General features: G+C 43.3%; 1 protein-coding gene across 2 annotated transcripts; it reads right to left on the reverse strand.

Annotated features, from left to right (window-relative positions):
* Window positions 1–40,828: 40,828 nt before the first annotated feature.
* hm13 (histocompatibility (minor) 13) lies at window positions 40,829–115,533 on the reverse strand. Of its 2 annotated transcripts, XM_072556289.1 has the most exons (13): window positions 115,249–115,533; window positions 105,265–105,363; window positions 105,061–105,143; window positions 95,150–95,238; window positions 91,143–91,228; window positions 89,219–89,344; window positions 87,692–87,749; window positions 78,771–78,854; window positions 71,235–71,271; window positions 70,426–70,528; window positions 68,961–69,046; window positions 54,106–54,290; window positions 40,829–44,404 (listed from the first exon to the last, which is right to left on the reverse strand). In XM_072556289.1, the coding sequence occupies exons 1-12, from the start codon at window positions 115,441–115,443 to the stop codon at window positions 54,143–54,145; spliced, it is 1,194 nt and encodes a 397-aa protein (XP_072412390.1). In that variant the 5' UTR covers window positions 115,444–115,533; the 3' UTR covers window positions 40,829–44,404; window positions 54,106–54,142. The 2 variants fall into 2 exon arrangements, with proteins under 2 accessions (XP_072412390.1, XP_072412391.1); XM_072556290.1 differs by lacking the exon at window positions 54,106–54,290 and having other exon boundaries at window positions 115,249–115,531.
* Window positions 115,534–121,896: the final 6,363 nt, after the last annotated feature.

Genomic DNA, 121,896 nt, shown 5'->3' on the forward strand with positions numbered 1-121,896 from the left:
ATGCAGTCATCAATGTAGCGGAGGAAGAGGTGGGGAGTGGTGCCGATGTAATTACGGAAGATCAACTGCTCTAGGTAGCCAACAAAGAGACAGGCATAGCTGGGGCCCATACGTGTGCCCATGGCTACCCCTTTGGTCTGGAGGAAGTGGGAGGATTCAAAGGACAAATTGTTAAGGGTGAGGACCAGTTCGGCCAAACGAATGAGAGTGTCGGTGGAAGGGTACTGTTGGGGACGTCTGGAGAGGGAAAAACAGAGGGCTTGGAAACCCTGGTCATGGCGGATGGAGGTGTAGAGGGATTGGATATCCATGGTGAAGATGAGGCGTTGGGGGGGCGGGGAAACGGAAGTCTTGGAGGAGGTGGAGGGCATGGGTGGTGTCTCGAATGTATGTGGGGAGTTCCTGGACTAGGGGGTATAGGACAGTGTCAAGGTAGGTAGAGATGAGTTCAGTGGGACAGAAGCATGCTGAGACAATGGGTCGGCCAGGGTGGTCAGGCTTGTGGATCTTGGGAAGGAGGTAGAACCGGGCAGTGCGGTGTTCCCGGACTATGAGGATGGAAGCTGTGGGTGGGAGATCTCCTGAGGTGATGAGGTTCTGTATGGTCTGGGAGATGATGGTTTGGTGATGGGGGGTGGGATCATGGTCGAGGGGGCAGTAGAAAGAGGTGTCCTTGAGTTGTTAAGCCTGTGTCCACTAGAGTTTAGATGAATGAAGGGTATTATTTTAAATATGGAAGACCTTCACGGGGACTTGACAGGGTGGATGTGAAAATTCTGATGAAGAGTCACTGGACCCAAAGCATTAACTCTGCTTTCTCTCCATAGATGCTGCCAGACCTGCTGAGTTTCTCCAGCAGTTTTGGTTTGTGCTTCCGATTTCCAGCATCCGCAGTTCTTTGAGGTTTTTGTTGGATGTTTTCCCATTGCAAGAGACCACAAATGGAGGACAACGTTTAAAATTAAGGGATCTCCCATTCAAGACAGAAATGAGGGTAACTTTATTTCACTCAGAGAGTCTCAAGGTGGTGAGATTCTCTTCCCCAGAGGTTCATGGAGGCTGGGCCATTGACTAGTTTTAAAACAGAGCCTGATACGTTCTTGATCGAGAAGGGAGTGGAAGGTTGTCAGGGTAAGAGAGGAAAGAAAATTTGAGAGCACAATGATTTTATTGACTACTGAAGCAGACTGAAAGGTCTGAATGACTTACTGCTGCTCTTAATTTGCATGTCTCAGTGTAAATGGGTGCTCTAAAGGGTTTATTAGAGGAAATGGAGAGACAGAAGGACTCTGGGAGAAAATCCCAGAGCCCAGGGCTGTATTCAGTTTAGTGGGAGGCAGAGTGACACAGTAAAGGGATGGAAAAACAGAGATGTCAGGGAGAGATGTCTGGAGTGCAATGAGACAGATCAGTGGTGTGATGGCATGATCAAAAGACATATCTTATTCTTTTACATGTAGCAATTCAATGTGTTCCCAAACAGCAGGTTGCAATAGCCTTGTGTGTCACTAACCTGGTGTGTCTACATCTTCAAGTCTGCCCGCCAACCAATAGCGGATGCCGCAGTTTTTAATCCTTCCATCCAGAATGAGAGTTTCTCATAATGGAGATCATTACTGTGGGGCTCCATGTTTCCGCTCCTTTAATTTCATGCTGAATCTGCTACATCTGCTTGCGATATTTACTGAGTATCGGCGAGGCTACCAGTTCACATCTGGAGTCTAGACTTACTGACTCTATGGGTTGGGCTCCTTCGTTATGCTATATCCCTTCCCAATCGGCCACTGTTTGCTTAGGTGGCCCGTGGGTAATTGATATCAAAGTGGTTTACTCTATTACGGGGAACACATTTACAGAGATAAGATACAGAAGAGTCGCCAGAGGAGAGGGTGCTTGGTCACAGATTTCCACTGCTCACCAAATTGCTTCCACAAATGGATTCTTACTTGTCAAACTTTGGTCAGAGAGTTATAGACAGTGGAACTCTGTTGCCAGCACTCCACAATCTTACCCAGAGTGCAGTGAACATTCATTCTGGGCAATTTGAGGGGAGGGGTCATTGAAAATGTGGTAGTGATCAAGAGATCTATTGTGACTTGCCTAATTACCCAAACCTTCAATTATGTTTTGTGGATGTCAATGTACAAACACAACATAATCATATAAGACTTATTTTCTGCTACTGTAATGGAAGGATTGGCATATTTGAGATAGATGCATTCACTGTCCCAATATTAATGTCACACACAGTGCACTACAACAGCACACTCCTTCAACACACTCCAACCAGAAGGACAAGTGCAGCAAAACACATGGGAACACCACCCTCTGCAAGTTCCTCTCTGAGTTGAATGGGGTGGGGTGGGGTGGAATCTCATTGAGACTTATAAAATTCTAATAGGACTAGATAGGGTGGATGCAGGGAGGGCATTCCCAATGGTAGGTGTGTCCAGAACCAGGGGTCACATTCTGAGGAGTCAGGGTAGACCATTTAGGATGGAGATGAGGAGATGTTTCTTCACCCAAAGGGTAGTGACCCCACGGAATTCATTACCACAGGAACTAGCTGATGCTAAAACAATGAATGTATTCAAGATTTGGCTAGATGTAGCACTTGGGGCAAATGGGGTCAAAGGTTATGGGGAGAAAGCAGGACTGAGTCAGATGATCAGCCGACTCACCTCCTATCTTCTATGTTTCTATGAGCTGCTCTCCATCCTGACTTGGAACTATCTTGATGTTCCTTCACTGTCACTGGGTCAAATTCTTGGCATCTCTGATAGTACCAAAACAGAAAGTGTTGGGAGAAATTCAGCAGGTCTGGTAGCATCTGTGGAGAGAGAAACAGTCAATGGCTTGAGTCCAGGGACTCTTCTTCAGAACAGAACTACTCTCACTTTCTGTAACTCCCTGAAATTGTCTGCTTCCTTCTTCTGCAAAGGAAGAAACCAGAATATGAGAGAATCTTTTGTGAAAAGGAGAGAGGGCCGATATTTGTGGAAGGTGACCACATGACTTAAATTTGAAAGGGTGGCGGAGGGTGGGGGGGTGGAGGAAGTTGAGTTGGAACAGTTCAGCAGGGGATGTGAGGAGGTGCCTGCATGAAGAGGAAGGAGTGAAGCTGTGGTACCCCTTGCCCAAAAACACCAGTTTAGTCAGGCTGTGGGGTTTGGCACCTGAACATGTGATGCCACTGCCCTCTCCCATGCCCCTGAGGGCTCTCCTATACTGCATCCAAGTTGGGAACAGGAAGCAGCTTCCTCCCTCAGGTACTGCCATCCACCCCAGCTTAGTTTGAGAGGGGGGGTCTCCTCAGATCCTGTCCCGTACCACCTCCATAAGACCATAAACCATAGGAGTGGAAGTAAGGCCATTTGGCCCATCGAGTCCACTCTGCCATTCAACCATGGCTGATGGGCATTTCAATTCCACTTACCCGCACTCTCTGCATCTTCCCAGGTCTCCTCTCCATTCCTGTCAATGCTTCGACTGGTAATTTGTGGCCGACCCCCTTCAGCCTTGGCTTCCGATTTGGTGCAAGGTCCTGCCATTGACCGTTCATTTAGCATTCAGTCTGATGTGTCCCATATTACCATTCCAAATGTCTCAACGCAGAGGCTTCCCAAAGCAGGGGTCAGGACACTGTGCTGGGGTGGGGTCAGGGGGCTCTGAGGCAGCAGAGACCCACGTCAAGCTCTAACCAACATATAACAGCAGCACTCTCAGACAGACAGGTTCCTACTCTCACTCCCTCATCCCAGTTCCCCTCACTACCCTCACTGTGGGATCACCGCAGTATTGAAGCCTCGAATTGGAGGCACACTGGGAGAAGGTCTGAAAAATCCTGGCACGACATCTAATACGAGGGGGTCACCTTCCCAAACATTCATTTTCTCTCGAAAAGAGCTCAACAATCATACCACACCAGGCTCTAGTCCAACAGGTTTATTTGAAATCACAAACTTTCGGAACCTCCTTCCTCCTTCAGGCGCTAAGAAGGAGCAATGCTCTGAAAGCTTGCGCTTTCAAATAAACCTGTTGGACTAGAACCTGGTGTGGTGTGATTTTTGACCTTGTCCACCCCAGTGCAACACCAGCACCTCCACATTCTTGAAACAAGAGTCAAGTTACCAATATTATTCTGTTTGTGAAAATCTGGATGAAATTATTCGCTCTGGATTGGCACGTTGAATACTGCTGGGTTGCTGTTGCTGACTGTAAATGGACATGATCCAAACACTTTCTTCACACTGTCTCCCATCATAACTCCTGAGACCCTTTCCTCCCTTTGCCCATAGATTAGATTCCCTACAGTGTGGAAACAGGCCCTTCAGCCCAACAAGTCCACACCGACCCTCTGAAGAGTAACCCACTCAGACCCACTCCCCTACCCTATATTTACTCCTGACTAATGCACCATAACGCTACGGGCAATTTAGCATGGCCAATTCACCTGACCTGCACATCTTTGGATCGTGGGCGGAAACTGGAGCACCCGGAGCAGCACGCAGACAATGTGCAAACATCACACAGACAGTCGCCCGAGGTGGGAACCAAACCTGGGTCCCTGGCACTATGAGGCAGCAGTGCTAACCACTGAGCCACTGTGCCAGCCATGCTGTTATCATAAAATCCATCACACACAAGTTACTTCTGTGATGTATGAATTTCACCGTGACTGGAATCACATCAAACAGCATATCCCTCAGCTATTCATGACAAGCAAGGCACTGACTCATAGAGTCACAGAGATGTACAGCACAGAAACAGACCCTTTGGTCCAACCTGCCCACACCAATCAGATAAACCTGAATTAATCTTGTCCCATTGCCAGTACTTGACCCATATCCCTGTAAACCCTTCATATTCATATACCCATCCTGATGCCTTTTAAATGTTGTAATTGTACCAGCCTCCATCACTTCCTCTGGCAGCTCATTCCATACACACACTACCCCCTGCGTGAAAAAGTTGCCCCTTAGGTCCTTCTTATATTTTTCCCCCTCACCCTAAACTTACACCCTCTAGTTCTGAACTCCCCCACCCCAGGGAAAAGACCTTGTCTATTTACCCTATCCATGCCCCTCATGATTTTATAAACCTCTGTAAGGTCACCCCTCAGCCTCCAACGCTCCAGGGAACACAGCCTCAGCCTGTTCAACCTCTCCTTGTAGCTCAAACCTTCCAATCTTGGACACATCCTTGTAAATCTTTTCTGAACCCTTTCAAGTTTCACAACATCCTTGCTACAGCAGGAAGACCAGAACTGAACGCAGTATTCCAAAAGTAGCTAACCAATGTCCTGTACAGCCGCAACATAACCTCTCAACTCCTATACTCGATGCACTGACCAATAAAGGCAAGATAGTAAATGCCATCTTCACTGTCCTGTCTAGCTGCAACTACACCTTCAAGGAACTATGAACCTGCACTCCGAGGTCTCTTTCCTGGGAATGTTTACAGTAAAATGAATGAATTGAATGGGAATGGAGTTGTACCTAACCTCAGTTTATCTGACTGGGGAAACCGTTTGATTGTGTACAATGTGGAAAGACACTTTGTCATGTTTATTTGCAAGGGAGTAAAGGCTATATCTTTGTAACTAGTGAACAGAAGGGTTCAGCAAAGATGACAGTCTTGGCTTTGTGTTCACATTCATATCTAATTCAGAAAGTTAAAAGTTTACCATCACAGGTTTAAAGCTGCACTGCCTGAAGACGGAAAGGGGAGCTTGCTTTGATGGAGTCCATAAGACCGTAAGCCAGAAGAATGGAAGTGAGGCCATTCAGCCCATCGAGTCCACTTCGCCATTTAATCATGGCTGATGGGCATTTCAATGCCACTTACCTGCACTCTCCCCATATCTCCTAATTCCTTGCGAGATTAAGAATTTATCAATCTCTGCCTTGAAGACATTTAAAGTCCCAGCCTCCACTGCACTCCGTGACAATGAATTCCACAGGCCCACCACTCTCTGGCTGAAGAAATGTCTCCTCGTTTCCGTTTTAAATTGACCCCCTCTAATTCTAAGGCTGTGCCGTGGGTTTCCCAGTGTCCACCCTTTTTAAGCCATGCATTATCTTGTAATCGATCGTGTCAGTCGAGTCAATCCATCACGTAACAATGGGGTGAGGAAAGGTCACTTTGATACCTCCATCTTGGTCAGTCACAACAAAACATCTTATTCTTTTATCTTGTTGAGCACTCGGTTATCCCACTTCAACTGAGATTGGTTAGCCAGGTCAAAAATGAAGGGAAGTTAATTCCAGGGTAATCTTGAAAGAGAAATTGTATTGGCCATGCCCCTGAGAAATAACAAAACATGACAACACACACACATATACCCAGGTTATGAATTTACAATTACAGAGGGGAAGGGTATCTGGTATAGACAGGAAGGTATTTTTAAGAAACTTCGGTTCTGAGAATATAAAACCCTGAGTCCAACTCTTTAGCTGCTGTGTAGTTCCTCTATAAAGACAAAGCTATAGATGTCCCGTGAATCAGCATTGCTGTTCTAAGATGCTCATTGGGTAGTTTCTGAGTTGGAGGGAGATTGAGAGACAGAGGAAGAGAGGAGCATCCAGTATCCTTGCTGTTATCAGTTCACGTTGCTTTTCCTCACTGCTTTTTGGGTCAAAGTAAGCTGCTGAAATATGATTTATTTGCGTTTTTCAAGTTTAGCTCCATTGTCTTTATTAAACTGAACATTCCACAAGTAACCTTTCACTTCCATTTTGTGAAGTTATCATGTAAAAGAGAGTAAAACTAGTATCATGACGCCTCATTGAGTTTCAGTACCTCTTGATTGAAATGGTCACTTTGAGGCAGTCAGTTTCATGCATTCCATGTGGGTTGCCTGCCTTTGTCAATGGATCTCAGCAGCCACATTTAATCAGTAATGTCCCTTCAAAACCCAAGTTTAGACCATGAAAGTTTCAGCTATTAAAATCCAAATGGTTGAATAAAAGTTGAACTCTGATAGTCTGTTTTCACTACTCTCATAACAATATCTACCTGTCTCAACCTGAATCATTAAATCGGCTGGTCTAGTCTGGGAGTATGATGTGCACAAATTGACTGTCGTGTTTTCTACTTCATAAGAGGGGCTATACTTCATAAGCTGCTATCTAAATGCAAATTATTGCTTTCAAATATTAAAATAAAACAAGTTATTTTCCTGCTGTTATGATTTTATTACTGGGTTTCATGAAGCAGATGATCAATCTTTAATTCCTGGAGATTTCTGACCATTCTTGGACAATTGGTAATCCAAGTAGAGGTGGACAAAGCCAGATGTCACACAACACCAGGTTATAGTCAGGTCACAAAGGAGCAGTGCTCCGAAAGCTTATGATTTCAAATAAACCTGTTGGACTATAACCTAGTGTCATGTGACTTCTGACTTTGTCCACCCCCAGTCCAACACCAGCACCTCTACATCAACAGTGGTGGAAAATTGCTCTTGGCACAGGGTTCAAACACTTAATGGTATTATTCCCGAAATGACCAGGGAAGTTGTGCTGATCAAACTAATGATATCTAAGCTTAGAAGCCTCTAAATCATGATGGACTTTCTCCTGGGTACTTAGGGGAAGCTGGGAATGAGGTGGTAGGTGCATTAATGCTAATTTTTCAAAGTTTGCCAGAGTCTGGAAAAGTTCTATCAGATTGGAAAGTCGCAAATGTAACTTCTTTATCCTAACAGGGAAGGAAGCTTAAACTATAAGCTAGCTAGATTTGCACCTGGCTTGGGGAAGGTTTTAGAATTAACCATTGAGGAGTTTACAGTTGTGAATACAGAAAATCTCAAGATAATTGGGAAGAGCCGACATGGATTGTCAAAGGGATATGATGTTTCATAGAAATGAATTTGAAACCCAAACAGATCGGCCATGATCTTATTGAATGGGAGAGCAGCCTCGATGAGCTGAATGGCCTGCTTCTGCACTTGGAATCCTACAGCACGGAAACAGACCCTTCACTCCAACCAGTCCGTGCTGAACATAATCCCTAACTAGATTAGAGTGGTGCTCGAAAGGCACAGCAGGTCAGGTAGCATCCGAGGAGCAGGAAAATTGACATTTCGGGCAAAAGCCCTTCATCAGGAGTAAAGGCAGGGTGCCTGCAGAGTGGAGAGATAAATAAGAGACGGATGGGGGTGGGCAGAAAGTAGGTAAAAACAATAACTGCAGATGCTGGAAAGCAAATTCTGGATTAGTGGTGCTGGAAGAACACAGCAGTTCAGGCAGCATCCAACGAGCAGCGAAATCGACTTTTCGGGCAAAAGCCCGAAACTTTCCTGATGAAGGGCTTTTGCCCGAAACGTCGATTTCGCTGCTCGTTGGATGCTGCCTGAACTGCTGTGCTCTTCCAGCACCACTAATCCAGTATTTGGGGAGAAAGTAGCATAGAGTACATGGTTGAAGAGCTTCAGGCCAGAGGAGATGACCTGGGGGTTGCAGTGAGAGAGAGACTCACTAAGATTCTTGTAGAGAGCGGAGGAAAAATCCCTAACTAAACTAGTCCCACCTGCCTGCTCCTGACCCATATCCCTCCAAACCCTTCCTACCCTGTACTTGTTTAATTGTCATTGAAATGTTGTGACTGTACACACATCCACCACTTCCTGAGGAAGTTCATTTCACACCCGAACCACCCTCTGTGTCAAACATTTGCCTCTCATGGCTTTTTTAAACCTCAGCTTAAAAAACGTGACTCCTAGTCTTGAAGTGTCCCATCTTGGGGGAAAAAACCCTACCCATTAACCTTGTCTATAGCCCTTGCCATTCCATTAACCTCTGTAAGACTTTTCTGATGTCTGCAAAATCAAAATGTGAAACGCCGATTCAGCCTCCCACCAAAACCGACCTCCGCGTTCCCCCCCCCACCCCCACGCCCCTTTTATTGAGATGAGAAAGGCACAGTGCTGAAGTGGGACACACCAAGGAGAGAGAGTTGAATAGAGGAGTCAACACAGCTGGCGGCTGCTTAACAGCTGACTCCAATCGCTATGGTGAGAGATAGTCTCCTAGCAACAGCCCGAGCATCAATCTTCCCAGGCTGGAAGCTTTAGTGTGCAGACAAGAATTCTCCAAAGGATTGAAAGGAACACACCTGCAGTCGGACACAGAGAGGACAGTATCGTGTGAGGAGGGTGCAATCAATCCACGCAAAGCAACGTGGTGAGCTGGGAGATGCTAGCGTCCTTTCTTTTTGACTCAATCTCCGTGTCTCCACCCGGGGCTTTTGAACATTTGCTTTTTCTGTCTCTCTTTCACCACCAGAAGCAAATCGATAAGAGAACGGAGCAAGAAAAGACAGGATGAGTGAACAAACAGTGTGGAGTAGCATGGGGCTAGTGGGAGAGGAATGTTACTTGCTGTGATGTTGAAGTCTGGGATTAGATGGTTCCATTGCTAAGCTGGTGGTACATGCAGGGGTGAGATTGGTTCCCTTTCGACACAGTGCTGAAGACGCTGGTTCTAGGAGGAGTGGGTGTTGAGATATCAGTGGAAATTGCCCTCAGTAAGCGGTGCTGCCAATCTAGCAAGCTTCCCAACCCAACTGAACATTCCCAGAAAATGCAGTTGATGTTGAACCTGTGAAATCACAGTGGGATTAATACTCAATCGGGTTTCTTGGCTGTGGACAACCACCTGATGAAGGAGCGTCACTCCGAAAGCTAGTGCTTCCAATTAAACTTGTTGGACTATAACCTGGTGTTGTGTGACTTTTAACTTTGTCCACCCCAGTCCGACACCTGCATCTCCAAATCATACCCCTCATGATTTTGTAAACCTCTATAAGGTCACCCCCACAGCCTCTGGCGCTCCAGGGAAAGCAGCCCCAGCCCATTTAGACTTTCCATATAGCTCAAACCCTCCAACCCTGGCAACATCTTTGTAAGTCCAAAGTTTGGGAGAAGATTTGAAGCTCGGGTGCTCGTTGTTGTGGTTCTGTTCGCCGAGCTGGGAATTTGTCTTGCAAACGTTTCGTCCCCTGTCTAGGTGACATCCTCAGTGCTTGGGAGCCTCCTGTGAAGCGCTTCTGTGCTGTTTCTTCCAGCATTTATAGTGGCCTGTCTCTGCCGCTTCCAGTTGTCAGTTCGAGCTGTCCGCTGTAGTGGCCGGTATATTGGGTCCAGGTCGATGTGTTTGTTGATATCAAACACATCGACCTGGACCCAATATACCGGCCACTACAGCGGACAGCTCGAACTGACAACTGGAAGCGGCAGTGACAGGCCACTATAAATGCTGGAAGAAACAGCACAGAAGCGCTTCACAGGAGGCTCCCAAGCACTGAGGATGTCACCTAGACAGGGGACGAAACGTTTGCAAGACAAATTCCCAGCTCGGCGAACAGAACCACAACATCTTTGTAAGTCATTCAATCATTTCAATTAAGTGGATTCAAAGTTGCTAGGAAGACTGCTTTATAGACAGGCAGGAGGTTGGAAGAACACAGCAAGCCCGGCAGCATCAGGAGGTGGAGTAGTCAATGTTTCGGGTGTAACCCTTCTTCAGGACTGGGGGTGGATGTACAGGGAGCTGTAGATAAAGAGGGAGGTGGGGACAGGATGATGAAGTGGGGATAGGTGAAGACAGGCAGAGGGTATGACCTGGTTGGTCAATGGGGGGAATTAATCCGGTTGGTGGCAGGGAGGGAGAGGAGCTGGGAAGGGAGTCGGGGGATGGGAAGGGAGGTTATTTGAAATTGGAGAACTCAATGTTGAGTCCTCCGAGTTGTAGGCTGCGCAGGCAGAAGATGAGGTGTAGTTCCTCCAATTTGTGGTCTGATTCTCTGTGGCAATGGAGGAGGCTAAGGATGGTCATAAAAGAACTGTAGCGGTCCTCCACGCGTTTGGGAAAGGGAGGCCTTGAACTGGGGGAGGGTAGAGGAGAGGGATTGGAGGTGCCTCCACATAGCTGAGAGGGTGGAGCGGAGAGTCTGCAGAGAGAATTGTTGGTGGAGGTATTAGAGGTATAGCAAGTATGGAGCATCAAAGTTGGGTCCAAATTTGGAGGGTTTAAAATGTAGCTGTAGGCCTTGAGGGGTGAGATGGTCACAAAGCTACCCCCACACCCACCCCCAGTCCTGAGGCAGGGTTGCACCCAAAACATTGACTTCTCCACCTCCTGACGCTGCCGGGCTTCCTGTGTTCTTCCAGCCTCCTGCCTGTCTACTTTCGATTCCAGCATCTGCAGTTCTTTTGTCTCTGTGGAAGACAGCTTTGTGAAAGAAGGCATCAACATCCCCAAAACTGTTCCTGACCTCACCCTCAGAAGCTTGAAACCTCATCCCATAGCTCCATAATTCTGCTGCATTGTCCAACAGCACAGAGCACCCCCGGGTGATACAATACACTTTGGCTGCCCTGCTTTGTACCAGAGAAAGGAAAGGCTTGCATTTATATGAAGCTTGTTACATTTTCTGAAACATTTAGGCAATAAGAGAGGGCAGCCTCTGCTGCTACATCACCAATTGCAGCAGCCAATTTGTGCATAGAAAGCCCCCATTGTAAGCACATGATCTATGAGCAATGTTTGGTATTGGTTGAGAAATAACCAATGATGAAAGGTTTTTGCCCAAAACATCAATTTTCCTGCCCCTTGGATGCTGCCTGACCTGCTGTGCTTTTCCAGCACTACTCTAAACATGAAACGTCCAAAGTTTAAGGGACTGAAATCTGTTTCCCAGTTCCCTGGTGTTACATATCTAGAAATGGCAAAATGCTTGGAGTGCAGGTTCATAGCTCCTTGAAAGTGGAGTCGCAGGTAGATAGGATAGTGAAGAAGGCGTTTGGTATGCTTTCCTTTATTGGTCAGAATATTGAGTACAGGAGTTGGGAGGTCACGTCGCGGCTTGTACAGGACATTGGTTAGGCCACTGTTGGAATATTGTGTGCAATTCTGGTTTCCTTCCTATCGGAAAGATGTTGTGAAATTTGAAAGGGTTCAGAAAAGATTTACAAGCATGTTGCCAGGGTTGGAGGATTGAGCTATAGGAAGAGGCTGAACAGGCTGGGGCTGTTTTCCCTGGAGTGTCAGAGGCTGAGGGGTGACCTTATAGAGATTTATAAAATCATGAGAGGCATGAATAGGATAAATAGACAAAGTCTTTTCCCGGGGGGGGGAAGAAGTCCAGAACCAGAGGGCATAGGTTTAGGGTGAGAGGGGAAAGATATAAAAGAGACATAAGGGGCAACTTTTTCAGCTTTGAAGAGGGTGCAGAAGAGGTTTACTGGATTAGTGGTGCTGGAAGAGCACAGCAGTTCAGGCAACATCCAACGAGCAGCGAAATCGACGTTTCGGGCAAAAGCCCTTCATCAGGAGGGCTTTTGCCCGAAACGTCGATTTCGCTGCTCGTTGGATGCTGCCTGAACTGCTGTGCTCTTCCAGCACCACTAATCCAGTATTTGGTTTTCAGCATCTGCAGTCATTGTTTTTACCTTGCAGAAGAGGTTTGCCAGGATGCTGCCTGGATTGAGTGTATTAACTATAAGGAAAGGTTGGACAAACATGGATTGTTTTCATTGGATCATTGGAGGCTGGTGGGGGGGACAACCTGATCAAAGTATGTAAAATTATGGATAGTCAGTCTTTTTCCAAGGCTGGAACTGTCAAATACCAGGGGCGTAAGATTAAGGTGAGAATGGGAAATTGTTAAGGTGATGTGTGAGGCAGGTTTATTACACAGAGGGTGGTAGGTGCCCAGAACGCACTGCCAGGGGAGGTGGTAGAATGATAACAATGTTTAAGAGGTATTTAGACAGGCACATGAGCAGGCAGGGAATAGACGGATATGGATCATGTTGCAGGCAGATGGCATTTGTTTAGAATGGCATTATGGTTGGCATAGATATGGTGAGCATTGTACATTAGCAATCTGGACAAAGGAACTGAGGGCATTGTTGCTAAATTTGGAGATGACACAACGATGGGTAGAGGGACAGAAAGCATTGATTAGATTAGATTAGATTACTTACAGTGTGGAAACAGGCCCTTCGGCCCAACAAGTCCACACCGCCCCGCCGAAGCGTAACCCACCCATACCCCTACATTTACCCCTTACCTAACACTACGGGCAATTTAGCATGGCCAATTCACCTGACCTGCACATCTTTGGACTGTGGGAGAAAACCGGAGCACCCGGAGGAAACCCACGCAGACACAGGGAGAATGTGCAAACTCCACACAGTCAGTCGCCTGAGGCGGGAATTGAACCCGGGTCTCTGGCGCTGTGAGGCAGCAGTGCCACCGTGCCGCCCACTGGGAAGGTTGCAGAGGACCTGAACAGGCTGAGGGAGCGGGCAAAGAAGTGGCAGATGGAATACAATGGAGGAAAATGTGATGTTATGCACTTTGTAGGAAGAATGACGACCCAGACTATTTTCTAAATGGGAACAAGTTTCAGAAATCTGAAGCATAAAGGGACTTGGGAGTCCTAGTTCAGTATTCCCTTAAGGTTAACATGCAGGTTCAGTTAGGAAGGTAAATGCAACGTTAGCATTAACTGCAAAAGGACTAGAAAACAAAAGCAAAGATATCCAGCTGAGGCTGTATAAGGCTCTGGACAGACTGCATTTGGAATATTGTGAGCAGTTTTGGGGCCCATATCGAAGGAAGGATATGTTGGCGTTGGAGACGGTCCAGAAGAGGTTTACAAGAATGGTCCAGGAAATTAAGGCTTTGTCATGTGAGGAGAGGTTGAGGACTCTGGGTCTGTACTTGATGGAGTTTAGAAGGATGAGGAGGGAATCTGATTGAAACGTACAGAACACTGAGGAGATAGAGTGGATGAGGAGAAGATGCTGCCTCACAGTACCAGAGAGCCAGGTTCAATTCCTGCCTCAGGCAACTGTCTGTGTGGAGTTTGGACATTCTCCCTGAGTCTGCGTGGGTTTCCTCCCACAGTCCAAAAATGTGCAGGTTAAGTGAATTGGCCATGCTAAATTGCCCGTAGTGTTAGTTAAGGGGTAAATGTAGGGGAATGGGTCTGGGTAGGTTGCTCTTCAGAGAGTCGGTGTGGACTTGTTGGGCTGAAGGGCCTGTTTCCACACTGTAAGCAATCTAATCTAATCTAATGTTTCCACTAGGAGGAGAGACTAGGGCCCGAGGGCACAGCCTCAGATTGAAGGGATGGCCCTTTAGAACTGAGATGGGGAGGAATTTTCAGCCAGAGGGTGGTGAATCTGTGGAACTCATTGCCTCAGCAAGCAGTGGAGACCAAGTCATTGAGTGTCTTTAAAGACAGCGATAGATAGGGTCCTGATTAGTAAGGAGACCAAGGGTAACTGGAGAAGGCAGGAGAATGGAGTTGAGAAACATATCAACAATGATCAAAATGATGGAGCATACTTGATGGGCCAAATGGCTTAATTCTCTCTCATATTTTATGGATTTATGATCTCAAGGTAAAAACGCCATAGTCCCAGAGAACCACAGGATTGTTCTCTCATTAGAAAGAGACACTAATGGTGGTTTAACCTGAGGGTCACTGCCTGTTAACTAATGATGTCCACAGCCATAAAAGGAATAAGTTGCATTTGTATAGCACTTTTCATGACCTTTTCAGCATATCGTGAAACTCATTACAGTCAAAACAAAGTACTTTTGAATTAAAAAAAAGAGTAAGCTCTGGAAATATTCAGCAGATCTTGCAGCAGAATGGAGGGAGACACAGAGTAAACACATTGAATCCAGTATGAACCAAAAATGTCAACTAAAAACTTTAACTCTGTTTCACTCTCCACAAGTGCTGCTGGTTTTGGTTTTATCTCAGGTATCCAGCGTCCGTGGCAACTATTTTTAATAAAACACACTCTTGAAGTTTATTCTAATGTAAGAAACATGATTAGCAAGTTTCCACACACAGCAATGCAATAAAAAGTCAGATCATGTTTCTTCAGTAATGTAATGTAAGTCAAGGGGTAAATATCAGTCAGAATTCCAGGGAGAATTGCCCTGCTGTAGTGCCGTGGGATCTCTCGCCTCTGCCTGACAGGACCTCCGTATAATATCTCATCCAACAACACAACACACCTTTAGCATTGCACTGGGAGAGCCAGCCTAGATTGTGAGCTGAGCTCTCTAGAATAGGATTCTGGACGAACCTAAGAAGAGCCTAAGGTCAAGGTGTTGAAAACTAACCTGCTAATATGACCCCGCCCTTTTAAATAGTTTGGCAACTCCGTAAGCTTGGGAGTTATGGATTTACCTGTCATGACTGTGATGAGGAGTATGTGTAATTATTGTCGTAAGTTAGACAGAATGCTGCAGATGTCAGTATAATCATGCCACCTCCTCCCACGTTTAAATACTATTATGAAACTGCAAACTAAGCGGATAACTTGGGTGGCAACAGATTTCCAAAGGGTTAACTCGAGTAAAACAGAGGAGGATTTGGACCAAGCAAATTGGCTAAATCCTTGTGGGAAGGGGCTAAGTGGATGAGTAATGTAAATGGCAGCAATGTAAAATGAAAACATTAATGGCAACTTTGCTCTATGCAATTTATAGAAATACCCACTTTCCCAAATGAAGGGAGCACTGTTAGGGAGAAGTCAAAACTGTGTGTGTGTGTGTGTGTAGGGAGACATTGACATTTGGGACCTTTAACTGCACCATGCTTCCAGCCTCTCCTGACAGCATCAACGCAGAGCCCCAGACTGGGAAGGGTTACAAAGTATGCCAAGCAAGTGCCAGAGATGCCCCCATTGGCTGGTAACCTCAAGCCACATAAATAAATGAGGCTGAGCAGGGAGTTGAGAGGGACATATGGAAGTAGGGGGACTGTCAACGTGGACCCTGTCAGTGATGCCAACTGCCAAGATGTGTGCCACCCTTATTTCCAGAGCTTGGGAGAGGCTGGGTCCTTATTCATGGCTGATTCTGCTCTGCTCTCTGTTCCTGTCTGTCACCTCATCCTGTAAGAGCGAAGGCAGAATATCTCTGGTTGTGTTGGACTGTGTTCGGATGACATGTCCACCACAGGCAAATAGCTAGAGGCATGAAGAAACATCATGAAGTGGGTATGAGGCTGGCATCTTGGGGGGAGGCGAGGGCCTAGTGGCACTAGTACTGGACTATTAATCCAGAGTGCAAGCTCATGTTCTGGGGCCTTGGGGTGGAATCCCACCAGGACAGATGGAATTTGAATTCAATTTTTAAAAAAATTGGAATTAAGAAATTAATGATGAAAGTGAAACCATTGCCGATGGCCATGGGGAAGCCCATCTGGTTCACTGGTGCCCTTCAGGGAAGGAAATATGAATATGTGATTAATAACCAGGACTCCGTTTGAATAAGAAAATCTAGCCACTCAGTTCAAGAGCAACTAGGGGCAGGTAATAAATGCCAGCCAGCCAATGACATCCATGTCTCACAAGTGAATAATAAAAAAAGGTGTGAGATGCACCATGTAAATGCTGGGTCTGAGTCTTGGGTGCTATGACAACTACTGATGGAGAGTATTGGGGTAGCATGCATTGAGCAATATGAAGGTTGGGATGTTGTCCTCTGAACATACACTCACTGGCCTTAACCCAATGCTTTATGTCACTCTGCTGCCAGGGACCAGAATGTGGGCACTGACCTCCTTGAGCAATGGTCTCGGGATCTTCCAAGAGTCTGCATTGAGGTCCTTCTAGTCCCTGCATGACCTCTCTCTCTCTCTCTCTCTCTCTCTCTCTCTCTCTCCTCTCCTCTCTCTCTCTCTCTCTCTCTCCCTCCCCTTTCTCCATCTGAAGGCCTTTTATGCTAAAGTCTTTCTTCCTTCCTGGTTTTATGTGTGACTCCTAACATGTACCAGTGCAAAGAGGAACAAGCCAGCTATAAGACACACTGCTGCTGGTGGGGGGGCTGTCCACCAGCCAACAGCACTGGACCGGTTTGGCTCAATCCTGCAACAGAGGAAAGTTGCAAAAGATTCATGTGCGGTGAACCTCAACAGGATCACAGTGTTACCCACCCCAACCCCTGTGTCAAAACCAAGCTTCAACTCGTTGTAGTCCAATGCAGAATTACTAATTAGAAGCACATAGCACACAACTTAAAGGAAAAACTTGAGTAACAGAAATAGTGAACAAAAGTTGTGAAAAAGGCTGTTATCAGGTTGATTAAAAAGACTCCTGGAAAAGATGATTGGTAAGTGTCAGAAGAAAAACCCATGAACTACGTCGAGAGTCAGAGACAGCACTCTGCCACTGGAACCGTCTCAAGGCCACATCAGAGAGGATTATCAAGGACGAACAGAGATAATAAACTACTATGTTCCATCAATCTTCACCCTCGATAAGTTATTTCCTGCACGCCACTTTTGAGCAGTTGTGTCGTGTGTACTGAAATCTTTCAGACAGACTCCTAACCTTCACTCACGACCCATCCCCTCCCTTCCTCAACACTGCCAGGGAATACAGATAGGTTTATCAATGTCAAGTGAGGGGATGGTAAGTTTTGGAGTGAGGGAGAACCCCCTCAGTCAAACTGACCCAGACTTAGTCACCATCAGACTTACACATTACAGGCCAGCCACTCAGAGGAACTAGTCCAGGGTCATAATCACATATAGTTTGCCTTTCGATGACAATCATCTATAATTGGAACTGAGCTCTGATCTCAAAGTGGATGTTTCGAGCTGCACTCAATCTTGTACCAAGCTGTGTAGGTATGTGATTAATAACCAGGACTCATTTTGAATAAGAAAAGCTAGACATCCCAAAGCACTTTATGAGCAATAAAAGTATTGTTGAAACACAATTACTGTCAATAAAAGTATTGTTGAAACACAATTACTGTCAATAAAAGTATTGTTGAAACACAGTTACTGTCAATGTAACGAATGTGGTAGACAATTTGTATCCAGCGAAGACTGAGTAACAAAATAGGGAGCAGAATTAATTTTATTCATTCAGTCACAAGAAGTAGACATCTTGTACAAGTAAGAGATGCCTTTGGTTTGTTTGTTGGATAGAGTGAAACTCCAATATTGTTTGTTTCTTCATAGGCTACTGTACAGAACCAAACTGCTTCAGTGACTATGTATATAAAGATACTTTTACGAATAAAGTATATTTTTGAAATTAAAACACTGGGCATTGTGGGCTGGGCCAGCATTTACTGCCATTTCTAGTTATCGTGGAAAAAGTGGTGGTGGCCTGCTTTCTTGAATCACTGCCGTCCCTGTGGTGTAGGGACACCAGGACGCAGTGTGATTCCAAGACTTTGACCCAGCCACAGTGAAGGATTGGAAAGATAGCTCCAAATCGGGATGAGGCGGAGGTTTGGAGGAGAACGTGCTGGTGGTGGTGGTATCTGTCAGGGCCTGGGAGAGGACGTGGAGCTAGAAGGTGTTGTAGCAGGAGCCCTGGTGAGGTGCTGCAGCACATCCTTTCGTAGTTACTGCTGCTGCTGCTGCTGTGTGGCGTTGGTGGGTAAGGTCCCTATCCAGCAGATTGGTTCAGCCTGGATGGTATCCAGCTTCTTGAATATTGTTGGAGTCTCCCTCATCCAGGAATGAAGGGAGTATTCTATCACGCTCATGACTTAGACGAAAAGACACAGAAACAAAAGAAGGCCATTCAGCCCATTGAATGCCAGAGTAAATTCAGCGAGATCATGGCGATCTGATAATCCTCAACTCCACTCGCTGCATTTTTCGATAACCCTTTATTTCCTTCCTGGTTAAAAAAATCTGTCTGTCTTAGCCTTGAATATACTTAATGACCCGAGACTCACCTGCCCTCTGTAGGAATGAATTCCAGATCCACTGCCCTCCTCTTCATCTCTGTCTTAATGTGCGATCTGTTATTCTGAAATTATACCCTCTGTTCCTGGACTCTCCCATGAGGGGAATCAACCTTTCGACATCTATCCTGTCAAGTCCCCTAAGAACCATGTGCGTTTCAATAAGGTCCCTCTCTTTCGCCTAAACTCCAGTGAGTGCAGAACCAACCTACTCAACCTCTCCTCATTAGACAGTCCCTCCACGTGCCCGAGAGATGGAGGAAAGGGTTTGGGGGAGCCTGGAGGTAAGTCACTTGCTGCAGAATCCTCAGCCTCTGTGAATTGGCAGGAGCCTGGGTATGGAATACAATGAGGAATGGTCGCATGGTCAGATGGTGCTTAAACAAAGATGGAGGCAGAGGGCGTCTCTGAGTCAAGCTAACACTTGTAACTCAGTGTCCCCTCCTTAGCTGAAAATGGAGACAGTACACACTCAGCATTTCCACTCAGCTCCTGCTGAGTGAGGCATCAAAAGTATTTTCCTTTCTGTAAGTAAAACCCTACAACAAATGAAGTTTAAGTATAAGATAATGAGAAAGAAAGATATCTTAATACACTATAAAATAGAATTTGAAACAGGAAGATAAAGCAAACATGCCTGCACGGATATATAGCACGTTATCACAACTCAAACTTTTCAAAGCACTTCAAACACAATGAGGTTCTTTGAAGTGCGGTGGTAAATGAGTAAAGAATCCAGCGATAGCTTGAATATTTCCCCAACGTTACTTTTATTATAGTTCTCTGGTTAAATTCTCTCTTCAGCTGAATGCACTGATTTACTCGAATGCTTGAACAGCCACGAGGGGCCAAATGGATTCTTTCGGTCTCTCTGTAATGGCACATGTCACAGCCAGCTTAGACTGAGCATGAAGAAAGAATATCACAGCTTCAGGGTGTGCTTCTGAGGTTTGATGTGTGACGGTTTCTCAGGTGAATAGCCATTGTGCACAAGCAGATTTCCTGATATGGTAATGGCAATGGATGGTCAATTACACAGTCATAGAGTCACAGAGATGGACAGCACGGAAACAGACCCTTCAGTCCAACTCACCCATACCGACCAGATATCCCAACCCAATCTAGTCCCATTTGCCAGCACTTGGCCCATATCCCTCCAAACCCTTCCTATTCATATACCCATCCAGATGCCTTTTAAATGTCGCAACTGTACCAGTTTCCACCACTTCCTCTGGCAGCTCATTCCATACACGCACCACCCTCTGTGTGAAAACGTTGCCCCTTAGGTTCCTTCTAAATCTTTCCCCTCTCTCCTTAAACCTATGCCATCTTGTTTTGGACTACCCTACCCTGTGAAAAAGACCATGCTATTCACCCTCTCCATGCCCCTCAGATTTTATAAATGTCTATCAGGTCACCCCTCAGCCTCCAATGCTCCAGGGAAAATAGCCCCAGCCTGTTCAGCCTCTCCCTATAGCTCAAATCCTCCAACCCAGTCAACATCCTTGTAAATCTTTTTTGAGCCCTTTCAAGTTTCACAATTACTTTGTTCATTTTTTATTTATTCATGGGACATAGGCATTACTGGTTATGACAATACTTAATGCCGTCCCTAATTGCCCAGAGGGCAGTTAAGAGTTGGAGTGGGTCTGGAGTCACATGCGGATCAGACCAGGTAAGGACAACAGTTTCCTTTCCTAAAGGACATTTCAGAAACAGATGGGTTTTAATGGCAATTGATTGCGATGACATTGTCACCCTTAGCTAGCTTCTTATTCCAGATTGTGATTGAATTAAAATTTCACCACCTACCATTATGGAGTATGAACCCCAGTCAAAAGTCATTAACAATCTGCTCACCCCTCTTCCCCGAATGCCCCTGTCCATAAGACCATGAGAAATAGGAACAGCAGTAGGCCATTCAGCCCCACAAGCCTGCTTTGCCATTCAATAGGATCATGGCTGATCCAACATTTCTCACGTCCACTTTCCTGCCCTTTCTCCTAAATCCTTGATTTCCCCGAGTGATCAGGAATCTACACATCTCACCGTTAAATATACTCAAGGACTTTGACCCACAGCCCTCTGTGGCAAGGAGTTCCAAAGACTCTCAACTCTCTGGAGAGACGAAATTTCTCCTCATCTCAGTCTGAAATTTATTCAGAGATGATGCCCTCTGGTCCCAGATTCTCCCATGAGGGGAAACATCCTCTCAGCATTGACCCGGTCAAGCCCCTTAAGTATCCTCTATGTTTCAATGGGATCGCCTCTCATTTTTCCAAACTCCAGTGAGGAGAGTCATATCCTGGTTAATCTTTGCTCATTACACAATCCTTCCATACCAGGGGAGGTCCTAGTGAATCTTCTCTGCGCATCAATATATACACCAAATTTTCCTTGCTACTTTTAGTTCTGAAGGAGGTCACTGGACCCCAAACATTAACTTTGCTTTCTCTCTCTCTCCCCACAGATGCTGCCAGAGCTGCGGAGTTTCTCCACCAATTGCAGTTTTTGTTTCAGGCTGTCAGCATCCACATTTCTTTGCTTTAGTTTTTCCATAGTTAGCGCACGTCAACGCTGAGGCAGAGAGTAGAATGTGAGAATTTAAAGGAGTCCTGCAACATTGAACATTGAGTTCAACAGCAAGCTTTGGCCCTGGAAACTTGCTTTAGTTTAAGGAAAAGCCTGATTTGGGAACAGGCATAGACCATTCAGACCAGGCAAAAGTGAGGACTGCAGATGCTAGAGATCAGAGTCAAGAGCGTGGTGCTGGAAAAGCACAGCAGGTCAGGCAGCATCCGAGGAGCAGGAAAATCAACATTTCAGGCAAAAACCCTTCATCAGGAATTCCACACTCTTAACATAGGCAATTCAGAGCCTGTTACAGTAGTTAGATAAATCATGGTGACCCGTACCTATTTACTGGTATTGTTCCATCCCTCTTAATACTTTGCTGTGTGACTAGAAACAGGAAAACAGGAGTAGGAATAGGCTGTTCGGCTCATTGAGTCTGCTATGCCATTCAATATGATCACAGCTGACCATCCAACTCAGTAGCCTGCCTTCCCATTTCCTATGACCCCTTTAACCCAAAGAACTATATCAAACTCCTTCTTAAAAACATTCAATACTTGGGCCTCGACCACAGCAGAGAATTCCACAGGCTCCCCACTCTCTGGGTGAAGACATTGCTCCTTATCGCAGTCCTACCCTGTAAACCTTAGACTGAGACGTCTGGGTCTGGACTCACCAATCATCATGAAGGGCTTTTGCCCGTAACGTCGATTTCGAAGCTACTTGGATGCTGCCTGAACTGCTGTGCTCTTCCAGCACCACTAATCCAGAATCTGGTTTCCAGCATCTGCAGTCATTGTTTTTACCTCACCAATCATCAGGAACACCCTTCTTGCTTTTACCTCGTCAAAACCTGAAAGAGTTTTATGGGCTTCCATGAGTCTTCTAAACCCTGGTAAATATACTCCTAGCTGATCCAATTTTTCTTCATGTGTCCATCCTGCCATCCCAGGAATCAAACTGGTGCTTGAAATGCTGAGTATGTCCAGGAACTACAGACAAGGTTGGGTCCATGAGGAGTCTAGGTTGCAGCTAAACTGTTGTACATAAGAGACCTTGGAGTGCAGGTTCATAGCTCCTTGAAAGTACAGTCGCAGGTAAATTGAATAGTGAAGGTGACGTTTGGTATGCTTTCCTTTATTGGTCAGAGCATTGAGAACTGGGGTTGGGAGGCCATGTTGCAGCTGTGCAGAACATTGGCTAGGCCACATTTTGGAATATTACGCGCAATGCTGGTCTCCCTCCTATCAGAAGGATGTTGTGAAACTTGAAAGGGTTCAGAAAAGATTTACAAAGATGTTGCCAGTGTTGGAGGATTTGAGCTAATGTAGAGGCTGAATGTGCTGGGGCTGTTTTCCCTGGAGCGTTGGAGGATGAGGGGTGACCTTATAGAGGTTTATAAAATCATGAGAGGCATGGATAGGGTTAATTGACAAAGTCTTTTCCCTGGGGTGGGGGAGTCCAGAACGAGAGGGCATAGCTTTAGGGTGAGGGGGGAAGAGATATAAAATAGACCTAAGGGACAACTTTTTCACACAGAGGGTGGGACGTGTATGGAATGAGCTGCCAGAGGAAGTGGTGGACTCTGGTACAATTACAGTATTTAAAAAGGCATCTGAATGGGTATACGAATTAGAAGTGTTTAGGGGCCAAGGGCTGGCAAATGGGACTAGTTTAATTTCGGATATCTGGTATGGACGAGTTGGACCGAAGGGTCTGTTTCCATTCTGTACAGCTCTATGACTCCATGATTCTGAGTGGAACTGCAAACGATCAATGAAGTGAACCTATCTGAATTTCCAAGTTAATTGAACCTATGCTCCATAATCGATCCAATATAGGGTGGGGTGGGGGGAAACACAGAACCCTCTTCTCAGAAAAGTCTGTCAACTTGAATGCTCCAAATGTCCTCAATATGGCCTTTCAGATAATGCCGGATTTCCATTTTTTTTTAACTTCCGTCTTGATTAATTCCTAACGGGCCGGGCTCTGATGTTAAGATTACAAGCCTTCCGTTCCTACTCCTCACTTTGGAGAAAATGGTTTCCCTTCCTTCTCATGCACTGATCCTTATTTAATATTTGACGCACCCTGATTAGCTCATCCCCTCAATCGTTTACACTCGAGGGGAAACTTCAGGTGGAAACTAGCAATTGCTCCCACCCCCCCCAACAACATCACTTCATTCTCTCTCGTTTGCCTATGTGTCACTGACTGGCGCCAGAAGATAATTGATTTAAAAATAAGCTTTTTTTGTTTTGGCCTGAGCAAAGTTTCTTTTCCCTGCCAATATCCTGAGGGGATTTGATTCAATTCCAGGGTGAGTGGTGAAGTTGGGATGTTGGAATCTGTCCGAGCTGAAACACATATCACAGCTGTTCAGCTGACTGTTCTGACACCATAGGGGAAGCTGGTGTGCAGATGTGACACTGGCATCCTCTCTGTCTTGCTCTGCCCAGTGCACTCCCATTTAGCGTTCCACTGGGGAGACCCTAGCAAAGTTTCAACATTCAGGCAGAGCTGTGGTGGGACTGGGGAGGTGGGACAGACTATTCTGCACACATTCCTGCTCTTTTTTAATATAAAAATTCATTTACAGGATGGGCGCATCTCTGCCAAGGCTTGGCATTTAATGCTTGTCCCTAATTGCCCTCCAGAAAACAGCAGCGAGCGACCACCTTGACAACAATTGAATGGTTTGCCTGGCCATTTCGAATGGGAGTTGGGAACCACCCCATCGCTATAGGTCTGCAATCACACATAGGCTTGGAGTACTGCGTCCAGTTCTGGTGGCCCTGTTAGAGGAAGGATATTAATGAGCTGGAGAGGGTTCAGGAGAGATTTACCAGCATGTGACTGGGAATAGAAGCTTTGAGTTATAGGTAGAGGTTAAGAGCTTAGGAGGTTGAGATTGACATGACAAGAGGTTTATAAAATCATGAGGGGTATAGATAAGGTAAATGGCAGGCGTCATTTTCCCTTGGGTGGGAGATTTCAATACTAGGAAGCATGTTTTCAAAGTGAGAGGAGAAAGACTTTAAAAATAGCATTGGGGGGAGCCCTTTTTTTTAAAATACAGAGAGTGGTTCATGTGTGGAATGAACTGCCAGAGGAAGTGGTGGACGTGGGTACAGTTACACTATTTAAAATACAATTGGATAAGTACACGACTAGGAAATGTTGGAGGGGTATGGGCCAAGTGCAGGTATGTGGGACTGGTTTAGTTTGGGATTACAGTTGCCATGGACAGGGTGGACTGGGGGAGTGTCTGTTCCGTGCTATATGACTCTAGGTCAGATCGAGTGAGGAGGGCAGATTTCCTTCCCTAAAAGGCATTAGGGTTTTTATAACAATTGATAGCGTTTATGATAAAAATTTATTCATTGAATTTAAATGCTATCAGCTGCTGTGGAGGCAATCAAGCTGTAGGGAGAAGCTGAACAGGCTGGGCCTGTTTTCCCTGGAGCGTCGGAGGCTGAAGGGTGACCTTATACAGGTTTATAAAATCACGAGAGGCATGGACGGGTAAATAGACAAGGTCTTTTCCCTGGGGTGAGGGAGTCCAGAACTAGAGGGCATAGGTTCAGGGTGAGAGGGGAAAGATATAAAAGAGACCTGAGGGGCGACTTTTTCACGTAGAGGGTGGTACATGTATGGAATGAGCTGCCAGATGAAGTGATGGAGGCTGGTACAATTGCAACATTTAAAAGGCAGCTGGATGGGTATATGAATAAGAAGGGTTTGGAGGGATATGGGCTGGGTGCTGGCAGGTGGGACTAGATTGGGTTGGGATATCTGGTTGGCATGGACGGGTTGGACTGAAGGTTATGGTTCCATGCTGTACATCTCTATGACACTATAACCAAGATTCTATGATTCTACCTCTCAAGCACATTAACCAAACTCTGGTTTATTAGTCTCGTAGCTCCAACATCTCCCTTCGATGACAATGCCACAGCAGGTTCCAATATATTGGAGCACTGACTACATTCCAATTGGCTGGAAAATGGTTTCAAAGGTTGTGAGGTCACAAAAGGTGCCACACAAATGTAAGTCCTTCCTTTTCACTTTGACTAGATTAGATTCCCTACAGTGTGGAAACAGGCCCTTCGACCCGACATGTCCACACCGACCCTCCTCAGAGTAACCCACCCAGACCCATTCCTCCACCCTGACTAATGCTATGGGACAATTTAGCGGGTCCAATTCACCTGGCCTGGACATCTTTGGATCGTGGGAGGAAACCGGAGCACTCGGAGGAAACCCGCACAGACAGTTGCCCAAGGTGGGAATTGAACCCAGGTCTCTGATGTTGTGAGGCAGCAGTGCTGCCTATTGAGCCGCCATGCAGCCACTGCTGAGGTAATAAGACACGTAAAGGAGCTGAATAATTATAACTAGCGGGGCTGCTTTGACAGGTTTCAAAAGGAAAGAGTCTAAGGGGTGACTTGATACAGGTTTTTCAGGTTTCGATAGGGTAGATGCAGTAAAGATGGTTCCAGTTGTGGGGGAGAATTAAACGAGAGATTATATTAGATCAGGTGATTCCTAATGAATCCATGGAGTATTTGCAAGGAACAGGTGCATCATCCATTCCGATAAAAGAATATCAAAAAGCAAGCAGGGGCGCCTGTGATTCAGTGGCAGTGTCCCTCCCTCTGAGCCAGACGATCAAGTCCCACCTGCTCCAGTGCTGGATATGTTAAGGAAAATATCCAATTAAAAAGGAAGTAAGGATCAATCAGCATTCTTTAAGAGAAGGATTATACCTCGGCCCTGTCAGTATTTACAAGTTATTTTAACTGTTCTACAATTTTCTTTCTTCTGTCTGTGTGCTCGAGAGGAGTTGTTCATCTTAGTGGTAGCAGGACATTGAGCTGACCTTGTTACACTGTTTACTGTAAATCATTGACAGCAATGCACCATTTTTCTCAGGCCTGTGCCAGGATCAGATTCGAGCAAAAGAGCTTGCCAAGGAGACAAAGCTGGTTCTCCCTCTGAAATCTCGGTCATAATTTGAGGCTTTGATCGTTGGTCCTCAACCCATCCCTCCCTCCTGATATCTCAATCCCCTATCTGCTTTGCTTTTCACGAATCTACCTTGGCTCCCAATCTGGCAATACCTCAAACTGAAAAATCTCACCCCTGTAACATCCCTTCTCCCTCCACACCTCAGCGATCTCCTCCAACCCCACAGCTCTCTGTCATTCCAGCTCACTTGGCAGTTTTAGGCTTGACGTATCCCTAAATTTCCTCACTTCACTATTAGGCTCTGAATCTGGGATGCTGCCTGACCTGCTGTGCTCTTCAGCCTTTAACATGGAGGTAAAGCTGATGTAGACAATGTTTGTCAGCTCTTGTAAAATAAGAGACTGATTGGGGACCTCATTGTATTTAAGGATCCAACATTTCTTACAACTATTAGGTAAAAAAATTCCTCAGGCACGTAAGTATCTGGTATAACCTTAGGTCACAACGGAGGAACACATTTGAAGTAGATTATTATGTTTGAAGTGATTGGGGAGGTAAGTTAGACCCGGAGATCTTTGATGAACTGAAGTCACTTGTGATGATGTGGTGATGAGCATTACGCTTAAAGATGTACCGACTGTGAGATAGACCGCTACACACTGTACCCTGCAGTACCAACAGTGAGACAGACCGCCACAGACCGCACCGACTGTGAGACAGACCGCTACACACCGTACCCTGCAGTACCGACTGAGACAAACTGTACCCTGCAGTACCAGCTGTGAGACAGACTGCTACACACCGTACCGACTGTGACACAGACCGCTACAGACCGCACCCTGCAGTTCCGACTGTGAGACAAGACCGATACACACCGTACCTTGCAGTACCGACTGTGAGACAGGCCGCTACAGACCATACCCTGCAGTACCGACTGTGAGGCAGACTGTACCCTGCAGTACCGACTGTGAGACAGACTGTACCTTGCAGTACCGACAGTGAGACAGACTGTACCCTGCAGTACCGACTGTGAGACAGACTGTACCCTGCAGTACCGACTGTGAGACAGACTGTACCCTGCAGTACCGACTGTGAGACAGACTGTACCTTGCAGTACCGACTGAGACAGACTGTACCCTGCAGTACCAACTGTGAGACAGACTGTACCTTGCAGTACCAACTGTGAGACAGACTGTACCCTGCAGTACCAACTGTGAGACAGACTGTACCCTGCAGTACCAACTGTGAGACAGACTGTACCCTGCAGTACCAACTGTGAGACAGACTGTACCTTGCAGTACCGACTGTGAGACAGACCGCTACACACTCTAACCTGCAGCACCGACTATGAGACAGATCGTATCCTGCAGTACCAACTGTGAGACAGACCGCTACACACCGAACCGACTGTGAGACAGACCGCTACACACCGAACCCTGCAGTACCGACTGTGAGACAGACCGTACCCTGCAGTACCGACTGTGAGACAGACCGCCACACACCGTACCCTGCAGTACCGACTGTGAGACAGACGGCTACAGACCGTACCCTGCAGTACCGACTGTGAGACAGACCGCCACACACCGTACCCTGCAGTACCGACTGTGAGACAGACGGCTACAGACCGTACCCTGCAGTACCGACTGTGAGGCAGACTGTACCCTGCAGTACCGACTGTGAGACAGACAGCTACAGACCGTACCCTGCAGTACCGACTGTGAGACAGACCGTACCCTGCAGTACCGACTGTGAGACAGACGGCTACAGACCGTACCCTGCAGTACCGACTGTGAGACAGACCGTACCCTGCAGTACCGACAGTGAGACAGACGGCTACAGACCGTACCCTGCAGTACCGACTGTGAGACAGACGGCTACAGACCGTACCCTGCAGTACCGACTGTGAGACAGACGGCTACAGACCGTACCCTGCAGTACCGACTGAGAGACAGACGGCTACAGACCGTACCCTGCAGTACTGACTTAGACAGACCGCTACAGACTGTACCCTGCAGTACCGACTGTGAGACAGAGTACAGCACAACCACTATCCTGAGGCAGCGGGAAGTACAGATGGAGTCAATGGATGGGTGGCTAGTTTGTGTGATGGACTGGGCTGTGTTCACAACTCTGTGTAGTTTTTTCTGGTGTTGGGAAAGGCAGTTTCCCTCCCAAGCTGCGATACGTTCGGATGGGATACTTTCTGTGGTGCATCCACAAAAGGTGGTGAGGGTTCTTGTGGATGGGCTGGATTTCCTTTGCCTCCTGAGAAAGTAGAGGCATTGTTCCAGTTTCCAGGCAGCAATGAGTCCCTGTTCTGGGTCCAGCCAATGCTCCAGGAATCTCTGGCTTCACAGCCTCTGCATCTCCAACATCACTGAGAGCCCTGATTCAGACACACCACTAGCAGGAGCCAGTGCTGCATCCACTGTCTCATGGCCTGAGTCTGACCCCAGCCTCCTCCACTGCTGACAAGAAGGTGAAGAAAAAGAAGTTGAAAAGGAAAGAGAGAGAAGGATGCTACCGACCTGGAGTGGACAGGCTCCGGAGCACAGACAGTATCTTGGAATGATGAGCCCAATCCTACAGGCACGTATACAACTGGTATTTCTTTCTCCTGTCAATGGGTGCTCTCCAAGAATCATGTCCTTTCATACAGAAGCTTCCTTCAAGTCAGTTTCTCTCTGTGTCGAGTTCTTGAGGGAAGCCTTCAGGGAGTCTATGACATGCTTCGATTGTTCTCCATTAATTATTACCCAAGAGAGGTCAGACAATTAAAACCCTCCTCTAACACACGGATTATTTCATGAGATTCGTTTACATCCAGAACCTCAACCTGAGCAACAAGTCTTCTCAAAACTCGGGATAACTATTAAGGTGACCCTCTGACTCTCATCCCTAACCCATCCTCAACTACATGCCCTATTACACTTCACCAACCGAGCAACCATTCCCACTGATCAGACACCCATCCCAAGAAAATCCCAGGAACAGGTCCCACGGCCACTCTTTCCCATCAACTTGGCCATGCCCGATCTCCACTGGCACCAAACCCACCTCCCCACCGGGCTTGGCGACACGTTGGAATTCGAGTGAATATCCCGGCTAGAAATGCGGAGTTTAGTACAAATGTTAAAAAAAAACAGGAACAGAGTGTCAAACCCTCTTCATATACCCATCCAGATGCCTTTTAAATGCTATAATTGTACCAGACTCCACCACTTCCTCTGGCCGCTCATTCCATACATGCACCAGCCTCTGCGTGGAGAAGTTGCCCCTTAGGTTCCTTTTATATCTTGCCTCTCTCACCCTCAACCTATGCTCTCTAATTTTGGGCTCCCCTACTCTGGGAAAAAGACCTTGTCTATTTACCCTATCCATGCCCCTCAATTTTGTAAACCTCTATAAGGTCACCCCTCAGCCTCCGACGCTCCAGGGAAAACAGCCCCAGCCTGTTCAGCCTCTCCCTGTAGCTCAGATCCTCCAACCCTGACAACATCCTTGTAAATCTTTCTGCACCCATTCAAGTTTAATAACACTTTTTTTTCTAAAACAAGGAGACCAGAACTGAACGCAGTATTTTAAAAGTACTTGGGAATGGACAATTTCCCCAGAGTTCGCTGCGTGTATTAAGTGCATAATATAGTGGCTACAAGACCAGGTCAGACTAGGAATCCTGTGGCAAGTACCTCACTTCCTGACTCTCTAAAGCCTGCCCACATTGACAAGGTACAAGCTAAGGAGGTGATGGAATACTCCCCATTTGCCTGAATGGGTAACAACACTCAAGAGGCTTGATACCATCCACACCAAATGGACTGCAGGGATTCAAAAAAGGCAGCTTACTACCACCTCTCAAGGACATTTATGGATAGCCCAGCCAGTGATACCCATATCCTGTGAATGTATAAATAATGCAACTTCATCACGTTGCCGCTCGTAGGAGCTTGCTTTGTGCAAAGTCAATGCTGTGCTTCCTACATTAGGTGTCTACGACTCCAAAAGCAGCTGATTGGCTGCAAAATGGACAGTGATTGGGAAAAGTGCTCTAGTAGACTGTTTTTCCTGGAGCATCGGAGATTGAGGGGTGGCTTCATAGAGGTTCATAAAATCATGAGGGGCATGGATAGGATAAATAGACTCCCTGGGGTGAGGGAGTCCAGAACTAGAGAGCATAAGTTTAGGATGAGAGGGGAAAGGTATAATTGAGGCCACTTTTTCCACACAGTGTGGAGCGTGTATGGAATGAGCTGCCAGAGGAAATGGTAGAGGCTGGTACAATTACAACATTTAAAGGTATCTGAATGGGTATATGAATAGGAAGGGTTTAGAGGGATATGGACCAAATGCTGCTAAATGGGACTAGATTAGGTTAGGATATCTGATCAGCATGGACAAGTTAGACCGAAGTGTCTGTATCTGTGCTGTACATCTGTGACTCCATGCCTTGAGATACAACTTTTCGTTCATTGTCATTCAGTAGCAGAGCTTAATGAGAAAGTTGACCTTCCGTAACTATCATCAAAAGAGTGAGGAAACAGAGCATGTTGTAACTAAACAACTTGCCCCATTCGGAAAGATAACAGCCCAATTAAAGAGTTTCAGGGTGTGCGGGGAACGTGGAGTTGGAGCCAAACTGGGGAATGGTTAGGAATGGTGAAGTAATGTTTGTTTGGAGGTGAATTTAAAAGAAGCTGCTTATGAAAAAGATGACAAGGGAAAACAGAAGTGGGAGCTTAGTGATCGACATCTCATTCACCTGATAAGGTAGGAGAAGGTGGAGGTGAAGTTAAACATTCCCTGTTTCTGCAGTATTAACAGATGACACAAAAATAAAATGTAATAACTCCTTTGAAAAAGGGCAGGAAACATTACTAATCGACTTTGTTCATTCTTTCATGGAATGTGGGCATTTCAGATAAAGCCTACAATTTCTTGCCTATCCCCAATTAGTTTTGAAGTGAGTAGCTTGCGAGATTTTTTTCAGAGCGCAGTTAAAAATCAACATTCCCATGAGTCTGGAGTCACACGTGGACCAGCCTGGGTAAGGACGGCAGATTTCCTTTCCTAAAGTACATTGGAGAACCAGATGGGTTTTTACAATAATTGAAGATGGTTTCACGGTCACCCTGACAAAGTGCAGAGGTCCCGCTGTTGGACTGGGGTGGATAAAGTTAAAAATCACTACACCAGGTTATAGTCCAACAGGTTTGTTTGGAAGCACTAGCTTTGAGTGCTACTCCTTCATCAGGTAGCTGTGGAGCAGGACCATAAGACAGAATTTATAGGAAAAGATTACAATGTTATGCATGCAATGATTGTTCAATATGTCCTATCAGTTTCACGCATAACACTGTGACCTTTTGCTATAAATTCTGTCCTTATGATCCTGCTCCACAGCTACCTGATGAAGGAGCAACACTCTAAAGCTCGTGCTTCCAAACAAAGCTATTGAATTACAACCTGGTGTTGTGATTTTTAACCCTGACAAAGACTAACTTTTAACTCCAGATTCATTCATTGAATTACCAGCCTGGGTCTCTCATTTACTAGCTCAGTGACATTACCATTACTCCACCACCTTCTATCTCAGATACATTAAATATTTACCAGAAAGTGACACCAGGCTCAATCAGGATCATTGTACCCCAAGGCTTGAAATAATCTTGACTGGATGCCTACTCCCTCTAGAAGCCCCTGTTTAAAACTTTACAGTTCAACTCTTACTCTCATGGCTTGGACCGACAGCCGGGCCAAAATGAAAAATATATACTGACTCAGTCCTCAGTGAGCAGGCTGTTTTAATCCTCCTGCATTGGTCTGTCGTTGGGCACATCCACCTCTGACACCTCTCTTTGGTTGTCCATTGGCTCCTCCTCCCTCTTGTGTCGATGCAGCCATGTGCATGCTCAGGAACAGTTTCTCTTCCCCCACCCTATCTCAGTCAGCTGCAGAGACACCAGGGCTTTTGATCTTCAGGTTGGATCATCATTCACAATACAGTCAGCTCTTCCATAACATGATGGTTGAGTTCTTATATAACCTCGCATTCTAGAAAAGCGGTGTTTTAGAAACGGTGCTTAAAGTGTTGGCGATGCAATCACGTTACAATGTGGAGATGCCAGTGTTGGACCGGGATGTACAAAGTTAAAAATCACACAACACCAGAAGCACTAGCTTTTGCAACACTGCTCCTACAACCACCTGATGAAGGAGCAGCGCTCTGAAAGCTAGTGCTTCCAAATCAACCTATTGGACTATAACCTGATATTGTGTGATTTTAACTTTTAAAATGTTGGCTGTAACGTGATTTAAAGTTCATGCTTTAGAAACAGAGTTCCCAATTTGTCAATTGCATTCAAGCGAATTTGCATGAACGAAACCCACGTTATAGCAGAACGATGTGTAATAACATCAGCTTGCCTCTATAAATACTGATCTAACCCTCACCATGTCTCATAGCCCTGCCTTAACTCTAACAGAGACAAAACAAAAACACTACAGATGCTGGGGAGTCCAAAGTAGACAAGGAGGAGGCTGGAAGAACACAGCAAGCCAGGAGGTAAAGTAGTCAACATTTTGGGGAAAACCCTTCTTCAGAAATTCTATCGGACTTAACATGCATCAGTAAGACATGAAGACTTGGTCTAATCAGGGTGTCTGTTTTCACTGCCAAATCATTCCTTATGGCTGAACCCTTGTAGCAGCTTCCTTAACTCAGATGATTTCAAACTCCACATCCTGTCCATTAAGACTGCTGAGGAACATAGGAATTAAGAACAGGAGTCAGCAATTCAGCTCTTTGAGCCCACTCCACCATTTAACATAATCACGGCAGATCTAATCCTAGTCTCAACTCCACTCTCCTGTCTGCCTGCTCCCCATTGCCCTTTATCCTATTTTTCATCAGAAACACATCTATTTCTTTCTTGAATCTGTTGATTGATTCTGCCTCCACTGCATTGAGTTCCACAGATTCACAGGCCGGGTGCTGGCAGGTGGGACTAGATTGGGTTGAGATATCTGGTCGGCATGGATGGGTTGGACCGAAGGGTCTGTTTGCATGCTGTACATCTCTATGACTCTAAGTAGTTTCTCCTCATCTCAGGTTGAACTTCCCTCCTCTCACTCTGTATCAATGTCTTATTCAAGACATCTGTTCAACATCCACTTATTGGTCCCCTTTAGCATTTTATATCCCTCACTCATTCTTCTGAACTCCAGCAAGCCCAAGCCCAGGCTACTCAACCGCTGCCCGTAAGACAGACCGGTCATCCTTGCAATCAAACTGTTGAACCTCCTCGGAACTGCCTCCAGAGGCACCACATTCTTCCTTCACTAAGGAGACCAACACTGGACACAATATTTCAGATGATATAATTGGAACAACACTTCCTTACTTTTATATCCTAAATATATACTTTATTTTTTTTTCATTTCTACATCCAATATCCCAGACAGTCATAGCTTCATGCTAACAATTTTTACCAGAATCAGAGAGTGATGGGTCCAAAGTTCCACATCAGCACTTTTGCTCTCATACAGTACCACAGAAGAGGTACAGAGTCAACAGTGCAGTCTTTCGGATGCTAAACTGCTATCCTCCATATTGTCAGGTAAAAGATCTTGCTGCTCAATACAGAAAAGAGCTGCAGACGACTCCAAGGGTCCACCTATCAAATATTTATTCTTCAACCAACATCAATAAAATACTTAAAATTGGTAATGCAGCTCTTCTTTTTGATGGCCTATCTTTTACTTAATGTACGTGTGTGTGTGTAATTACTGCAGTCTACTAGAAGGCTCAATAGAAAATTTGTGATAATTGCTCTCTGGACCTAAGGAGCAACTATTTCAAGCAGAGGATGGTGCATGTACAGAATGAGCTGCCAAAGGAAGTGGTGAAGGAGTGTGGAGGTTGTGGGTGTGTGTGAAGGCTGGTACAATAACACTTAAAAGGCATCTGGATGGGTATATGAATAGGAAGGGTTCGGAGGGATATGGCCAAGTGCTGGGAAAGGAGTCTAGATTTGGTTGGGATATCTGGTCGGCGTGGACGTGTTGGATTGAGTTGAATGAGATGAGTGTTCGGACAAGGTCAAAAATCACACGACACCTGGTTATAGTCCAACATGTTTATTTGAAAGCTTTTTAAAAATAGAAACAGGCCCTTCGGCCCAACAAGTCCACACCTGCCCTCCAAAGAGCAACCCACCCATTTACCCCTTCACCTAACACTATGGGCAATTTCCCATGGCCAATTCACCTAAACTGCACGTTTTTGGACTGTGGGAGGAAACCGGAGCACCCGGAGGAAACCCACGCAGACACGGGGAGAATGTGCAAAGTCCACACAGACAGTCGCCTGAGGCAGGAATTGAACCTGGGTCGCTGGCGTTGTGAGGCAGCAGTGCTAATCACTGTACCAAAGGGGCACTTTTGGAGCACTGCTCCTTCATCAGGTAGTTAGGAAGGAGCAGGGGGTTCCGAAAGCTTGTGGTTTCAAATACGTGTAAACCTGTTGGACTATAACCTGGTGTTGTGAGAGTTTTGACTTTATAAAGGAAAACAGTGAAGGGGTAAGGGGAGACAGCAAGCTAATGGCTTTAAGTGCATTGCTCATGTGGACAGCAGACACAGACATAATGGATCAAGTGATCTCCTTCTATGCTGTAACCATTCTGAGATCCCTGGCCCTGCTTCCCATTGGCTGGATACTTCAATGTCAAAATTTTCAATTTTTCCCCTTAAAATATGCACATGACCTCAATAACTGCCTGTGACAATGATTTGGAGATGCCGGTGTGGGACTGGGGTGTACAAAGTTAAAAATCACACAATACCAGGTTATAGTCCTTTTGGCTTAATTGGAAGCACTAGCTTTCGGAGCGACGCTCCTTCATCAGGTGGTTCACTAGGTTCAACCACCTAATGAAGGGGCTGTGCTCGGACAGCTAGTGCTTCCAATTAAACCTGTTGGACTATAACCTGGTGTTGTGTGATTTTTTAAAACTTTGCCCGTGGCAAAGCATTTAAATCTCTGCGTGAAGAAAATTCTCTTAATGCCTTTTGGATTCTTACGACCAACTTTGAGGAAATCACCTTTCCAATTCAAGATCTTAAATTTTAGTTGAAATTGCCCTAACTAACCCATGTCACAACGGAGACAGTCCCACTCACTCAGTATTACCATTAGGATTATATTTCCTAACCAGCCTGTTCAGAGATGTTATAAACACATCTCTGGAGTAGGTGTGTCTTGAACCTGGGCTTCCTGGCTCTGAGGTAGGGACACTGCCACTGTGTCACAAGAGCCCTTGATGTTGTGTTACAGAAGCCTTTGCATATGTAACGTGAACATGATTGCCAGTACACCAGATCTCCTAAAAGAAACAAACTTGTCGGAAAACAATACAATTTGGTTAATGCCATGACTGAGCAAAAAATCCCTTCTGTTAAAATGCTTTTACTTAATACATCCCTTTTCAAAAGCAAGCTTAGAAACTGCCAGCGTGCAATACCTATTACAAAAAACTGAATCAGAACCCCCACTTGTTCTAACTTACTAAGACAGAGATGGGCATTGTTCATTTTCACAATAAATCATGGAGATTACTTTTAAAGGAAATGTTCACAATTTGAATTGCAACCTTTAAAAAGAGATCTGGATAAGTATATGAATAGGAAAGGTTTGGAGAGATATGGATTAGGTGCTGGCAGGTGGGACGAGATTGGGTTGGGATATCTGGTCGGCTTGGATGGGTTGGGACTGAAGGGTCTATTTCTGTGCTGTACATCTTAATTGCATGAAAGATTCCTCTTCCTGAGGACTGAATGATTTGGTGTAATGCTTTGTCAGTCCAAATGGACTATTTCTTTGCACTCCCTGGGAATAAGGGAAACTGGATTGATTTTTATTTTGTAGCTCAATAGCTCCCTCTAGTGAATAATTAATTAAAATCCACATTTCAGATTAGATTAGATTATCTACAGTATGGAACCAGCCCTTCAGGCCAACAAGTCCACACTGACCCGCTGAACAGTAACCCACCCAGACTCATTCCCCAAACCTATATTTACTCCTAACTAATGCACCTAACACAATGGACATTTTAGTGTGGCCAATTCACCTGACCTGCACATCTTTGGACTGTGGGGGGAAACCGAAGCACCCGGAGGAAACCCACACAGACACGGGGAGAATGTGCAAACTCCACACAGACAGTTGCCTGAGTTGGGAAGTTAACCCGGGTCCCTAGCGCTGTGAGGCAGCAGTGCTAACCACTGAGCCACTGTGCCGCCCCTGTTGGAATCAAAAAGACAGGTCATTTTGTCTATCCAGTCTGCCAAAAATACATTGCCTACTGTGCCCTCCAGCACTAGGCCCATAGTTTTAAATGTTATTTCAAGTAGCTTATCAAAGTATTTTTTAAAAAGGTTGTGAAGTGCCCTGCTTCAAACACCCTCCTTAGTTAGAGACAAAAAAAACTGCAGATGCGGGAATCCAAGGCAGACAAGCAGGAGGCTGGAAGAACACAGCAAGCCAGGCAGCGACAGGAGGTGGAGAAGTCAATGTTTCGGGTGTAACCCTTCTTCAAGGCTGGGGGTGGGTCTGGGGGAGCTGCAGATAAAGGGGGTGGGCAGGGGCAGGGCGACGAAGTGGGAATAGGTGAAGACAGCTCGAGGGTAAGACCTGGTTGGTCGATGGGAGGAATGAATCCAGTTAGTAGCTGGAAGGAAGTGTTGCTCAGAGAAATGTAATGAGGGGGAAAGAGGCTGGCAAGGGAGTTGGGCGATGGTGAGGAGTTATTTGAAATTGGGGTACTCAATGTTGAGTGCTCCAGGCTGTAGGCTGCCCAGGTGGAAGTTGAGGTGTTGTTCCTCCGATTTGCAGTCAGATTCACTGTGGCAATGGAGGCGGCCAAGGATGGTCATGTCAGAAAGGGTATGAGGCGGGAAGTTGAAATGGACAGTGGGTAGGCGGCCAGGTTGGCCCCTGCAGACCCAGCTGCAATGCTCAGCGAACCATTCCCTAAGTTTACGTTTGATCTCCCCAATGTAGAGAAGACACAGGGAGCACCTAATGCAGTAAACTAAGTGGAGGAGAGGCAGGTGAACCTGCGCCTCACCTGGAAGGACTGTTTGGGGCCTTGGATGGAGGTGAAGGGAGTGGTGTGCTGGCAGGTTTTGCATCCTTTCTGACTGCAGGGGAAGGTACCTGTGGTTTTGGGGGAAGGGGGGTTTTGATGAGGAGAGGGGTGCAAACCAGGGATTGGCGAAAGGAATGATCCTTGGCTCTGTAAATTAAAAATAAAATCAGCTGGATTGCTGGCAGTAAATCCCTCCGCAAGGCAGGATTTAGGACTGTCCCCAGTCTTGTAAAAAGAACAACCTCAATAAATACACCGTGTTCTCTGGATGTCCTGATGTGCTTCGCCACCAATACGGTATTCCAACTCTGGGTAAGAGATTCGCAAGGTAAAAACAATGACTGCAGATGCTGGAAACCAGATTCTGGATTAGTGGTGCTGGAAGAGCACAGCAGTTCAGGCAGCATCCAAATAGCTTCGAAATCGACGTTTCGGGCAAAAGCCCTTCATCAGGAATCGCACCACATTCAGGGGTAGAGTGAGGGGGTTGGGGAAGAGAGCTTGTGAGCAGAATGCTTTGGAGGGTGACCAGCCCAGCTTCTGATGCTGCTCGTCCAGATCCAATCACCTGGGTGCCCACACTTACCCAAGCCACCAACATGCCCCACAACAGACACGCGTGCAAGAACAGTCATCAGGCAGAAGAAATCTGGAACAAAACTCCTGACTCAGGATAAAAGGCTCACTTCTGGGAGAGGACGGTGGATCACACGTCCTGGGTGTTGACGGACAGTGAGTCACCTTGGTTCCATAGTAGTCAGTTTGAGCCTAGCCAGAGCTCCCAAACACAGAAACAAATGGCTTTGTTGGTCAACAACGAGGAAACACTCCCTGCCCCTGCTCAGTGAAGCATCTTCATATTTCTATTCGAATGGACAAATAGGGCCACAGATCAATGTTACCAGTAAGGGAAGGCACCTGGACTGTCAGAGGCTGAGGGGTGACCCTATAGAGGTTTATAAAACAATGAACCAAAAGGTCTTTTTGTCAGGGTACGGGTCTAAATCTGGAGACCACAAGTTTAAGGTGATAGGGGAAAGATTTAATAGGGAGCGGAGGGGCAAGCTTTTCCATACAGAGGGTGCTGAGTGTACAGAACAAACTGCCAGAACAAGTGGGCACAATTACACAATTTAAAAGGCTACAGTTGGGTACATACATAGAAGGGGTTTAGGCAGACAGACCAAATGCTGGCAAATAGGTTGAAGTTAGATTGGCACATCTGGTCGGCACAGATAGCCTGTTTCCATGCAGTATAACTGAGTCAGCAGTGCACTGGCGCACCCTGTGGTCTCAAGCATGGGGTTTCTAACTCTATGTCTTGTTTACAACCGAGGCCTGGCAACTTGGCGAACACTCACCTTGTGGACTGTGGATACTTAAACAGGAGAGAGAACAATGGAAAGGCATGCGTCAGAATAAAATAAATGCTCTAATTGAGAAGTAGTTCATTTGGCCTTGAGGCTCCTTAGCTCATTTTAAAAAAGTTGTTGCATATGTAGGACTGATGGTATGGAATTTTAAATGTTGGCCCTCAAAATTCTGCAGAGGACAAACATACTAAAAGGTATAGAATTTGTGAACTGATTCTCAAACCAAGTCTATTATTTCATCCCTCAAAATGCTCAAGGATTGCCCCCTGGTGGCTCAGTTGACAAAATACCATGTCTGAGCTCCACAACACAAGAGAACAACTTTGATCTCTAGTCCGATTTTAGCTCTGATACAGTCAACAATTGACATTTATGTAGTACTATTAATAGAGGAAAATCACCCAAGGTGCCTCAATGAGGTGTTAGGAAGAGAGTCTTAAAGTTAGGAAAGAATTAAAGGCTTGGTCAAAGGTGGTTTTGAAGGAGGATAAAGGTTTTGTACAAAAAAGTGGTGGACCTCGTTAAAGAGGGAATATGAAAGTAAAAGGAAGATTGCGAAAGGAAAAGGTTACTTAAATGTTAGAAGAACATTGTTCAACAACACAGGGATAAATGAAGAAGGTGATTGTGAGATATGACAGAGGAAGGTCATGAAGAATCTTAAAAAACAAAACAGGATTGTTTTAGTAGCAACTACTGGATTCCAGGGTGCCAGCAGCCAGTCTTTACTAGCGGTAAATTCACTTTTGAACCCAAGGTCAAGACATATCCCGTACACTTAGGCACACTTGTTAGAATGCGATATTAAAACGAGAGCCCCAGCAGTTTCCAGGTGGATAGAAGCGATCCATTGGTATACTTCACTTTGGAGGGCAAGAGGGTTTTTCCTGAGGTTCCCAGCATTTATCCAAACATCATTATACAGCAGGAAGAAGTGAGGACTGCAGATGCTGGAGATTAGAGATCAGTCAAGTGTGGTGCTGGAAAAGCACAGCTGGTCAGGCAGCATCCAAGGAGCAGGAGAGTTGATGTCTCGGGCACGGTGGCACAGTGGTTAGCACTGCTGCCTCACAGTGCCAGGGACCCGGGTTTGATTCCAGCCTTGGGCTACTGTGTGGAGTTTGCACATTCTCCCTGTGTCTGCGTGGGTTTCCTCTGAGTACTCCGGTTTCCTCCCACAGTCCAAAGATGTGCAGGTTAGGTGAATTGGCCATGCTAAATTGCCCATAGTGTTAGGTGTAATAGTCAGGGGGAATGAGTCTGGGTGGATTACTCTTCAGAGGGTTGGTGTGGACTAGTTGGGCCAAAGAGCCTGTTTCCACACTGTAGGGAATCTAATCATACCTCTCAGGGACAACTGGAGAAGATCACGTAGTGTGGAAGATTTGTTATTATTTAAATAATAAAGACTGTACAAAGCACATCATCCATCTTTTGTTTACATTTCCTTAAAATAAAGAGCTTATGCCCGAAATGTTGACTCTCCTGCTCCTTGGAGACTGCCTGACCTGTTGTGTGTTAACGTAGAGCAGTCTGTGGGACTTTGACATGCTCAAAATTGCTGCTATATTTCCCAAATTGGATTCCCCAATTGCTTTCTAATTAGAGGCTGTAAAAAGTCTACATAAATCTAAAAAGACATTCCGAGAAAAGGAATGTGTACAGAATCTGCTAAATGATAAGGAATAAGAAGAATTTTGTACATTAACAAAAGAAAGTAGAGATTAGGAAGCATTTAAACTTTCCATCAGGGATGTTAATCCCAATCAGTATTTGATGTCTTTTTTGTTGGGGAGTACCCCAGCTGCAGGTAGTGAAATCAACAGTAAAGTCACCCCAGTTGAGATCTAAATAAAAAGAGCACAGATGCAACTTACATGAAATAAACAATGCCTTCACCAATCCTGCCCCGAGACAGGGTTAAACCGATTAAACAAGTATTTTCTTTCGAGAAAGCTTTCTCACATGAACTCAGATTATACTAATAGCAGTAAATGAGACGGCAGCAAGGTTTAATGCATATTGATGGTGGTGCACGCCACAATTTATTGCAAATGGATCACAGCTTCTCACAAGAGAAGCAAGTCTTACTACAATAATGAAAAAGCCAGGGAGGGAAAGGAAGGACAGATTCCAGAATGTGAACAAAGTTCAGAAACATTTAAAAAAAATTAAATCCCCTTGTTAGAAACAGAATGGTGTTTTAAAAATTTTTTTTTACCACACCTAACTTCCAATCCAGAGAAAGACAGCTGAGTCTAAAATACATGTAATAACTAACCCACTGATTAGGATAAGAACAAAGGGAGGGTAGAGAAGTCCCTTCTCCAACAAATTGAAGAGTATCCAAATGACATCAAGCAGACTGAGGAGCTTCAAACGTGAGAATTAATTTGCCTTTTTAAAATCAACTTTCAACTAATACACAACAAAAAATCCCCAGTATACCCTTCTCACACCTATAAGATCTCCTCCATCAACAGCCCTTATTCTGCTACAGAACTGGTAGGAGTCTAGATTACATACACTTTACTTTAAAAATATTGTGCTCATCAAGGAAAGGTGTTAGCACTCGGGCAAGGGATACAGGGCTCCCAATATTAGAATGAAGCAGATTCTGATCAGATGTGGTGCAGTAAGATGCTGAGTGAAATTTCTATCCAGTATTCTTCCATAGCTTCACACAAGCACCTAGTACTGCGTTAAGAGTGATGCTTCCCACACTTCCCCTGGATTGACAATTTAAGAAGCCAGGAGAGTGAGGGTGAGGTCAGGTTACTGCCCAGTATCTAAATTTAGCACTGAGCAGACTTTTCAAAGTCTAAGTCAGTGTTGTTACATTGCAATTACACACGTGAATACTGAGCATGTAGAGACATGGGTATTCAGAAAGGATACTGCTTCATTGGAAGTCTCCTACTCAGAACAAATGTAGAAAAATTTGAATGTTTAAAATAAAATATGGTTACCTGTAAATAGTTGACATTAAAATAGACCATGAGCTTAACCTTAAGCTTTTATCATGAGCTAGAAAATTTAGCAGGGGCTGATCACACCATCTGGAATGATCTATTATGATTTTCACAAGTGATTTTCAGAGACACCAATTAGCCACTTTTGTAGACCGGGATAAAAGATAAGAAATATGAAAAGTCAAAAGCTCAATAGTTATTTTCAGAAAATATTTAAAAATAGGGCACCATCCATTGATCTACCCTGTCTTGGCTAAACCATCTCCAGGATTTCCCGTCCACCCAGAAGACTCCCAGTCCTCCTGGATTCCCAAAACCCAAACATTTAAAAGTGGGAAAACAAGAGGGAATCAGGCATGGGTTTTGAAATTATGTGGTATGAACTCTAACATAGAGCATCCATCACAAATGCAAACATAGTGACAGCTGTCAATAGTCTCTTGTTACAGAGCAAACTCCTAAAAGCTAGTGATGCTGCACTTATGATACAGCAATGGCCTGTTCAATTTATGAAAACATACCAGTGCTGATTTACTGTGGGGTGTTGGGAGAAATACACCTACAAAAGATAAAATACTGGTGAGGAAGGTTTTTCAGATCATCTTACCTCATTCACTCAGCAAAGCCTTTTGCTCTGTCTCACACCACAGTACATCATCCTTTAAACGCTGACGTTTCTACTCTACCTGGGGGTCCATTCCAAGTTCGAAAGCTCAATTTGCACCTCCAAGCACAAAGTTCTGCACCGGGGGGGGGGGGAAGAGGAGGAAAGGGTAAACAAAATCATGGACGGGGTAAACAAAATCCCTGTGACACTGCAAGGTTCTTATTTAACCAAAGTCCCACTGGGCAGGGAAGCATCCAAGCAGATGTTATTGTCAGAGGTCCTGAGTTGTGCTCCCCTCTGTAGGCCAAGTGAGTGTAAATGGACATAGATAAACTAGCAGAACCTTGAAGAAAAGCTGAGGTTAAAACAGGGAGGGGATAGGGGAGGAAAGAGAATCATTCATAAAGTTTATCCCTAAATGGAGAAAACAACCAGCAGGATTCGTTCTAAATTACCTTGATACATATGGTGGCAGCAGTGGAGACTTTGTGTAGGCTGTGCAGGAAAGATTACAAATTTTTCCAACAGTTCATTGAATTAAAGATATGCCTGTGTTATGTCGAGAGAGACCGAGATGTACAGATCAGGAAAGAAGAGTTTTGCAGATTGAAAACAACTTATATTCTAGCAAATGTTTTAAACTCCCGTTCCAATTGACAAAAGCATTGCGATGCTGATCAATGCATGAGTGTCTGAGGTGGAACAAATGGCTATCAAGAGAGAGTAGGGATCAGACAGACTCAGACACCAAACCCTTCACCCCCTCTTCCACCATTCACAACACACATCGTTCAGGAGCATACATGGCTAACTCACTTGAGCAAGGCACAGGAGGGATCAGTCAGTGCCTTCCTGTGGAAAAGAAGAACAGAACTCAAAACGCAAAATAAAATGACTGCTACATGCACTGCATCAGACCCTGGCTTTCCATAAGCCACAAACACTTCTACAGACATGATATTAACATACACAGTCAGCAAACTTACATGTTTGCTTTAACCCCATGGTGAAAGCTTACATTATATCAGCCACAGTCAGACAGACAACACATTATTGGCTAGTACATATATATTCATATCAGTTGATATTTATGTTGCTTGTTCGAATCAAAGCTACAAAGAATATTTCTTTTAAGTTGCCATTAACAATCTGTGTATCTCATCTGCTGCCACTGTAAAAAGGGGGCTCAGATCATCTTTTGTTTGCAAAACAAATGCAGAAAAAATTAAGATTGTCCATTAGTTTAAACAAAAAAAAAGCAGTTCCAGCATTTAGCTTATCTATAAAACTACAGTATGTATAAGCACTTCATCCCCCATCATCGTCAGATTAAACAGCCCAAATGGGTATTCTATGTGCACAAGATAATGCTCTATAAATTTGTCATTCGTCACTGTGTTGAAAAAAAGTGGTGTATGTAAACCCCAAATTCACTTTTAAAAACACACAATGAGCCAAAGCAGTCACATAAAAAACAACAGCTGAGGTACTTTTTCCCTTAAAATACAAATCTTACAACATGGACTAGTGTACAGCTGTTTAAAAACTTCAGTTTTCTGCATTTATTTGTAAAACAAAACAAAATGCTGGCACCTTTGAATTCAAAAAGTCATGATCAATTTAATCCATTCAAAATAAATTAAAAAATACAGATAGGCACTGGTGCAACCCCTCAGGTTATTTTTTTCTCTTTAAAAACAAATTAGTTGGCACATTCATAGAAAACACAAGAAGAACTGAATAACTAGCACTCTAGCATGATGTAATAAAATACTTTTGTTTCCCCATGAGTTGCCAGGGACGCAAGACACACATGACCATGTCAGTACAATATGGTATCTGCACGAATTGAACACAAAGCAGGCAGTTCGGAGTGAGGACTTTTTTTTTAAAAAGAAATTGATTGATCCATGGCCTCTCCAGTTACTGTTCCTTCTTGCTTTCTTTCAAATCGTCTGTGGCTTCATCCAAAGGCTCTTTGTCACACAGGGCAGTTTTTTCTTCATACCTACGTTTGAAACAAAATAGAAGTTAAATGCATCTGGAAGATTTATCAAAATCAAAATGCTGGTAGATAGAAGGTGAAATGCTGTCATTTTCCACAATATCCTTTACAGCACTGGCTTCCAGGAATTAAAATGACTGATGCAGCTTGATCCTCCTATCTCTGTCTCGTCTGATGAAGCACTTCACCTTGTGTTTTATAACTAGCTGCCCTGAATAACACATCAAGAATTGAATCTGCAGAGAATAACAATGATGGCCAAAAAAATGATGTTATTAAAAAGAACAAAAGAGAAAGAAAAACACTCTTCTCATTGAGGGTTTTAAGACCGGAGGCTGAGGATTTGATATCTGGTCAGCATTCCACATTACCAAACCAGTCCAATGTACAAGTGTCAGCAGCCCCAGGCTCAGGAGGGGAACAAGCTACGAATGCGGAGCAAGTTATTGCAGATGCTGGAATCTATGCTGAAAACAAGAAATGCTGGAAATCACAGCAGGTCAGGCAGCATCCGTGGAGAGAGAGCAAACTAAATGTTTCAAGTCTAGATGACTCTTCATTTCTGGTTTCCAGGATACAAATGTGCCCTTTATGAGAAATGGAAGGAAATGAGATCAATTGAGCCTCCTCCAATGTTCAATTGGAGTTCACCTCAGAATCGGGCTACTCAGCCGACTGAGCAGTGTTACTATCAACAATCTTCACAAACCTCCTCCACTCCACCTGCAAACATATCTATTTTTTTCCTGTTAGGTATTAGCCACTTTCTCCTTAAAGACATCAATACCAAACGCCTCTACTACCCTTAGGTTCGATTGTGGATCTTTTAACCACAATCTTTGAGTAAATAAGTTTCTACTAAATTCTGTCTTTGGATTTATTGTTTACTAATTAGTTATGGCTGTTGGAGATCAATCTGTTGAAGTGTGTCATTGGGAAAAGCACAGGTCAGGTGGCATCCGAGGAGCAGGACAGTCTTGGGCATAAGCCCTTCATATGCCCAAAATGTCAACTCTCCTGCTCTTGGATGCCGCCTGTCCTGCTGCGTTTTTCTAGTGACACACTTTACAACTCGACTCTCCAGCATTTGCAGACCTCACTTTCTCCAACAAGATCAATTGTGCAAACTTCAGAGTTTCTAAACAGTGTGAACTGACTCTCTCTCGCCACCACCCCTTGCACAACTATTCCACCCACAATTGGGTGGACAATTTTAAAAGCATTAAAAATGGGGTCACAATGGGGAAAAGGTTTGGCAAGTACAATGTTTACGATCTCCAGCTTTGAACTCTCGAAGGCGGAGATACATTTGATTTTAAAAAGGCAAATTACAAGCGCAGCTGTCAATTTTTCTGCAGGAGACAGCTTAGCAACAGGTGGAGGAGAGACAGGATATGGGGAAGTTGAGATCATATCTTCCCAACAGTTACAGAAGTGCTTTTCACAGCAGAAGAGGGAAGTTCCCTCAAGTGCTCTGGTAATGGTTAGACCTCAAAGGTCATCATCAAATGGAGTACTTGAAGCGATCTTAATGCTGTCTATGGGACTTGGATGATGGTAGCAATGATAAGTGCTATTTGGACTCTTTCAGAAGTCTTCACCAATCCCCTCATCCAAGAAGTGCTCTCACTCGTTGAGATCTCCGTCACCACGCCGAACCCCTCCCCGCCCCGAACTCCGTCCCTGCCCCCACACCCAGTTCCAGCCCCACCATGTTTTCACCATCACTCCAGAATGACCCCTCTCTGAGGATGAAAGATCAGTCCTCGGCAGAGGCCTCACCTTCATTCCCCTACGCTCTCGGATGAACGAGTTCAACACGCAGCGAGACATCAAACAATTATTCCGCCGCCTTTGCCTCCATGCCTACTTCTTCAACCAGGATTCTCGCCCACCCTCTGACCCCTTCTCCCGCCTCCAACACACCCCATCCACCTGGACACCCTGTGCTGGCCTCTTACCCGCCCTCGATCTCTTCATAGCCAACTGCCGCCGCAACATTAACCGCCTTAACCTCTCCACCCCTCTCACCCACTCCAACCCCTCTCCCTCAGAACGTGCAGCGCTCCACTCCCTCCGCTCCAACCCCAACCTCACTATCAAAGGAGGCGCGGTGGTAGTTTGGCGCACCGACCTTTATATTGCTGAGGCTAAACGCTAGCTCGCGGACACCACCTTCTACTGCCCCTTTGACCATGACCCCACCTCCCACCACCAAACCATCATCTCCCAGACCATCCATAACCTCATCACCTCAGGGGATCTCCCATCCACCGTCTCCAACCTCATAGTCCCACAACCCCGCACCATCTGTTTCTAACTCCTGCCCAAAATTCACAAACCTGACTGCCCCGGCCGACCCATTGTCTCAGCCTGCTCCTGCCCCACCAAACTCATCACTGCATACCTCGACATGGTCCTGTCCCCCTTAGTCCAAGAACTCCCCACCTACATTCGGGAAACCACCCACGCCCTCCACCTCCTTGATTTTCGCTCCCCCAGTCCCCAACGCCTTATCTTCACCATGGACATCCAGTCCCTGTACTACTCCATCCCCCATCATGAAGGACTCAAAGCTCTCTGCTTCTTCCTTTCCCGCCGTACCAACCAGTACCCTTCCACTGACACCCTCCTTCAACTGACTGAACTGGTCCTCACCCTGAACAACTTCTCTTTCCAATCCTCCCACTTCCTCCAAACCAAAGAAGTAGCCATGGGCACCCGCATGGGCCCCAGCTATGCCTACCTCTTCGTCGGATATGTGGAACAGTCCATCTTCTGCAGCTACACTGGCACCACCCCCACCTTTTCCTCCGCTATATCGGTGACTGTATCGGCGCTGCCTTGTGCTCCCACGAGGAGGTTGAACAGTTCATCCACTTTACTAACATCTTCCACCCCGACCTCAAATTCACCTGGACCGTCTCAGACTCCTCCCTCCCCTTCCTAGACCTCTCCATTTCTATCTCGGGCAACCGAATCAACACGGGCATTTACTATAAACCGACAGTTTCCCACAGCTACCTAGGCTACACCTCCTCCCACCCTGCCCCCTGTAAAAACGCCATCCCATATTCCCAATTCCTTTGTCTCCGCTGCATCTGCTACCAGGAGGACCAGTTCTAATACCGTACAACCCAGATGGCCTCCTTCTTCAAAGACCGCAATTTCCCCCCCAGACGTAGTTGACGATGCTCTCCACCGCATCTCCTCCACTTCCCGCTCCTCCGCCCTTGAGCCCCACCCCTCCAACCGCCACCAGGACAGAACCCCACTGGTCCTCACCTACCACCCCACCAACCTCCAGATACATCGTATCATCCGTCGTCATTTCCGCCACCTCCAAACGGACCCCACCACCAAGGATATATTTCCCTCCCCTCCCCTATCAACGTTCCGAAAAGACCACCCCCTCCGCAACTCCCTCGTCAGGTCCACACCCCCCACCAACCCAACCTCCATTCCCGACATCTTCCCCTGCAACCGCAAGGAATGCAAAACTTGCGCCCACACCTCCCCCCTTACTTTCCTCCAAGGCCCCAAGGGATCCTTCCATATCCACCATAAATTCACCTGCACCTCCACACACATCATTTACTGCATCCACTGCACCCGATGTGGCCTCCTCTATATTGGGGAGACAGGCCGCCTACTCGCGGAACGTTTCAGAGAACACCTCTGGGACACCTGGACCAACCATCCAGTGGCTCAACACTTCAACTCCCCCTCCCACTCCACCAAGGACATGCAGGTCCTTGGACTCCTCCATCGCCAGACCATAGCAACACGACGGCTGGAGGAAGAGCGCCTCATCTTCCGCCTAGGAACCCTCTAACTACAAGGGATGAACTCAGATTTCTCCAGTTTCCTCATTTCCCCTCCCCCCACCTTATCTCAGTCCCACCCCTCGAACTCAGCACAACCTTCCTAACCTGCAATCTTCTTCCTGACCTCTCAGCCCCCACCCCACTCCAGCCTATCACCCTCACCTTAACCTCCTTCCACCTATCGCATTTCCAACGCCCCTCCCCCAAGTCCCTCCTCCCTACCTTTTATCTTAGCCTGCTTGGCACACTTTCCTCATTCCTGAAGAAGGGCTCATGCCCGAAACATCGATTCTCCTGCTCCTTGGATGCTGCCTGACCTGCTGCGCTTTTCCAGCAACACATTTTCAGCTCTGATCTCCAGCATCTGCAGTCCTCACTTTCTCCTTATTATAGGATAGTACAGCAGACAAGGAGCCCAGTTAGCTCACTGTGTTTTGGCAGCTGTTAGGAAAATCTAGCTAGTCAATGCCATTCCTTATACCTTGAGAATCATCTCCTTCTAATGTTTGTCAATTGCCATTTAAGTACTACTTATAAACAGCTTCCACAAAGCCTTTTAGCAGTGTATTCCAGACCACAATATGCTGTGGAAAAGGAACTTACATCTCACCAAACATTCTTTTGCTCCATTATACTGACTTCTCTTTGCCGTTGTACAGTTTGGGTTGCTTCAATCAATTCTACTTCCATAGTAAGTCGAGAGGGCTGCACACTAACAGCACATGGTGCAACAATCAAATGGGCTTTTCATTCCCCTCAGCGCAGCAAGTGATGTAGTGAGCAGACTGGTTACAAGTTCAATAAGTCAATGGTGGGAAGTATAAACAAAGAGATGGGGTTCCTTTGATACTCAATGACAGGATCAGTTAGTGGTTTGCTGACTGCCCAAGGTAAACTATCCACATAAAGGCTATTGGTTTCACTTAAAGACAATGTCAAATTACAGAGCCACAATGAGAAGATTACTATTACCTGGCAATCATGCAAACCTTAAATTTATACTGCTCTGAACCTCGAGGATAAACCACAAAGAGTTTGATGTTATAAACAGCCTTTTCCTCGGAAAAAAAGGTTAACTAAGGTTATATTAAAACACAGGTACAGGCAATAGAAAAGTGCTGAAAATAGATCATTCAGCAACTGAAAAAGACAGACCATTTCAATTTCAGCTCCCACCTCTCATACTAACCTGCTTATTGATAACCACTTGACTTGCTAATGAACCTTACTGCACATTCCCCACTTCCCGCAGTTGCATTTCAACTAACATTCACAGCTTTTCTTTTTGGGCTAGAAGTATCACAGTGGTGTTAACTTCTCAATGGTAACTGATATCACTTGATGCTTAATGACTTGAGGCTAGACTACTTTTTCTTTACATTCAGTTAGGTTTTAGCTCAAGGCAATTTAATGGTGTAGACAGTGTGTGTTGTTAACTGCTTTAGGCACATATGAATAATGTAATGAGATACCATCACAACTGAAAATTTGAATAAAGTAAAACAGGAAATAGCAATGAGATGACCCCAAAGGTGGATATTAAAGCATGAAGATTAATGGGAGAAAGTACTGATGTGGGAAAGAACAAGTATACAAAATTGTGCTTGAGAGATGCAAGCAGTAAAAAAAAATCTTTTGGAGTTGAAATTCAAAATCAGGACTGATCTTTATAGCGGCAATGGGGAATGAGTTTATGGACAAGATACAGAACCGACAGAAGAGGCTTCAGTGAGAGATAGTGTGAAGGGGTATAAGTCTGTGAGAGGGTGCGAGTGGAAGTGTACTCATAACCACACCCCCACCCCCACCACCGTAAGTTTGTGGGGTGAATTTGTGCTTGCAGAATTACATGCTGCCTGATCTGCTGTGCTTTTCCAGCACCACACTCTAGATTCTGATCTCCAGCATCTGCAGACTTCACTTTCTCAGAGTTTCCTCCAGATTCTCCAGTTTCCTCCCACAATTGAGACACATGCAGATTAGGTGGATTGGCCATGCTAAATTGCCCAGAGATTCCAGGGATGTGTCGGCTGGGTGGATCAGCCATGGGAAGTACAGGGAAAAGCTTGAGGGATTGGTCTGGATGGGATGCTCTTCAGGAGGGTTGATGTGGATTCGACAGACTGAATGGTCTGCTTCCACACTGTTGGGATCCTCTGATTCTATGAAATCTGTAAGTATTCGTTGAGAAGGTTTAAGAAAGTTAGACAAAGACCTATTTGGATTTCCAGAGGGCCTCTGACAAGGTGCTGCGCAGGAGGCACTAAATAAGATAACAGCCCATGGTGTTCGGTCCTGGCACAGACAGAGGGATTGACTGACTGGCAGAAGGCAGATTGGTGATAAAAGGGGTCTTTTTCAGGATGTCAGACTGTGACTAGTGGAGTTTTACAGGAATTAGTGTTGGGGCCAGAACTATTCATGTTTAACAATCTGGATGAAGGAACTAAGGACATTGCTGTCACATTTGCAGATGACATAAGATAGATGGAGGGCCAAGTAGTGTTGAGGAAGCGAGGAGACTGCAGAATGACTTGGACAGACTAATGAGAGTGGGCAAATAGTGACAGATGGAATATAGTGCGGGAAAGTATAAGGTTATGCACTTTAGCAGGAAGAAGAGGTACAGACTATTTTCTAAACAGGGGAAGACTTCAGAAATTTGAAGCACAAAAGGTTAACATGCAGGTTGGGTTGGCATTTCAAAAGGCAATCAATGCTGGCATTAATTTTGAGGGGGGTAAAATACAACAGTAGAAATATACAACTAAAGCTGTATAAGGCTAGGTTGAGACTGCATTTGGGATATTAAGAGCAATATTGGACCCTATATCAAAGGTAGGAGGTGCTGACTTTGGAGGGAGTCCAGAAGAGGTTTACAAGATTGACCCTAGGAATGAACAGCTCAAGAAATGAGGTGCAGTTGAGGACTCTGGGTCTGTACTCGATGGAGTTCAGAAGTGGGAGGGGAATCTGGTTGAAAGTCAGAGAATACTGAGAGGCCTGGATAAAGTGGACGTGGAGATGATGATTCCAGTAGTGGGAGAGACGAGGACCTGAGGGCCCAGCCTCATGGTGAAGGGGCCACCCTTTTAAAACTGAGTTGAGGAGGACTTCCTTCAGCCAGAAGGTGGTTAATCTGTGGGATTCATTGCTGCAGAGGGCAGTGGAGGCCAAGGCATTGAGTGCATTTAAGACAGAGATAGATAGGTTCTTGATTAGTAAAGGGATCAAAGATTATGGGGAAAAAGCATAATCCACAATTATGGGTATGGGTGGGCTATTTTTCAGAGAGTCGGTATGGACTTGTTGGGCTGAAGGGCCCGTTTCTACATTGTAGGGATTCTGTGATCCTAAGGCAGAAAAATGGGAATGAGAAACATAGCCATGATCAAATGGTGAAGCAGATTAGATCTCGGCATTTCTGTTCACATTTACAGAAAGCCCTGTAAACCCTATGGACCAAGTCTATAATTTAGGGGCGGCATGGTGGCACAGTGGTTAGCACTGCGGCTTCGCAGCGCCAGAGACCCGGGTTCAATTCCCGCCTCAGGTGACTGACTGTTTGGATTTTGCACATTCTCCCTATGTCTGTGTGGGTTTCCTCTGGTTTCCTCCCACAGTCCAAAAATGTGCAGGTTAGGTGAATTGGTCATGCTAAATTACCCGCCGTGTTAGGTGAAGGGGTAAATGGAGGGGAATGGATCTGGGTGGGTTGCGCTTTGGCGGGTCAGTGTGGACTTGTTGGGCCGAAGGGCCTGTTTCCACACTGTAATTAATCTAATCTAAAAACTTGAGTGTCCCTCAAATACAACACTTCTGCTTCACTATTTCACTTTGAATTCATTTGAAAAGTCAAAAATTAGTTTTTCAAACTTAACATAAAATCACTTCAAGGTGATAAATGTACGAAGTCCAGTTAAATGCAAGATCTGCCTGAGAATGCTGAATTAGTCAGTCTTGGTGGCATGTTAAAATCACAGGACAAATTTCATTTTAAAAAAGTACACCAGGCACTAGAAATCTCAAATAGAAGCAGAAAGTAGTGCAAATACTTGATAGTCAGGCAGCATCCACAGTCGAAGAAAGAGTTAACACTTTCACCAGAAATGTTAACTGCTTTGCCCAGCAGAGACGCCATAAAGAGAAGTGGAAGCTGGCTCACTGAATATGTTCAAGCCTGAGTTAGATATATTTTGATTAACAAGGGACACAAGGGTTTTGGGGAACAGGAGAGTGGAGTTAAGATCACAATCAGATCAGCTATGATCCTGTCAAATGGCAGAGCAGCTCAAAGGACCAAATGGCCTGCTTATGTTATGTCTGATGATCTCCTGCTGCCCAACCTGTTGAGAATTTCCAGCATTACTAATCAAGAACCTATCTATCTCTGTCTTACTGCATTTGAAGCTGCTCATTTCGTTTTTATTGAGAACAACTTCTATGTTCAATTCCATACGCGGCTAGGGTCTCGATCACAACCTTCAAATTGGGGTTAAATACGTGAAGCAGGTTTCACTTACCAAATAAAAACCAAAAAGGAGGGAGAATGCTGTAAATCAGAAACAAAAACAGAAACTGTTAGAAAAGCTCAGCAGGTCTGGCAGTTGAAGAGAAATCAGGGTTAACATTTTGGATCCGGTGACCCTTCCTCAGAACCAGACCAGAAATGTTAACCGGGATTTGTCTTCACTGATGCTGCCAGACCTGCTGAGCTTTTTCAGCAACTTCTGTTTTGGTTTCACTTCCTCACCTCCTGGCATTGGCTCAAAAGGGTTAAACTGGTCATCAGTCTACTTTTTTCAAACAAGAAACACTCTTTGGAGACTTAAAAAACTTTCTGCACCAGAGTGTTAGCAGCAAACAATAATTTCAAGTTGGATAGACACTTCAAGGAAATAAATTTTATGGGATACAGCAGGGGAATGGGACTATTGTACTGCTCTATGTAAATTGACGGAATAGCTTCTATGCTGTAATGTCTCTCACTCTATTACAGGACAGCTCAAGCACCAACATGCAAGAAGTTGTTCATTGCCATTAACAGGGTGCATCATCATAAGTGCAATTATGGAGTCTGATGATTAAGTGATTTTCCATATGCTGAAGATCAAATCCAACATCTATGGAACAGACGCTGTGAAGGAGAAAGGAATGCGTCTGGGGAAAAAAGGCTTCTTGATACTGTGGTCAAGCACATGGTTACACCTACTCAAAGCAACTAGAAAAGTTAGGGTCTGGGTTACCTTCTCGAAATGTTTTGACGGGGGTCTGGCCTAGATTAGATTCCTTACAGTGTGGAAACAGGCCTGTCGGCCCAACAGGTCCACACTGACCCTCCGAAGAGTAACCCACCCAGACCCATTTCCTCTGACTAATGGCCTGGTCTATAACACTAGCCACAATCAGTTCTGAAGAGGAGTCACTGCTTGAAATGTTGACACTGCTTCCTCTCCACAGATGCTGCCACACCTGCTTCGTTTCTCCAGCTATTTCTGTCTTTGTGAAACAACAGAGCTCATGGGGGCTGTATGCTCTTTCACTTTAATGATCTGCTTGTGAAGTACTGGAGTGAACACTGAAATAAAGTCAACCAGCATAATGGATGCACAGAGATGGCCATGCTGAAGAATTAGCAATTGTGACACACATCCCACAAGTACAGTGGCTAAGCTTTGCTCAGTGTCATGTTAAGGGCATGCATTTGAAGCTGCTCATTAATGCATTAAACAGGTCAACCTTCAATGAGAAACACTTCTTTAAAATTGAAACTATGCACAAGGAGAAAGGAAACAAACACAGAAGTTAAACAAGCTTGCTCTGCAGCAACATGCTGGAAATAATACACAGGCAAAGCATGGCAAGACGTTGGTGTACCTGACCCGTTGACGGTTCCACAAGCCCGGTCACATGACTACATGGGGCTCGGGTTCGTCCGCCTTCGGCGGGGGGAGTTGGGCTTTTGCTGCATAGAGTTGACCAGACTCGCAGGGGAGCCCGAGACAGTGGGGAAGTGGGTGAGTCTTGGCGTGTGTGGCATGATCTCAGCTGAAGACTCGTAGCTGATTGAGTAACAGAAAGTGAAAAAGAAAGAGGGATAGGGAAAGAAGAGAACAAATAAAAGGAACTTTTATTAAGAAAGAGAGTGCACAAACAAACTTTTTTAAAAAAGCAAATGTGAAGAAATTTCAAAGCTCCCATTAATACAAACCATGGCATTCAGAATTCCTTTATAAATTTAGAATCAAGTATAAATATTTGGAAGGAATCTCGTTCTTAGAAACTTGCCTGGTTTAGGACAGCCATGCATACACGAGTGGATTTATTAACTGAAGTTGCTACCCTGGAAACCAAAAATGTTGAACTTTTAATTGGAATGGTGAACAAATAAAATAAGCAAAAGATAACCCTTCATTCCCTTTTTCGTCCAGTCACCAGGATGATAGAAAGGCTTTCTCTGAATGTCAATTTGCTATTGACTGGGGAAAAGTAGTGAAAGCATAATAACCACACAGACCCATGCAACAAGTCAATGAAACATCAGTTACAGAATGCATTTGAAAACCAAATCTGTTTCTGACTAGTCCAAAATCCTGGAGGCTTCTGACTCACACGCTGCACCACTGAGTTAACTAATTGGTGGTAGGAGAGATATACCATCAAAACTTTCTGATCTGTAACAATAAATTGCAGAAGTTTTGCAATTTGACGAGAGGGGAAACAAGGGCTCAAGTTTCTGATCCTGGTTGCAACATTATTTAACAACTCTCAAGCGCATTTTTGCAGCCAGCATCAAGCTCAATAAATGAAACCTCCCAGGGTGAAGAGTCAAGTTGAGGTCACACAAATAGGAAAAATCAGCTGTCTAGAGAAAACAAAGGGAATGTAGTTTTTACATTTATTCACAGGATGTGATCATCACTAGCTAGGCCAGCATTTATTGCCTCTATCTGTTAACAGGACTTATACACTTAATGGTAAGGTCCTAGGGAGTGTTGCTGAACAAAGAGACCTTGGAGTGCAGGTTCATAGCTCCTTGAAAGTGGAGTCGCAGGTAGATAGGATAGTGAAGGCAGCGTTTGGTATGCTTTCCTTTAATGGTCAGAGTATTGAGTACAGGAGTTGGGAGGTCATGTTACGGCTGTACAGGACATTGGTTAGGCCACTGTTGGAATATTGCATGCAATTCTGGTCTCCTTCCTATAGGAAGGATGCTGTGAAACTTGAAAGGGTTCAGAAAAGATTTACAAGGATGTTGCCAGAGTTGGAGGATTTGAGCTATAGGGAGAGGCTGAACAGGCTGGGGCTGTTTCCCTGAAGCGTTGGAGGCTGAGGGGTGACCTTATAGAGATTTACAAAATTATGAGGGGCATGAATCGGGTAAATAGGCAAAATCTTTTCCCTGAGGTCAGGGAGTTCAGAACTGGAGGGCAAAGGTTTAGGGTAAGAGGGGAAAGATATAAAAGAGACCTAAAGGGGAACTTTTTCATGCAGAGGGTGATACGTGTATGGAATGAGTTGCCAAAGGATGTGGTGGAGGCTGGTACATTTGCAACATTTAAGAGGCATTTGGATGGGTATATGAATAGGAAGGGTTTGGAGGGATATGGGCCGGGTGCTGGCAGATGGGACTAGATTGGGTTGGGATATCTGGTCGGCATGGACAGTTTGGACTGAAGGGTCTGTTTCCATGCTGTACATCTCTATGACTAATTGCCCAGATAGCTGCTGAGAGTCAACCACACTATTGTGGGTCTGAAGTCAGATCTAAACCAAACCAGATAAGCAAAGAAATTACCATCCTTAAGTGTAGTGAACCAGATAGGCTTTTCCAACACGCGACAAGTAGACTCGTCGTTCCAGATTTTTACTAGATTCAAATTCCACCATCTGCCATGGCAGGATTCAAAGCCGAGTCTCCAGAATATTATCTGGGTCTCTGGATTAACAGTTCAGTGTTAATACCACTATACTATCGCCTCCCCCCCAAGGTAGTGTCTGTACCTTAGTATGCATCAACACATTTCAGCTGAAGAAGAATTACATTCAGCAAAGACAAAAGGAAAAACCCTCCTTACGTTCCATGAGCACTTTACACCTTTTCACTATGTATCATTCTGCTCTTTGAAAATGTGGGAAAGAACACATTTCCTTGGCCTTTGTGTGTGAGAAAACAATATGATAATAGTCTTTTATTGGGCAAATAGAGGGGTGAAACACAGTAACGGGCCTCAGCTTCATTAAAACTGAATTCACCAATATTGAGCCTTCACAAGTACAAAGAAAGTCTATCAGTCTCAATTTATCCATTATAAGCCTACTGGAAACTCGGAATGGATACTGCATCTGGATGACCAGCTTTTCCTTCTATTCCTATCTACTCTATGGAGAAGATTGCGAGATATCTAACAGCCTATGAGAACAGATCAGTCAGTCAATGGTAGGGAAAGCTCACTTATATAAAAGTGTTTCCAGATATGCATAAAATTGCTTAAGTAAAGTTAGGTGATTGTACAATTTTTCAGTACATTGCTTCACTTCACTTCTGCTCTCTAACTCCAAGAAAATATTAGAAATCATGGTCTTTCAATCAGAGTTACTGCAACGCTTTATCAGATGGGTTATCAGAGAGTTTAAACAGTAGATTTCCGTAATTCCGCAGAGCTCTAACTAGTGGGTTAAGCAGATAAAAGGCTTACCAAGCTGCTGACTGTTGACGACTCAAACTTTTGTTGGCAAGTGCGGGTGTTGCTGGGATTGAACAGACGAGGGCATGGCCACATTGCTCTCCATGGTCAAAAAAAAAATCACTGTTCTATCTGCACCTAGGCTGATGTGTGAAGTGTCCATCTGAGCACAAAATTTGACATACCTCACAGAATACTGCACTAACAGTCAACTCTTCAGATACTAGGACAAAACATGCAAGAAAAAAAGAAAACCAGTTTTCTGGTCCCATCCAGGTCACTACAAAAAACATTTCTGCATAAAATAACTGACCTCCCTGAAGTATTACAAAACAAGCAGGATCAGTGCAGTAACAAAGGTTAACATATACAGGGATTTGCTGTGCAATGCCAAAAACCTGATTAGCGACAGACAAAAGGTTTGTGTGAAGAAGTGTGGCAGCAGAGAATAACAAGAGTCAAGCTTACATTTATACAGCATCTATCATATAGATCTGCTCCTACCATCCTCAGGTGCCATGCTCCAGAATTTAACACAAGCAAAAAAAAAACTCTTCAATTCCTCTTAAGTTCTTCTGTCAACTTTCGTAAATCTGACCTCAGACAACAGACCTTCTGCTCAGGGGGAACAGTTTCACCCCCATTGCTTGATTAAAATTCTTGGTTTATTTGCGCTAAGGTCAACAATCCCAGATTTCGTAAAGTCTCAATCCAAATCAACTCAGTCACAATCACATTCCAGTAAACCAGTTTGTCTGCCATCCCCGAAGGCAGAATGTGCTTCCAAAAGCGTGGCACCCAATATTATAAACAACACTCCAGCTGAGTTCTAACCAGGGATTTGGAAAGGCTTAGTGTGACTTGTTAAATATTCAATGACCCATTTACAAAGCTAAGTACCATGTACGATTTGCTTAACAGCCCAAATGTCAAAAAAAGCTTTTAAACGTAGAAGCATATTTTGGCATTTCTCTTTTGCATTTTCCTGTAGATACTAAGTATTGCTGCAGTTTGATTTCATGGGTCCTTCTTTATATTAAGCAAAGTTACAAAGTGGTTATGAAGAACATTCCAGCTAATGTACTATGAATGTGCAATAAGTCACTGGGTAGCAACTACAATTGGGAACTTGGGCTGGTTTTTTCTCACATACCCAGAGTTAATTTTAACGTTTCAGTTAATGTTTTTGCTGAGATCAGACAACGCAGCTGCCCAACAATCTTCTGTCATGAATGACTTAACGCTTCAAGAAGCGAGGTGAGTTTAACCACTTGATAGTCAAATACTTAGACTCAAGTATTCAATTTATTAAGAAATCAGCAAATTAAAATGAATCCCTACCCCTGTATTACTGAACATCAAGAAACATACTAATTCTTGCCATGTCCCACTTTAAGGAGCAAACTCCAGAAAGACATGCAAATAAATTAGGTTATGCCAATTTAAAAAACAACTTGAGGATACCATATCAAAACACTCCCATCCAACAAAAGAAACAAAAAAAAACTTATATTAGTTTATTGCTTTTCAAGATCTCAACACATTTCAAAATATTTCACAGCCCAAAACCTGTTTGATAATTAGCTACATTTATGGGGAACGTCAACATAGATACAGCCCGGTCTCAAAACAAGACAATGACAAATAATCAGTTAAGCTATTTTGGTGATGTTGGTTGAGGGATAAAAGCTGGCCAGGGCTGCCTGGACACTCCATGGATCTTCTTCAAATATCACCAGAGGTTCTTGTACAACTGTGCAAGTGACCTAACACAGTCTTGGTTCAAGGTCTCGGACATGAAAAAAAGTGCCTTGAAAGGCAATGGGAGGAAAAAGTTCTGAGCCACTCAAGTTACCAAGGGGCATCAGCAAACGGTACAGTTAATAATAACCAACAGTATAACAGTGGTACACGAGTTCAAAATTGTGAACAACAGATTTAAGAAGTAGTAAAAAGAACAGTGAACACTCTCAATATAGTTCCACATAGGGGAGAGGAAGAAAATTAAAATAAAAATGAGCCAGTTTTTAAAAATATAAATTAAGATAGTTGAACCAAATAATGTTCCCATGTTTGAGGGATTAAAGCGAACCTAAGATACTCAAATTAGACAAGAAAGACACAGTTATTCAAAAGTTATGCAGTCCACAGCCACCTGTTCCAACAGGCTGGCCAAGTTGGCAAGCCATGCTGAGTTTGGAATATGGATATTATCAACAAATCTCAAAATAATCAGGATGCAAAAGCAGTGTAGAGGCACTGTATGTGAAACAAAGATAGACTGAATAAGATGGTTTCTCAAGTTAACTAAAAATTACCAACCAATCCATATTAAAATTCAGATCTGAATGCAAGCAAGCGACTTGGTTCTCATTTTTAAACCATGACTGAGAGAATGCCTGGGCTGTTGATGCAGGTCCCTGCTTCTTATAAACCCTGTGATTTCAATTTCTCTCTTCTAACGCAAAAAAAAACATTTTGCTCAGCTGTTGCAATGCAGTTTGAGAACCAAAACAAAAAAATGCCTCCTTGTTTTTCATCTGCAAACAGCTGTAGGCTGAATTTCAGGTGTTCACTATAGGATCAGAACATGGTCGCCTTCAGTGTGCAACTGAGTCTCTGGATTAATTAAACATCAAAGCAACAAGCAGGTGCTCATTTGGCATTAGCGCGCCTCGATTCCCTGGGAACACAAGAGTACAAATTTTTCCATGCAGCTGGCCTACTGAGTACGAATGATCAACAAGCTGAGGAATTCTTTGCTGTTGTGGCCTTTCACATTAAGTTAGATTCTTACAGATTCATTCAGAGAATGATAGTTCCCCTCAAAGTAACAAGTGCTTTTTAAATCATGTTACTTCTTTCCCCCACTGTGGCACTGACTCATTGGAATATAATTCCAAAAGGCACAAGCAGCTCACAAAAGTGATCTTCATTCACACAAAGCAGTAACTGTATGTGTCAGCAATATGACTCAGAGGATTCTGGCACCTAGATTGTGGAAAACCTTATTTGGCATCTACATGGTCAAACTTCCTGCTATAAACAGATTAACATTAGGCAGGCAGAGAGGGAATTACGCTGTCTAGAAACGATTTGGAGGTGCTGGTGTTAGACTGGGGTGTACAAAGTTAAAAATCACAACACCAAGTTATAGCCCATTAGGTTTATTTAGAGGCACTAGCTTTCAGAGCGCTGCTCCTCCATCAGGTGCACTCTGAAAGCTAGTGCCTCCAAATAAACTTGCTGGACTATAACCTGGTGTCATGTAATGTTTAGCTGTCTAGAAAGTCCAGGCTGATAGAGCAGAATCCATCAAGTCCATTACACTCACCAACTGGTTTTCCACTTTAGTTACTGCCATGGCCCCAAGTGTAGAAAGGGGAAGCTCATGCCACCACAAGTGCCCTAGCTATATAAATCTGGGGATGGGAGAGGAGAAACTGTGGTTCTGAAAGAGGGGGAAACATGGTTCCTTTAGCCATAGATATGGCCACTCCAGGGTGGCACATTCAACCCTGACACCAACAAGGCAATGTCACTGACCAACTGCAGAATATTCTTTTGGGAAGGGTAAGGAGCCATTTTGGCATAATTGACATTGATTGAAAGATGGGATAAGGTCCTGAATTATGTGACCTTGGCAAAAAGGTTGAAAAGGAGGCAGTAATGGCATGATTGCTCCCAGTACGACTTGCTACTATGTACAGAAATGGAAAGATTGAGCAAATGAACAAATGGTTGGTACAATGATTCAAGGGGGCTAGCTTTAAATTTCTAGGGCACTGGGATCTGTACAAAGAGGGTGGATTACACTTTCGCAGAAATGTCTAACATTCAAAACTGTGGACCTAGTGCTGGAACATGGAACTAGTGTGGAAAGTGTAATTTTGTCAGGACTGACTTGATGGGTCAAAGGGCTCCTTCTGTACTGTATGATTGTATAACTGGAACTAATATCTTTGCAGGGAGATTAGCTAGTACTTTTGGTGAGGGTTTAAACATGTTCATCAGGGGATGGAATCTCAAGAGGAAATTCAAATAGAACTGAAAGAAAATGTTGGAAGTTTTAAATCAAAACCTTGAATTAATCTAGGTCGAATTATGGAAAGCATTAAAACGGGAGAATTTTAACACCTGATCTGCAGGTACAGAGCATTCCCATGAAGACAAATGAAATGTTAGCACTCGAAGTAGAAGGGTAGGATTTAATTACCAAGACTAGGAACATCATATTAAGAATATCTGACATTCAGGAGACATTGGCAGAAAGGAAAAGAAGGTGGGATGCTACTGATAATTAGGGACAGGATCAGTGTATTAGTGAGAAAGGATCTCTGACCAGATAAACAGGATGTGGAATCTGTTTGGCTGGAGCTAAGAAACAGTAAGGAGCAGCAAACGTGAATTTATAGGCTGCCAAACAGTAGGACACTATAAGATCAGAAAAAAGGAGGTACACGGAACAAGGGGAAATGAGGTAATCATAGGTGATTTGAATTTACAATGGGCAAGTCTAATGAGCACCAATGCTGTGGAAAGTGTGTTCCTGGCATGTGGTTGCAAGAGTTTTCAGAAGCAAATGCTTCAGAACCAAACAAGGCAGAGGTTATTTTAGATCCAGCATTACGTAATGACAATGCTAATTAATAATTTTGCTGTAAATGAACTTTTAGAGAATAGTGATCATTGTGTGATAGAATGTTCCATTAAAAAGATGTGCTTCAAACTGAAATATCTTTAATCTAAACAAGGCAGTTATAAAGGCATGAGGATGACGTTGGTTGTAATGGACTGGAAAGATACATTAAAAGGTTTGAAGACAGATAGGCAATGGCTGGTTTTTAAATAACTAATGTTTTGTTTTCGAAAATATACATTACTTTAAAAGATAAAAATACCTATTAGGAAACATGAGCACGCCATGGCTAACAAACAAAGTTAAAGATAAATTCATAAACTTCTTTGAATATTGCCAAAAAAAAAGTTCCTTGAGGATTGAAAGAATTCGATTTCAACAAAGGAAGACAAGAAACTGATAAAAGTGTAGAACTGGAATATAAAATAGCAAGATACAAGGAAAAAAGGTAAATGCTTCCATAGGTACATAAGACAAGCAAATTGGCAAAGACAAATATGGATCAATTAAAGGCAGAAATAAGACAATTTATAAAAGGGAAGAGAGAAATTACAGAGAAACTAAATTAGTACTTTGCACCTGCCTTCAGAGGAAGACGGAATAAGTCTCCCTGACATAACTAAGAGTCTAGCAAGAGTGGAGAACTGAAAAAATTAATATTAACAAGTAACAATGGGGCTGAAACTAGACAGATCCTCGGACTTGCTGACCTTACATTAGTGCGCTTGAAGAGATGGCTATAGAGGTAGTGGATACATTGGTGATCATCTTTCAAAATTCTAACAGAGTCAACATACATTTATGAAAGGAAAATTTGACAAACCTGAGCATTATTTTTGAGGAGTTACTAGCAGTGTAAGTAAGGCAGAACCAATGGATTTGGCACATTTGAATTTGCAGAAGATTTTTGATACAGTCCCGTTCAGGAGGTTAGAAAGCAATCAAAGCATTAAAATTGAGGTATTACACTAGTGTTGAATGAGAATTGGTTGATAAAGGTAAACTGCCTTGGTCCCAGAAAACCATGGGACTGCTCTCATTACAGATGACAGGTAGTGAGTTTAAGTCGCGGGTCACTATATCTTAGGTGAACAGCGAAGTTGAGAAGGTGCATCCTTCACGATGACCTCAGCCAGTGCGGGAATTGCATCTGTACTTTTGGCATCACTGAATTGCAAACCAGCCGTCCAACCAACTGCACTAACTGACCAGCGTATTGGTTAATAGGTGGAAAATAAGTTTAGAAATATATGGGTCACTTTCAAAGGTTGCGACCAGTTCGGAACTGCAAAGATCAGCGCTTGGGCCCGACCTGTTCACAATCTGTATCAGTGACTTAAATGTAGGGACCAACTATAATTCTTCCAAGTTTGCAGATGATACAAAACTTGGTGACAATCAGAGGAGGATGCAAACAGACTTCAAAAGGGTTTAGACAGGCTGAGTGGGCAAAACGCATGACAGATGGAATGAAATGTGGACAAGTGAAAGGTCATCCACTTTGGAAGGAGAGACAAAGCTACAAAATCCTTTTTAAACGGCGAGAGATTGGAAAGTGTTCAAAGCTGAAGGGTCCAGCTGTCCTTGTTCTGAGAAGCTAGCATGCAGATTCAGCTAACAATTTAAAAGGTAAACAGTATGTTAACCGTTATCCTATAAGGATTTGCATACAGAAACAAAGACGTCTTGCTTAAATCATATAAAACACTGGTGAGACCACACCTGGAGTACAATATGCAGCTCTGGTCCACTTGTCTAAGGAAGGATATGCTTTCTATGGAAGGAGTGCAGCAGATATTTATCAGACTGATGATTTATGGGGTGGTGGGACTGCCCTTCTAGGAAAGATTGAGGAGCAACAGTAGGCCAAATAGCTGTCTTCTGTTCCACAACAATTTTCGATTTTTCTATTCTTTGTTTCAAAGAATGAGAGGTTTGATCTCAGATTTAAATTTTGAAAGGGGCAGACAGAATGGATTCAGGAAAGACCTTTCCCCTAACTGAGGATTCTAGAGCAGGAGAGACAATCTCTGAATAAGGGCAAGCCATTTAAAAGGCTGAGATGAAGAGGAACCTCTTCACTCAGAGGGTAGGGAATCATTGGAATTCTCTAATTCAGAGAGTTGTGGAAACTCAGTTGTTGAGTATATCCAAGACAGAGAATGACAGTTATTGGATTAATGACAACATCACTCTAACATGACTTCCCTGATTTTGTTACCTCTACCTTGAGTGATAAAAGCAAGTGTCAGTTTACTAACATGCCCTTGGCACATCATAACACTCAAAGGATACAGAGTTAGAACAGGAATATAGCACTGAGGTGGATAATCATGAGGTGGAACATGTCATGTTCCTATGTAAACTGTACACCACAAAAACACCTGCTAATTCTGCACATAGTGGGGAACACACTGTGTGTGTGTGGGGGGGAGAGAGAGAGAGAGAGAGAGAGAGAGAGAGAGAGAGAGAGAGAGAGAGAGAGCGTGTGTGTTACTGATTTACAAGACTCAAGACTAGAATCCTACATTTTGGGGCCAATGGCAACAGATTTTAATGTTCAACACAACTAGTGTCACTTGTAATGAATCACAAAGTCAGAATGCAGGTACAGCAAACACTCAGGAAGGTAAATGGAATCTTGGCCTTTATTGCAAAAGGACTTAAGTATGCAAGTCTTGCTACGACAGTACAGAGCATTAGTGAGACTTCACCTACAGTAATGCATACAGATTTGGATATCTTTCCCAAGGAGGGATGATGTGGAGCAGAGTGAATATATATTTAAGATTTGAAGAATGAGAGATATTTATCTTGAAACGCAAGATTGCGAGTGGACTTGACAGGGTGGATTCTGAGAGGATGTTTTCTCACCTGGGGAATACAGGACGAGGGGCACAGTTTTAAAATAAAACCAAGTCTAAGTTAAGACAGAGGATTTTCTTCCAAGGGTCATTACTCTATGGAATTCTCTTCTACAGACAGACATGTTGTTCAACGTGAGAGATTTGATCAACAGAGAGTCAAAGGTCACAGGGGCAGGCAGGAAAGTGAAACTGATGCCACAATCAGATTAGCCACGATCCTACTGAATGGTAAAGCAGCCTCATGGCTTCAAATGGCACAGCTCTCTCCCTTAGGTTCTTGGAATTTCAAATACTCCACACTCCTATCCTGCCTCCCAAACCGTCAGGGCACACACAGAATGACTCAAAACATTGAGTAACTCAGGGTGCATGCACACCCATGTATGCACGTGCACATTTGAGGAATTACATGGTTAGGAAATTAAATATACACTTTGGAGCCTTGAGAAAAATTCTAAGACCCTGTTAGTACATTGGGATGGCAAACTCCACGGCAATGCACATCATTAACAGTGTATTGAAAGGGGAAGGAAAGTCTACGGCAAAGACAAATAGAAAAGAGTATTTTCTATTCTAAATGTTTTCCATCCTTTTTTTAAAAAGAAAAACACAAGAACATGGTACCTGGATTGAAGCATTAAATTCGTTGCCACACGGAGACCTGCCACTGATTCTGCTTCTTACAACTTCATACTGGCTTGAGAGCTAGTCAGGAGGAGTCTAATCTCAGAAAAAGCATTATTGCAGAAAAACACTAGCGGCTGGGCACAGAGTCTGTGGTGAGCTCTGCAAGGCAACAAATTTGATGATATTTCAGTACAAGCAGCCTGTATTTTTGGAACCATAAGTTGAGAAAGACATATAGCAAGCAATTCGAGTAGAAAGTACTCCTCTGCTTTGTCTGATCTCATAAATGCAGGCTGAAATCTAACCGTTTTAATCTTAGGAAATTAGCATTTTAGAAATGTAGCTTGTTCTCAGTGTTTCAAGTGCCATGCATGCAGAAAATTCACTAGCAATCATTAAATGTATATGCATTTGGAAAGGCAAGGCCTGATTCGAGATCGTCAACATGGCTTTGTGCGTGGGAAATCATGTCTCACAACCTTGATTGAGTTTTTTGAGGAGATAAAGAGGATTGATGAGGGCAGAGCGGTAGATGTGATCTATGTGGACCTCAGCAAGACATTCGACAAGGATCCCCACGGGAGACTGGCCAGCAAGGTCAGATCTCATGGAATAAAGGGAGAACTAGACATTTGGATACAGAACTGGCACAAAGGTGGAAGACAGAGGGTGGTGGTGGAGGGTTGTTTTTCAGACTGGAGGCCTGTGACCAGTGGAGTGCCACAAGGATCGGTGCTGGGTCCTCTACTTTTTGTCATTTACATAAATGATTTGGATGCGAGCATAAGAGATACAGTTGGAAAGTTTGCAGATGACACCAAAATTGGAGGTGTAGTGGACAGCGAAGAGGGTTACCTCAGATTACAACAGGATCTTGATCAGATGGGCCAATGGGCTGAGAAGTGGCAGATGGAGTTTAATTCAGATAAATGCGAGGTGCTGCTTTTTGGGAAAGCAAATCTTAGCAGGACTTATACACTTAATGGTAAGGTGCTAGGGAGTGTTGCTGAACAAAGAGACCTTGGAGCGCAGGTTCATAGCTCCTTGAAAGTGGAGTCGCAGGTAGATAGGATAGTGAAGGCGGCGTTTGGTATGCTTTCCTTTATTGGTCAGAGTAGGGAGTACAGAGGTTGGGATGTCATGTTGCGGCTGTACAGGACATTGGTTAGGCCACTTTTGAAATATTGCATGCAATTCTGGTCTCCTTCCTATCGGAAAGATGTTGTGGAACTTGAAAGGGTTCAGAAAAGATTTACAAGGATGTTACCAGGGTTGGAGGATTTGAGCTATAGGGAGAGGCTGAACAGGCTGTTTTCCCTGGAATGTTGGAGACTGAGGGCTGACCTTTTGGGGTTAACAAAATTATGTGGACATGGATAGAGTAAATAGGCAAAGTCTTTTCCCTGGGGTGGTGGGGTCCAGAACTGGAGGGCATATGTTTAGGGCAAGAGGGGCAAGATATAAAAGAGACCTACAGGGCAACGTTTTCACACAGAGGGTGGTACGGGTATGGAATGAGCTACCAGAGGAAGTAGTGGAGGCTGGTACAATTGCAACATTTAAGAGGCATATGGATGGGTATATGAATAGGAAGGGTTTGGAGAGATATGTGCCAAGTGCTGGCAGTTGGGACTAGATTGGGTGGGGATATCTGGTCGGCATGCACAGGTTGGACCGAAGGAACTGTTTCCATGCTGTGTATCTCTATGACTCTAAATGGTTTTATACATGCACATGTCCTTGTTATTTTATTGTTAAGACAACAGAGCCTCGCTGTCTCTCTTGGTCGGGAAATAAATCAATGCAGAGCTAACAGGATAGCATTTGATGGACAAAAATAAGAGTAATTCAGCATGCTTTCAGTGTGATTTTGCCCAGTAACATTCCTAAACAGAGGAAGAAAAATAATTAAGCATGCTTAAAGTAGGAGCAGTTCTCCCCTCTCTCCATTATCAGATTGACAAACCTAACAGTGCCAACCTGGTAAACAAAGAGATAACATCTCCTCAGTAACTTCACAGACCAACACATTTATTCTGTTGGCTGTTCAAAAATTGAAAGAAAACTCAATGAATGAATGCCTAGGTCCTCTAGACAAGACATTGGGTTGATACCTTAATGAATGCTGCACTTCGTAATGTACTTCTGTCTCCCTCAAACACAACCCACCCGAATAATTTTAATAAACAAAACTAAATAGGTACCCTCAACATAGAGATTAGTACTGTTTAGTAAACTTCTCAAATGACAAGGCCAGGGGTGAAATGATTGAATAAAGAAGCTGCAAACACATCAACGCTGCACTAGTAAGGTTTCAAAACTGCAGCAGTGACAATTACTGACCAGTGCCACCTATCCTCCCTTCTGCACAATTATGAATATTACTCCTCGTTAATGACGAGTGGCAAAGTTCTGCATATCCCCCTTGAACTGTCCCTTAAATGACCTGGAACAGGTTCAGTATTCATTGGTTGGCCACTTGACTGAATGACTGAAGAGGGGATCCTATTTATGCCTGATTCAATCTTCATCCAGCACATTCGTGCACATTTTAAGTAGAAAAGGATTTAGAGTGGGACCCAGATGTCTCCAACCCAACCTCAACACCAGAGCGGCTAAGGCCATTCCTGTCATTATGTTAAAAACCTAAAACTTAAATATGAAGCAGCAACATTAGTTTGTTTAGGCAGTACCTCAGCAACTGTAGATGGTTCATTGGACTGTTGGAGAAGTTATTAACTTCAGCATCATATGACTTTATTCCAATGCTCGATATACTGAGGAACCTCTATTTCCCGGAATTCAGTTACAGAATATCGGATTATCTGGCAAGATAGCAAGGTTCCGATGCTCAGCTAAATTATGTTAACTGGCATTCGATTATCCAGAATTCCATTAACCAAACAAAATACTCCCCACTTGTGCCCTTTGGATAATCGAGGTTCCTCTGTACTGAGGTATGCCCTGTTAAACGATGCAAACCAGACTGTCCCACAGATACCAGTGTGTCAGAGATATTATGCACGTGACTTCAGATTTACCAAAAGCAACAACCTGGCCTGATATTTGCTGTAATAACACAATGAGTCCAATGATCTCCTTCTGTGATATAAATGTCCATCAGTGCATCAGAAGTATCTGCTTTATAATACAAGATTGTCTCAGAGGATATTCTGTACAGGACATAAAGAGCCATAGTCCAAAGGATCATGGGCATATCTCCTCATTCGAGACAAATAGTTTTTACAGTTTGAAGTAACCACTCCACATGCAAGGGGTAGGGTGAAGAGTCAGGACTCCATGAACTACCACAGCTGGTCAGGGACACAGAATCTGTGTTACTGACTTTATTTGCCACCAGGCACTGTAGTCATTTAGCTAACTGAGCTGATCAATATCATTACAGGATAATATTTTGGCAAAGACTCCATAAATGAAGTGATTTAAGTGAAACTCATTTTGCCATAATGCTGTCATGTCAGTTTGTAAATTATTTGCCTTTACATAGAGGATAGTCACTTGGAAGCATGCAAAACGTTAAGGGAATTCAAGTGAAGTTCCATAGGGAGTGGCAAATTCAAATATGTATTAAAATTTGCAGCTACATGGTTCCGAAACTCTTAATATTCTCTATATTTGTGATAAAATTCCAGGTAATCCTCCATAAATGACAGTGAAACATAATTTTGGTAAAACAGAAATAAGCTTTCAATTTGCATAGGACACAAGCGTGCCTTGTATATATACAATACCAAAATGTTGTCTCACACAGAAATCAGAACTGACCAAGTAATTTTGTTCAAGAGAATACAGAACCACACAGAAAAATACGTGTGGCCATTGAGTACACCTCAGCCAACATTCTGTGTGCGCTGCATTCTTCAGCTATTACAGTACAATGCAAACTCTTACCTGAACATTTCAGTAAGTTCTCCCTTAACCAGAGCAACAGTAACTGGGAATCCAATGCAGGCAGGTACCAGGTACAGTAGAGCAGGCTGACAATTAAAAGCAAGAACGAAAGAAAACTTTACATCCTCGACATCCATAGTTTAAGCCAAATAGTAACACATACAGAATAGAGTACTCTTAGTGAGGTTTATGCTACTGCACAATGAAACTTGGTTTGCACAAATATTTTCAAGTCAATTTGGATTCAATCACATTTCGCAATAAGAGCGGTTCACTTTCCTGGAAAGCAGGCCTTGCAAAACAGAATTGAACAGCACTTATTGATGCTGGAGATTTTATTCCTTGCTGTGGCTACCTTCGAGAAGTTAAATGGGTTTGGGTCAATGTGATGCTGCTTATCGAACAAAAATAAAACTCTATTCGGACAGAGACCCGCAAAGTTAAAGTCAATTTATCCCAATAAATTCTTAGACAATTTCTAGGTGGCAAATAGGTACTGGGAAAAAAATCCCACCCCCAATATATGCCTCCTATTTTTGTCAGCATGCAAGATAGAGGCACACAACACAGACACTTCGCACCAACTCATCTGTGCCAACCAGGTTTCCTAAACTGCATTAGTCCATTTGTCCACGTTTGACCCATTTCCTTCGAAACCTTGCCTATCCAAATGTCTTTAAAATGTTATAGTTGTACCAGCCTCCATCACTTTCTCTGGCAATGTGTTCCATATATGCGCCACCCTCTGTACAAAAAAGGCCCCTCAGGTCCCTTTAAATCTTTCCCTCCTCACCTTTAACCTATCCCCTCTAGCTTTGGACTCCCCTACCCTGGGGGAAAAAACCTTGTTATTCACCTTATTTACGCCCCTCATGGTTTAATAAACCTCAAAAGGTCACTCCTCAGCTCCAACGATCCAGGGAAAGAAGTCAGTCCATCCAGCCTTGGCTTAAAGCTCAAACCCTCTCGTCTCAGTAACATCTTTGTACATGTTTTAAATGCTGCTTTGCAGTATCAATATACCTAAAAAAAACTTATAGGCTCACCTGAATATCTAACAACAAGAAAGTAATGTGGAAGGAAGCAACAGCAAGGAATAAAATCCCTATTTGCTGTTAAATATGCTGAACCTAGAATGACGATTGTGAACAAAGAGCGAAAGAAGTGAAGTGCTAAACACGAATCCAAACTGAAATACAGTTCTCTCAATGTCTACACTTCATCCAATAACATGGCCTGAGGAAGACTGACAACTTGAGACAGAGTAGGTGGTTTCAGGTAGAAAACAAGATCAGTAGTGACACGCTTGACAGGATGTGTTAGTGATCTGTCATAGGATGACAATAAAAGTTGAAGTTAAGTTAACAATGCAGCAATCGACACAGGATGCAAAAATCGCAAACAACTGAGTTAATGCAACTAGAATTAAAAGCTTGAAAGTAGAAGGCCATTAAGCACATCTCACCTGAGCATGCTTGAAAGTGTGCATTACATAAATGGTAAGTCCAAGACCAAAGACATAAGCGAAGAAGCTAGTGTAGAAGTACGTCCGGCTGTTCTTCTTCAAACTAGGCCAGAAGGGACAAGAGATCGGGGATTAAAAAAAAAGAAACAGATTAGCAAATCCTGCAAATTGTACCGATTATACTCGGCAGAATTTTGATCTGACAATTTTGATCTCAATTTCAGTACAAAATTCTCATCAAACTAGTTGGTAGCCCGTAAGAATGAATATAAAGAATAAGTCACATTTACAAATTTAGGGTGGTACAGTGGTTACCACTGCCAGGTACCCAGATTCAATTGTAATCTTGGGTGACTGTCTGTATGGAGTTTGCAAGTTCTCTCCATGTCTGAGTGTTTCTCTGCCAGGTGGTCCAGTTTCTTCCCATGGTCTAAAGATGTGCAGGTTGGGTGGAAAGGCCATGCTAGATCGCCTGCAGTGTACAGGGATGTGTAGGCTAGATGATTAGCCATACACACACAAGAACTTGCCAACTCTCAGTCTCTTTCTAGTTACAGTTAAAACATTGCTACTTTTGGCAATATCTACCTCCTTTAAGCTGTAAATATCTTCCTTTAAAACCTAAACTCGCTCTTTCCAGCTCCACTACTTTATATTTAGGGTAACTGATAGTGTGGTTCAGTTTTATGAGGATTAACAAACTGAAAATCCAAAATTAATTCAATTATAGGGCAGAAATCTTCCCTGGTGAAGAAAGAATTGAATATGGTCAGAATCGCTCTGTTTATTCATGCACTTTAACAGCTTACCTCACATCAAAACGAAGTAGAAGAGCAATGAAGATACCTAAGGTTAGGGAAAGAAACAGAATTAATTTCCGCTCACAAAATAGAATTGAGATGTGATTAGAGGTAACTTTAATCTTGGAAAGAACTTTACACTGAAGGGTCACCAAGTACCTAAGTCATCTACACCAGACTTGAATACGTAAATTGCTTCAGAGATACATGGGTGTTCAAGTGGCTAAAGCAGCATCCCTTTACCCCCAACAATTGGGCTTGAAGTCAGTTAGACAAATAATTTTTCTTTAGTTTTCGACTTTTTGCACATTTGACCTCAACGAGTTATAGAAGCTTTCAGCTACCTCTTGCAAAAGGCAATTCTTCATCCTTGAGCTGAGATAGTGAGGGTTAGCATTAGACATACAACTACAGAGGATATTTCAAACAATTTCCCCAGCAACCGATGCACCCTCGTCACCTCCACAGGAATCACTGGACAAACTCAAGGGAAGGAAAATGGGATCATTTTCCCAGCCCCACACTCAGGTTCAATAATAATGTACTACTGTGGCCCCAATGGAATTACAAATTGCTTTCCTATGGCTCACAGTGCTACCGTTGAACACAATAATTAAGTTTCTCAGAACTTAAGATCACCCTTCTTTACATAACTGAGTCTATGATTTAAACTCCATTGTACTGAGTAGAGAAGTATCCCATGTTTTAAGTAGCTATTCTATTAAGAAATGCCTGATAAATAATCGGAGAGCACACAGAGCTCAAAGTCCTCTAAACCTGTGCTAGCTCTTAGAAAGACCTATGCATTTAGTCCCATTCCCCCATACAATGGCAACTTATTCCCTTTCAAGTAACTCTTCAATAACTACTGATCCATTAACAATCCTGATCTTTAGTATCAACTTTATCATTATTTCATTGAATTTAATCACTCTAAAGTCAATTAATTTCACCTTGGGATATTTCTGGCACCCAGATCATGTTAAATTTGTATTATCCAATAATCACTACCACCATGTTACACGGAACACATTTCAAACGTATGCAGCAACACAAACTTGGGTAGCCATGAGGTGTTATGAACCATCAGCATAATTGTATTCACCCACAATCTGTAACTTCATGACACGGTATATCCTTCCACTCTACTGTCAGCATCGTGCCAGGGGAACAACCCAGGCTCAACAAAGGGTGCAGGGGGCATGCCAGGAGAAGCTAGATGGTCTGACATAGCAAACTGATGCCTCATACGTCAACAATAGGGACGACTGGCACAACAAACAGCAGAAGCACTCGATACTGATACCAACTATCACATTTAAGTTCTACAATTCTGTTACATCCACAAATTGGAGGACAATCAAAACAGCCAACAGAAGGAGGTAGCTTCACAATATCTCAATTCTCCAGGATTCGGGAGCCCAACATTTCAAAAACGACAACGCTTAACCATTTACAACCAACCATCTTCAGCCAGAAGTGCCAGGCAGATGATTCAAGTTTGCCTCCTCCCATAATCCCCAGCATCACAGATTATAGCCTACAGCCAATTTGACTCTCCACATGATAACAAGAAAGGTTGAAGGCATTGAATGCTGCAAAAAACAATGGGTCCTGAATACATTGCAACATTAGCACTGAGGAGGTGTGCTCCAGAACGAGCCGTGCCCCTTTGTTGAGCTGTTCCAGTGCAACCACAACTTTGACATCTATCAGTAATGTGGAACGCTGCCCAGATATATCCTATACACAAAAAGTAGGATAAAGATAATTTGGCAAAATACATCCCATAATATTTGCAATCAACAAAGTGAAGGAAGATGCCATCATCAGTCCTATCGAGTAGCCCATACACAGTGATAAACTAAATACCAATGAGCAGGTTGAGTTCCAATAGAACCTCAGCTCCTAAACTCATTATAGCCCAGGACCTAATAGAGGTAACGTTTAGAGGGGACGGGAGGTAAGTAACTGCCCTTGGTGTCAAAGCCAGACTTAATGTAGTGTTATATCAAGGAGTCCCAGAAAAACGCTTCAGCCACTGAAGCATGCAAAGTTCACGCGTGACAGCAGCTGATGTTGGCTGAGAAATAGAAAGCAACATTCATGCTACAGAAGCGATAGGCAATTACCATAGCTCAAAGAGAATTTAACAATCACTTCCTGATATTCAATGACATTACCACCTCCAAATCCCCCAATATCAGCATCCTGAGGCTTAGCATTGGTTAGAAACTGGCCATTTAAAAAACTTCACTCCCTGATTTGGTATCGCTGGCGAAGCTAGCATTTTACTGTCAATCCCTATTGCTTCTGGAACTACTGGAGTCAATGGGGAGTTGGTACATCTACAGTGAGGCGTGTTATTCACAAGTAGTTGTTCCAGCAATAGTGAAAGAACGGCTCCAGTTGCAAGTAAGGATGCATGTGGTTTGGAGGAGAACCTATAGCTGGTGGTGGCATACACATGTATCTGCTGTCATTGCCCTTTTAGCTGGGAGAGGTTGTGGGTTTGGAAGGTGTTGTCAAAAAATCTTGGTGAATTATTGAAATGCATCTAGAAGAAGGCACAAACTGCTAGACATGTATCTCTCTATCATTGGGTCAAACTCCTGCAGCATACTCCCCACCATCATGCAACCGCACCAGATGGGCTGCAGTGAAGGTGTCGCACCATCTCTGTCGAGGGCAATAAATAATCTCCCAGGGACATCTACATCCTGTGAAAGAACATAAGAAAGAGCCTCTGTATATGAGATTCCTGATGAAGGGCTCATGCCCAAAACGTTGACTCTACTGCTCCTCAGATGCTGCCTGACTGGCTGTGCTTTTCCAGCACCACAGTCTTTGACATGAAACAATGCTGCAAATTCCATTATGTATTCACTTTTTGGGCATGAATAATGGCCATTCCAGTGTGGGAAACATGTATTCCCAAATAAATTCACTATTAGTCTCCAACAAATCCATGCTGTTCTTACATGTTTATCAGCACAGAGCAAATAGAAACAGCCATGAAATCTTATATCAACTCGACTCTTAGCTACTTCAACACCATTAAGTCGTTATCCACTTCATTTTTTTTGAAGTATTGCACGATTATTTACATGAAATTTAACTTGCAATTATTTCTCCCATTTGCATATTTGTCCAAATCACGATGCTTCCTCAGTTTCTGTTGCATTTCCAGTTTATCACATAAGTAGGTAGGGTGGTAAAGAAGGCGTACTGCACGCTAGCTTTCACGTGTTGGGGAATTGAGTACCAGAATTAAGATGTCATGTTGCAACTTTATAAGACTTTGGTTAGGCCACACTTGTCGTATTGTGTTCAATTCTGGGCGCCACATTACCGGAAGGCTGTGGAGGCCTTGCAGGGGGTGCAAAGATTAGAGGGTATGAGCTATAAGGATAGAAAAACTTGGATTGCTTTCTGTGGAGTGGTGTAGGCAGATGGGAGACTTAATAGAAATCGATCAAATTATGAGATGTATAGACAGGGTTGATGGTCAGAATAATCTTCCCAGAGTTGAAATGTCTAAAATTAGGGGGCATGCATTTAAAGGTGAGGGGGGAAAGTTCAAAGGAGATGTTAGGGGCAAGTGTTTATTTTACACAGTGATAGGAACCTGGAACATGCTGCCAGGGGTGGTGGTGGAGGCAGATACGATAGGGACCTTTAAAAGACTTTTAGATAAGCACACAAAAATGCAAAACAACTGAGGAATATGAACTAAAGGCAGGCAGAAAGGATTAACTTCATTTGGCGTCATGTTCAGCACAACATCATGGCTGAAGGGCCTATTCCTGAGATGTGCTATGTTCTATCAGCTGCAAATCTGATGACCTTGCATTTTTTCTCAATAGTACATTGGTGGAAATTAGAAACAACAGCTGTCCATAGAAACAATTAAACCTCAAGATTTTCACTTCCTACTTCTCATCACTCAGTGCTATCAAGCAGCACCTACATAGCAATAACCTGCTCACTGACACGGAGCTTGGGTATTGCCTGAATCACTTGACTCCTGACCTCACTACAGCCTGAGTTCAAACATGAACAAAAGAACTGAATTTCAGGGGGAGGTGAGAGCGACTATTCTTGATATCAAAGTTGCATTTGACACAGGGTGACATCAAGTAGCTCTCGCACAACGGGTGTCAACAAGAATCAGGGATGAAAATGTTCTGCTGGTTATGCCTGGTACAAAGTAAGGTTGCTGTGGTTGTGGATGTCAGTCATATCAACTTGCAGGGTATCTCTGCAGGAGCTCTGCAGAGCAGTCTCGCAGGCCCAACCATTTTCAGCTGTTTAATCAGTGACCTTTCCTTTACTATAAACGTCTGAAGTGGAGATGCTCACAGTTGATCAACAATGCTGAGCACCATTGACAATTCCTCAGATATTGAAGCAGTCAAAGTCCAAATGCAGCAAGACCTGTGAAATATCCAGGTTTGGGCTGACAAGTGGCAAGTAGCATTCATGACAAACAAGTAGCAGGCAATGTTCATGTCCAACAATAGAGAGAATCTAACAATCATCCTATGTCCTTCAATGGCATTACCATCACTGAATACCCCAATTACAACATCTTGAGGGTTACCATTGACCAGAAACAGAACTAGACTAGCCATATAAACACTGTGACGACAAGAGCAGGTCAGAGGTCAGGAATCCTATAGCAAGTAATTTACCTCCTGACTTCTCAATGCCTGTCCACTATCTACAAAGTGACAAAGCTTCATCCAGAGGCTCACTGATGATGTTACACTGATGATGGTGACAAAACATCTGAAAATGAACCTTCCAGCTCAGCAAGCAAACCTACACCCACAAAGTGACAAGTTAGGAATGTGATAGAATACTTGCCACTTGCAAATGCAGCTCCAACAATTAGGAAGCTCAGCACCTTTCAAGATAAAGCAGCCCATTTGATAGCACCATATTCACTCCCTCCACAATCGGCACAATAGCAGAGCGTACCATCTACAATATGCATTGAAGTAATTTGCCAAGGGTCCATAGATAGCACCTTTCAAGGCAATGACCACTACAATCTAGAAAGAGAAGTCCAGCAGATGCATAGGAACATTACCTACAAGTTACTCTCCCAACCAATTACTCTCTGGGAAACAGATTGCCATTCCTCCAGTGTCGCTGGTTTAAAATACCGGAACTCCTCCCAAATGGCACGGGAAATAAACTATAGTACGATCCGGAAGCTTACCATCACCTTCTCAAAAGGTGAGTAGGGAAGGGGAGTAATGTCCACAAATGGCCCAAGTGATCAATTTATTCCACTCAAAAGTAGCCAGGCCAAACAGACATTCTAATTTCATTTTACGATCAATCTGAAACATCCTCACACATCAAACAAAATTCCAGAACAATGGGATCAGATAAAGTCAATTGTACTAGACTTTCATGGCCAGATGATAGGGTGAGTGTTGTCATCACCAGGGTCAGTTGGATGAAAGCAATGCTGAAATGTGACCTCCTTGAACCAACTTAGCAAACTCCACTCCCTGCTAGCAGAATCCTCGATTGAAAGTCCAGTAGCAGCATTTCAACAACTCACCATTTGATACCCAAAAGGTAAATCCATCAGATAAAAGGACATGTGGTGGGAATGTCCTTGAGATCTAACAGTATGCTGACAATCATAAAATGTAATGCTTTTTTTTGAAGGCACCTAGGCTAATTGACTAGACAATGGTCAAAAGGACAAAATCCACTTTGCCAAGGGGATGGTATCACTGAAGGATGGCGATGCAATTCATCAAAGCTGAATTGAACAGTTTCAACAATTCCTTAACTGCGAACCTTATATTCTTCAGGATATACCCCAGTATCCTGTTGCAAAATCCATGACTGAATCAGCCTGGATAGGGGAACTGTCACAAGGAAATGAGAAACAATACACCCTTTGTGGCTCCAATAGTTAAAACTGGCCATAACAGAATCTGTCAAGACACATCACGTTGAGTACAAATGCCGTAATGATGAGGCAGAGCAATGGCTTGGACAGGGCAAGAGAACATAGAAAGTAGATCTTGCTATTTAGCGGGAATAATTTTGCTTTAATTAGTTAACTTTCTCCCTTAGCCATGATAATAGTCTGGCAGTACGCAAATAATTCTCCAATACCCTGACAAGGTTTTTGTTGCAACAATTACCTATGACTGGAAACAGCACCTCTTGAGCAGCAGCTTGTTTTTCACTCATCTGCACAGATTTGCAGATAATCAGTGAGTAATTAGAAGCAACCTCTCTCCAGAAATAAGACAGTGAATGCTTCAAGTTCAAGGTTAAATACAGACAGCCAATTACTTTAATTAACTCAAATCCTTCAGCTCAAATCACAACAAATGATGTTTTTTGGCAGCAAGTTGTGAAACATGTGGTAACAGATCACAATAACGTATCACACGGAGGAGAAATACATGCCTGCAGCTTAGTTGAACAATGACATTTTTAGACCACTCTCTCAATTCCATTCCCTAGCTTCACACTCCATCCCTTGCCCTGGCAACACTCAGATTAAGCCAGTCCTTTTTACAATCTTGGGGTTGTGGCTGATCCCAAGGTGAGCTTCAGACCTCATACACGTGCCATCACTTACATCACTCCTGACTTATTGAACCGAATCTCATCACTGTAACTGGTATGAACTAATGAAATCTGGAATTGAAAGTTAGTCGCAGTGTTAGTCATCATGATACTATTATCATAAAAATTCCAGCTGGTCCACTTCCTCTCATACAAGAGCATTAAGAGCTCATAAGCATGCAGCACATTCCAACTTTCACACGTATAATTCTTCAGACTAGGAAGTGGAAAAATCACAGAATGCATGGTGGACACAGTCATTCTGCCTAACTGGTTCATGTTCTGCTTGAACCCCCTTTTCACTCAATTATTTCAGCGTAACTTTTTATTCCTTTCTACCTTGTGCACTTACTTAGCCTCGCTTTTAATGCATCTATGACACCTCTTTCCATCTTCTAGCCAATCTTCAGATAAAGTTTCTTCCCCAAAACTATAAATATTTTGACATCTGTGTCTACTCAGTCAGATTCCTTTAATGTTAAAAACCTCACTCTGCTGGAGGAATAAGAAAGACCCCAACCTGTTCAATCTTTCCTCATCCATCAGTTCAGCTGTCAGCCTTTACAATGTTAATAGGTTCATGTATTATCTGAATCCTGTTTTGCATCGGACAGGAGCCATATTATACCTGATGGGACTAAGAGCAAGCAATGCAAGATTGAACAAAGTCTCACACCTTTTGCTTTAACATTCAAGTCAAATTGGCAATCGGATTCAGAGTTGTAACTCCACTCTGACGTTGTGGCACTTGGCATGAATATCCAAGTTCTAATATTAGCCTTCCAAGAAAATCTTGGAGCTTGCTGCAGAAACAAACATTCAGGGTTACAGATTAAAATTAAGAGAGGCATGACTCTGGAAGTTGACCAGTCAGATGGAGAAACAGTTTCAAAGTAGGAGACATACTGAATTTCCAGTCAGGGAGAACACTCTTACCTGGAATGACAATATCACCCAAGCCAAGCATTGCAAAATTATTGGCTGCAAGTCCTTTCTCCAGAAGATCTTGAGGGAAAACCACTAAGAAGAAAAAAAAATCAGAAAATGAAATCCAGAAGGAAAAGGCAAACTTTCCATTTACCTTTCAAGCTTGGGTGTTGGGAGGGAGGGGAACCTACAATGACAACTACTGGAAAATGACTTCCAGCCAATTAAATGAACTCATGTTGAAGGGGAACAACCAACTTCAGCATCCAAGTTTCCACCAACAATGTAATAACTGCCAGATAAACCCATTGCCTTGTGATGCTCATGGAGGGCTAACTCCCCAGCTCTTCTTGGAAGCTGCTGCCATGGGATCTTTTACATCCACCTGAAGACAGACAGGGCTTTGGTTAAATGTCACACATTTAAAAGAAAACAGAACATCCCCCTCATGACTAGACAGAAGCATCAGCCTTTATTTGTGTGCCCTAAACTGAGGATATGTAAAAGAAGCCAAGCTAAATGATTCACTCTTGCTCACATTATCTTCCTTCAGCGAAAGTTTTGCCCACTCAGTAAACTTGTCCATATTCATTCACAGCCTGTGTCCTCTCAGTATTTGTCCGCACCTAAGCATTAATTTTTGGTCAATCTGGATATTTTATTTGAACCTTTTTGTAGGATGTGAGCAGATTCAGAGGGGAATAGGCAGCAAGATCCTGCTGGAAATGGAGGGTTTGAGAGATTAAAAAAAAAGACTGGAAAAGCTGGGACTTTTTTTCATTGGAGTGAAGGATGTTCAAGGTGACTTCATTGCGGATTATAAAATCATGACGGACATAGAAAAAGTGAATAACAAGAGTCTTTTTCCCATGGGGTGGGAAGAGTTCAAAACTAGGGGGCATATTTTTAATGTGAGAGGAGAAAGTTTTAAAAAGATGAGGGGAAACTTCTTTTTAAAAAAACACTGGTTCATATGGAATGAACTGCTAGAGAAAGTGGTGGATGCAAGTACTTTACAATATTTAAAAGATATTTGGATGGTTTGGAGGGACACGAGCCAAACGCAGGCAGCTGGGCCTAGTTTAGTTTGCGAACATGGATGAACCGAAGAGTCTGTTTCCATACAGTATGACTCGAGGTGATACTGTTACCATCTGATCTACGGTTGACACTGGGAAAGTCTGACCATTTTCTCCCATAGACTATTTAGCGATCTTGCTAGAAATGGAGGTCAGGCAAGTACTGGATCACATACTCAGATGATTCTCTCCCCCACCCTCATCACAAACAAATAGCCTGCCAATACTTACCACTGCCATTAAACAAAGAAGAATCGCCACTGTAGGCGAGTTAGTGAAGGGCTACAGGCGCCTGCGGATAACACCCAAACCACAAGTCAGTGCCTTTAGTTGAGCCACTGAGAAGTTTGGTAATAATGTTGAGGTCGAGGAGGAAGGGATAGAAACTCTATCATAAAGGAACAAACTTTCACAGTATGCTACGTACATTCTTGTGCCAGACTGTATAAATACAGAGCAGCTGGGGTATCCTGCAGCCGACAACAGGAATGTTTGTTTTTGACAATCTCATTCCAGTTCGCGCTGTGCGCAGTGATACTGCCCAACCACAGGCCATCTGGAATCCAACCACCAGCTACAGTAATAACAGGCATTTTGCTGACAGTTTCTATTTCTGCCCTCTTGCAGCTGTATTGGTAAGCAGCAGGCTACCAGCCCAGACAAACTGATCAAAAACAAAATATCTGTTTATAAACTCTCCTTTGCTTTTAGAGGAAGTAGGAGAGACAGGGGCTTCTAATAAAGCCACTAAGGCCCTGAATCGTAGAAGCAATTTACTATAATTACATAAATCACATTTTAAAAGCTTGCAGCATGCCAAATTCAAAATGAAAATTTAAATCGATAGTCATTACAATTATTATATATCCTTGCACACATCCCCACTGAGAAACTATGAGGGTTTAAAAATGCAAAATAATCGTGCCCTGATCCAGGTATGAATTACAGCTACTTAAGGGCTTATTTTAGCAGTTTGTCTATAAACAAGTCCCTTATATCGTCAATTCCAATGCACTGTTTTTTTTTGTCTTTTAAAAAAATGTCAAATGCAAAGCTGCCCTACATCAGAAAAAAAATTGCTACTGTTAGATTCTGCCAATTCATCGTATCAACATCAACAAATCCTAGATTTTAAATTTCTCTCGAGTGTTTGCCACTCCTTCCATGGCCTCATCCCTCACAATCTCTAATCTCCTGCAGCCATAGTAATGCAGTTTGTTCTATAATGTTCCTGTGACTGGGCAACATTTCAGCATTCAAACCAGAACTCTATCAATAAATACATTGACTTGGTCTCCATGTACCAACCTCTGAGAAAAAGAACTGGAAATGATGTCACCCACCTTAACAGACCCACACTCAAATAGTAAGCAGGAGAGAACACCAGCGCTTCAACGGAGGCTCACTGATGATGTGACCTAGCATGGTAACGAGATGTCTGAGAACAAACCCACCAGCTCAGCAAGCATATTTACAACCTGAACATTTTGTTACCTTAAAAATACGCTACGTTGTTGCCACTTACGTTCTGACAATCTGCCCTCAATTTCAAAAGATGCAGATTATATCAAATTAGGCCGCGAGAGATTTCAACATCAGGGCTAAATTTACAGAAGGACAAGATTCATAATGGCCAACATAATTGAATTTGACATATGGCACAGAATTGTACACAGCAAACAAGTCGTGAATAGGGAAACTAAATGTTCAGGTTCAGCTCTGGGCCAGGAGGTTGGGCTCAAGTTGCACCTGTTCCAAAGTTGTGTAATAATATCTCTATAAAGGTTGATTAGAAAATATCTTAATCATCCAAATTCAATTTTAAAAAAAGCCCAATTCCTGACAAGCACAGAACTTTCTATACCAAGAGTGTGCCTTCAGTCCACTTTTGCCATAGTCACCTCATACCTGTTGACAGGAGTACAACACTTCTAGCTGTGGAGCAAGTCTATGGGCCAGAAAAAGTGCTAAAGGTAGATATTTTCCCTGCACCACAAGTGGCGCTTTTACCAGCTGACGAGCTGCAATAATTTGAGAGAGAGAAGTAGCTACAAGTACGTTTATTATACACAAGCTGACATCAAGTGCACCTAATTTTTTCATAATAGCCACATTTCTTTTAACCTGACCAAAATTCCATTCAGCGTTTTGGGCAAACCTGATTACTTCCGTGAAATACAGCATAATAGTAAATTTTAAATCCAGGAAAAGGAGAATCTGGCAAATATTAAATTGAACCATATTGATTCCAGTGTGGCACAGCTCCCTCTACAGGGTGTATGTTGTGCAGCTTTGATAATGTTGCTCTGAAATACAATTTAGAAACTGCTTTGAAGTGGTGTGTTAGAATTCATTGCCAGATGGTGATTGATATTATTAGAAACATACCATAGGTAATACATTAATCCCATTCGTCAAAAGATTCCATAAAACTAACTGATCACTTCATAAGTGTCATCTATAGCTCAACTGGTAGCACATTCACGTGAACCAGAAGGCTGAGACTTGAAGTCCCACTCCAGGACTTGAGCAAGACCCTGAATGACACTTCAGCATGGCACTGAACATGCTGCTGTCCTTCAGATGATAGATTTATCAGAGGCCTTATCTGTCCTTTGGATGGATGTAATAATACCAACAGTATTACTATGAGGAGGATAACTAACCTGGCTAGAGATTTTCTTATTAACCTGTTCAGATATATCATGACACACACGGGTGTTGAGCATCTGGAATTCACAATCTGAGTTGGTGGTGAAGGCAGAGACGCTAAACTCTTTCAACAAGTACCTGCACCCTAAGCTGCAGGGCTAGGAGCCGTGTGCAGGAACAGGGGATTACAAAGGGCAACCATGCGTCTGTCAACATGGACAAGATGGGCCAAATGGCTCTCCTCTGTGTTGTATCATTTGTATGGTTTCTACTTGTGGACCAGGGGATCCTGAACCACAATTCAGAGTACCACTGCCCCATAAAAACCCAAAATTAATCCCTCAATTGACATGAAAAACAGCTCAGACTGTGGTTTAAAAATTACTTGCCAAACTTTCTGCAACAGCGATTCCACTTCAGAAGTATTTAATTGTTTGAACACACTGGGATGGTTGGTAGTCGTGAAAGGCACTATATAAATGCAAGTGTTTCTTGCCAGTGGTAGTTGCACATGAATAATCTGTTTGATTGTGTACCAGCTAAAAGGACAACACCAAAACTAATATTTACTCAGAAGCAATAGTTAAGACAGCATATAATATACACATTTCACAGAAGGGCTACATTATGATACCGTAAGGGCTATATTGCATACTTTTACAAGCCTACATTTGACTTTTCAATTAATATAGCAAAACAATTCCTTTTTAGTGTCACAGAGCAGGAAAAGAAATGGAGGGAACAATAGAATTCATTGTTTGTAGTAAAATCCCAGATGCCAAGTGCTATCCTTTTTAATATAATTGCCTGCAGCCTCGTAAGACAGCTTAAACCATTCACGTTTGTACTGATTTCTCCAATCAGCTTTACTTTTCCAAAATAATGTTCTTATCCTTCTTTGAAAACAATTATAATCTTAGCACTTCTGATGCCACTAGCATTTGTGACAATGCAGCTCTTTAACAAGGTTATGCTGTCCTTGGTTTTTTTTTGCCAGTGGGGTCAAAAGCAGGGATCCCTAAAGATCTGGGTTTAACTACTTGAGAATGCTTTCAAGTTTCTAAAACAAAATTCTTGTACAATGAAAGGGGAGTACTCCCAGCTCAGCTTCTCTCTGGTTTAACTTGGTCTGGTTGTTCACTGAAAGCAGTCAGTTTAGAGGCTGTTGGTCCAAGAAACAGCAACAGAAAAGGTGGTCCATGCTGAATCTCTCTGCCACCCCTCCCTCTCTCCTCGAAAAATCTCTTGTGTTGGATTTTTCCTTTTTCTTTGCAAAAGGGATTGCAAGTATTTGGTACAGCATCATTAAATTAGGATAACCCATTCAGTTTTTGGATAGGTTAAGTTATTCTACATCCTGCTCTCTTTTGGTAATGTTGCATTCATTCGGTAATGTTGCAAATAAAATTCTGTTTTGTTCTAAACTCAGCTGCATTACTCCTGCAATATCCACTTCACACCTGCTTAAAATAACTAGCAAAGTTAGGTTCTGGGCCACTTTTCTTGAAATGTTTTGAGGGATCTGGCCTGGTCCATAACAGTACTGCCCTCTGAAATAGTTGGCAAGTCACTCAGTTGAATTGAACAACCACACTTTCAACAGTTCAAAATGGGATTTGGGAGATCATATTGTGGCCGTCCAGGACATTGATTAAGCCACTTTTGGAATACTTCATGCAATTCAGACAAGATGTTGTGAAACTTGAAAGAGTTCAGAAAAAGATCGAAGACCATAAGACAAAGCAGAAATTAGGCCATTCAGTCCCTCAAGTCTGCTCAGGTCATTCAATAATGGCTGATAAGTTTCTCAATCGCATTTGCCTGCTTTTTCTCCGTAACCCTTGACAATCAGGAATTTAGCAATCTTCTATGGCAGCGAATTCCATAGATTCCCCACTCGCTGGCTGAAGAAGTTTCTCCTTGTCTCCATTCTAAGAGGTCTTCCCTTTACTCTAAGACTGTGCCCTCAGGTCCTAGTCTCTCCTACCAATGGAAACATCTTCCCAAAATCCACTCTGTCCAGGATGCTCAGAATTCTGTAAGTTTCAATTAGATCCACCCCTCATCCTTCTAAACTCCATCGAGTATAAACCCAGAGTCCTCAAACGTTCCTCATATGTTCACTCCTGGTACCATTCTTGCGAATCTCCTCTGAAGACATTCCAGGGCCAGTACATCCTTCGTGAGATACGGGGGTCAGAACTGCGCCAATGTGGCCTGACCAGAGTCTTATACAGCCTCAGAAGTACATCCCTGTTCTTATATTAATATCCTCTCAAAATAAATGCCATCATTGCATTTGCCTTCCTAACTACTGACTCAACCTGCAAGTTCACCTTGAGGGAATCCTGGACCTGAACTCCCTAGTCTCTTTGCACTTCAGACGTCTGAATTTCTTACCCATTTAGAAAATAGTCCACACTTTTATTTTCTTACCAAAGTGCATGACCTCACTTTTCCATGTTGTATTTCATCTGTCACTTTAGTGACCACTCTCCAAACCTGTCCAAAAGCCTCTGCAGCCTCCCCACCTCCTCCGAGCTATCTGCCCCTCTACGTATCTTTGTATCATCTGCAAACTTAGCCAGAATGCCCTCAGTTCCTTCATCTAGACCATTCATGTATAAAGTGAAAAGTTGTGGTCCCAACACTGACCCTCATGGAACACCACTTGTCACCGGCTGCCAACCTGAGAAAGACCCTTTTATCTTCATTCTCTGCTTTCTGCCAAACAGCAAATCTTTAATTCAAGTTAGCACCATGGTCCCTTATCTTACTCAGCAGCCTCCTGTGTGTTAAAGGCCTCCTTGAAGTCCAGGTAGATAATATCCATTGGCTCTCCTTGGTCTAATCTGCTCATTACTTTCTCCAAGAATTCTAGCAAATATGTCAGGCATGACCAAGGATGTTGCCAGGTTTGGAGGGTTTGAGCTACTCGGAGGGGCTGAATGGGCTGGGGCTATTTTCCCTGGAGCGTCGAAGGCTGGGGGGTGACCTTATAGAGGTTCATAAAATTATGAAGGGTACAGATAGGGTGAAGAATCCATGGTGGTTTCCCTAGGGTCGAGCAGTCCAAAACGATAGGGCATAGCTTTCAAATGAGAAGGGAAAGATTTGAAAGGACCTAAGGGGCAACTTTTTCACCCAGAGGGTGCTGCTCATATGGAATGAGCTACCAGAAGAGGTGGAGGAGACTGGTGCAATTACAACATTTAAAAGACATCTGGATGGGCATATGAACAGGAAGGGTTTAGAGGCTAATAGGCCAAATGCTGGCAAATGGGAAGAGATTAATTTACAATATCTGGTTGGCACGGATGAGTTGGACCACAGAGGCTGTTTTCGTAATGTACAACTTTATGACAAACACAGATTGGAAATAAATGTTGCAATGACACCCATAGCCCATTAAAGAACTTAAGCAAAAAAGGCTGAGGACAGCTCCAATGTGTTGGACACTGGTGCCAATGTCAGTGACAATAACGTGCATTAAATGGGATCAGATTCAGAACATATTTAGAAGCTTAAGTAATGAATTTTTGAGGGACCACGGGCCAGTAACAGATCTGTAATTTCACGGCCTAATACAATTTTTTCTTCATTCGGTCAGTTGCTGGTCATGGCTATCCCTCAAGGTCGAGGATGATGGTCTTCGTTCCGTTGATCCATTTATGGGCTCTCAGGTGGCTTTCGAGTCCAAGCTTGGCTTTGAAAGTTCACTTCACTATTACTATCAAGTTGGCAGACTAACTTGGGTTCTACAAGGAATCTAAGATACAACAACAGGTACATCTATAAATGAGGTAGCAATGGCAGAGAGGTCAAAAGAGAGGGAGAAGGCTGAAGTGACTAAGATGCCAAGTGGATGACCTAACTCTCCTCCATGCTGAGGTCCCACTTAGGGTACCAAAACAAAGGTTCACCAGACTCATTCCTGGACTTAGTGGGACTGTCCTGTGAACAAAATTTGGGCAATCTGACTCTGTAGAGTCTAGAATTTTAAGAGAGGTGACTTCGTTAAATTTTAGAAAATAATTAAAGGGGTAGACAGGGTAGATGCAGCCTAGATATTCTCTCTGACTGGACAGTCGAACACAAATTAGGAGGAAGGCACTTGGGACCAGGGTGAGGAGAAACATTTTACTCCAAGTGTTGAGAACCCTTGGTATTCTCCACACCAGAGGGCAGTGAAAAGTATGGACATTGAATATGTTTAATTTAGAGATGGAGAGATTTCTAAAAATCAAATAATGGTAAAGGGTACATGAAGAGTGTATGGAAAAAAATATTGAAAGTGGATGATCAGCTGTAATCATCTCGAATGGTGGAACAAACTCAGCAGGGTGAATGGTGGATTCCTGTTCTTATGCGATGCTACCTTCACCACATGGACTACAAGTGGTTTAATGCAGCAGCTCACCACCACTGTCTCCGGGTTAGTTAAACATTAATAATGAACGCTCACTTGTCAGCAAAGTCTAGATCCCATTAATGAAGAACAAATTACTCCGAGCAACTTTTCATGCATCTGCATATAGAGGCTTGGCAGACAATCACACAGCTAAACCTCATCTTCTCTCCAGCTATAATTCAAAAGCACTCTCCCAACAGAGTCATTAGCTAGCAATTGGTCAGAAGGACTTGGGTTGAAGTTCCTCCTTACTTTGCCTTTGGATGCCCTCCATCTGCAGTCAATGAGCCCAGAGAATGGCTTATTCAACACAAAGACAGAAACTAGCTTTGCTTCATCTACAGGACATAAACCTGCCTCACTTTGCAGTCCTTGTTCACCTTTATAATAGAAAACAGGGGTTGGAATTAATGTAGAATCCTGGTACAAATAATCATTAACAATGCAGTGTGATTTGAGCACTCAATCCTCATTAAAGCAACTCAATAATCAGCCAAATAACATGGGAAACGAGCGCATTAGTACTTCCATGATAATTCATTAGGTATTTGGCAAAAAACACAAATTATGTTTATCTCTTGTAGCTTCTCATAAAATTAACAAATGCTGGAAGATTTCTTTCTCTAATTTCATTTTTACAAGAAATGAGTTAAACTAAATATAGATTTTTAAACCAGTTCATTAAATATTTTAAAACTTCATCTCACGTTTAAAGAGAAACAATGACATTAGAAGCCTAAACTTTTGGACGTAATTATCCATGTTGTACAGTTGCTAGAAGTACTTACATTTAATTGGTGCTTCAAACGACTTGGCAACAGTTACCATGACATTTGTGCCAAACACCTGTAAAAAGGAAAAAAAAAGCTGTTCTAGTTTAAACATCTGGTTTAACAGAATTTAAACCGAAAGAACCCCCAAGGACCAAAATGTTGCAGCTCTACCTGATAAAGAGTTAATGGACAATCAAGATCAAAAAGAGAAACAACTAACATTGTGATTCTAAGGCTCAGTTTCCATTCTTATTTGAAGTAAAAATGAATATTAAACATTGCAACATAGAAAATCCATTTTTAATCTGCAACTAGGATGCAACACTAAAATAACACGGCTCGCACAAATTCCCTACCCTGGGGAAAAGACCTTGGCTATTCACCTTATCAATGCCCCTCATGATTTTATAAATCTCTCTCAGATTACATCTTAGCCTCCTACAATCCAAGGAAAAAAGTCAGTCTATGCATCCTTCCTGTAGCAGGGTGACCAGAATTGTATGCAGTACTCAAACATGTGACCTTACCATACAGCTGAAGCATGACGTCACAACATGTGCATCCAATGCTCTGAGTGATGACAGCAAGGGTGGCAATGCTTTGTTCACCAGCTTGTCTACCTGTGATCCACTTTTGATGAATGATGTAACTACAGCCCAAAGCTCTCTGTTCAACGACACTCCCCAGGGCCCTCCAATTTACTGTGTTAGTCGTGCCCTGGTTTGTCTTACGAAAATGCAATGCCTCAAATTTATCTCAATTAAATGCTATCTGACATTCCTCGGCCCACTGGCCCAGTTGAATAAGATCCCAATGTTCTCTTAGATAATCTTCTTCACTGTCCACTATAGCAATTTTGGTGTAATCGACAAACTTAGTAACCATGTCTCCTATGTTTGTAGTGATTGTAACAAGGTCAGCCAGGTGGACATCACAGAATATGACTGCTCTGACTGTGGATGTTAACGTGGTCCAATCAGGAAGCCCTAGCCGACAGATATAAAGTGGTGTGTCAGAGGTTCTGTCCAGTCAGAGCTGGCTCGGAGGGAGCTGCATCAGCATCAAGGACCCTCCATTTGTAAGTAAATGGTGACTTGGTGACGGGATACTGACCTCTGGAATTGTACACTTGTACATTTAAATATTGTCCTCCAAGATGTTAGTTTGCCCTCTCAGAAATGCACATAATTCTGTATGAATTGTACTGAACTAATTGGTAGAATGGCTTCAAAGAGTCATATTGCAAATTCAGATGGTTAAATCCAGTACAAATGTTAAATCCAATTCACATTCAAGTGAAATGCAAGTTATAAATAAAATTTACAGCAAACAAAACAGGGCTTTCAATCCAAGCAGTCTATGAATATTTATGCTCAACATGTGACTCAACACTAACGGCCAAATTTCCATACATTTAGCAAAGTTTTCTTTTCACTTGCAATCATCATTCAATTAAGCCGAAGTGAAGGAGCAAGGCACGTGTATTCAGGTCAAGATAGATGTAGAAAAATATCAAATAGACACAAAAGGGAAACCACTTACCCAGAATACATCATAGATAAAAAGTCCACCAAGGAGAATACAGCCCGTACTGACATTGTTAAGGTGCAGGAGTTCAACACCATTAAGAGCAAACGCTAATCCAAACAAATTGTTGGCAATCCAATGCTGAAACAAAATGCCAAATGAAGCATTAGAGAAAAAGACATTGACAATCACAATGCACTACCTGAACCAAACTTCGAGTCTTTTCTCCCCCTCAACTTATTCAAATTTGTACTATGGTATGCTCCAATAACGCTTTAATATTAACCCAAACACTGCCAGTCAGGTTATACTCCAGCACAGTCTTAAGTACAAAAATACTTGTACAATTACTATAGCATATTTGCTGCACTAGTGCACTAGTGAAATCAAGATTTCATACAACAGCAGCTTTGGAAAAAGTGTAAAAGGCTAACACTTTTAGTAAGTTAGCTAGCTGTGCTTGTAACAAATATCCAACAATACACCCCGTGCCTGACTTGGCAAGTTAAAATAGGTATAAAACAGTTCCAGACCATGCAGTGCATTGCCATATCCAAAGCCTATCAAATCCTAGGCTGTGGCTTGGCTCAACATGTTAGACAGATATATCTCAGTCCCATCTGTAAGAACAGTGCTACTACAGCAGAATGACAAATTAAATTCGACATATTTTATTGAAGCAAATTCAGCTTTTTTTATACCTAGAGTTTTCAATGAACAATGAATGTTAGAATGGGATTTTATGCTGTTTTATTCACATTTTTCATTCCAAAATTAAATGTTGCATCTAATGTCAATTCATGCATCAATTGTGGAGCTATTATATTTTTTTTTAAACACCTCTGGCCCCACCACCTGCCTAAGTACAAGACTGATGAAACTCTACTTCTTCTGATTGCACCAGTTAAAAGCTTGAACTGCTCTTTGGATATTTTATGATCACTTTAGTTGAACAAAAAAAAATGTTAAAATCCAACATTGCCTGTAATGTGCAATTAATCACCAGTTGTAAGCAGCTCAGAATGGATAACTGCCAATTGTTTTCTGTTAAATTTTCGAGCTCAACCACAATCTAATAGAGTACACAGAATATAATGGCAAATGTATACCTACATTTAATTTTCTAGCCATTAAGGACCTATAGTCAAGTTCATCATGTACCTTTAAACATTCATATCCTGGTTATATCATTTTATCTGATTCGGCACAATACCAATTTTCTACATGCTACTCCCCAGGCAGTTACAATAATAAAGAGAGCAATTAGCAATAATGGCATCGAGATTTGCATTAGATATTACCAAATGACCCAAAAACCTAGTTTGATGCATGTTAACAGCCTACTTTACTTAGTTCACTCCCTAATCCTATCTAATAGGATCTATATAGAGATAAATCTCCCAGCAATCTTTCTATCCCAAAGGTGCAGGCACATATAGCAACTATAATCTCACGGGCATGCCTACAATACAAAGCCCAAGTAGCCAATTTTTATGCTACAGTCCTGACAGATGATGTCAGTAACTGTTTGATTAGGAGAGGGGAAGCAACAAAGGGAAAATATACTGTGCATCAATTAATAACTGGGAATGAGACAATAAGTGAAGGTGACATTCAGATAAGCCAAGACCAAAAATGACATTGCGCCTGGGGTGGTGGTGGTGCGCGTCTTCAGTTTCTCTTGGTGGCTGAACAAAGATAGCCGAGTTACCGATAACAATCACAGACATAAGCGGATAGCTTGATCAATAATTTCAATAATGTCTATCTTAGGGATTCAAGACCAATGATGGTCTGAACATGATCTCTTGGTCTGCTTTTCAACAACTATTGCATATACTTGTCTGACCCATTAGGACAGTGCCCTTGATAAGGGTTAACTTGAAACATTCGTGTGGTAGCACCCGGTTACCTGTACAGAGTTCTGAACTATTCTTACCTTTTTCAGCAAATACCAGACTCCAATCACACTGCTGAAAGCCAAGCACACGAGATCTTTTGTGTCAAACTCATAGTTGACTATTTCTAAGAAAATATAACAAATTACATCCTGGTTAAATCAAGTGTTTACATTTTCTTTAACTGCTGTTCATCAGGTCATCCAGCTCTGCTTTTATATGTTTTTAAATGTTTTATATATAATGCGTCAGAAAGGCTCCAAAATCATCCTCTAAATAATTGAATATTTTCAGTATTATCAAAACAGACCAGTTTTAACAGCACACCGGCAGAAAAATTGTCAATGCATCATCTTCAGCTCAGGATATCAGGGCTATAATTCTAAAGGCTTATTCTATCTTTTTCTTAGCAACTGCAATTAAAACAATTGTTAAAATGCAGTTGAAGGAGATAGTACAGCAGATTGTAGAGGCATAAGTGGTGATCTTTGAGGAATCACTGGAGTCAGAGAGGGGGGCCAGAGGACTTGAAAAAGGTTTAATCTAACACCCAATAAAAGGGAAGCAGGCAGGATGCAGGAAACTACTGGCCAGTTAGCCTGGCTTTGGTCATTTGTTAGATTTGAGAATCCATTATTAAGGCCAAGATTGCAGAGTAATTGGAAGTACATGGTAAAACAGGGCTGAATTGGCACGGCCTGGTCAAGGGGAAGTCATGCCTGACAAATGTTATAATTTTATTTGAGGCAATACCGAGAAGGTTAGACAAAGGAGAGCCAGTGGCCGTGATCCATTTGGGTATCCAGAAGGCCTTTCACAACATGGCACACAGCAGGCTTCTAAAATAAGCTAACAGCCCACGGTGTTAGGCAAAGTACTGCCTTGGATAGGGGATTGGCTGACTGGCAGAGAGTGGGAATAAAGGGGGCTTTTCCAGGACGGCAGTCAGTAACTAGTGGAGTTCCACAGGGGGTCAGTGTTGAAACCAGAACTATTCACATTGTACATTAATGATCTGGATGAAGGAACTGAGGGTATAGTTGCTAAGTTTGCAGATAACACCAAGGTAGGTGGAGGGTCAGAAAGCATTGATGTGGGAGGGAGGATGCAAAAGGACTTGGACAAGCTAGGAGAGAGGGCAAAGAAGGACCAGACAAAATACAAACTTGGTAAAGTAGGATGTTATGCCTTTTGGTACAAAGAATTGAGGCGTTAACTATTTTCTAAATGGAGAAGGGCTTCGGAAATCTGAAGCACAAGGGGATCTACGAGTCCTAGTTCAGGATTCTTTTAAGCTAAACTTGCAGGCTCAGTTGGCAAATTGGAAGACAAATGCAATGTTAGCATTCATTTCAAAAAGGCTAGAATACAAGGACAGAAACATACAGCTGAGGCAGTACAAAGCTCCGATTAGACTGCATTTGGAATGGTGAGAGCAGTTTTGGGCCCCGATTCGAAGGAAGGACGATACTGGAGAGGATACAGAGGAGGTTCACAAGAATGATCCCAGGAATGAAGGGCTTGTCATATGAGGAGTTGAAAACTCTTGTGTCTGTACTCGATGGAGTTTAGAAGGATGAGAGACTATCCGATTTAAACGTACACAACACAGAAAGGCTTGGATCGAGTGGACATGAAGACGACGTTTCCAGTTGTGGGGGAGACTAGCACCAGAGTCTGATTCTAGCCTCAGAGTGAGGGGACAATCCTGTTAGACTGAGATCAGGAGGAATTTCTTCAGCCAGAGAATGGTTACTCTGTGGAATTCATTGCGAGGGGGCTGTGCAGCCCAAGTCACCGAGTGTATTTAGGACAGAGATAGATTCTTGATTAATAAAGGAATCAAGGACAATGAGGAGAAGGCAGGAGAATGGAGTTGAGAAACCCATCAGCCATGATTGAATGGTAGAGTAGATTCAATGGGCTGAATGTCTATGTCTGCTCTGACATCTGGTGCTTCATTCACTCAAAAGCACTGGTTTAGAAAACACACGCCTTGAGCCAATTTTCATACTTATTGCCTCAATGGAAGTCAGTCACAGAATTAAAAAAGCATCACTCTCTCATTCTGGATTTGCTTGCATCACTCCTAAGTATTTGAAAATTGGATCGGAAAGATTGAGGTGACTATCCCAAAGACAGCATTATCATAAATTCCTGCTGAAAGACCATTACAAATCTCAAATAAAATTTGATGGAATTTAATACAACCTAGGCTCCCCATTGTACCATCCATGCTCACAGCACCTACATGATCAGATTTCTAACCTGTACCTGGTTAGATAATTTTCGCGATAGGGTCTGAACATCCCTGGATTGGAATGGAGGGAAAAAGAAAGCGGTCAGCTGTTGTTGTCTGTCACTGCTATCCAGTTCCTCTTGTTTGTTGGAGTCTACGATTTCAGGTACCCAGAGTTATTGAGCTCAAACCTGAATCACGGAAAGCTGCCAATGTCACTTCAATAGCTCTAACAACTAACAGTGGAAAAACAAATGTGCGTGCTTTTAGATAATCATAAAAATCCAACTAATGCTGTTTAAAACAAGTTTTTCCACTATGCAGAATTTTATTCCTATATTATGTCAATCACACTATGTCCTTCAAAGTTTAAGATAAAAATCAGATTCAATTGCTTCACTGAGCCATCACACCAGAAGACTTGAACAACCTCAAACTGGTTAACTCTGCAAAATTCTCCTTACTAATGCCCATTTGCAGAAATTTCCGAGTACAAGCAATAAGACTAGCCAGTCTCATTGTCAGCAACATCCATCAGTCAACGTTCAGGCACAGCAGTTTACTTGATATTTGTTTCAACAAGCTAATGCAATAGCCACCCCCACCATGATCAGCACACTATTGCTGCAAGATGAACAATTAGTGCAGTGACTTACCCAGATCCCTTTGACATTACATTCCTCTGTCAGAACCTCTCATTTAAAAAAGAAATTCATTTATGTAAGTGTTGCCGGCTAACCCAGTACCCAAATGTTGAGTACACAGTGGTGAGTTGCTGCAACCCTTGTAGACCAAAGTACTCTCAAGCAGCACTGTGGGTGGAAACATCACTCCCTTTAAGTCAACACCAGCCTGATTTAGACATATAGATTATATCCTGTGCCATTAAGTCAAAAACCTGGAAGGAGGTGCTATTTGCTCCAGTGTTAATGCAGCTTCACAAGTGTCACAATCCTACTTTCACCCCTACAAATGTACAGGTGTAGGAAATATGAACAGCTTGAGCTGGAGCAGTCTCTCTGGTTGACTAACCTGCCATCACTCACTATGCAGGTTATCTCAATTACTGACTTGGTATGCAGTCCTTTGATACCTCAACAGTTATGGGCGAAAAAGATACAAACAATTTAAATGCAGAAGCACACTCAGCTATGCCGGCTCTTTTCCTTTGTCAATCTACTACACAGCAAAAGATAAAAATGATTCTGCATCACGCTGAGAGTGCTGCAGTATGGAATGAGCCACCACATGGAAGTAGTGGAGGCTTATATAATCACAACATTTAAAAGTATGTGGATGGGTACACGAACAGGAAGGGTTTAGAAGGAAATGGGCCAGATACCACCAAATGGAACTAGATTTATTTAGGATATATGGTTGGCATGGACGAGTTGGATTGAAGGATCTGCTTCTGTGCTGTACAGCTCTATGACCAGATAACACCTGGGGGATGCTGTACACAAAACCATATTCCACAGCTAAACTAAATGCTCTAGATTAAATATGGATGGCAAGTACACAAAACCAAAGCAGACAACAGTGACAAAGTACCCTTCGTTTGTTGTAGTATAACAATAGTCCATATTTTAAAGGGAAAGAAGACAGTCACAACAGCCCAAGAAAGAACCCCTGAATTCAAGGTGATTGACAATCTTTCATCCTCAAGTCAATACGATCACCCAGGGCTGAAAGGTTCTATAACAGTGGAGCATAGCAGTATGCATAAGACACTTCTCTACATTGAAATTCCTTGCAAATGAGAGGTTATTTTATTAAAATATTACCACAGCAAAAAGGCATACTACTTACCTTCCTTTGTTTCCCCTGTTCCCTGAGTGAACAGCAACTGATACTGTTTGTTTGGTAAATTGGTAGGAATAATTTTATTCATAGTTGGACTGAAACAAAAAGAAGTATAATTTATTGATCAAGATTTTAAGAGTTCTATTTGTACATTAATGACTGAAGATTAATCATATCTTTGAAAACTAGAACATGGCACAAGACAAATTCCTTTTCAAATGTTAAACACTTTGTGGCCACCCCTGACTGCACTGGGAAGAAGGCAAGTTTCCAAACCATCATCAATGCTGGTCACACATACAGCTATGAAGAGATGTACAACAATAGCTGAGATACCACCCTCCTTCTGGTCTGAAACCAAGTCACCATTCAGCAAAATACTCATATCTGCACAATGCAGCTGGGAATGCATGTTCAACATTACCGGTCTGTGCCAACTACACTAGACTTGTTAGGAAAATGCAAGTGGTACCAATCCTTGATACCGTAGTAATTTCATAGCTGTACAGACCACAAAACAACCATGCTCAGTAAGTGGAAGCCTGGGGGTGCCTCGAGTTAGTGTCTAGAGTTGCTTTATAAAACTACCACCATTTAGTCTCAACAAGCCAGGTTTGGAACAGGAGAAAGCAAGTGACATTCAAGCCCATGATTGCTCCTGCAAAATGCTCAATTGTCGTGATGTCTCATTAGAAATATGTGAACTCAGCTGCCAAGTGCAATAAATAGTTTATCTATTTGAGGTTTGCCTGTGCAGGGAGAGAATTGACAAAAAAGGAAATGCAGAGGAACCTCGAATATCAGATTATCCAAAGGAGATCGAGGGGTCACGATAGAAACATTACAAAGAGGTGTTTCAGCCCTGATCGCTTCTTTTGTTTATAGATTCAATGATTAAAAACGAACTCAGCTCACTGAAATACTGCCGAGAACAGTCCTGGACAATCCAGGCACATCTCCAAATTACTGACATCCCGCCCTCTCTCTGTTGTCCTGTATAGGGCAGAGGTGGAACCTGTCAAAATGTTGCAGTAAAAGGTTGTGCGTGTCCCCACAGAGGCAGCACCAGCCTGACTGTTGGTGCACAGTCCAGCTGCCAAGGGAGGGATTGGTTGGGAGCAGGGTGGCAGCAGACTGGGTTGCCGGCAGGCAGGAGGTGGATGGTGTTTGGGGGTGGGCAGAGTTGGAGTGGGGGGGCTCGCGCAGTGTGCTGCTGCCTCGTCTCCAGATCAGGGAGCACACTTCATAGAAAGCTCCAAGCCCCAAGTCCCAGAGGAAATCAATTAACCAAATAATCAATTATCCGAACGAAATAGTGCCTGTCCATCTCGTTCAGATAATCGGGGTTCCTCTATAGATGGTGTGAATAAAAGCCTCCCTTTCAAAGTAGATTGATATAGTCATTGCCATCGCCTTCAATAGTTCAGTCTTCGCTGAACTGAATCAAAGGGTATAAACTAGTGAGACATTGACCACACACCCCTCAGGACTTGTTCATTCTCAGATTACATTAAGTGATCAAATTTTCTTCCCTCCCAGAAACTCCAGGGAGACTGACAAACTCTCTTCCATTATCACTCCAAAGCTAGGAGCACCGCTCTGAAGGCTAGTGCTTCCAAATAAACCTGTTGGACTATAACCTGGTGTTGTGTGATTTTAATTTTTAAGCAATTGTATTGATAGATATAGGCCAATGGTTAGGGCACAGATCAGCCATGATCTCATTGAATGGCAGTGCAGGTTTGAAGGGCTGGATGCCTACACTTGTTCCTATGATGTTTCAGAATGCTTCAGGTATCAAACCTGTGTCGGTCAAGGTACTTTAACAGGAAAAAATTGATTTGCTCCATGTTTGTAAGTTCACGTCATCAGTCTTTAATTTAGAGTATAAGGATAAAGGACAGAAAGATTTGTGTAAATCCATGGTTAAGAATTATTTTTGAAGTGCAGTCACTAGTTAAGCAAATACAACAGTTAACTTTCAGCTACATGCTCTTAATCACCAAATGAGATAAATGGCAGTGAATTTTTGTGGAAGACCAACAAAATTCTATTCTTCAAATACTGACATGGGATCTTTTACACCTGTTTGATAGAAGAATAGGGCCTGACTTGAAACTATTGCAGATTACCACTGTTTTCTTTGAGCCTTCTGTTAGAATGCAATGTTTTATTACAAAAGGAACTGAACGCACAAATAGGGAGATTATGCTTCAGCTACACAGGATGTTGGTGAGAACACTTCTGAGTACTATGTACAGTACTGACACCATACTTATGGAAGGATATTAATATGTTGGAAGCAGTAAGATTTATTAGACTAAAACGGAGAATGAGTCAATTACCTAATGAGGAAAGGCTACATAGGCTAGATCTGTATCCTCTGGAGTTTAGAAGAGAAAAAAAGACGACTCTGAAGGGACTTAGTGGATGTGGGAGAATCTAGAAATCGGGTTGCCCATTTAAGATACAGATGAGAAAATAATTCTTGAGGGTGTTTGGAATTGTGGAATTCCTTCCTCAAAAGGCAATGGATGCAGAATCTTTAAATATTTTTAAGATAGAGGTAGATAGATTCTTGATAACCAAAGGGATGAACGATTATCAGGGATATGCACAAATGCAGAGTTGAGGATTAACATCATGGCTGAACTGAGTTTTTGAATAGCAGAGCAGGGTCAAAGGGCCTACTCTTGTTCCTTGTTTACTCCTTCAAGATTGCAACAAGAATCTGGCTATGGATCATGGGCTTAACTTGGGAGTTGAGATCTTACAGTCAAGATTAGAGTGGTGCTGGAAAAGCACAGCAGGTCAGGCAGCATCCGAGGACCAGGAAGATCAACGATTCAGGCTGGAGCCCTTCATCATCTGCAGTCCTCACTTTCGCCTTGAGATCTTACAACTTGTTGATTCGGAGGCAAACATGCTATGAACTGAGCTCAGGTGCCTGAACCCAGCAAAGAACCCAGGAAATGTTACAACGACAGGACAGAGGATCAACTCAGATAATTATCTCTTCTGCTTTGTTTTTCCTCACTGTATTTGGAACAACAAAATGCGGTGCATGGTTTGGTCTTGAAAATTACTTTCCATTAGCAGCAATCTCATCTCAATGCCAAAAATGTCAGAAGTTAAACATTCTTTTCAGATTAGCTTGTACTTTATCAAACATTTGTCACTTCACCTGCTTCACACTTCAAATACTAAAAGATAAGATCATAAATAAAAATAGAAGACAACATACTGGCACACAAAGCCAATCCCATTGTCTAATGTTTCAGAATACCTCCAAACATGCAGCAAACGACCCCACTACCCTGTGGCCGACCACTTCAACTCCCCCTCCTACTTCACCAAGGACATGCAAGCCCTGGGCTTCCACCGCCAATTCCTAGCCACCCGACGCCTAGAGGAAGAACGTCTTATCTTTTGCATGGGGACCCTCCAATCTCACAGCATCAATGTCAACTGCACCAGTTTCCTCATCGCCCCTTCCCCCACTTTATCCCAGATCCAACCCTATAATTCGGCATTCTCTCTTGAACTTCTCCCAGCTGTCCATCTTCCTTCCGACCTATCCACTCCACGCTCTGCTCCAACCTATCACTATCACCCTCACCTGCATCCACCTATCACCTTCCTAGCTATCTTCACCCCCCCAACTCACCTACATATTTATCTTTCAGCATCCTTGCCCCCCCCCCACCATTCCTGATGAAGACCTTATGTTCGAAACGTCGACTCTCCTGCTCCTCAGATGCTACCTGACCTGTGCTTTTCCAGCGCCACACTTTGATTCCATTCTCGAAGACCATTGATAACCTGATTGCGACCTTAACTCCACTCTCCTGTCAGTTCCCCATTACCCTCAATTCCTTGAGGAATCAAAACTCTGAATACAGGTAGCTCTTCTGTAACCTCACAGTTGCACTCTTGTGCAGCCCCACATTATAGAAAAATCACACTTTACAAACAGCGTTTAAAGTATTGGTGATGCAATTCTGTTATAGCCAACATATTTTAAAAGTCCACACTTTAGAAACAGTGTTCCAAATTTGTCGATCACATCACAGTGAATTCGTGTTAACGAAATACGCATTATAGCCGAACGACCAGCATATTCAAAGCCATGTTAGGCAATGACTCAGTCTCCAATTTTCACTACGGTAGAGAACTCTAAAGACTAAAATAACAAACAGCAAAAACTACTCATCTCAGTCTTAAATTGGAGACACCTAATTTTTGAACTATACTGTCTCGCTTTAAGAATCCCCCATGAGAGGAAACATCCTCTCAGCAGTCATGATAGAGTCAGAGGTTCACAGCATAGAAGAGGGCCCTTCGACCCACCATGTCTATTCTAACCACCAAACTACACTAATCCAATTTACCTGCACTTGATCCATAGCCTACCATGCCCTAGCACTTTATGTGCTCATCCACATGTTTCTTCAATGTTGCAAGAATACCTGCCTCTACCACACTGGGCGAAAAACATTTTCCTCAGGTCCCCTTTAAACCACCTAGTCTTCATCTTAAACTATGCTAACTGGTCTCAGAGGAGTCTACTTTGGGGAAAAGATTCTCACAATCTACTCTGGCTATGTCTCTCAATGTGGTACACCGCAATCAGATCCCACCCTCCAGGAAAACAAACCCAGCCTATTCAGCATCTCCAGTAACCGAGACTTTTCAGCCTTAGCAACATCCTAGGCAATCTCCTTTTCGCTCTCGCCAGTGCAATAACATCCTCTGCTAGTGTGTGACCATTACTGCACATAGTATTCCATCCCCGTTGCATAGCCAGTATTTTATAAAGCCTTGCTATATTCTTATGCCTGCATGCGTTCTTCACCATCCTGTCCACCTGTGCTAACAGCTTTAAGGATCTACATACTTCAAGGTACCATTATTCTTAAGTACTCCTGAAGGACCATACCCATCCATTATTAGACATCTCAAAATGCATCACCTCACAGTTATCAAGATTAAATTCCATTTGCCATTACCCTGTCCAATTTACTAGCTGATCAATAGGCATTTAGCCTTACAGCCCTGGTCTTAAATAAGACCATCAATTTTCATGCTTACAAAGTTTTCCTTCCATATTTGCATCCAAGTCATTAAATGTACATAACAAACAGCAAAGCACCAAACCCTGATCTACACCACTAATCACCAGCTTCCAATTACAAAAACAACTCTCAATCAACACCAAAACCTTTGCCTCCTGTTTGTAAGCCAAGTTTGGATCCAGTTTGCCATTACTTTGGCTCTAAACTTTTGGACCATACATGCTAACTACAGCTGATCAGTGTTCTGAGGAAGGGTCACTGGGCCAAGAATATTAACTTTGATTTCTCTCCACAGATGCTGCTAAGTTTTTCCAGTATCTGCAGTTCTTCCATTTTTTTTTAAATCCCTGACTAGTCTCTGCCTTTCCAAGTATTGATTAATCCCGTCCTTCAAAAATTTTCCAATGAATTTCCCTACCACTAATGCCAGACTAACTGGTCTGTGATTACCTGGCCTGTACCTCCTACCTTCCTTGAACAAAGGAACTACCCTGTCAGGCTCCCTCAGACCTTAAATGTTTCAATAAGATCACCTTGCATTCTCCAAACCCAAGACAGTACAGGTTGAACACAGTGAACCTGATCTCACAACTCAAACCCTTCATCCAGGGATGTGCCAAGTGAACCTTATTTGAACAGTTCCAATGCAAATATAAGCTTCTTTAAGGAAATCAAACAGTACACAATATTGCAGTGCAGCTGCATCAATGCCCTACATTGTTGTAGCAAAAGCTCCTTAATTTTACAGTCCATTCTCCGTTATAACAAACGCCAACATTTCATTTGCCTTTGTAATTAACTACAGTGTACCACTGTACCCTTTATGGTGCATTTACAAGGAAACTCAGATCCTCTGATTTGAGCATTCTGCAGTGTCTCAATATATATAGTATTTAACCTTTCTATTCTTCCTACCAAAGCAGACAACCTTGAATTTTCCCATGAGACACATTTTACTCACACACTTAACTAATCTATCTTCCTTCTAACCTCCTCACAATCTGCCTTCCAAAACATCTTGGTATTATTGGCAAATTTGGCTACAACAGTCAAGCAATTGAAATAGATCTTAAATAATTTGAGGTTTGAAAATTGATCTCGATGACACTCCATTAGTTACAATTTCTTAACCTGAGAATGTCCCATTTATTCTGACAGTTTCACATTAGCTTGTCAATCCACTATCCATGCTAATATCTCACCCTGAACAACACAAGGGTTATCTTCTGTAATAACCCTTTAGAAGACATTTTGTCAAGTGTCATTGCAAATAAATACTCAAGACAAATCACGCAGCTGTTCGCATACCTGAAAGTGCAGAGGTCTTTGTCGAAGTATTTAAACACTCTGGATATGCATTCATTGAAGATAAGGATGAAACAATTTCCTCAAAACAGGAATATAGCGAACCCAAAAACAACAGTGCTTAAATTTACAATGCATAGCAATGTCTCTGAATTCCTTCTCGGAAATAGATGGAGATATTGAAGAAAAAGAAAGAGGCAGCCAATTGGTTTAAATGAGAGAAGAGAGAAACAGGAGCGAGTCATTCAGCCCCTTTAGCCTATCCCGCCATACAATTAGATGATAGACAAACAGAGTAGTTATCTACAACACAGTTACAAAGGTCAAACATGAAATAATTGCTAGTTGTCTCATAGAACAAGGGATTTAGTGCAATAGTGCACAGCAAAAGGCAAGCAAATTCTATAATTACTTCATGCAGTTCTGTTTGTCAACCTTGCTTTTAAAAAGTCCTCTAAGTACAGGATAGTAAAAGGAAAGGTGCTTACTGGGCAGGTCTGAGAAATGAGAAATTATGAGGTAACAAGTATAAATTGGTGAAGGGGATCAGAAATTGAAGAAAAAAGGAAGTGAAATTAAGTGCATTGTTCTCCATGCTGTAATGCCAAAAGGAACTGTGCAGGCAAAAAGTCTGCAGTATAATGAAATATCATTACAGAGGAGGAGAGTTCTGGGAGATGTTTAATCAAGCACAGAACATTGTGAAAAAATCAAGTAACCATCTTTGCCAAGTAGTACATCTTGCAGACACTCATACTTAGCAGTTGTGTTGATTATTGTGATTGTCTCAATTATTTATAGCACTCCATTCATCAATTCACTCATGAGAATATTACTTCAGATTTCTTGAAAATGTATGTGCTGTTGATTACAAGGAAGTTATATTCTGATATAGTATCAATTACAACTTAATTATTCTGTATGAGAAGTATTAATTTTCCATAGTTCGACTTGGTGTGAACAAGGGTGTACACCTTTCAAACAGAATGGAGTGTTTTGACATTACTTAGCATATGCAGTGTTACTCACTCTAAGTAGTTGTTTTCAAACAGAATCCTTTGGGAAGGAAGTGCTGAAGCTGGACACACACCACCCTTAAACTCGCAAAAGAAACCAATCTTAAAGTTCTCTTTTGCAAGGACGGTCAGTCTAACACCATCATTGCAGAATTCACAAAATAAACAAACCATGTAAAAAAAATTCAACCCAAGATTTATTGGGTAAATGCATATATATAAAATGGTACTGAAAAACTCAGAATATTTCAGTGCAACTCTATTCTGTGCTGAATTATCCAGTTGGGGCTGGAGTGACAGTACAGGCACAATTAGTTTAAACCAGCCTTGACAAAGCAAAGACAACCCTTCTGCTGATGACCTAGTGCTTTAACTGGAATGTCCTCTTAAAGCAGTGAAAAGTCAGGCTCTGCTGTGACTTAAAGCAAATTCCTGCAGTGGGTGAAGAACCAGAGATTCATTGCCTCAGGTCATACCTGAAGAAAGCCACTTTGGAGGATCACTAATTTCCAAGGAATCATACATCAGTTCAAATTACCTTACTGGGAAGAGGAAAAAAAATCTGATAAACGTTAAAAGCAGTTACGAGGGTGGAATATTTTTCTGAAAATTGACTTTTAAGGCTCAGGTATTCCAGAGCATAAAGTGTTGATAATGTCTCAGTTTTCTCCAATCAGCTTACTAGGAGTAGGTGCACAAGTCAGATTTCACTTCAGTTAAAAATTTCCGATTTCCTTAAACTTATGTGTCCCTTTTTCTACCTCTAATTTTATTAAAAGCACATTTTCAAGTTTCTTCAAGTTGCTGAACCATAGTTGCAACAAATTTTCCAAAGTTTCAGTCAGATGCATTTAACATCCCTGCTGGCATTGTGCAGTTAATTTTTCAAAATGTTGTCATCCAATACTAACTTCTGACATTTAAAATTAGTAGATCAAATACTGTTTGCCAAGCAGAGTTCTAGATTTCTCCCAGTTTGTGAGGACTGTGTTACAATCTTGGGGAATCCAGTCACGTTTTTAAAAAAATACATGAAATCACGAGTATTTACTGAAGAAACAAGCCACAAGTTTCCTCAGTTTAATTATTTTTAAACTGTACAAGAATCAAAGCAAACACCAAATACCATCAATCTTGAGCTTTAACATCCAGAATAAACATGTAGTAAACGAAAATTGACAAGTAAACTCTTGTCAAATCTAAACTATAAACCATGCTTTAAATGACAGATAGAATCAAGGCAATCCTTTACAATAGAATAGAATCCCCACAGTGTAGAAACTGGCCCTTCGGCCCGCCAAGTGCACACCGATCCTACGAAGGGTATCCGAACCAAACTCATTCCCCTACATTTATCCCTGACTAATGCACCTAACCTACACATCCCTGAACACTATGAGCAATTTAGCGTGGCCAACTCACCTAACCTGCACAACTTTGGAGTGTGGGAGGAAATGGGAGAACCTAGAGGAAACCCACGTAGACACGGGGAGAATGTGCAAACTCTACATAGACAGTCACCAGAGGCTGGAATCGAACCCAGGTCCCTGCCACTGTGAGGCAGCAGTGCCAACCACTGAGCCACCCCATGAATTAGTTCAGCAATCCACTCAGATCTCAGTTACCATGTTCAGTGACAAAGTACTACCAACTTTGTCTTCCTCAAGTGTAACTTCAGCTACTCTCCTTCTTGGAGCTCTTGTGATCCCTAGCCAACAACAGCACTCAATGGGTTCCACAGACATAGACTATGCCACAAAATGCAGACATCTGCGGAAGCTGCTCAACTCAGCTTAAATGGGCATTGATTGATTGTTATTTTCAAATAACAAAATGCTGCAGCAACCTCTGATCTAGCCTGTCAGCTTGCTTTCTTCAGCTAGTCAGTACTTGGCCATTGAAAACCCAGCTTGGACATATTGGTGTTCTCTTATATAAGTTTCAAAGATGTTCAGTTTGCTAGGAGTATTGATTCCCAACTTTCATTTTGTTTTTGCTTCCTCAAACAGGAAGGGTTCATTTTCTTTCTATTTTACCTATACAGCTTCACTTTACATTCAGCTTCTATTTAACTGAGGCTTCCTTCAAAAAAATACAAGTAAAAATTAAAGATACGTATCCCCCACAAGTGCTAGATTTAGTGCAGTTGTGACAGTATGGACTTGATGGGCCAAACAACCTCATTTACCGTATGATTCTAAATACTTGAAAACACCTCCCGACACTGAACAACTCTATTTTAAGAGCTCTAGTTGGCACTATACTATTAGACAATAAAAGTCAACTCTCAGACAACAAGTTAAAAGGAGCCCTGCCATTCTTTACCCACCTCATTCCTCTCTCCTTCCCATGTACCCAGGATCAGAAAACATTTCCTCTCTAAAATGCCAGTCAACGAAATCAACCAGAGCTCTTTATTGAAGCATAGAGTTAAACTGTTATGTTGCACACACAACAAACCATTAACATTTGCTGCACAGCAAATGATTCAGTTTTCCTCCACAGGAGTGAGACCACATACCTTAAAGTGTGAGACAAAGCCAATATACCCAGTATGAAAAAATACATGGACAGCAGCAAGTTGATATATTCTTGAGAAAATATCTGAAAGCAGAAAATGCTGCAGTTAGTTTAGTACTTAGTGTAGTGCTGTTGGTAAGCCAAAGGATAATGGAAATCAAGACTAAGCACTTAAATTGAGGGACAATATGACAAGTATTCTTACTTTGAAAAATAGATAAAGGCCAAACAGTGTGCAGCTGGCAATGATGGGGAACCTTGCTGCATCTCGACTTGTAATGGTCTCTGGCATATCTGAGGAATTCTGCAATAAAAAGAAAATGGTTATACAATTTGTTCAAGATCAGGTTAAATATTTAATAGATGTTCAGGTCAGAATTAATTTTTATAAATATTTTAACTAAAGGCAAATTAAGCTGAAACAAAATACATTTTCCTTCATCACCAAAGAGGTTTCATTTTTATCTTGATAGGCTTAAAACAACAACACCCATTTATGGAAAACATTTAACTCCAGCCAAGCAAATAATCTCAACATGGAATTTACAACATAGAAGACAGTGAGAAAAAAAATAAAAGTGCCAATATCATTTATCCAATCCGAGGTAATTGGGATGCCAAGGTTTTACACATGCAAGTGCTAGAACTCCACAAAAAACAGCGAAATAAATCTTCATTATATGTAACACTCAAGTCTTTCACAACTAATTAACGATCAAGGAATTTGTTTGCTGCCTTAGTCTTCAGAGAAATGATCAAATTAAGTGAATAAAGCTACTAGTAGGGATAAAGGTCTGAATTTTTCCAGTCACTCATCTCTACTCCTAAAAGTATATTTTCATAATTCCATCTGCAGTGATACAGTAGGGACAATGTCAGTTTTATCTGAAATAATTAAACTCAAGGTGGACTTGAGATGCTAGGACCTTGTCATTGCTCACATTTTTTTGGAAATACGGTGAGCAAATTCAAGGTGCGACACATCAATCACTGGCAGTGTGAGGCTTACTGTGGCATCAAGATGTGTGAGGCACACCTAAACTGGGAAAAGAGTATACAGAAATTAGGAACTGGGTCAAAATTATTTCAAAAGTAAACCCAAGGAAAACAAGTTTACTGTACATAATTTAATTACATAATTACAATTGATGAATCATGCAATTCCACATTGAGCAACACTTGGAAGAACTGGTGCTCTCATACTGAAAATATTTGTAACAGGAGACTAGAATGCCCTTTGTTTTATTTGGATTGACTATTCCAATGTACATAATTTTTCATTAAAAATCGGGCAAATAGGAATAAAGCCAACAACAGAGCACCCAACCTGCTAGGAATAGAGAATTTCAAAGTTTAGTAAGAATGCAGAAATGCATCCTCATCCTAATCCCAATTGGCTGTCCTCTTATCCCAATTTTACTATATTCTGCTGGGTCATTCTCTAACCAGGGAAACTGATCATTTATTTCAATGAGATCACTTCTGAACTAGAGAGAACACAGATCTATTTGACATAATCGCTCCTCATAAAGCAATCTGTAGTTAACTATATTGTCAGATGGACTTACTGGATTGGGTGTGAGACTTGAATTTCACACATGGTCTTCTCAAATGATCTGACAAATCATTCAATTGCAACAAAAGCTACAAAACAAAGAGTCTAAGAAAGAATTGGAAGTATTACCTGACACTGACTCTGGCATTGATCATGTTAAAGGCACACATCCAGCTGCAAATTCCTTACCATCCAAGGACATGCCAAAATTAGGAAAACAGGCTAATCAAGCAAAAAACTAATAAACCACATTTACAGAGTCAGACCTTCCTGCTAACACTCCCGACTTCACCAGTACCTTCCCCTGGATACATCGTGTACCTTGGCAGGACAGACCCAGACATGGACGTGCCTTGGGAATTTCAAACACTGATTACGGACACCCCTCAAGTCTCATAGCGTTTCACCAAAAAGTCAAAAAAAATCTTGTTGATCACCACCAAACATGCTACTTCAATTGATGAATCATGCAATTCCACATTGAGCAACACTTGGAAGAACTGGTGCTCTCATACTGAAAATATTTGTAACAGGAGACTAGAATGCCCTTTGTTTTATTTGGATTGACTATTCCAATGTACTGCTGGCTGGGCTTCCAAATCCTTCCCTCAAACTGGAGGTCATCCAAAGCACCACAGCTTGTGCCTCTGGAATTTTGGTGATTTAATTTGCAATATCACCCATACTACACAAGCCACCCAGCTAAGAAGTTGTTTGGATTGCAGAATTCTCACACCTCTTTTCAAATCTCAATACGGTCTCTTCCTTCACCACCTCTAGTCTTAAATCAGTCCCACCATCATCCAAAATATCTGGTCTCCTCTAATTCTGGTCTATCACTCACTGATACTAAACCTTGAGTTGCTTAAGTCCCAAGCTCTAGAATCCCCCCTCAATCTTACATTCGTCCTCAAGATACTCCTTAAAAATTGAGTAAATACTCCTTACTGACCTGCATGTCATGTTTTACATAGAAAAATAGAAGACAGAGTAGGCCATTAGACCCCTCATGGCTGATCACTGAGCTCAATACCTTAATAATGCCCCTCACTACCCCCTCCCCTCCATGCCCATCAATCACTAAACACAAGAGCTATATCTACTTCTGTCTTCAACAGAATCATAAAAGACAAGAGGAGGAAGTGTATAATGGTTTCGAGCATATTCTCTTAAGGCCTTTCACAGGCACTATAAGCTGTTGTCGCCCATCACAAAGGGCGGCTCAACAGCCCCACAGACTGAGCCTTGAAAGACAGTTGGCACCTGATGAAGGGCTCCTGCCTGAAATGTCGATTTTCCTGCTCCTCAGATGCGCCTGACCTGCTGTGCTTTTCCAGCACCACTTAATTTTGACCTTTCACCTACAGCCAGTCGTCAGATAAAAATCTACCTGAGCACAGTCTCACCAAGCAACTCATTGCATTTGGATCTTTCCATGACTACACTGATATGCATGACCATCAACATTCCCTGAAGAAACAAAATGCCATCTACACATTGAGAACACAATCCATTGTGTTGCATGATATTTGTCTTTCACTAGAAAGGTTGGACTCACAACAGATCCAGGAGCTCAAATACTGGATACACATGATGTGCACAGTGGAACTGTATTCAACATAATCAACTTCTTGGAAAGGTTTATCTTCCACTCTGCCAATACTAATAAATTAGGAGATCGATGATGGTTCAATGAAGTGCGTAGGAGGGGATGCCAGGAGCACCATCACATATCTCCAAGAGGTGACAGCCTGAATCAAAAACATAGCACTCAATGCATGAAAGAGAAAGAAGCACCGACGTCAGCACGCCAACAACCAATCAGATCAAGGATCTGCAATCCTGCCACACACAGTTGTGAATGGAGGATTAGAATTAAATAAGAAATCTGGAGACTTTTGGACTATTCTGATCCTCAATGTTAGCACAGCCACCAGATCAGTAAAAAAGAAAAGGTTTAAGTACTTACAACCATCTTCAGGTAGACATGCTAAATTGATGAGTCAATATAGCCTTCTCTTGAGATTACAGAAGCCAGACAACACCAGCAATTCAATCCACAAGATCAAGAAATAGTTAGGCGCACTAAATATAGCAAAGACTATAGACTCTGATCACAGCTGGTGGCAGTACGAAAGACCTGTGCTCCCCAATTCGCTGTAAACCTAACCAAGTTGTTCCAGTATAACTACAACATTGGTATTGAAGAGACAAGGCAGAAAATTAGACTAGATTCCCGAATGACTTGAGATCTTCCTATACATAAAATGCAGGACAAATTCAAACCATCCAATTACTGTGCCATCGATCTACTCTCAATCATCAGCAAAGTGAAGGGTAGATTGCCCACAGTTCTACTGAGAGAGTCACTTAACCTTTGCACCAACACTCCATTCGCGTTCCTCCAGGGCCAGCCACCATCTGACCTTATTACAAAGAGCCAAATTCTACAGGAATGGCAAGAGTAATTGCCTCTGACATCAGGGCAGCATTTAACCAAGTGTAGCATCAAGACCCTAAGTGGCACAGTGGCTCAGTGGCTAGCAGTGCTGCCTCACTGCACCAGAGACCTGGGTTCAATTCCAACCTCGAATGACTGTCCGTATGGAGTTTGCATGCTCTCCCCGTGTCTGCACAGGTTTCCTCTGGGTTCTCTAATTTCCTCCCACAGTCCAAAGATGTGCAGGTTAGGCAGATCAGCCATGCTAAATTGCCCATAGTGTCCAGGGATGTGCAGGCTAGGTGGATCAGCCAAGAAAAATGCAAGGTTACAGGGATAAGGTAGGGGGTGGGTCTAGATTGGTTGCTCTTCGGAGGGTCGGTGTGGACTTGATGGGCTGAATGGCCTATTTCCACACTGTACGGATTCTATTATGATTCTATGAAAATCGAAATTCACAGGACAAAAAAACTTTTCTGGTTCCAGGTAGAGGATTTAGGAGTCCGGTCATCTTCAACACAGAACATCACTGCAAGAGTTTTTTTAGACAGCTTGAGGTCTAAGCATCTGCAGTGACCTCAGTGCTGATCTTTCCTCCATTATCAAGTCAGATGTAAAGATGTTTGATTCCACCATGTACAGCACCATTTGCAACTCCTGACAAAATGAAGCAGCAGCTTGCATACATAGCAAAATTCTGACAATATCAAGATTTGGATTTATAAGTGGGAAGAAATATTTACACGATGCAAGTGCCAAACAGAGACCACTTCCAACAAGCAATAGTCTACCACCTTCCCTTAACATTGAACAGTACTACAATAATCAACTCCTCCACTAACATTAATGAGAAAATGAACTGGAACCAGCCATATACATTCTGTGGCTACCAAAGTAGATCAGAGTTGAAAATTTTATGGAAAGTAACCTTCTGACTCTTCACAGAGCATGCCCACCATCTACAAAGGACAAGTTAGGAGTTCAACAGAATACACCACTTGGCTGGATGAATGCAGCTCAAATAACATCTAAACACTTGAAACCACCCAGAACAGAGCAGTCCACTTTATCAGCAGCTCATCCACCAATGCTGTGTATTACACAAGAAGTATTGCAGCCAATACTCCTCCACAGCTCCTTCCAAACCCACAACCTGTATCATCTGGATAAACAAGAGCAGCAAATGCACAAGAACACCTCCACTTGCAAGTTCCATCCAGGCCACAAACCATCCTAACTTGGAATTTTTTTGCTGTTCCTTCATTGTCACAGGATCAAAATCCACAAACTCCCACTCTATTAACAACATGGGTGTAGCAAAATCAAGACCACAAAGCCAAGCCTGCACCATTGGCAATTTGTGCAGGAATGCTAATCTAGTCTCAGTAAAAGGGAGAGAGACAGCTAAAGAGGACCTTAAAAGTAATCAAACATCAGAATATTACACCTTGCAGTTATGCTTTTATGGAAAGAAAGTTGATTAAAAAAAAAAGAGATGAGGACACCTCTTCTTATGCAGTAAGTTATGGTCAGGAATTCACTGCAGCAAACCCTAGTGATAGCAGATTTAATAGTGAATTCCATAGGGAATCAGACATATTTGCAAGGCTGTAAATTTGCAGAGCGATGGAGAAAGAACAGGAGAGAAAGACTAATTAGGATGCTTTACCAAGTTGCAATGGGCTGGACCGATTGTACCATACAGTGCACAATACTTTCTTTGAACTGGTTATCAGAACAAATCTCAAAATGTATCGCCTTAAAATCTAACAGTAAATATGCTATCAATTCTGAGAACAATCAAATGGTGCTTAATAGGTTAGCATCTCACCTGACGTTATCTATTTGATTTATTAAGTATATCCTCAACTTTCTTTTAATTGAGTAGCACATAAATTTCCTAAGATGGATAATACAATAAAAGACATGGTAAGACATACTGTTTAAAGACAGGAGAGATGAAGTCGAGATAGGATGAGAACAATACATCACAGGAGGCAGCTAAAATTCCCAACTAGCTCATCCCACATTTCCATTCTTCCCCAGTATCTGAAATGCTTCCTCTTGCAATTTGCTTTTGAAAACTAAAATATAATCTGTTCCTACCACACATTAGACAGCGCACTTTGAAATTAATCACAGTATATCAAAACATTTGTTTGTGTAATTTCCAGTCCTTTAGGCAACCACCTCATATTTGTACCCTCTGATCCTTCACACATTGGAAGCAGTCTCTCAATTTAATCTTACCTTTGGTCAATTTTAAACACATCCATCCAATCTGCTCTCAAGTTGTCCCTGCTCCAGGAAGAGTAAATAACCTTAGTTTTTCTAGTTTATCCAATTAAAATTCCTGGAACCATTTAAGCAAATCCCTTCTGAATGCTCTCCAAATTTTTGCCCAGAAGGAGAGAACAACTTTATTGGGACCAAACTTGCAATTTGTAAAGTTCTGAAGAATGGCCACAGGATCTGAAACTTTATCTATGTTTTCTCTTCACAGATGCTGCCAGACTGGCAAAGTTTTTCCAGCAATATCTGTTTTCGTTAGCAATTTATAAAGATTCACTAGAACTTCAAGCTTCAATGCATGATATTCATGATCCTCCACTTCATTGATGACTACAACAGCAGCTACACTTTGGATGACTAGAAACATGTGCTTGGAAAGCTACCATATAAATGGTCATATTCTTTCAATTAGGCAAACGTGAGGACTGCAGATGTTGTTCACCTATCCTATCATCTTACTATCAAAGATACACAGAATCAACAGAATGATTAAAACAGAGAGTGAGAACGTTTGGGCTATCATATCTGTGCTGGTTCTTTGCAAGAGCAAATCACTTCTTCCACTCCTCCACTTTATTTCCATCACCACCAAATGTTTCCTCTTCAACCAACTGTCCAGTTCTCTTTTGAAAGCTGTGATAAAATCTGCCTCCACCACACCCTTAGGCAGTGAATTTCAGATTGCACCCACTCACCAGTTAAGTAAAAGATTTTCCTAACGTCATAGTTACCTGTTACCAAAATCACCTTGTATCAGTGTCAAAGTCAAAAAGTGTGGTGGAAATGCAGAGCCGGTCAGGCAGCATCCAAGGAGCAGGAGAATCAACATTTCAAGCAGATGCGCTTCATCAGGAATGGGGGAGGGGTGGGGAAAGGTGGTTGGGAGATAAATGGGAGGGAGGTGAGGATGGAGCTGGAAATTCAACAGGTAGACGGGGGGGGGGGGTGCATTGATGGTGATAGGGTGAGAAGGAAGATGGACAGGTAGGACATTTTAAAAGAACGGTGCTGATTTGGAGGGCTGGATCTGGGATAAGGTAGGGGATGGGGAGATCAGGAAACTGGTGAATATCAATATTGATCCAGTGTGGTTGGACAGTCCCAAGGCAGAAGAGGTGTTCTTCCTCCAGTTGTCGGGTGGCTAGAATTTGGCAGTGGAAGTAGCCCAGGACTTGTCTGTCCTTGACAGAGTTTTCGGCCATAAGGCAGTGGGGTTGATTGGTGCATGTCTCCCAGAGATGCTCTCTGAAATGTTCTGCAAATTGGCATTCTGTCTCCCCAATGTAGGGCACACCACATCGCGAGGAACTCACACAGTAGATCAGGTGTTTGCAGGTGCAGGGAAAATCTCTTGCTGCATGTGCAAGGATCCTTTGGGGCCTTGGATGGAGGTGAGAGGGGTGGTGTGGGTGCAGGTTTTATGGTGGCAAGGTAGCAGTGAAGGGTGGGTTGGTGATGGTCCTAACAAGGGAGTCACAGAGGGAATGGTCTCTGCAGAATGCTTAAACGAGCAGGGAGAGAAGTAATCTCTGGTGGTGAGGTCTGACTGTAGTTAACGGAAATGGCATACGCTATATCTAGAGATTGGTGGGATGGAAGTTGGGGACTAGGGAGGTTTTGTCCTTGTTGCAATTAGAGGGGTGGGGTTCAAGGGCAGAGTTGCGGGAAGTGGAGGAGATGCACTGGTGGGCATTGTTGACCATGTGGGAGGGGCAATTGCAATCACTGAAGTAGGAGACCATCTGGGATGTTCTGGAGTGGAATTGGTCCTCCTAGGAGCAGATGTGGCAGATGTGGAGAAATCAGAAGTAAGGGATAACGCTTTTACAGAAGCATTACATGCAAGTCCTGGGCTGCCTCCACCACCAAATTCTAGCCACCTGACGACTGGAGGAAGAATTCATCTTCCACCTTGGGACCCTCCAACTACATGGGGTCAATGTCAATTTCACCAGTTTCCTGACCTCTCCCCACCCCCCCCCCAACCTTATCTCTGTTCCAAAGCTTCAAATCAACACCGCCCTCTTGAACTGTCCTACCTGTCCATCTTCCTTCCCACCTATCCGCTCCACCCTTACTCTGACCAATCACCACTACCCCCACCATCATCTACCTAGCGCATTCCCAGCTACCTTATCCCAGCCCCACACCCCCTCCCATTTATCTCTCAGCACCCTTGGGCCACCCCACCCATTCCTTATGAAGTGCTTATGCTCAAAACGTTGACTCTCCTGATTCTCAGATGCTGCTTGAATAGCTGTGCTTTACCAGCACCACACTTTTTGACTCTGATCTCTAGCAACTGCAGTCCTCATTTTCTCCTTGTATGTGTCCTTCAGTTCTTAATATTTTTGTCAATAGGAACGGCACGGTGGCACAGTGGTTAGCACTGCTGCCTCATAGCGCCAGAGACCCGGGTTCAATTCCCGCCTCAGGCGACTGACTGTGTGGAGTTTGCACGTTCTCCCCGTGTCTGCGTGGGTTTCCTCCGGGTGCTCCGGTTTCCTCCCACAGTCCAAAGATGTGCAGGTCAGGTGAATTGGCTATGCTAAATTGCCCGTAGTGTTAGGTAAGGGGTATATGTAGGGGTATGGGTGGGTTGCGCTTCGGCAGTTCGGTGTGGACTTGTTGGGCCGAAGGGCCTGTTTCCACACTAAGTAATCTAAACAGTTCCTCCCTAATGTAATCCAACCAGACCCTTCACGATTCTCAACATGTCTGACATCATTATATTCTTTCAGAGCAGCCCCTGCTTCTCCACAATATCTTCATGATTGGATTCCTAACTAGGTTACTTCCCTTGAACTCTCCTGTATCCTAAGGCCTTCTAATATATAAAATAACCTAACCAAGTATATAGATATCCAACACAAACAAGCAAACAATTTAAACAGTGACAAAGGCATAGGTAACTTGCATGAAACCAAAGGGTATACTCGAGAAGTACACCCTGTATTTGTGAACAGTGCATTAAAAATGTAATTCCTTTTTTTTCCCAAGCTGGTTTCTTCAGCTGCTGTGCCATTCCCCCTGGAAGTATCACTAAAAGTACAAACATACAGGCATCCAAATAAAACATTACATAATTTGAAAATCAGCATATATGGCAAGTTAGGTCTGGCAGCTTCTGCCAAGAGAAAATATGAGTTAACCTTTCGAGTCTGGTGACCCTTCTTCAGTCAGTGGACTTGAAGGGTTAACTCTGTTTCTCGCTTCGCAGAAGCTGCCAGACCTAACTTGCCTACTTGGGGTAGATGTAGATGTAGGGGTATGGGTGGGTTACGCTTCGGCGGGGCGGTGTGGACTTGTTGGGCCGAAGGGCCTGTTTCCACATTGTAAGTAATCTAATCTAATCCTGCAGAGTTTCTCCAGCCCCCTCTGTGTGAGAGAGAGTGTGTGTGTGAGTATGAGTGAGTGTGAGTATGAGTGAGTGTGAGAGAGCGAGTGAGAGAGAGCGAGTGAGAGTGTGGATGTGTGTCAGAGTGAGTGTGAGAGAGTGAGTGTGAGAGAGTGAGTGTGAGAGAGTGAGTGTGAGAGAGTGAGTGTGAGAGAGTGAGTGTGAGAGAGTGAGTGTGTGTGTGTGTGTCAGAGTGTGTGTGAGAGAGTGTGTGTGAGAGAGTGAGAGAGAGTGAGTGTGTGTGAGAGAGTGAGTGTGAGTGTGTGTGAGCGTGAGTTTGTGTGAGTGTGAGTGTGAGTAGACACAGTATTTGCTTGGGTTGGAGACCTGGCTCTTTGTGAGCTGACTGTGGCTCAGTTTGTTTTTGGGAGGAACAGGAGAAAACGTCGACCCGTCTGCTGAACGCTGGTGGGTGGGTTAGAGGGAAGGCGGAGGGGCCTGGTGGTACCTGCCCGGTCCGGTCCTGTCCAGCCCAGCCTGAGCCCACCCGCCCCCACTAACATACCTTAGACTTGGCACAGCTGACAGAGCGCAGGGCCCCGAAGAAGATGGGCAGCAGCGCCATCAGCACCAGGCTCCCGTAGGCCACCGCCGACCCTTCGGGAGTCGCCACGAACCGGGCCGTGGCGTTGGCGGCGATGGTTTCGGTATCGTTCAGGGTGGTGTTGTCGGCGGGCAGCGGGCTCTCCATCTCCGCCATGTTTTTCCCCCTCCCCCTTGTCCAGAGCCTGAGGAAAAGGCCACGTTTCCTTAGCGGCCGGCGGCGGACGTGACGTCACGCAACGGGAGGGAGGGCACCGGAAACCGTCATCGCCACAGCAACCGGCCGAATCACCATAGCAACTGGCCAGAAGACCGCAAGGTGCAAGGGAGAGGAGGAGGCCGCTCAGCCCATCTACCCCGCTCCTGTTCCTGTAAGATACAGGGAGAGGAGGAGGCCGCTCAGCCCATCCACCCCGCTCCTGTTCCTGTAAGAAATAGGGAGAGGAGGAGGCCACTCAGCCCATCCACCCCGCTCCTGTTCCTCTAAGAAATAGGGAGAGGAGGAGGCCACTCAGCCCATCCACCCCGCTCCTGTTCCTGTAAGAAATAGGGAGAGGAGGAGGCCACTCAGCCCATCCACCCCGCTCCTGTTCCTCTAAGAAATAGGGAGAGGAGGAGGCCACTCAGCCCATCCACCCCGCTCCTGTTCCTCTAAGAAATAGGGAGAGGAGGAGGAGGCGGCAGCCACTCAGCCCATCCATCTGCTACTGGTTCTGTAAGAAATAGGAACAGAAGGAGACCACTCAGCCCCTCCACCCACTCCTGTTCCTGTAAGAAATAGGGAGAGGAGGAGGCCACTCAGCCCACCCACACCGCTCCTGTTCCTGTAAGAAATAGGGAGAGAAGGAGACCGCTCAGCCTCTCCACCCTACTCCTGGATCTGTAAGAAGAAGGGCTGGGAGAACACGGTGGCTCAGTGGTTAGCACTGCTGTCTCATAGTACCAGGGTTTCAGGTTCGATTCCAGCCTCAGGTGATTGTCTGTGTGGAGTTTGCACATTTTCCCTGTGTCTGTGTTGGTTTCCTCCCACTGTCCAAAGATGTGCAGGTCAGGTGAATTGGCCATGCTCAATTGTCCATAATGTTAGGGAAATAGGCCTGGGTGGTTTAATCTTTGGAGGGTCAGTGTGGACTGGTTGGGCCGAAGGGCCTGTTTCCACACTGTAGGGAATCTAATCAAGACCGCTAAGCCCCTCCACCCTGCTCCCATAAGAAATGGGGATGGAGGAGGCTGCTCAGCCCTTCGAGCCTTCTCTTGTAGAAATAGGGACAGGAACAAGCTGTCAGAGAAAGTCGAGGAGGCTGGTACAATGACAACATTTAAAAGTCATCTCAAAATATATATGAATAGGAAGGGTTTGGGGAATATGGGACAAGGGCTAGCAAATGGAACAAGTCTTTTTTCTTTTTTTTCCCCTTAAAACTTTACTCCCACACCACCGCCTAACTGCAGTAGTGCTTGTATTTTCCCCAGCACCCATGTCGTGTGTGTGCAGGTGTGAGACACAGTGAAAGACAACACGTGTACAAATCTGTATTCAATTTCCACCAGCAGGAAGAAAGAAAACACCACGGTGGCCAGTGACATGCAGTGCCCTCCTCATCAAAGGGCAATAGTGGGTGATCAAAAAAGTGAAGGAGAAGGCCAGGGATTAAATCAAAATAGAAATGGAGGGAGAAATAAAGCACTCCACTCGCTCCCCCTTCTTCAAGGGCACTAGGGCTCGGACGTAGCCATGAAAGAGGGCCAGGCAATTCTCCGTGGCCCGCTGCCTGCACCTGTTTACGGCCAGTTTGGCCAGGCCCAGGACCAGATCCATGAGGAGATCCTCTGAACTACCCTTCCCCCTCCGCTCTGGGTGCCCAAAGATTGGGAGCATGGGACTGAAGTGCAGTCAAAAACAGAGGAGAAGGTTCTCTAGAAAACTAAAAAGGGAGTGCAACTGACCACACCCAATATGTACATGGTCCACGGACTCTCCAGCACCACAGAACAGTTGGGCTGGGGGTTCGTGAACCACCTGAGGACTCCCGCGTGGGACAGGGTGTACACGTGTTGTCTTTCACTGTGTCTCACACCTGCACACACACGACATGGGTGCTGGGGAAAATACAAGCACTACTGCAGTTAGGCGGTGGTGTGGGACTAAAGTTATAAGGGAAAAAAAAAGAAAAAAAACTTGTTCCATTTGCTAGCCCTTGTCCCATATGCCCCAAACCCTTCCTATTCATATATATTTCGAGATGACTTTTAAATGTTGTCATTGTACCAGCCTCCTTGACTTCCTCTGACAGCTTGTTCCTGTCCCTCTTTCTGTGTGCAGCACACTTGACCCCAGATCCCCGAGAGAAAGCGGGAGGACTCCCGCGTGGGACAGGATTAATTTAGGATATCCAGTCAGCATTGATGAAGTGAACCGAACAGTCTGTTTCTGTGCTGTACATCTCGATTTAGAGAGGAGGAGGTGATTCAGCCCCATTGAGCCTGCTCCGGTATGAAATAAGGACAGGAGGAGGCATGCTTCTATAATGGGGACAGAAGGAGGCCATTCACCCCCTCGAAACTGTTCCTTTAAGATGAAAGGTTGTAAGGAAAGGAGGAGGTCATTCAGCCCCTCAAGCCTACTTCTGTTAAAAAAAAGAGGGACAGGAGGATACTGTTCAGCCCCTCAAACATGCTGCTAGCTGATGTAAGGAGAAGAGGAGACCATTCACCCCCCTTGAGCGTTGCTCCACTATATAAAACATGGACAGAAGAAATTCATTCCTCCCAGCAGAAATAGGTCATTCAGGTCCTCAAGCCTGCTTCACCATGAGGAATAGGTAGCTCAGCCCCCTGGAGCCTACTGTGCAATAATGAATCGGAACAGGAGTAGGTTTATCAGCATCCCGTGCCTGATCTGTCATTCACTATTATCATGGCTGATCATCCTAGTCAGTAACCTGTCCCTGCTTATCCCTCAAATCCTTTGATGCCTTGAGCCCCAAGTGCTATATCCAATTCTGTATTCTGCAGACTTGGTGCAAGAACAGCTTAGGATCTCAAAGCAGTAAGATTTACCATCCAGATCCTCCTCGTAGTCTCTATTGTTTGTATCCCATCAGTGGAACTTAATCACTGACATACAATCAATGATACCCAGTTCGAGATGGGTCAGGACAGGAGAAGGCTGCTCAGCCCCTCCACCCTGCTCCTGTAAGAAATAGGGACAGGAGGTGGCAGCTCTGCCTCTCCACCCCACTTCTGCTCCTGTAAAAATAAGGACAGGAGGAGGCCGTTCAGCACCTGGAGTGGCATTATTAGACACCAAGTGATTTTCCTCTACTCCATCAGGATATGTGACCCTGTAGGTCTCTACCTGAAAAAGAAGTGTGTCAACAAGCCTACACATGATGAGCAGCAGTGCAGATTCGATTTAACTGCCTCATGCCACGTGCTGACAGCAGTAGAGGTCTGACAAGTCACCTTTAAGTGTCCTGCTTATGAAGACAGTCAGCAGCAGAAACAGCTGAACAATCTTACAGAAGAAAACTTTATGGCAATATTCAACAAGGCCGAATCTACAGTCAGAAGCAAACACTACAGCAGGTACGTTAGAAACATCTTGGAAGCTGGAGTATTAGTCTGCACGGCATTTGCAGATTACACAGGGTGCAAATAATTTGTAGAGTGATCTTGAATTGGGGTTCAGCTGAAGAATACATGGGCATTGGAGCTCTTTGAATAAAGTTAAAATCCCTGAAGTATAAGGTAAGACATTAAAACTGGTGCAGAATCCAAATAATAGTCTTTGGACTTGAAACATTAATTCTGTTTCATTCTCCACAGATGTTGCCAGCCCTGTTGAGTTTCCCCAGCATTTTATGTTTTTACATGAGCACATATTACAGGCTGGATCAGCTGGAATGTACCCACAGCTTAGACCAAATATCACTGCTAAAGCAAGCAACATGATGAAGCACGCCTATAGTAAGGATAATCAGTAGCCACTGAAGTAATTCAAACCAAGTTTGCAGACCTGGACGCATTACAAAGCCAGAATTGTAGTCATAAAGGGTTATATTCAAAGTGTAAGCAAACAAGGTCAAACAGAAGATGCAAGTTACGAGATCCATTACAAAAATTTCAGTGAAGTTGGAAGTAATTTATTTTGTTAATTCAGAGGATATGGGATTTGCCAGCTGGACCAGCATATTTTTTTTATTCATTTACAGAATGTTGGAATCATTTATTGCCCATCCCTAATTGCCCAGAAGGCAGTTAAAAGTCAACTAGATTGCTCTGGGTCTGGACTCTCATGTGGGTCAAAATCTTCTAGGAGAAAGTGAGGACTGCAGATGCTGGAGATCAGAGCTGAAAATATGTTGCTGGAAAAGCGCTGCAGGTCAGGCAGCATCCAAGGAGCAGGAGAATCGACGTTTCGGGCATGAGCCCCTCCCAAAGAAGGGCCCATGCCCGAAACGTCGATTCTCCTGCTCCTTGGATGCTGCCTGACCTGCTGCGCTTTTCCAGCAACACATTTTCAGCTCTCATGTGGGTCAGACTAGATAAGAACGGCAGAGATTCGTTTCTGTAGAACATGAGTGAACCAAATGTTTTTTTTCACCAACAACCGTTTCTTACTGGAGTAGTTGGTAAATTCAATAAAATCTTTAATTTCATTTAATGGAGTAGCAGTAATATCACTGGATTTGTAATTCTGGGGCCCAGGCTAATGTTCTGAGTATTTGGGTACAAATTCCACCTTGTCAGCTGGGGAAATTTGAATTCAAATAATAAAACTGGAGTATGAAACTGTAGTGATTGTAAAAGGTCAGCAGGTGGACTTCATTAGAATATGAGTTCCCTGATTGGGGCTGTTAACCTGGTCCAAGCAGGGAGTCCTGGCTGACAGATATAAGCAGGAGGGTCACCGGGTCTGCTCACTCTAGGAGCTGGCTCTGCACTAGCTGGGTCAGTGTCATATACTGTGCACATGTAAATAAAGGGTTACTTGGTGACAGGATACCAGCCTTCGTGTAGTTATTTCAGAAGTTAATCTAAGTGAAGATAACCATGGCAGTTATCACAGATGATTATAAGAATGTGCCTATGCAGAAGAAGTCTAGAGAGAGAATTGCAGTGGTATTTGTTGAGGTTCATCCCGAGCACCCGAGCAGCGCTGTGATGCGGGACTCCGTGCTCTACGGCCTGTTCCCCAGGACGCACACCGAGATGAACATCAACTGTGCCTGGAGGATCATCAACTTGGTGAAAGACGCTCTTTGGGCGGTCCGAAACCTGTTGATCTTCCAGCTGAAGGAGTTGAACCTGACTGAGTGTTGCAGACTGGCACATTCCAAGGTCCAGGACTACGTGTTGAGGGACGCGCTGAAGCTTGGGGCAGCTGCCACCAAGGTGCGGTAGGGAAAGACCACCGTGTAACATCTGCCTGCCTAAAGAAGAACAGGGGGCCCACCCAGTCATTTGGGCTCAGCTGATGCCTCAGCAGAAGACCTGGATAGTAAGTGTACAGACTTGTATATAGGAAAAATAAACTTCGTTGTCTGTATGTGAAGCAATGTAATGTGTGCACAAGAATGGCATGACCAATTGTATAGAGTTCCAAATAATTTTATGAATAAAGTATATTTTTGAAATATATGATGGTTATAAGAATCCATCTGGTTCATTAATGTTCTTTAAGGAAGGGAATCTGCCTTTCTTCCGTACCTGTGACTCCAGGTGAACAGCAATGTGGTTGACACCTAAGTGACTTTTGAAATGGCTAAGTAAATGACTCAGTGCTAGGGCAGTCATGACAACAAACATCAGCAATCCCTGTGACCCATGAAACAACAAAACAAGTTAAATGGTGAAAAGTTGGAAACATCTTTTCTTGACTGGCGCATGAGAAGAGATTAAATTGATGAGGATTGTATTTATAGAAACCCTACAGTGTAGAAACAGGCCATTTGACTCCACACCAGCTCTCCAAAGAGCACACTACCCCGACCATCCCTGTAACTTTCCATTTCCCATGGCTAACCCACGTATCCCTGGATACTATGGGTAATTTAGCATGGCCAATCCACCAAACCTGCACATCTTTGGACTGTGGGAGGAAACCGAAGCACTCGGAGGAAACCCACGCAGCCATGGGGAGACCATGCAAACTCCACACAAATAGTTACCCGAGGGTGGAGTTAAACCCAGATCCCTGGCACTGTGATGTAGCAGTACTAACCACTGAGCCACCGTGCTGCCCCAAATGAGAGGGGACCCCTCATGGAAATCTATAAAATGCCAACACCACAAGAAAGGTTAGATGCAGGAAGAATGTCCCTACTGGTGGGGGAATGAAGAACCGGGGTCATAGTTTAAGCATAACGGGTAAATTTTTTTCAGACTGCGATCAGAAGAAGTTTTTTCACCCAGAGTTTGTGGAAATCACTGTCAGAGAAACTAGTTGAGGCCAAAGCATTATGTCTTTTCAAAAAGGTGGTAGAATTTGCTCGTGGCTAAAGGGATGAAGGGATATGGGGGGAGGGTGGAATTTGGACATTGAGCTCAATGATCAGTCGTCATCATATTGAATGCAGAGCAAACTAAAGCAGGTGAATGGTCTTCT

The sequence above is a fragment of the Chiloscyllium punctatum genome, chromosome 37 (assembly GCF_047496795.1).
Source record: "Chiloscyllium punctatum isolate Juve2018m chromosome 37, sChiPun1.3, whole genome shotgun sequence".
Classification (NCBI taxonomy): domain Eukaryota; kingdom Metazoa; phylum Chordata; class Chondrichthyes; order Orectolobiformes; family Hemiscylliidae; genus Chiloscyllium; species Chiloscyllium punctatum.

Bases quoted from the DNA above. Each gene is read 5' to 3' on its own strand.
- hm13 (XM_072556289.1), bottom strand. From the start codon at position 115,443: ATGGCGGAGATGGAGAGCCCGCTGCCCGCCGACAACACCACCCTGAAC. The intron at 95,239-105,060 runs GTATGTGGTCTC...TTTTTGTTTCAG, and splicing joins GCTTTGTCTCACACTTTAAG to TCCAACTATGAATAAAATTA. The intron at 69,047-70,425 runs GTGAGATGTGCT...TTTAATTGTCAG, and splicing joins ACACTTTCAAGCATGCTCAG to CCTGCTCTACTGTACCTGGT.